General features: G+C 37.3%; 10 protein-coding genes and 1 long non-coding RNA gene across 19 annotated transcripts in view; 8 read left to right on the top strand and 3 right to left on the bottom strand.

The window, feature by feature from the left end:
* The first annotated feature begins 16631 nt into the window (after nt 1-16631).
* Nucleotides 16632-19484, top strand: LOC137032878 (lectin-like). Its single transcript, XM_067404870.1, has 6 exons — nt 16632-16655; nt 17227-17302; nt 18150-18292; nt 18680-18820; nt 18934-19048; nt 19272-19484. Exons 1-6 carry the CDS (start codon nt 16653-16655, stop codon nt 19364-19366), a joined length of 573 nt encoding a protein of 190 aa, XP_067260971.1. The 5' UTR covers nt 16632-16652; the 3' UTR covers nt 19367-19484.
* Nucleotides 19485-19632: 148 nt separating this feature from the next.
* si:dkey-9i23.6 (transcriptional regulator ATRX homolog) lies at nt 19633-32025 on the bottom strand. Of its 3 annotated transcripts, XM_067405006.1 has the most exons (7): nt 28325-29671; nt 27107-28051; nt 26860-26954; nt 20859-21369; nt 20470-20551; nt 20173-20358; nt 19633-20033 (listed from the first exon to the last, which is right to left on the bottom strand). In XM_067405006.1, exons 1-6 carry the CDS (start codon nt 28343-28345, stop codon nt 20210-20212), a joined length of 1803 nt encoding a protein of 600 aa, XP_067261107.1. In that variant the 5' UTR covers nt 28346-29671; the 3' UTR covers nt 19633-20033; nt 20173-20209. The 3 variants fall into 3 exon arrangements, with proteins under 3 accessions (XP_067261107.1, XP_067261108.1, XP_067261106.1); XM_067405007.1 differs by lacking the exon at nt 28325-29671 and adding an exon at nt 31911-32025 and having other exon boundaries at nt 19633-20358; XM_067405005.1 differs by having other exon boundaries at nt 19633-20358.
* On the top strand, nt 31205-33128 carry tmem187 (transmembrane protein 187). The gene has a single exon (XM_067405008.1). It carries the CDS (start codon nt 31547-31549, stop codon nt 32318-32320), a length of 774 nt encoding a protein of 257 aa, XP_067261109.1. The 5' UTR covers nt 31205-31546; the 3' UTR covers nt 32321-33128.
* Nucleotides 33129-33245: 117 nt separating this feature from the next.
* Nucleotides 33246-37129, bottom strand: si:dkey-9i23.8 (galanin receptor 2b). Its single transcript, XM_067404103.1, has 7 exons — nt 37057-37129; nt 35430-35569; nt 35125-35314; nt 34020-34158; nt 33766-33930; nt 33601-33679; nt 33246-33474 (listed from the first exon to the last, which is right to left on the bottom strand). The coding sequence occupies exons 1-7, from the start codon at nt 37127-37129 to the stop codon at nt 33262-33264; spliced, it is 999 nt and encodes a 332-aa protein (XP_067260204.1). The 3' UTR covers nt 33246-33261.
* Nucleotides 37130-38252: 1123 nt separating this feature from the next.
* ndufs8a (NADH:ubiquinone oxidoreductase core subunit S8a) lies at nt 38253-41486 on the top strand. The gene is made up of 7 exons (XM_067403741.1): nt 38253-38322; nt 38989-39045; nt 39175-39240; nt 39616-39705; nt 39797-39969; nt 40137-40265; nt 40666-41486. Exons 2-7 carry the CDS (start codon nt 39003-39005, stop codon nt 40795-40797), a joined length of 633 nt encoding a protein of 210 aa, XP_067259842.1. The 5' UTR covers nt 38253-38322; nt 38989-39002; the 3' UTR covers nt 40798-41486.
* Nucleotides 41487-43284: 1798 nt separating this feature from the next.
* Nucleotides 43285-45786, top strand: stx3a (syntaxin 3a). The gene is made up of 10 exons (XM_067403694.1): nt 43285-43314; nt 43946-44020; nt 44098-44197; nt 44300-44374; nt 44475-44545; nt 44625-44733; nt 44835-44908; nt 45069-45203; nt 45329-45439; nt 45709-45786. Exons 1-10 carry the CDS (start codon nt 43285-43287, stop codon nt 45784-45786), a joined length of 858 nt encoding a protein of 285 aa, XP_067259795.1.
* Nucleotides 45787-48555: 2769 nt separating this feature from the next.
* Nucleotides 48556-81131, top strand: kdm2aa (lysine (K)-specific demethylase 2Aa). 6 transcript variants are annotated; one of them, XM_067404048.1, is made up of 23 exons: nt 48556-48807; nt 56964-57102; nt 57189-57267; nt 57452-57498; nt 58813-58991; nt 59078-59184; nt 61162-61255; nt 62138-62291; nt 64013-64128; nt 64491-64514; nt 64635-64761; nt 64856-65088; nt 67368-67445; nt 67991-68242; nt 68364-68480; nt 71922-72008; nt 72286-72444; nt 72781-72807; nt 73931-75081; nt 76721-76884; nt 77026-77172; nt 77278-77493; nt 79894-81129. In XM_067404048.1, the coding sequence occupies exons 1-23, from the start codon at nt 48769-48771 to the stop codon at nt 80073-80075; spliced, it is 3918 nt and encodes a 1305-aa protein (XP_067260149.1). In that variant the 5' UTR covers nt 48556-48768; the 3' UTR covers nt 80076-81129. The 6 variants fall into 6 exon arrangements, with proteins under 6 accessions (XP_067260149.1, XP_067260148.1, XP_067260152.1 ...); XM_067404047.1 differs by having other exon boundaries at nt 48556-48819; nt 79894-81126; XM_067404050.1 differs by lacking the exon at nt 48556-48807 and adding an exon at nt 49189-49960.
* On the bottom strand, nt 72818-103321 carry tcirg1a (T cell immune regulator 1, ATPase H+ transporting V0 subunit a3a). Of its 2 annotated transcripts, none has more exons than XM_067404054.1 (22): nt 103091-103321; nt 101955-102077; nt 101471-101549; nt 101124-101272; nt 100915-101010; nt 100767-100828; nt 95163-95289; nt 94995-95077; nt 94758-94851; nt 93179-93391; nt 91854-92004; nt 91545-91684; nt 90402-90559; nt 88654-88744; nt 88450-88568; nt 88124-88337; nt 87915-88022; nt 84831-84923; nt 84535-84655; nt 84273-84444; nt 82322-82408; nt 72818-73229 (listed from the first exon to the last, which is right to left on the bottom strand). In XM_067404054.1, the coding sequence occupies exons 2-22, from the start codon at nt 102069-102071 to the stop codon at nt 73217-73219; spliced, it is 2487 nt and encodes an 828-aa protein (XP_067260155.1). In that variant the 5' UTR covers nt 102072-102077; nt 103091-103321; the 3' UTR covers nt 72818-73216. The 2 variants fall into 2 exon arrangements, with proteins under 2 accessions (XP_067260155.1, XP_067260156.1); XM_067404055.1 differs by having other exon boundaries at nt 84831-84917.
* Nucleotides 103322-109737: 6416 nt separating this feature from the next.
* LOC137033047 (lectin-like) lies at nt 109738-111689 on the top strand. Its single transcript, XM_067405115.1, has 6 exons — nt 109738-109762; nt 110138-110213; nt 110529-110671; nt 110814-110954; nt 111116-111227; nt 111597-111689. The coding sequence occupies exons 1-6, from the start codon at nt 109760-109762 to the stop codon at nt 111671-111673; spliced, it is 552 nt and encodes a 183-aa protein (XP_067261216.1). The 5' UTR covers nt 109738-109759; the 3' UTR covers nt 111674-111689.
* Nucleotides 111690-117281: 5592 nt separating this feature from the next.
* LOC137032927 (lectin-like) lies at nt 117282-118965 on the top strand. Its single transcript, XM_067404955.1, has 6 exons — nt 117282-117352; nt 117430-117505; nt 117891-118033; nt 118182-118322; nt 118514-118628; nt 118823-118965. Exons 1-6 carry the CDS (start codon nt 117350-117352, stop codon nt 118915-118917), a joined length of 573 nt encoding a protein of 190 aa, XP_067261056.1. The 5' UTR covers nt 117282-117349; the 3' UTR covers nt 118918-118965.
* A 3540-nt stretch (nt 118966-122505) lies between these two features.
* LOC137031467 (uncharacterized) overlaps nt 122506-125752 on the top strand; it is a 3785-nt gene continuing 538 nt past the window's right edge. Inside the window, exons 1-2 of the long non-coding RNA XR_010896558.1 lie at nt 122506-122782; nt 122907-122950. This is a non-coding gene — a long non-coding RNA (uncharacterized lncRNA). The remainder of the gene's footprint in view (nt 122783-122906; nt 122951-125752) is intronic.

Raw genomic sequence — 125752 nt, 5'->3', positions numbered from 1 at the left:
CCAATAATGTTACTTTCTGTTTTAATTTTAGCTGTGCCTAAATACATTATTATTCATTTAATCATCTAAAAGGGATATAATCAAGACAGAGTTGATAGTGAACGTGCTATTTCTGGCATTTTTTTTTTTTTTTTTGTCTGCCTGTAATAGTGAAGGACTATTGAACTAATTCTTCTTGCAGCATAATGCTGTATAATAAAAGCAGCTATTTCTTATAATAAGGCTGCATTTGTTTTAATGGCATATCGTGAGAAAACAGAAAGCAAGATGTGTGATTAAAACGTGATGAAAAAAATGTGAGAGAAGTAGAAGGGGTTGTGAAAATGAAAGGGTTACAGAGTGACTGGCTTAAAAAAAATGTATCGTGTTAAAAATGACTAAAAGTTAATAGAAAAATTGTATATTGGCAGTTTTGTCTTTCATTAAAATTGGAGTCTTAAGTCATTGGGATGCAGTGGATTTAATTTATTTGGATTTATTTACAATTTATGCATCTTGATTGATTGGAATGCTTAAGTGACTCATATGTGCATTCAGAATGTATTCAGACCCCTTTATTTTTTTACAATTTTGTTATGTTGCTGCCTTATGCTAAAATGTACACATACATCTTACCCTGCTGAATAAATCCAGCCTCACTGGTCACCAGTATAAGGTATGTTTTGCATGCTGGGACCAGCATGTGAAACGGGAAATCTGGTGGACTTGGGATTCATGCTGCTAATGCTGGAGAAAGAAAACAGATTTGTGTAGCTATCTGATTAGTAAAAATACAAACGGTGACCAAGTCTATGAAGCATTCAGACTGTGAGCTGCAGCATCACGTGGGGTTGAAACTGAGAGATCACAATTGTCTCCATAACCACAAGTTTCAGATACTTGTCATTTACCAGATGCTTCTTTCTGAGCAATTTACAATGTACTGTCAGCAAAAATCCACTCCCTAGAACTACAATTAATGACAGACAGCACCCCCAAACATTACAAGACAGTCCTATTTAAACAATTCATTTTGATTTAACACCACTGCCATTGTCAATGTCACTGTAACTACTTATAAAGCACTATTCCAAACAACAACTGTTGACCGATGTGCTGTACATAGCATACACATAAAACACTATAAAAAATATAACAAATAACAAACAATAAAACAGATAACATGACAGTGTATCATCAATTAAAAGCTATGTCAAACAATTAAGACTTCAGTTTTGCCTCAAAATTACTCACATTTCTGGCAGTCCTAATAATATCCAGAAGACTATTCAACAATTTTGGCACAGCTTTAATTTTGTCCTTGGAGCCACTAATTGTCCCTGATTTATGGATCTCAAATACCTCCCTGTAACATATTGTCAAGGACGAAAGAATATAAACAACATGCACATGCATTTTAACACATTACACAAAACAATAACCGTCAAGGGACTGAACAGAATAGGGAGTATAAATACACACAGAAAATGAGGGAACTAAACAGGAACAGCTGGACGAAGACCAACTAATCTGTAACCATGCCAGGAACTAAACAGAACATACACTATTTTGCCAAAAGTATTGGGACGCCCCTCCAAATCACTGAATTCAGGTGTTCCAATCACTTCCATGGCCACAGGTGTATAAAATCAAGCCCCTAGGCAAGCAGACTGCTTCTACAAACATTTGTGAAAGAATGGGTCGCTCTCAGGAGCTCAGTCAATTCATACAGTGATAGGTTGCCACTAAGTCCATTCATGAAATTACCTCACTGTTAGTGGTATCATAACAAAGTGGAAGCAATTGGGAACAACAGCAACTCAGCCACAAAGTGGTAGGCCACGTAAAATCACAGAGCGGGGCTCACAGTGCTAAGGCTCACAGTGCGCAGAAGTCGCCAACTTTCTGCAGAGTCAATAGCTACAGACCTCAAAACCTCCTGTGGCCTTCAGATTAGCTCAAGAACAGTGTCAATCTGATGGATGAGTCTGGGTTTGGCAGTTGACAGGAGAATAGTACTTGCCTGACTGCATTGTGCCAAGTGTAAAATTTGGTGGAGGGGATTATGGTGTAGGGTTGTTTTTCAGGGGTTGGGCTTGGACCCATAGTTCCATTGAAAGGAACTCTTAATGCTTCCGCATACCAAGTAATTTTGGACAATTTCATGCTCCCAACTTTGTGGGAACAGTTTGGGGAACAATTCCCATAAACAAACTCCTAAACCTTGTGGAAAGCCTTCCCAGAACAAAGGGTGTGCCAACTCCATATTAAACCCTAAGAATTACGAATGGGATGTCATTAACCCTTAAATGCATGACTGTTTCGCCAATCATTCTTACATATTCGGGTCTTTATCGACCCGGATCTATATCTAACACGGAAGGATCTCTACCTGTCGCGATAATATAAAACTCCTCTGATATTAGAGTAACAATTACAGAAGAATAAAATAAAGCATATTTTGTTACCTTTTGGAGCTTGAAATGGCTCCGTTTGAGCAGATGTTTTATGCCATCATCACTGTCCTCTACAGAGCTCATTTCCCAGTAAATTCAGCAAATAATGGGCTACTTTTATGTTTAAGGTCACGAATATGAGCCCATTCGCTATCTCAAACGCATTCTCAAAACTATATCATTTTCAAAATCAATATTTCGATCGCTAACAGCTTCTCCAGATCCATCCAGTAACAGTACAGTCATATTTGATTGCGTTCAGTACTTAATCTGCAGTAAATCGCTGAGCCATTTCATGCTTGTGGAATAAAGGTGAATTGCACTTATTCTGTCATCTAAGATTCAATTATTGTTGTGCAGAAAAAAAATATACGTACACTCATACACACCTCGGGTCGTTTGCGACCCTATACAATTTTTACAAAAAATGAATACAAAAATAGGCATTCTTTTATAATTTTATGATTTTTTTCTTGTTATTTTCTTTATAATGTATTGATTGAGGAATACCAAGAAGGTTGATGTCTAACTTTAAAAAATTAACGAGGAGGAGGGTAGTGAATGAAGTCCCGGGTCACTAAAGACCCGAGGTATGCATTTAAGGGTTAAAGTTCATGTCCACATAAAGACAGGCGTCCCAAAACCTTTGGCAATATAGTGTTCATGTTCATATTTCTTGACCCCAGTCAGGAGCCTGGCAGCTGCATTTTGAATAACTTGAAGTCTAGAAAGAGTAGCTTGATTTACCCCTATATAATTGTGTTACAGTAGTTGACCCTTGAAGTAATGAGGGCTTCACCTTTGCCAGTGCTCTTAGATGGAAGAAACTAGATTTGACCACATCAAGCTTGAAAACATTGTACAAATAGACTCCCAGGTTTTTCACACAAGGTTTTACGTATTGGGAAAGAGGGCCAAGATTAAAATTGGATGGGTTTTTTTTGACTCAGAGTTCCCAAATAAAATAATCTCTGTCTTATTTTCATTTAAATTAAAAAAATTACAGCCATCCAGGCCATTCAATGAGTCAGGCAAGCTAGTACAGAATCAAAATGATTTTTATCTTGTTTTAGGGGGAAAAAAAATTTGAGTGTCGTCTATGTGTCAACTATAGCAGTGGTTCTCAAACCTGTCCTGGGGACCCCCTACCACTGCACATTTTGCATGTCACCCTTATCTAACACACCTGATTCAAGTCATCAGCTAATTAGTAGAGATGTGCAGTGGTGGTTGAGAACCACTGGTCTATAGCAATGAGAGGAAATGTCATATTTCTTAAAAACTGAACCTAGTGGAAGCATATAAATGGAGAATAGCATTGGAGCCAAAATCTAACCCTGGCAGCGGAGCAGTACTTAATACAAATTCCCTAATATTCACTGAGAATGTTCTATTTTTAAGAGAGGACTGAAACCAATTCAGAAGCTTCCCTTGGATGAACTGTGGTCAACTGTGTCAAAATCCATTATCCACAGTTAACAGTACATTATTTATTACCTTAACAAGTGCTGTTTCTGTAGAATGATATTTTTTGAATCCCGAAAGACTTCAAAAATAACATTTTCTGATTTTACAGTTGCTGGAAGACTGAAAGCCTAATATTTTAGAGATAAATGACAATTTAGAAACCGGTCTAAAATTTTATAAATTTGGTCTAAATTTGGCTGATTGAAAAGGGGTTGAATGTTGTTTCAAATAAGCAGGTACAGTTCCTGATTCAAGACATTTATTAATAAACTCTAAAAGATTGGGCCCTATCAAGTTTAAAACAGGTTTAACAAGACGAGGAGGAATTACAACAAGAGAGGAGCCAGTGGGTTTCAGCTTATTTACAATTTCCTGCAAAGATGAGAGAGAGATTGCTGTAAATTGATTAAAAACCACATGACATGTTGAAGGCATGATATTCAATCTTATATTCCTTATTTTATTAACAAATTTTCACACATAGCTAATGACTAGCTAATGCCACTGATGGAATACACTATTAGGGTTCTCTACAGCATGTATGGTTTTAAAAAGAGTTCTGGGTTATCAGGTTGTCTCAGGTTTCACGTTCAAATGTCATCGCTTCATGTTAAATTGACTTCAAGCAGTGACTCTTTGGCTTTACATTTCCTGTGTGATTAAGACACCTACACACCCTAAAATAGAGTGAGAAAGAGAAGTTGTGAAAAGAAATGGTATTAAATAAGGTGAGATACAAGGGTTACTAGTGAACGAGCTGCAATGGTAACTGTAGATGTCTTTTTATGGTAAATGTAGTGGTATGAACTCAAGTAGTTATGTATGTATTGCTTATCATTAATATTATTCGTTGTCATTTGTAAAATATGGTTCTTGTGTTAAATGTATATCAAAATATATTTGTATATAGTATTGTGCAATGATGCCAACTTGAACATCACGTAGACCTGTAGACGCTGGCGGGTGACGCTAGAGGGCGATCGTGAGCCGCAGGACATAGAGCTTAATTTATATATGAAGAAGCCACTCTGGCAGTCACTGATAAACAGTTGAAAATAACTAATTCCTATCTCTGTTTATGTGTTTTTACAGGTAAGATGAGTGATGTCGCATCACAGTTTGTGTTCATAAAATGTTATACGTTAGTTATATGTGTTAGTTTGATGAATTTGTATATTAATTCGATAAATTTAACGGTTGAGATGCGGCCGGCGGCGCCCGCGCGATGGATTGCGCAATCGCGGCTGGGAGGCGGCCGACTCCGCTGGGCTGGTGGAGGCCGCGCGAGATATTACAGCAACATAATCATATTGCTTAATGTTGTTAGTATTACAATATAATTGTAATAATTGGTTATGAAAGAGTTTATATTTGTTTATTGTTACGTTTGTGTTCTGTAAACCTGTCATGGGTTAGGAATAAATAAATTGCTGATACAGATCGTTTATAACAGAGCACACAGAGAGACATAGCATACTAAAAAGGAAACTAAGTGCTTATACACCGTTTGTGTATGTTTATTGAGTATTGAGTATTATTGTCAGTCTGATGTAATGGAAATGTTAATGTGTTACAGACAGTATACAGCAATATATTCTTATTTTCTTTTGATGTAGTGTCATAAGATTGTGCAAAGTGAGTTTAAGGACATAGAGCTTAATTTATATATGAAGAAGCCACTCTGGCAGTCACTGATAAACAGTTGAAAATAACTAATTCCTATCTCTGTTTATGTGTTTTTACAGCAATAAAACAATATATGTGCCACCAGAAGTCTCCGCCTCTTCTGTGTGTGCAACATCATGGCGAGCCAGCCAGGAGAGGACTGCTGATTGGATGTGAGAGAGACAGTTCCTCCCTGAGACGAACCTAGAAATAACAGAAGATTCATCAATAGAGAATAAAGTACATTATAGAGACTTAATTCAAACAAACAAACAAAAAAAATGGAACAACTTCAAGACTGCGTTAGTTCCAAGTTTCTAATGCTAGAGAAGCATGATCTGATAAAAGTCTGCCTCCATCTGAAGTGCAGCGAGCCATCGGGTGAAGGTTTCCCAGGCCAAACGAGGCGAGCGCTGATAAGGCTGGCAGAGGGAACATTGGATGAAATTGAGGAAAGTTTAGAAGAGGAACAATATGCAGAGAGCCTTAATGAACTTCTGTGCTTCATCGAGTCCCTTAAGGAACCAGCCGAGCTCAAAGTGTCACCAGTAACCCAGTCTGAGATAGAGAAGCTAAGAAAAGAGTATGCAGAACTACAGCAGACTCATGCAAATGCTCGTCGTGCATTAGAGGAACAGATTGGGCTACTTGAAGAAAAACAACAGAGAGGAAAAGATAAAATGAGTGTGAAAGAGCAAGCCACCAGACACGAACCGATTCCTGAAGTTACTCTGAGGAGGGAATTCCGAGTCTTCGGACAGATTGGAGAGGCTGGTCAAAAGGAAAAATTATCATACACTAGCCTCAACAACCAGATTGAATCAGGAGTGAGAAAGGGGTACGCAGAGGCGGAAATCATTGAAGCAGTTATCAGAGCAGTGAGTCCTGGCCTTCCCCTCAGAGAACTCCTTGAAATCAAGCGAGACCTCACACTTTCTACATTAAAGACTATCCTCAGAGGACATTATAAAATAGACTCTTCATCAGATCTACTGCACAGGCTCATGAACATCTCTCAGGAACCCAAGGAGTCTGCTCAAAGTTTTCTGTTCCGAGCCATTGAACTGAGGGAGAAACTACTGTGGACATCTGGAGATGAGCATGATGGAGAACAGTTTAGCCCTGAGCTCATCCAACGAAAGTTCCTTCGCTCTGTGGAGATAGGCCTTCTAAACGATGCGGTTAAGTTCCAAGTCAAACCATACCTCAGCGATCCTAAAGTAGCAGATGAAGTGTTGATTGAGAAAATCGGTGAAGCTGCTAATCTGGAATTGGAGCGACAAACAAAGTTAAAGAAAGCAGTGACTCCAAAGCCTCTTAGACTAAGTGAAGTTCGAGCAGTAGAACACATCTGCAACACTGAGCAACATTCGAGCAGCGAGATGGAGACTCAAGGACAGAGGAAAGAGACATTAATGAAAGACATTATCACTGGCAAAGACAAGAAGAAACAGATACAAAGCAAAGAGACTAACAATGACACTGCTAAAGCAATTGAAGACCTCAGAGCAAACGTTATGGAAATGACCAAAATGTTCAGAGAGACAATGGAAGCGACCAGATCACAGTTTCACCCTCCCATGACCCCACTTCGAACTGAGAGGAGACCCAAAGGCTGCCGCTCATGTCAGGAAGGCGTAGTCAAAGTTGGTAATGGGAAGACAGCAAAAGTGCCAATTGCCATCGCTAATACAGCCAGTCACCCAGTCATACTTGCGCCACGACTCATCCTTGGCCACCTGGAAGTGGTAAAGACAACTTACCCAATAAAAACAGACTCTTTCCAGAGAAATGAGACTCAGATGGAGCAGGTGATAGAACAGCCAACATCCACGGTGCAGACATGTGGGGTGGGTGTTACACCACATCAATCAAAGAGACCCAGTCAGTGGGATCCACCAATAAAACTTGAACACTTAACAGAGTCACAGCAGCAGATTGTACGACAACTGTTAAAGGAAGAGTGCAACGCTTTTGCTTTTGATGATGATGATGTTGGTTGCATCCCCTCACTCAACATGCATATTACACTCCATGACAAATCACCTGTGCAAAAGACTTATATTTCTGTGCCCAAGCCACTTTTACAGGAGGTGAAGGAGTACCTTCAAGATCTGCTGAACCGAGGGTGGATAAGCAAATCAAGATCTCATTATTCCTCGCCAGTCGTCTGTGTGAGGAAAAAGGACGGGAGCTTGAGACTTTGCTGCGACTATCGTGAATTAAATCGCAAGTCTGTACCTGACAGGCACCCCATTCCCAGGATCCAGGATATGCTGGACTCCCTGAGCGGCAGGTCTTGGTTTTCGGTCTTGGACCAAGGGAAGGCCTATCACCAAGGATTCCTTGATGCCGAGAGCCGACCCCTAACAGCCTTTATAACACCCTGGGGACTATTTCAGTGGAACAGGATTCCATTTGGCCTTAGCTCAGCTCCAGCCGAGTTCCAGAGAAACATGGAAGCTTGTCTAGAGGATCTGAGAGATGTTATCTGTCAGCCTTACCTGGATGATAACCTTGTTCATAGTACCTCTTTCAATGATCATGTTGCTCATGTTCGCACAGTTCTCCAAAGATACCAGAAACATGGAGTCAAACTCACCCCACACAAATGTGAACTGTTCCGAAGGAAAGTGCGGTTCTTGGGCCGTATTGTTTCTGAGGATGGATATTCCATGGATCCAGCTGAAATAGCCCCGGTGCAGGCCCTGAAGCTCCGAAAACCAGCTACAGTGGGAGATTTGAGAAAAATTATGGGATTCCTTTCCTATTATAGAACTTACATACCCAATTTCTCTCGCCTGGCAAGACCTCTCTATCAGCTGATAGCGGTGCCACCTCAAAACACATTACCTGCTGAGCCTAAGGGAAAGAAAAGAACTAAAGTCAGTACTAAGTTAAAAGGGCAGGCATCCCCCAACACACCCATAACTTGGACACAGACTCATCAAGATGCGTTGAACACACTGATTGACTGCTTAATAGAGCCACCAATTCTTGCTTATCCTGACCTGACTCTACCGTTTGTCCTCCATTGTGATGCGTCACAGGATGGATTGGGGGCAGTCCTGTATCAAAAACAAAAAGGAAAGATGTCAGTGATTGCATATGGGTCAAGGACACTCACACCACCGGAGAAAAACTACCACATGCATTCAGGAAAACTAGAATTCCTCGCTCTTAAGTGGGCCATTTGTGAACGCTTTAGGGATTATTTGTTCCATGCTCCACATTTTGAAGTGTACACAGACAATAATCCCTTAACGTACATTTTTACGACAGCCAAACTCAATGCAACAGGGCACCGTTGGGTCGCAGAGCTGGCCGATTTTAATTTCACCATCAAATATCGGCCAGGGAGATGCAATGCAGATGCAGATGGCTTGTCGAGGATGCCGCTGGACATTGACCAGTACATGAAGCTGTGCACAGAGGAGATAAACCAAGATGTGATAAGTGCTGCAGTGCAGGGTGTGGTTTTAACTTTCAAGGATGCTTCTCTGTGGACAAGTGGAATTCACTTACAAGCTGTACATCTGGTGGAAGACAACATCTCACTGCCCACTAATATGTGTCTGTCACAGGAGCAGATCAAACAATCCCAAGAGAAAGACCCAGTTATCAGCCGCGTCCTGGAGTACAAAAAAAATAACAGTCGTCCATTTGGCCGCACCCTCAAAGAAGAATCTCAGGATGCCAGATTCCTGTTGAAACAGTGGACACGACTACACTTGAGCGATGACGGAGTCCTGTACAGAAAAGCAGGAAAGAGAAACCAGCTGATTCTACCGAAAGAACATCATCAAGCAGTTTACAGAAAGTTGCATCAGGAAATGGGGCATCCATTTCACACGTTTTGCCCAGGCTTACGCCACAAGAAATAAGTCAGCAAAAACTGTGGTACAGCATGTCTTTGGTGATTTTGCCCTCAAGTTTGGCTTCCCTGAAAAAATCCACCACGATATGGGAAGAGAATTTGAGAATCACCTGATGGATCAGTTGCAAGAGGTTTGCGGTGTGCGTGGGTCACACACAACCCCGTATCACCCAATGGGCAACGGGCAAGTTGAAAGGTTCAACAGGACGCTCTTGTCCATGCTCAGGACGCTGAGTGATACAAAGAAGGCTGACTGGAAGAACTCGCTGTCCAAAGTGGTCCATGCATACAACTGCACCCGCTCTGAAGCAACTGGCTTCTCTCCATATTACCTGCTATTCGGACGTTCACCCCGGCTCCCCATCGATCTCATGTTTAACCTGCAGGCAAATGAGAAACAGCAGAGTTATGCAGAGTATGTTGCAAACTGGCAAACACAGATACAGGAAGCCTATGATATCGCATCAAAGACTGCAAGTAAAGAGGCCTTGAGAGGGAAAAAATATTATGACAAGAAAATCCATGGCATTGAGCTTTTGCCTGGCAACAGAGTCCTACTCAGAAACCTAAGCGAAAGAGGAGGACCAGGTAAACTGCGCTCACACTGGGAAGATTGTGTGTATACAGTGATAAGTCGGAAAAGCCCTGATGATCCAGTGTACGAGATCAGACCAGAGAAAGGAGGACAGAGTCGGGTGGTACACAGAAACCTCCTGCTGCCCTGTGACAGTTTACCTGTAGAAAAGCCAGACATAAAGGACGGCCAAACACAAAAAAGAAAGCACAGTGTTAAGAGCAGGAAAGTGCCAGAACAACAACACGACCTAGACTCAGGCAGTGATGATGACGAAAGATATGAACTCTGCTGTAAATTTCCACCCCGTTCCGAACACAGTGCAAATCTCACCACACTGAATCCTGAAGCTGAACCATTTGAACCGGCTATGATGGATGAGTACTTACCCGAATACCAACCTGATGCTGGAGAAGGAGAGAATGCAGAAGTCACAGAAACGGAGGAGGAGAATGTTCCACAGGAGGACAACGATTCTGTAGAGGGGGATCAGGATTCTGTGAGTGAACTGGAGGTGCCACAGTCATGCACTTACCCCAAAAGACTGAGACATCAGCCAAAGATGTTGACTTATAATGAACTGGGAGCACCGACAGTGGTACGGAGAAATGTAGTTCTGAAGGATATCAACTTCCAGCCTGCTTGTGGTCAGAATCTGTGGAGGCCATGGACTTTAATAAACAACAGAATGGTAAACTAAAGACAATCAAATATCACAGAAAAAAAAAAAAAAAAAAAAGGAGGAAAGAAAGAGGAAATAGAAAGAATACATACCTGTGAGTTGAGACCCGTGACCTGTGACCTGTAAAGTAAACAAAAAAAAAAAGAGGTAACAAGATAAAGTGAATAAGTGGCCGAATATTATGGAGTCTGATTACATGGTAAGACTCATCTAATTAAGATGTAACTGTTTACATATATGCTAATGTTGCTGGTAGGAATAGTCAGATAAGTGGTAAAGTGCAATAGTTAAGAAAATATAGCACAATAGTGACTGAACCCTTTTTTTTTTCTAGAAAATAAGCCGGCAAGGAGGGAATAACTGATTTCATGCACAGAGTTTAAACAAACTGAGAACCTACCTTTTGTCTCACAGCAATGTACAGGTCATCCTGAAAACAACTGTTCTAAAGTTGTGGTAAAATGTCGGAAGAACATTTTTAAAAGTGGGGGAGGGTGTAGTGGTATGAACTCAAGTAGTTATGTATGTATTGCTTATCATTAATATTATTCGTTGTCATTTGTAAAATATGGTTCTTGTGTTAAATGTATATCAAAATATATTTGTATATAGTATTGTGCAATGATGCCAACTTGAACATCACGTAGACCTGTAGACGCTGGCGGGTGACGCTAGAGGGCGATCGTGAGCCGCAGGACATAGAGCTTAATTTATATATGAAGAAGCCACTCTGGCAGTCACTGATAAACAGTTGAAAATAACTAATTCCTATCTCTGTTTATGTGTTTTTACAGCAATAAAACAATATATGTGCCACCAGAAGTCTCCGCCTCTTCTGTGTGTGCAACATAAAAAAGACAGAAGTGTGAAGAGGTTCACAAATGGAGGGAGTGAAGAGAAGAGAATTGAGTTGTTTTTCATTGATATGCATTCACTGTAGTTTCTCACTAACCAAACACCTTTTCTGTCTTTCTTTCTTTTTCTTCTTTTATAAAATCTCTTTCTCACTCTTTTAGACTGGTAAATTTCGATGGCTTAGTTCCTCAAATTTAGGCAGCAGGTGAGCTCAACCACATCTTCACCATGAAGGAATGTGTGGAGATGAAATGGAAATGTAAGGACAGAGGAAACGAGCGAAAAAAGAAAAAAAAAACTACTGGGTTATAGCATTATTCAGATTCGATGCCATTATTTAGGTTTAAAAAAATAACCACCTGTTTCTGAATTGATTGATTGATGACTGATTGATCTAAATAGTGTAGTCTACTAGCAATATTCACAAACAGGTGCCACAAATAAAATGGGGGGGGGGGGGGGACACATGCATGAAACTTGTAAATTAAATAATTTTATATATTCAATTTAACACACAGTTTTATATGGGGTGTTCGTCAACTGAGTGCATGCTGTCAGAGTTTCCAGTGTTGACAGCTCCACAAAAAAGCCACTGCAAGTGCTTTAGTTTTGCTGTACTATACTAAAAAAGTACGGTGGCCCAGTAGTGCACAACACAATGAAACTAAAAAAGCAAACATAAGTTCACAACACAACGAAATCGAGCCACAACACAACGGAAATGCTCCCGACCACTAGGGGGCTCTCAGAGCTTGGTAATATTAGTATTCCTTGCCAATGTTCTATAAAGTCGACAGTCTTACAAAGATATCAACACCATGATTAGTTTTAAGTATGTAAATGTTGTATATCGACATGAAATATAAATTCCAAATCACTTGAGTGCACAATAGCTTCATATTTATACCTGTGAATGATTTGACGCGCTACCACGGATGAAGGGAACGTCTGACAATTCCACCAAGTGGTTAAAACGTATAATTTGTACAATGACTTTGTTTAAAGATTCTAAAGGATTTTTTTTTTATACATTTTTGCAATATTACTTGAAACTGTCTTTACTAATTGATAAAAAACTATTTATTAGGTGCACTGAAAGTAATAATATTAATATACATCATCTGTGCACGAGGTAGGGCCTTAAAAACATCAGCCAATCGTTTACGCGATCATCAATGATTGGCCCTCTGGCTTGTCAATCACTGCCGTGACGTTCCTTGTGAGAGACGAGCGCGGCTGCACGCTCCAGTAACTTTCCACACTCCACAGGTGCCGCATGCAATGTTTTTGTCTGGAGACAGGAGTAACAACTGCAGATTATGAGTTACTGCGGTGAGTCCGACATAATGAATCCACTAACACAACACAGCGAATGCCGGTGGTAAACACTCGTGTTCCAATACGAGTGTTTACGAGTTTTGGGAGGCGTTCCTTCGAAGGAGGGGGGTTGTTCTTACGCATGCGCTCATTTCAAAAACTCAGTCTTTGGTTTCTCAGTCGACGAAAAGATCCTCTTTAGCACCTTTAATATGTAATGTAATTTTATTTCAAATGAATATGGAAAATAAAGGGGTTGAATCCAAGGAGCTCTAAAAGAATTTTAAAATTATTATCTGAAGCTAAAGGCGGCATCTGAACTGAAGGCACGCTGCCCAAACTCCTGTGTTGACAGCTCTGTTGCTGTAGACCAGGGATGGGGTATCTTCAGTCCTGGAGAGTCAGGAATACCAGAAAGCTACAGGCAGGTGAGTTTTTATCAGGGTTGGAGCTAAATCTCTGCAGGGCCGAAGTTTGCCCATCTCTCCTGTAGACCATTTCAAAATGTTAAATAGCTACACAAATAAAAATAAAAAATTATTGTACTTTTCAAAGATTACTAGCGATTCACGATTAAAAACAAAAAATTAAAGCATTATAAAGCAAATGCTATTCTGTTATTATTTCACTCTGCAATTATGTTTGCTAAGAACGAGCCGAAATTAATTTTTAATACATATTTGACAGCCTACACCCACCCACTCCTCAGGCAGTACTGCCTCACAAACCACAGGCCGTCTACACTGGAATTATTACTTTCAGTTTTAACTAAATGTTTAGCTGAAAGATTTATTATAGTGATAGTGGCAAGAGTCTTGTTTTGCCTTCCAACGAAAGGCCATCGTGGAAGTAGACCTGCAGTAGATGGAGCGGTTTTATCTGAGTATCATGAAAATTATTTTCTCTGCATCAACAACAAAACATACAAAAATAAAAACAATTCTGCAAATGACTTTAAATGATAATTTAAGATGCAAGCAGCGATGAAAGGGCCCTCGCACCCAGGCTCACCGCCACCCGTTGGGCTGAGTAAAACACTGAACAGTGTGCGACATGCATGTAAGCGAGTAAATGCAGGAGATTTATGGCCAATCCATTTCAAAGTACCACGGTTCCTGCTGCTAACAGGTGGTGCTTTGACTGTAACTGAATATGTAGATGTCTTCAGGCCAGGACTATTATCAAACATGCGAAGTTTGGAGCAAATCGGACATTGTTTGCCTGATTTACAACAACTTCCTGTTTCGTGGCGCTAATCATTAGCACTCAGCCAAGTGTTTTTTTTTCTTTTTTCATGCTTAATGAAATTAGAAGAACTAATGCTTCGTGCATCATAATGCATTTACGTTCAAATACAAGCATTTTATCATGAGGCCACATTTGTTTCAAGGGGTTTTAATGTGTGATGAAGACTGATGAATAACTGAGAATGTGATGTGAGAGAAATAGAAGGGGTAGTGAAAAAAAAAGCAATACAAAGTGATATACAGTATGTCTAACGCAGTGAATTCGATGGCAACACCCGAATGATTACATTAAAACTCAGGTAATAACAAATAAGACAGTATTTGTCTTATAAATAAATAATGTCTCTGTAGGAGAATTATTTTGCAACTTTATCATGCAACTTGATTAACTGAATTCCTGTCCATCTCAAAATGAGTCTTAGTGTTTTTATGATCGGATTAAGTGACAAAGCCACAAAGCTGTGAGGTGCAGCAACTTTAGTTGTCAGCGTCAAGTGGAGGTGAGAGATCACAACTGTATCAGTAACCACAAGATTTAGCAATTGTGTAGCGAAAAGAAGTAACCTTTCAGATGCTTTCCATTGGCCAGATGCCTTTTTGCAACAAATGTCTGCAAAAACAATTGGTTTAGCGTGTTTGACAAGCACAATGCTGATAGGGTTAGAAAGAGAGGAAATGTAGAGAATAAGCTGCAGTTCTATGTCTTGTTTAGTTTGTACCATTAGTTAAAGACCAGATTGCAATAAGAAGAGAGCACAGGGAATAATAGCCTTAGCAAGACTTTATCAGATCTTGAGGAAATAATATCAGTAATCATGTTTGAACTCTTTGGGACATTTATCCTATCTTCTCATTCATTGCACCATTTGTTTATCCATAGAAATTTGGATGCACAGGTTGATCTGTTAAGTTTACGGACATTTCCTTTAACTCTAAAACACAATGCAATGGGCAATTCAAAATACATGTAAAACACCTGTGAAAAATCAATATGGAAAACACCCTATTTTCTTAACCCTTTAAGCCCAAAGTGTAGCGACGAGAATACTTTTTGTGCTGATTCGAAACAAAAGATTCTTAAAGGAACACTCCACTATTTTTGAAAATAGGCTCATTTTCCAGCTCCCCTAGAGTTAAACAGTTGAGTTTTACCGTTTTCGAATCCATTCAGCCGATCTCCGGTTCTGGTGGTACCACTTTTAGCATAGCTTAGCATAATTCATTGAATCTGATTAGACCGTTAGCATCGCGCTTAAAAATGACCAGAGAGTTTTGATATTTTTCCTATTTAAAACTTGACTCTTCTGTAGTTACATCATGTACTAAGACCGACAGAAAATGAAAAGTTGTGATTTTCTAGGCTGATATGGCTAGGAACTATACTCTCATTCAGGCGTAATAATCAAGGAACTTTGCTGCCGTTCCATGGCTGCAGCAGTGCAATGATATTACGCAGCGTCTCTCACAAACGTCTCCATGGTTGCAAGGCACGTTCCCTGTGCAAGCAGGGGCTCACAGGCGCTGCGTAATATCATTGCACTGCTGCAGCCATGATACGGCAGCAAAGTTCCTTGATTATTACGCCTGAATGAGAGTATAGTTCCTAGCCATATCAGCCTAGAAAATCACAACTTTTTATTTTCTGTCGGTCTTAGTACACGATTTAACTACAGAAGAGTCAAGTATTAAATAGGAAAAATAACTCTTTGGTCTTTTTTAAGCGCGATGCTAACGGTCTAATCAGATTCAATGAACTATGCTAAGCTATGCTAAAAGTGGTACCGCCAGAACCGGAGATCGGCTGAATGGATTCGAAAACGGTAAAACTCAACTGTTTAACTCTAGGGGAGTTGGAAAATGAGCCTATTTTCAAAAAAAGTGGAGTGTTCCTTTAAAGCTTTGAAGCAATGTTTTGAAATCGCCCATCACTAGATATTGTTGAAAAGTCATTATTTTGTTTTTTGCCACACAAAAAGTATTCTCGTCACTTCATAACATTAAAGGTTGAACCACTGTAGTCACATGAACCGTTTTAAATATGTCTTTAGAAGCTTTCTGGGCATTTGAAAGTGTAAATTATTTTGCTGGCAATGAGGGCCTCACTGAGCCATCGGAATTCAACAAAAATATCTTAATTTGTGCTGATGAACGAAGGTCTTATGGGTGTAGAACAACATGAGGGTGAGTAAAAAATGACAGAATTTTCATTTTTGGGTGAACTAACCCTTTAATGACATTTCTTGATTGCACTAGTTTTAAATGAATGGTTATAGCATAATAGACAATACTATTATTGTTCAAGATTAACATTAAGATGTAATGCAAGTATTAATGTTACTTTTGTAGAAATGCACTATAAATTGATTAGTAATTCAAGCACTAGATGTGTGAAAGTGTTTTCTGAAGAATAAACAAAACTAAAGAGGGTGAGATTAAGAGAAGGGGAGGAGTTGTGAAAATGAATGGAATGGTATAAAATAATGTGAGACAAGAGTTGTGAGGACAGATAGAAGACAGGAGTGCAAGAACAACAATGGTAAGTAATCTTCTTAAATGAGCACTCTTTGTGTCCAAATTTTGGATCAACATTTGTAAGATTTAGTGAGCAGAAACAGTTTTGAGGTTAACTCAAATTTGTCTATTTGTTAAAGGGTTAGTTCACCCAAAAATTAAAATAATGTCATTCTACACCTGTAAGACCTTATAAGATTTATAAAGCTCAGAAGCTTCATGAAGCAGTGTTTTGAAATCGCCCATCACTAGATATTGTTGAAAGGTCGTTATTTTGTGGGGGTTTTTTGGCGCAAAGTATTCTTGTCGCTTTATAATATTAAGATAAAGCCACTGAACTCATGAACTGTTTCAAATATGTTTTTAGTACCTTTATGGATCTTGAGAGGTTCAGTGGCTTTACTCTCAATGGAGGCCTCACTGAGCCACCGGATTTCATTAAAAATATCTTAATTTGTGTTCGGAAAATGAAGGTCTTATGGGTGTAGAACGACATGAGGGTGAATAATAAATGACAGAATTTTCATTTTGGGGTGAACTAACCCTTTAAGTTAGATTTTTAAGTAAAAATATAAAATTAGACTTTTTTTTCACAGTGGAAATCAGGATCTATTAGCGTTCTGTTGCTGACTCTTTTTTTGAGGGGCGGCAACTTCTTAACAATGGAGAGAGGTAATGTTTAATTCATACAATAATTTATTTATGTAGAAATTTCCAAATTCTACCTACCTATTACCTTAAAACCCCAAAAACATTCTCATTATCAGACTACATTACTTTTTATTGGTCACATGATTACATTTTATTTACCCAATGGCAGTAAAACATTCATAATGTATTGATTCTCCCTAATTCTACTTTTTCGTGTTTAAATTTTCATTTCTAAGTCTTCTAGTATTGTGAAACTGCACACACAGACCACCCACAAGTCAGGTGGCTATAATTACATGGAAAAATGAGAGGCCACAAAGCATTTGACCACTGGATTTACAGAAATCATTTCACTTAAGGAGTGTTTTCTCAACACTGCATATGGACTCAACTCATGACAAACACATTCATTATTCTAATGTTAAATGTTTATGATTTATTAGCTTCCCCATGTTGTTGATAACAAAGAATGAAATGTATTTTCTTACCAATCTTATTCATGACTTTGGCAGTTCGATACACGCTCCAAACCACTGATTAGAAACAAAAGATTTGTAAAGCTTCGAAGCTTCATGAAGCAGTGTTTTCAGTACAAATTGTTGAAAAAAGTCATTATTTTGTTTTTTTTGGTGCACAAAATGTAACATAACAGAACACTGTGCTTGTGGGCCCTACAGCAGAACGGCAACTGATTTTTGGCCAGATCTTGCATCAGCATCACACACGTATCATGGTGCTCACGTGTACAGCGCTGGCCAATAGTGAGCCGGCATTCTGGCGTAGAACCCGGAAGTGCTGCACTGTGTTTACTATTTTTAAAATGCTTAGAGCTCAAAGTAATAGTCATGCGTGTGACTCTGTCATTTAGGTTTTGCTGTCGATCATACTAATGTCACCAAGCACTGCGTTATGCCTAAAGCGTGTGGTGTGCATGGCTTCACTGATTGGTTCAAAGTGGGCCACCACTGTGTCAAATACTTCAACACCCCTGCCAACTTCACTGAAGCTGAGGTAGGTTGTAGCACTGTTTTTTTTTTTTTTTTTATAATTTGTGCCCAATTAAAGCCCAATTATTAATTTATTTGTTTCAATTATTATCTAATAAGATTCCTCTAGCAGTAAAGTAGTCTGTACAGGACAGATATGCAGTCAGTCTTCCTCTCAAATACCTAGACCGGATTCTTTCTCCCATTTTAATCTACCTTTATTTGTTGATTCTTTCTTAATGGATTGAATAGCTAGATAAATTTTTTTCTTGTAACTCTCCTATTATGCATCTCCAAGGCCAGTTAAGACCACCTCTAATTCAGATGCTCTTACTTACAGGATAAGTAATTACAATAAGATAAACCACTTTTGTAAAACCGTGATTAAATGTTCTTCCTTTTTCATGCCCAGTTCATGTGTAGGTCCAAAGCCCCTGGTGCTCATCTGGTGTCAGTGCATAGTACCAAGAATAATGGTTACTTGCTCTGCCTTGTGTCAAAGTTTAACCCAGGAAACCTGCGCATCTGGCTCGGAGGCTTTGAATTCTTTAAGGTAAAAAAGACAAACTTTTTCATTGACATGCATCCACTATAGTTTCTCATTATTCAAACACCTTCTATCTTTCTTTCTTTAATTTTTTTTAAACCTCTTTCTCACTCTCTCAGTCTGGTAAATTTTTTTGGATTGATGGATCCTTCTGGGATTATCAAGTTTGGACACATGGTGAGCCCAACCACATGTACACCAACATGGAGGAATGCGTGGAGATGAACTGGAAAGGTAAGGATGGAGAGACAGAGGGAATTTGTAAAAAAAAATAATAATAATAATAAATACATTAATTATTAATATATTAATTATACATTACATTTTAACTTGATGTTTGGCTAAATGATTTATTACAGTGATATTGATGCTGTGAGGACAATTAGATGTTTGGTAAAACACAATGATAGATGAAGGTACAATAATCTCTTCATTTCACTGTCCCTCACATTTTCAGAGGTTGGCAGGTGGAATGACGACTCTTGTAGTGTCAAGAAAAACTACATCTGTGCCTTCAAACAACGTGGCATGTTGGAAAAAGACCTGGAGTAAGATGGAGCAGTTTTATCGGAGTGTCATCCCATAAAACTTAAAATTATTTTCTCTGCATTAACAAAAACTAAAAAAAAAATATACAAAAACAATTTTTTCTTAAAATGATAATAAAGAACTTTTGCAATTAAAACGATCACTTGATTTTATTTATTTATTGTTTGTCTGATTAAGGACTACTGATTAAGAATACTTGAATACTTCAAAATCATCACCTTTAGTCAGGTTTTAAATACTAGAGAATTTCATTAGACAGAATTCTCACATTAAGTACAATAATTAATAGCTTGTTGATATACAGTTCATTAGTAAAATCAAAAGACCACACAAAAATCTAATATTACATGATATTTCATGTAATAAATCGCATATGCTAAAAGAATTACTGTGCTTTACAGTTAATCAGCAGTTATGCATGAACACTTACAATGTAAATTATACAAAATTCAATTTTTCCTATATATTAACATGTTAAATCATCATATTTATAACCTTTTTTTATAAAAATATGAAAAATAAAAAAAGTATTTAAGCAAATGGTAAAACTGTAACATCCCTATATCTTCTTAATTCAGTGCAATCCAAACTGTCATTTCAGTAAAGCTTTTTTCAGTAAAACACTTTTTCCTCTAACTTCAATTTTCCAGTCTTTAAAGTCTTTAATTTGCTGTAGAGGTAGAAAACCAGACATACTGTAACATTAATACAACAATCACATTATTCTGCTTGAATAAAGAAATTGTATTAATACAACGTGGTCTTTCTCTGTTTGTGCTTTGATGTGGGTTTCATGTGACTTTATAGACCTGAAAACTGCAGATGATAGAGCAGTCATGTGATTGGTCAGGTGTGATCTGGAAATAGTGGTGAATGCAGAGGAGGAGACTTGGAAAAGGGGATGCTTTTAAATGGTAGAGGTGCACTGACTGGGGATTCATTCGGGATGACTCCGGGAATTTTGTAGAATTTGGCGTTTGACTTGTCTGTTTTTACTGAGAGAGAATATGGGTGAAACAAATATGTCAGAGTTTTGCACATTTTCATTTCTTTCATTTAGTACATTCACTCCACCCAACCCTCCAAAACTTTTGAGACTTTTTCACCTTTTTTGGGGGGTTTGTGGGGTCTCTTTTTGCTGAGACGGATTCGACTTTTGAGAGCAGAGTTATCCAGCAATCCAAATGACTGAGAGAGAGAGAAAAAAATGTTATTTGTCATTCATTCCACTTTATATCACGTAATGAACTAATAAACAGTCTCTCACATATTAACATAACCTGCACTCAAAAAAATGTTTAGCCTTTTTTATTATTATTATTTCAATTGTATAGTAAAATTCCATCAAATTTAATCGAATAATCCTTACATATTATTCATGTATGAATTAAGAATTTTAAATGAGTAAAAAAAAATAGAGCTTTATAAAGCATTTTGTATAAAATAGTAACTTTAACAACATAAATTAATGTATTACAGTAACAGTATTCCCCACCTTGACCGCTGAAAAGTCCATCGGCGGAGCATCCGATGACTTTTTTTTCATTAATGGTAAATCCTTTTTGGGAATAATATACATGTCCAAACGGTCATAGATGTCACCTGATTTCTTTGACTCGCAGTCCATCCCAGATGACATTTGTTTTTTTGCATTATTTGTTAGCAGTGCCTTAGGAATAGCAAAAGTTTTTGCATCCTGTTTCACTTGTCTTACATGCGAGTCACTGTTCACTTCTGCTACATTGTCCTGTTGGGCATCACTAACATCCTCTTGATTGTTCTTTATGTCCTCTGATTTGTCCTGCTCTGGTGTCAAAACCGGAATATCGAGCTGAGTATCTTTTTCTGTTTGGACAACATCATTTGTCATTGGTTGATCACTAGTGTCTTTCTCTGCTGGACTGGTTTTGCTGGGCAGGTAATTGAGCCATTCGTCTCCTGTGAATATTTCATCCATTAAGTTGATCGGTTCAAAATCGAGTTTGAAGTCTTTTAAGGTAAATTTTCTGCAGAAAGACAAGATTTATTAATGTAACAAATGTATTGCTCATTAATAGTTCATGTTAGTTAATGCATTAACTAAAACTAGCTTATTGGAAAGTGTAACCATAGATTCAAACCAGTTGGGTTACACTTTATTTTAATATTCCACTTTAGGCAGTCTGCTAACTATAAATAACTTTTCAACTACATGTCAACTAACTCTCATTCATTTGCAACTACACGTCAACTCTCATTAGTATTAGTAGACTGTTAGGTTAAGGTTAGTAGAATAATTTGACATGTAGTAGCAAAGTTACTTATAGTCAGTATAACGTCTGTTGGGGGAGCATCAAAATAAAGTGTTAACAGATATTAAGCAGAGTCTACTAATACTCTAATGACTGCTAGTTGCCATGTAGTAGTTGCAAAGTTGCTTATAGTTAATAGACTGTCTAAAGCAGTGTTTGCCAACCCTGTTCCTGGAGGTACGCCAACAGTACACATTTTGGATGTCTCCCTTTTCTGACCCATTCTTTTCAGGGCTGCATCCGAAAACTTAAAGGTGCCATTGAATTGAAAATTGAATTTATCTTGGCATAGTCAAATATCAAGAGTTCAGTACATGGAAATGACATACAGTGAGTCTCAAACTCCATTGTTTCCTCCTTCTTATATAAATCTCATTTGTTTAAAAGACCTCCGAAGAACAGGCGAATCTCAACATAATACGTAACAGTCTGGGTGTACGCCCCCAATATTTGCATATGCCAGCCCATGATCGAGGCATTACACAAGGGCAGAACGTCTGGATCTGTGCACAACTGAATCATCAGACTAGGTAAGCAAGCAAGAACAACAGCGAAAAATGGCAGATGGAGCAATAATAACTGACAAGATCCATGATAACATGATATTTTTAGTGATATTTGTAAATTGTCTTTCTAAATGTTTCGTTAGCATGTTGCTAATGTACTGTTAAATGTGGTTAAAGTTACCATCGTTTCTTACTGTATTCACAGAGACAAGAGCTGTCACTATTTTCATTTTTGAACACTTGCAGTCTGTATAATTCATAAGCACAACTTCATTCTTTATAAATCTCTCCAACAGTGTGTAATGTTAGCTTTAGCCACGAAGCACTATCAAAATCATTCAGAATTAAATGTAAACATCCAAATAAATACTGTACTTATGCGATTAGACATGCTGCATGACGAACACTTTGTAAAGATCCATTTTGAGGGTTATATTAGCTGTGTGAACTTTGTTTATGCAGTGATAGAGTCGATAGCTCGGGAGGGGGCGGAGAGCGCGCGATTTAAAGGGGCCGCAGCATGAATCAGCGCATTTCTAATTATGCCTCAAAATAGGCAGTTAAAAAAATTCATTAAAAAAAATCTATGGGGTATTTTGAGCTGCAACTTCACAGACACATTCAGGGGACACCTTAGACTTATATTACATCTTGTAAAAAAACGTTCGGTGGCACCTTTAAAAAAGCTGCCTTCGGAGGACGCATTCCAGAAGGCATCAAGGCATGTCCGAATCCAATGTTAGCTTCACTTACGTCTCCTGAGATACCTTCATCTGATCGATTTTTGAAGGCAGCATATATGATTCTTTGATATCCCACAATCATGTGCTTTCCATTCTGTGACAGTTGAGCTAAAAAATAAAGATGTCTGAAAGTTGTGGTTGGTGGTCAGTTTGTGTGTAAATGTACATTTTTGACCAACGTTTTCCACTTTCTATGTCATTTCAAGTGAGATATTACAATTGTATTAATTAAATATTCTAAGGATCCATTTACATGACACTGTTTTTAACTAAAAACGGAAAACTTGGCCGTTCAACAGCGTTTTGGTTGCCTGACAAAGCAAACTTTTGAAAACGGGTTTCAAAGTGCAAGTTTTTGAAAACTATACTGTTATCATCTCTGTGTAAACTGCAAAAATGCGAATATGTAAAAACGGTGATGGCATGCACAAGCGTATTACGTGTTCAGTCTATACGGTGACGTCACATGCATACCCTCTATAGACTAATGAGGTAAATCAGGTGTGTTTGATTAGGAAGAGTTTGAAAATGTAGTGCTGGGCTGCATCCGAAAAGCTGTCTTGCTGCCTCGCTGTCTTATAAGAAAATGACTTGTACGGCAGTGTTTGTGCATGAAGGCACCTCACGAAATTGATTTCGGACAGACTTCTGAGGCAGCGTAACAGTTTAATGATCTACAGCAATAGCGTGAGCTTTGGTGAGAACTAAACAAATATTTAATTACTACAGTAGTAATTTCTCAATAGAAATGATATCAAAATTGAAATATGTTGGTCAAAATTGTACATTTATACACAAACTGAGCAGCAAATGCAACTTTTGGATGCCATCTTTATTTCTCTAGCTCAACTGTCACAGAATGGAAAGCACAGGATTGTGGGATATCAAAGGCAGCTGAGGATACATCCATGCTTCCTTCAAAAATCGATCTGAGGAAGGTATCTCATGAGACAGGAAGTGAAGGTAACATTGGATTCGGACGTGCCTTGATGCCTTACTACCTTGAAATGTGTCCTCAGAAGGCAGCATTTTCCAGTTTTCGGACGCAGCCCTGGTGTGCCTCCAGGAACAGCATTGCGGGAAAACACTGCGTTCCAAATTATTATGCAAGAGACAAATCAGTAACCCACTGTACTGAAATCTTACTGATATGTCAATTGCATAATAATTTGGAACGCAGTGAAAAGTGAACTGTCAAAAAAAGTGTTACCACTTATTGTTCCCTCAAAGTATGATACAGTGATTTTTAACTAACAGTGGACTTGTGCAACCCTAGATATCACCAGAAGCTAATTCGCTGTTTATCCTTTTTTATGCTGTTTTCCCTGTTTTTTTTACCATACACTTTAAAAGGTTTTTCATGTTTAGGAGGCTCTGTGGACTTACAGTTATTCAGCAGATCTACAACATGCATGTTTGTGTTTGATTTTTTCCATCACATCACATGAAAGGAATGTCAAAGAACTAGAAATGAGTTATAAATAGGTGGACTTGATAATGCTAAAAATAAGGAAGTGCATTAGAGTTTTAAAAACAAACTAAAGTTTCAAGTGAGAAAAAGACTGAATGAGCATATAACATTTAAACAATATCAGGGGTTCTCAACAGGCCCTTGAAGTCCACTTTTCTGCAGAGTTTAGTTTCAACCCTAACCCTAGTTTAGTTTAGTTTCACACCTGAGCAAGCTAATCAAGGTCTGCAGAATTACGAGAAAGCCACAGGCAGGTGAGTTTGTACAATGTTGGAGCTAAACTCTGCAGGAAAGTGGACCTCAAGGGCCACAGTTAAGAATGCATGGTCTATATAATGTTTCAAACTTTGTCCAGCAGAGTGTAGCTCTAACCAACTCCAAAACACTGGCCTGGATGTTTACTGCAGTAATCCTGAAGACCTTGATTAGCTGGTTCAGGTGTGTTTAATTAGGGTTGGAGCCAATGTTCGCTCTAATTTTTTTTCTCGCTGAGCAAAACTTTTCTCTGTTGAGCGCACATTTTGGCCACCTGAGGAAAAACATACTTTATATCAGACCTGTCCAATCAACGTAAACACACACAAAAAATGTTTTTATCATGCAACTGTAACATTTAACTTTAATGTGCCGTTTCTATTTTATTTGACCCTTGATGTAACTTAGTGATATATTAAATAATGTTTGAAAACAAGCAGTTCAGTCACTAAATTAAGCACATTTTAGGTTACTTGAGATTTTTTTCACATTGCTGTATTAACTGTACCAGTCTTTACCAAGAAATTCTATTACAAAATAATTTCTGTCCTCCTGCAGGACAGTTCAATTCTTTATAATAATATAATATGAGCAGTTACAATGATGGTTTGGGACAACCATAATGTGTTTTTGTTCAGTCAATTATTAGCAACAGACAGTGTTAAACCATCAAAATTACATGTTTATTGCTTATGAATTTCCCAGATTTTATATACCAGGAGGTTAAGATTTTTCATGGCAAGGAGCCCAAACAATCCCCTTGTGAGATCAATTTTTTATTAGGCTTACATTATAATATAATAAAATATAATATTTAGGTATTTAAACTGATATACAGTATTATATCAGTTTAAATGCTTCCATTTGTTTTAATATATTATAAAGTGAAAACAAACTGAAGCATTTAAACAGATCTGATAGCTAAATATTTTTAAGAAAAGTGAACGTTAACTCTTTTATAGTTATCTAAACATCCCTGAAACCCACATCACCACCACACATAAAAATCTATATATACTGATGTATATCACTGATGTATTTTGAGTTCGCTTCAGAAGTGCACGGCTTAGAGGGAACATTGGTTGGAGCTAAACTCTGCAGGATAGTAGCCCAAACTGAGGCTGACACCCCTACACAAAAAAAAGAGGGTTTACATGATTTAATCATGTACACTGAAACTACATAAATCAATTAAGTTAGACATATTTTGCGCACGTAATTTCAATACCAAATAATGGTCATTTTTAAAGGGTTAGTTCACCCAAAAATGACATTTCTGTCATTAATCACTCACTCTCATGTTGTTCCACACACAAATTAATATATTTTTCATAATTTTCATAATCCGATGGCTCAGTGAGGCCTTCATTGCCAGCAAGATTATTTCTTTTTTCAATGCCCAGAAAGCTACTTAAGACATATTTAAAACAGTCATGTGACTACAGTGGTTCAATCTTAATGTTATGAAGCGACGAGAATACTTTTTGTGCGCCAAAAAAACAAAATAATGACTTTATTCAACTATCTATATGGGCAATTTAAAAAAAAAACTGCTTCATGAAGTTTCAAAGTTTTACGAAGCTTTACGAATCTTTTGTTTCGAACTGCCAAAGTTACGTGAACCATTGAAATTTCAAAAGCCTCAGAAGCCTCGTTTACTGAAATCACGTGACTTTGGTGCTTCGAACCACTGATTGGAAACAAAAGATTTGTAAAGCTTTGCAGCATCATGAAGCAGTGTTTTGAAATCGCCCATCACTAGATATTGTCATAAAGCTGTTATTTTGTGTTTTGGGCGCACAAAAAGTATTCTCGTCGCTTCATAACATTAAGGTTGAACCACTGCAGTCACATGAACATGAAATACAAAAATAAAAGTGAATTCACAAAATATGAATAAATACAATTATAGTATATAAATAATATGAAAATAACTAGGGCTGCACGATATATCGCATGAGACTGTCACGCGCATTTCGTCAGTAAAGCCGGTTCCCGTTCATATCGCATATGAATCGCCTTCGATAATGAACGTGATATTGCGTGGCTTGTCAGTGAACTACGGCTCTGTATATTAAATGCCGCTCCATTTGAAAGCAGGTGATGGCGATTTAGCGGTAATCAGGGAACCGGCTTTACTGACGAAATGCGCGTGACAATCTCATGCGATATATCGTGCAGCCCTAAAAATAACACTGTTATGAAGTAAAATATGTTTAGCAAATCCCACCTGTCTAAGAAAACATATTTCCCCTTTTTTGGTGGAAGTGGTGGAGGAACCTTTGCAGCCTTTGCAGCCTCGACCTCCATCTCCATGGAATTTAGCTGCATGGGGATTCAATGCAATTTAAGTTTGAAAAAAGAGCCCAGGGAAAAGTTAAATGATTAAAAAATGAACTAACAAAAAAGTTAATTATAAGTTAAAGCTAGAGATCTGTCACTTTCGATATAAGAATAGAAGTAGGAAGTAAACATACACTTTGTGCCTCTTCTTCCCCACTGTCTTGGATGCTCTTGCTGTCGGCCTGCTCACAATCACGTTTTTCTTTCAACTTTTCCATCAGTTTATGAGTAAGATTCTTCATCTTGTTTTTCATTCCCTTCTTTTGTGTTTTGGCATGCGAGTTCTCCTGTTCCATACCCCCGAAACTCATGTCTGAATCCTCCCATCCCAAAACCTCAGCAGCTTTGCTGAACCTTTTCATTGCATTTGCAATGTATTCATATTCCCGTAGGTCTGAAATACTTGGAGCTGAGAGGGGTCTCTCTTCCTTAGGCTTCTGGGCTATTGGATCTGAAGCAGATCTTGCTGTCCTGCTTGTATTGTTCACAACAGTTTGATGAGTCAGAACACTGCTTGTGTCCATACCAACTGGTTTTGAGGGACCACCACAAGCCTCATCTAGTTGTTCATGCTTAAACTCCATCTGTGCGGTGTCACATCTATCTGAGGACATTGAGAGGTGAGACGTGTGTGCAGATGATTGTCGAGACAGATTGTTAAGCAAAGATGCGGCTCCAGCCATGTGCTCCTCAACGCTAGGCTCTTTATTATTTTCGTCCTCCAGCAATTCACCTGCTTTTGGCTCCCGACTTGATTCATCTGCCTGTGTTTGTATAGGGAGAGGGCTCTTTCTCTCTTCAACCATTTCATTTCCATCTTCTGTTTTAGAGCTACTTGTTGGTTGTTTCTCATCATCCTCAGATCTGACTGTGCTATCCAAATCATTCCTGTCTTCATTTGTTTTATCTTCAGACTCCAGAGATTGGTAAAACACGCTTTGAGAAGTTGTATCTGGATGCGCATGTGATTTGGAAGTACTTCTTTTTGGACGGTTGTCACGTTTTTTTTGACTCAGCAGTTTCAGCAGCATAGACTGCAGTAGTGGGATGTCATTCTGTTGACCATCCCTCACATCGCTCTGCATTAAATAAAGAAAATTAGGGATTTTATGCAATCATGACTCACCTTTTGAAGCACTATCTCTTTAAACTTACTACTAGTAGTACTACACTTTATATTTTATAGATTGTACAATACTAGCCACAAAACATATTTACTCTCTCTCTCTCTCTATATATATATCTATATATCATAAATAACTTATATATCATATTTGATCTTTTTGGGCTCTTTAAGAACTTAAATGCATTTCTGCAAATGAATCTTATCTTATGTTAAACAATCTACTTGCCTTTTCTGTTTGTTCCTCCATAGTCTCTCATTTCCGGTTATCCTTTTTCATATCCTGCATTGCTTAATCATTTTGAAGTGTGCTAAAACTTATTTTCTCTTTTCCTAAATCCAGAGTCTATAGCTCTTCCCAAACAGTTGTGAAACCTGTGCGAAGCACCTTGTTTCTGTGCCTTCCTCTCTCAGTCACTGCCTTCTCTGTCTTTTAACTTCCTTTTATAGTCTAGCATTTCTGTACTGCCAAAACCTGTTTTCTAAATCTGATCTCACAATCCATTTATTTAACCTTTATCCATTTCTTTGGCCAATGTTATTCATGAATGTGTTTTTGCATTAAATGTTAAATGTTATATTGTAGATAATTTTTATTTCAAAATGTGCAGTTTACAATACAATAGCGACTAATTGTTAAATAAAATATATTTTGACTGTTCTATATGTAATTTATATTTCAAACTGTGCAAATGTAACACATGGAGGAAGGAAACTGTAAAGTTATGATTAAAATACAGAATGTGTCTCGATGTAATGTAATATTTTAAAATCAAAGATATCTTTCCTGGACTGCATGTAAGCAGGAAACGTTTAAACATTTTTTCAAGAAAGAAGTCCTGTCTGGAAATGCCGAAGAATCTTTCTGTCTTGGGAGGAGGATCAGTTAGAAGTAAGCACTTTGGTCAGACAAACTTGACAATCAGGAAACCCCAGTGAGCTGTGAAATTCCTTCCAGGACTTATTCTTTGGACTACATCCTTGATCGTAAATTAAGTCTCTCAATTACGTGTTTATACACATAGACTCTCACACAAAGATATGTGTTCATACACACACCCACACCGGGGAAAACACGTTTACACTGCTGACGGCATACTGCGCAATCAACAGTGTACTGCAGTGGTTTTCAAACTTTTTTGACACCAAGGCCTCCCACTGTTCATAACAATATTCAAAGGCCCCATTGACTTTACCAGAAGAAAGGATTTAAAAAAATATTTTGTATTTAAAATTTCTACCTCATTAAGATATTTTGGAGTTTGTCATAACTAAAAAATTTACATTCATTATATTCATTTTGTAATAATTTTTTTATTGATTTTATGAATTTGGCTAGAAATCGCATTTTTAAAATAGGCTTTTTATGGTACACTTATAATAAGTGTCTATACACAGGAAAATCTCCAGAGTTAAATCAACTCTGTGCAGAGTACATATGGTCCCTCTCTAAATAGTGTTAAAATAACACTAAAGCAGAGTTAAAGTTAAGGAGATAATTAAGCAATTAATTAAGTCATGATTAGTGATGAACACCTGCTGTTAACAAGCAGAATCACTGAAGAAAAGAGAAACACAAGAACTACAACATGTGACTTCAGTCACAGCCTTATTAATTGCTTAATTATCTCATTAACTTTAACTCTGCTTCAGTGTTATTTTAACACTATTTAGAGAGGTATAAATAGTGCGAGTAGTGCGTTCACACTACAAAAAGTAGTGTGAACGGAATTTTGTGCGAGTTGTGCATTCACAAAATTCCAAAAAGAAAAAGTAAACTTTAAATACCTGGATGATGCACTAAATTAACGGAAAAAACGAAGTGTGGAATGTTGGACACTTTGTGCACTCAACTGTCGCAGCTTTAACCCTTTCGCACGTAAGTTTCAAATATTCTGTCTGACCCCCCAGCGTGAGTTTTTTAAGGCGACCGTTATTTAGAACGTATCACTTTATGGTTTCCATGGTGACGCGTCATCGCTTATGTGACACACTGCAGCACTGTATGAATGATGATCTGCTTTCATTTAATTTTTCCTTTTTATTCAAAATATTCACAAATTTGTTAACTATAGCATGAAATATCTAATATTCCGATTGCCAAATATGTGCAAGTGGATGTGTTTTGCTGTTTAAACACCTTTATAACGATCGCGTTAGTTGAGCCATATGAGCGATGGGCGCCGCCATGTTAGTTTGCACCGCGCAGAGAATCGGATCTGTTGGATTTACAAGCCGTGAATTTATCCACTTCTCCCGAAATACATGAAAGTAAGTGTGCCAGTGAACTGGGGAAGAATAGAGTAAGCTTTTAAGTTACTTTCACAATGTATATCTGATATGAATTAAACGTGTTGTCAAGTTATAATGGAAAGGGTTGTTATTTCCGCTTCTATAGACATCATTGTGTTTTTTACAAACTCTAAATATATTGTTTAGTTAGTACTCATGTGCATTTAATGTCTGAAACCTGAAATGAACATTATTTGGTTGAAAACACTGATATGAAAAGCGCTGCGCGCGTCCGTCTCTGGTTTAGCGCCAGTTAAAGCGCGCACGCACATTTGAATTTGGCAGTTGATCACGTAATGCACTGAACGTTCTAATCACACCGGTGTGATCGTACGCTCCTGGGGCCAGCCAAGACTGATCACACCGGTGTGATCGTACGCGTCAAAGGGTTAATTACGTAGTGGAGGGGAAGGGAGGATCGTACTCCGTTGTTAAATGACAAAATAACCTTATACAATTCAAACAGTACATCGATGAGTGCATAGTGCACAAGTACATAGTGTATAAGTGCATAGTGTATAGTGCGTCATTTGGGACGCAACTATATACAGAGAAAAGTAGCTCCGGCGACAATGTTCTTCTGCAAGACACGTGCAGTTCTGTTTATAAACCGCTAGAGGGCCAGAAATCGCGGACTGTAGCTTTAAACTTAGAATATATAGGCCTAATATATATATATATATATATATATATATATATATATATATATATATATATATATATATTATTTTTTTATTTTTTATTTTTTTTTAATTATTAGCCTATTATAAGTAATCTTGAAACCCCCTGCATGGGTAAGAACCACTGGCATGCTGAATACAATAAATAAATAAATAAAAGCATAGAAAACAGTTCAATGCAACATATGTTGTCATATGACCACATCAACTGGCATGTGTAATTGCAGAGATGAACGTGATTTCCCCAAGTACAACATTCTGGGTCGTAAAATCACGGGTCGTAAACACAACTTCCCACCCGAACTTCAAAGGGACCCAGCAGAGAGTTCCAAGGCCACCAAGGCAACCAATAAAAGGCTACAGTGATCGTCACGTGATCTAGATTGCGGAAAACAAACACTGTTTTGTACTTTGTTTACAATATTCCGCGTGTTTTGTTGCTGTCGCTTTAAACGGGATTGTATCTATTTTATCTGAAAATGACCGTGTCAGCGATCGCCCACGTTCTCATACCCTTCCTGCTTTGCATAGCGCTTGCAAACACTCACATTTTCGACGAAGTTTTGGTGGATGTCACTTATGATCACTATGCGGAGAAGAAAGTAGACGATCTTCCTGCCTTCTTGGCCATGCCGTTTAACTGTCTGATAAATTCAGGATACATATTATTGGGAATCTATTGGCTCTTGCAACGGATGTCAGACAGTAAAGGCAGCAGCAGTGCAGCCGCTTACACCAAAGATGTGTTTGCGCTAATGGCAGTCGCATATGGACCGGTGCAGTGGGTCCGCTTGGCCACCTTGCGGCGCGCGCCCTCCGTTTTGGACCAGTGGTTCACTTTACCTATTTTTGCCTGGGTCCTGGTGTGGTGTAATGTCATTGACAAAGGCTGGTCGTCTCGTTACTCTTTAATGGTCGAGTCATGCTCTATTCTCAGCTATGGACTGGCGCTCTTTCACGACCGAGGCTTTGAAGCAGCTCTGGGTTGTCACATCGCCTGCGCCCTGTTCAAAGGCGTCCGCGCGCAGATGCGCCACGGAGATAAGGAGTCCTTGCGCTATTTTTGGTTGGCAGTGCTGTCTTGCTTTGGTTTCGTGGTTCTGAAGCTTCTGGATCATTCTCTTGCAGAGTACTGGGTGTTTCAAAATCTCACTGGACATTTCTGGTCCAAAGTTTGCGACATTCTGCAGTTTCATTACAGTTTTTGTTTTCTCACTCGCCTGAGTGAAAATGCACAGAAACGCTCTTCATAAATGCCCATACATGTCATTTAATAGCCTAAGTAAGTGCACTGTACAACCGAATAATAGGACAATGGACATGGGCTATATTTTGTCTTGTCATTAACAGTAACATCATGTCACACTGACAGCCTACAGATTATACAAACGTCTAATGATTTTAATGTGATCAACAAGTTTGATTTTTAAAGAAACTCTTGTTACCTTTAAGGGGCATATTTTTTCAAACATATTAAAACATGAGCCACTTATGTCAATTAATTTGACTGAATCACTTATAATACAGTATATTACAAAATCAATATATTGAATAGCCTATATAGTATATATTCTATTCTAGGCTGGTAAATTTATGATCCTGGTCTACAGTTTCTCTCTCTCTCTCTCTCTCTCTCTATATATATATATATATATAAGACTTAAGATGCAAAAGCATCTAAGTGCCATCAAAACATTTTTTCTAAAAGAGCATTTTTATCAAGCTTGTATGTTTAGGTTCAGTAATTTCATTTTAATAGGTCCTTTTCATTGCCATTAAAGTGAAATAACTGAAAATATACATACAAGCTTGATAAAAATGATCATTTTAGAAGAAAATTTTCAGATGGCACTTTTGCATCTGAAGTCTTCATATATATACAGTGTAATATAAAAATTTCAGAGAACTAAATCCAAAGCTACTAAAAGTTTGTTCATAATATCCCTTAGTCGGATTTTCCAGTTTTAAAGTTAAAAATGAATGTAAATGCACAATATATGAACAGTCTTGTATTGTTCTTGCCTTAACTTGTCGCATTAAAACAATATTCTGAAGCAAAAACATTTGACATTTGAAACACTTAATCAGCTACACTGCAATATTTGTATCTCACGACACATAGGAAGGAGTGTCATTTGTTACAATTGAATTCATAATATGATGCACTTTTTATTATCTTCATGCATGTAAATCCTCATAATTCAAGCCTTGTAATGCCAGTCAGCACTGGCTCTGGAGAAGTTGATCTTCTTTTGTTCCACACAAGTATGAGTACTGCTTTTCTGAAGTCTTTATTTGTGCAGTAGATGAATGGGTTTAAACAACAGTCCAGATACGCCATTACTGATGATAGTGATCTCAGCCACTCAGGGGAAGGGGTCAGATCAAGCCGTCCAAGGAGAACCAACTAGGACAACAAGAATGAGCGGAATTGTTACCATGGACAAACACTTTCAAATTGATCCGTTGACAGAGAGGCCAATGAAAAACACACAGAACTGAAGATTATTCCACACTAATGGATGTTTCTCACCTCAGATGCAGCAAATGGAGCATAGCAGAACAGATATAAGATCACCAGCAGTGGCGTGATAGAGGACAGGTCATCCTGGCTGCAAACAGATAAAACGTGCAAAATGATATCACAAGAAATGGCCTTAAAAAAAATGTTGTGTTCAACTCTACTGACGCTACAAACCTGGAACATTTTTTCCCAAAGCCTGCACAAGTCAGGATGGAGCAGCAGAGTATTAGGAGGAATGGGACGAAGATGGAGATGGAGAAGGCACAGAGGATGTAAACCAGCATGTCAGAGTAACTGCTCTCCCAGAACACTGCACACAGCATTTCAGCTGGATCATATCTGAACACGGGACACAGAGTACAGTGAGAAGTTATGTAGATGCATATACAGTATTTGGAGTATCTCTGAGCATCTTTACTCTAGCTCACCGTATCCACTCATAGGCTACTGGCACTGCTCCAAATACAGCTCCAGTGCACCATGATGCCACACATGCAACTGCCATGACAACAGACAGTCTTTTGCCTTTGGAAGGAATGCCCATAAATCTTTGAACACAGAGAATAGCTGAGGACAAAGGAGAAAGGAATGCTATAATGCTTTATTATAGATAACTTCAATTAAAAAAAAGCTTAAACGAGTAAAAAACTGAAATTGAAATTTAAAGTTAAAAGACTCAATCATATTTAAATATTTACCCTTTTTAAATAACTAAATATATTTAAAAAAATAAAATAAAAAATGAATAATCCCAAGCTGAATCCCAAGAATGGTATAATTGCAACTATTTTTTTTTTAATGGATAATTTAGATTTGTTTAAGGCTAAAACGAGTTTAGTTCTCATAACTTTGTTTTTTAAATTAATTTAATTTTAAAAATATATATAAAAAAAACACTTGCCTTAGACTTGCCTTAATCAAATCAGAATTTTACCCTTTTAAAATAACCAAATAAAATTTTTTAATATTAATCGTAATGAAAGAAGAAAACAAGCTCCCAAGCTGAGGACAAAGAAGAAAACTATACTATCATTGTGGAATAATTTAGATTTTTTAAGGCTCAAACGAGGAGTTTAGTCCCAGTAAAAAATTGTGTTTTCTAGTTTACCTTAAAGGTCCAGTGTATAATATTTAGGAGGATCTATTGACAGACATGCAATATAATATACATAACTATATTTTCAGCGGTGTATAAAAGACCTTAATGGCTTAGAATGAGCCATTTTTGTCTACATACACCACAGGTCCCCTTCAATCGAAGTCGCCATTTTGCGTCACCATGTTTATTTTAAACAGCAACTTTTCTGCACATCTGCGAATTACATTATTTTTCAATAAATATTTGATTTCATGATAACTATGGTTGTGTGCAAGATTATTTCTTCTTTCCTCGTAATACGTCTTGTATCCAACGCACCTGTCTGAACCCGTTCGGATATACAAAGGGGTATTGTCCTTCATTGCTAATGACAATGAAAGCAGTATTTGTAAAGAAATCCCATAGAGGTATAATTAACTCAATGTCAGCCATACCTATGCCTCCAATGGAAGAGGTGATGAAGGTGAACTTTAGCAGGCTCACCACCTCACACCACGGTGAAATCTGACCGTCAGTCAGCACAGCTAAGAGGGAGCCACAGATTATGAGGATGGAGCAGAAGAAATCTGAGAGCGTGAGACTGAAAAGTGGCAGCCAGTAAAGACACTGAAAATGGTCTTTACACTGTGAGAAAGCAAAAAAATAATATCAATAAATAAAGGCATGAGGCAAGGTCATTATATTTTAAAATATTATAGTTTTAAAAAAACAACAACATAAAATTATATATTATTCTTACCACTAATTTAACTATCAAAACCAGTCCATTTCCCAAAACACCCAGTACCATCTCAGTGGTGAGGATGGGAGCGAGAATAGACTTCTCAATTCTGGACCAGTAATTCTCCTCTGATTCTGTTATATTATGTGACGTGTTCACTGAAAGGAATAAGATTCATTTTCAAATTTCACAGCTTCTAGGAAACAGGAATCAATTTAGCAATGAACTTGAAAAAAATATACAAATACATCAACCTGATAAATAAATAAAAGTTACAAAAGGAGGTTTTCACAGTGATGCCACAGAAGAAGCATTTTGAGCTTGCTAAAGAAACTTTCAGTGGTCAACAAAATTTTTTTCCCATGATAAATAACCTTTTGTGCAATAGTAAGGTTCCATGGATGTTAAAGGTTCTTTATGGAACCATCAATTCTAATAAAGAAGCTTTATTTTTCAGAGCAAATCACATTAATTTTGATTTATCCTTCACAGAACATTACAGAGAATTTTGCGTAAAGGTGATTAACTTACTTTGTCACCGAAGCAGAGACCTACAGATAAACTCAACAATTAGAAAAAGGGAAGCTTCACACTCGGCTGTTTTCTGGATATGTGATACGGAGAGCACTGAACACTGTGATTACGTGAAGACAGACGTCACAGCTTTCTTAAATTAAACTTATCCTGCTTCATTAAGCTTTAACCATTGAACACTTATTCAGCCCTTTTCACATGTGACAGCACTAATGGTTGTGTGTAACAGAGCAATATAAGAGACATATTTTAATCTTCACACATAAATCTTCATTTTAGGACTTCAAACACCTGCAGAACCCATAAAGTAGTGTCATGAACTGTAACCGATTTTTGTTGTTTTCACAGTATTATACTGTGTTCTCACCAGTTCCTTATACTGTAGTATCTGAGTACAGCATATTACTGTAGATTTTTTCGTTTTCACAGCTAGTTTCCAACTGTATAAGCTGTGTACAGTATGTTACTGTAGATTTTCAATGCATTCTGGGAAAATATTAGCCAGCTGTATATCTAAATACAGTACTAGATTAAAATGTTAAAAACAAACACACCTCCTCACCCATGACAGACTCATCATGAAGATGAAAGCCCACAAGAGCATGATAGGTTAACTTTTCTTCTTTTTTTTCTCTTTATGTTTTATTCTGATGTTATTTGCAAGATATAAAGCTACGTTTTAGTTTACAAGTTTACATAAAAATACGTGAGCAAGCGTTCATTTCCTGGCATTTTTCTCCTGCAGCATGGTGATGAAAATGCGAGGACGGAGTAGGCCTACGTGAAATTGGTGGGTGGGTATACTTTAAAACACATGTAATTGCCTTATCTGTTTTATACAAATGTTATTTGCAAAGCATAAATATGTTTGAGTTAATAAATGAACATATGTAGTATGAACATCGAAGCGGGTGCTAATTTCCCTGTTAAGCCGCACTAAGTAGCTCTTTCCTCCCGCAGAAAGCGGCGCCGGCAGAACCAACGTGAGGCAGGCGGAAGAGTCGTTGTGAAGACGAAAGGCATACGTGAAATTGGTAGGGCAACTTTAAAACACATGTAATCGCATTTTTATTTTGTACCAATCTAGTTTGCAACTTCAAGGTATAAATACGTTTGGTGCTGGCGTTCATTTCCCAGTTAAGCCGTGCTGACGGCATTTTCTTCCCGCAGACGGGCTGAACCATCGTGAGAGACAGGGGGGAAGAATCGTCGAAATAAATAAGACCATTTTCTTTATAGCAGTGGTTCCCAAACTTTTTAGAGTGGAGTACCCCCTAATGGGAATACCATCTTTCTGCGTATCCCCTCTCTTCCACTTAGACTGCAGTCACACCTTTACCATTAAGGGACAATATTTACCCCCTAAATTGATTTTCCAGTGCATATTTTTACCTTTTATGAACAACTTTATAAAATAAATAATGTTTTAAATAAAAATGTTCATTAGAGAAATATGCAATGATGGTAAAACTAAATAAAACTTTTAAATATTAAACTAAAACCGCCAGTAGGTGGCAGCAAGTCACTGTTTTTATGAGTGGCTGTGAATGAATCATTGAATCATTGACTCTATAGCGTTATTTTACTGTCAAATGTTGAGAGCACATTATTATGACGCGAGAGCATATCAATGTAATGCGCGAGCGCAAATCTGTCCGCTCACGCGCGGATCTCCTTTGCTCTCGCGCAAACCTGGATGCACGCTTTCAAATATACAGTGCTCTCTTATGAACTGCCTCTCCTCTCGCTCAAATATTGCGTGTGCACGCTCAAACTGTTTCCTGCGTGCTCGTGTCCTGTGTGCTCAAACTGCACCTGTGCGCTCACGAATCTCTCCGTGCTCTTGCAGAAATGAATATGCTTTTGGATAAAACGCTGTCAAAAGTTATCAACCAATCAGAAGAGACGACTGATCCATGAAAATTATACGTGGAATCTTATTGGCTGAGAGTGAACTGCGCCTGGAATTCTTTCTACAAAAATGTATTTAAGTCAGCTTTAAGTCAGTCACATTACTAAAAGGTGCAATGCTGAAACAATGTTGACAAAAAAAAAAAAAAAACTAAATATCACATGTTTGAGTGAAGGATCTGTTAAGGCATATTTTCATAAAATTACATATATAAAATATGACAAATCCTGAACTACATTGAATATTTTTATGATAGTGTAACAATACAAATCTGATAATAACGGTAGTTTTTATTAATGTTATTATTTTAATTTAATCTTTAAAATAGTACTTTAATTTTGTATCTTGACTTGTAATTTTGTTCAGTCTTATATTTTGTAATAAAATTTCACTTCCGGTGTTCTGCATGTGCATTTCCTTAATCGTCCGCTGTTCTGGTTGAGAAGGCCAAATAGCGACTGCCCGGTGAGTGGGGACTGATTTTTAAACTCACTGCTTTCGTTGTCTATTCTTTGAGTCAGCACGCAACGCATTTTGTGCCACCGATATAGTTACTTCAATATTAAGAAGGCAAATATTGGTTTAAAGGTTATACGAATAATAGCGGTATAGTCATTGAAAGTCCTTGAGAAATCTGCCTGTGCTTAAGCTATTAAAAACACAGCACGGGTAACATTTGGCCTCAAATAAACAACACTGAGTTATAAATAATTATGCAAAGATTAAATATGTAAATGCATATTGATGTCTTAATGAAACTGTGTAGTAAATGTGTGGGAAGCTAAAACGGACATGCTCGAGTGCGTGTCCTAAGCCACCTGCTCCAGTCCTACAGTCCAAACAGTTGCTGCATGCATTATTATGGACGTGTTACATGTCGTCTAAAGATAAATTAGTTATAAATGATATGTGGTTCTCAAATGAACCACATTTATGTATCTGCTGCCTCGCGATATGAGCGGAACCAATGGTTTGGGTTTTTGTTTACGTTCTGTAAGGGGAAGTAAATCATGGAACACTATTTTGTGTAACTTTTTTTTTTTTAATGTCCACCAGAAAGTTTGGTGTTGTAATGTAAATACACACATGACAAAACCTATTCTACCTCATTCTTGTCCTTATTGCCCACAGTGCACTTCACAGAGATGTCTGCGGCGTTACGTGTGGTCTACACCGTATCCAGGCCAGGTGGGTTTATGAAACAGAAGAAACATTAGATTTAAAAAAGCAATGAATACACTGCCATTTATGTATATGTACACATGTAGTGATCAAAATAAGGTCTTGGCTCATACATGTCATGTGCTTATTCCTCAGGGTCATTTCTGGCCAGTCAAAATCTTGCACGTCCTCTCAGCCTGTCCGCACACAGAGCAGGGATTAGTAAGTATCTCATAGTACAAAAACATAAATGTTCTTAAAGAAACCCTTTTCCTATCACATCGCTTTTTAAATGATAGCATGTGGAATATAATAATAATTGTGACTTTTTATTTCACAATTGTTTCCTCAAAATTGAGTCTATATATCTCTATATATCTATATATAACTAACTTCTCAGAATTGTGAGATATAAATTCACAGTTCTGAGAGGAAAAAAGTCAAAAGTACAAGATATAAACTTGGAATTGCACAAAAAAAAAAGTCAGAATTGTGAGATATGAGCTTGCAATTGCGAGGAAAAAAGTCACAGTTAACAATTTAATTTTTTTATTCCGTGGTGGAAACAAGCTTCCATACTTTTGTATCTGTATGCAGAGTATGTCAATAATCAGGAAGATGCCACAGATATGAAGTCCATCACGGACCGTGCGGCTCAGACTCTTCTGTGGACAGAGCTGTTCAGAGGTCAGAGCCTTTTATCTTCCATAAAGACTTCACACAAATGATCCCGATAACTTGAAAAAGTAGGAAACACCTGATATTTGTGTTGATGCAGGTTTGGGAATGACCATGAGCTATCTTTTCCGTGAACCTGCCACAATCAACTACCCATTCGAGAAGGGCCCTCTGTCGCCCCGTTTCCGTGGCGAACATGCGCTGCGCAGGTACCCCTCTGGAGAGGAGCGATGCATTGCATGTAAACTTTGTGAGGCCATTTGCCCAGCCCAGGTACACCTCTTTCTGACTGCCCTTCTTCATCTTGATAAATCATGACACTGTAATGACAAGCAGTAATTGCATGTATTTTTATTTAATTGCACATGTGACTAGAAAGAGTAATTACAAGAAAATAAAAGTAATGTATGCGAGGTGACACCCATATTTTTCTCTCTCAGGCTATCACAATTGAGGCAGAACCTCGTGCGGACGGCAGCAGGAGGACAACGCGCTATGACATAGACATGACCAAATGTATCTACTGTGGCTTTTGCCAGGAGGCCTGTCCTGTGGATGCTATTGTAGAGGTGAGCATCTAGCAGCTGGCATTTCTACTTCTCATCCTGTCCCTTAGCAGGTTGTTAAATAGGTTATCAGACAACAGCCTTAAAGGGTTATTTCACCCAAAAATGAAATTTCTGTCATTTATTACTCACCCTCATGTTGTTCCACACCCGTAAGAACTTCGTTCATCTTCGGAACACAAATTAAGATATTTTTGATGAAATCCAAGAGGTTTTTTGTCTTGGATTTTATCTACTGAGCCATCATCCAGGTGTAAACACGGAGGCGCTGCACTGCGTAAACAGTGTAGAGAAGAGATTGTTGAATAAATAATCCATGCTTCACCCTGCTGAATTCACCGTACATTGTACATGAGCAGATTTACTGAAGTTAATGTTTACCTTTACTCATTTGTCTTTTCAGGGCCCCAACTTTGAGTTCTCCACAGAGACTCATGAGGAACTGCTTTATAATAAGGAGAAGCTCCTCAACAATGGAGACAAGTGGGAGGCTGAGATCGCTGCCAACATTCAAGCTGACTATCTATACAGATAAACATGTTTCATGGACTGTCTTATCTCAACACCGTGACAATATAATCTTCAACATGCTCTCTTACCACTAATCACAGTTTCAATTGCATAAGGAGGAATTGGTTTTAGACCGTTACATTTGTGCTGAACTCACCTTTCCAAAGCCCAGGGACTGACTGACTTTTTTTTTTTTTTTTAAGATGCACATACTTTCTTTCAACGTGGGCATACATATAGATGCTCAGTCCTGATATCAAGTTCACACATTCTAATCTAAAAAATACAGCAGCCTTAAAGTGGTGCCTCCCAGTAAAACATTTCTTTGTACATCAACAACTGTCATTTTGACCTTGAACATTCAACACAGCCTCACCATCACACAGAAACGGTTGTGTAATAAAGTGTCTAATGGCAGGATAATCAAATTTTTCTTGAAAACCACAAAGGATGACGCACTACTTTGAGGCCAAAGTTATATTCTCATTTTGAGCCAGTCGATCCATCCTCTCCATTTTCTCCCTTCTTCCTTTCATGTTTTGACCATCCAGTGAGTTTAAATGAAGAAAGAGTTGTAACAAACAAAAGCACTTCAGCAAGTGTTGAGTTCCTCACATTATATCCTTACAGGTTAAACATTTTATTGTCCTTGTGAGAACTGTACAAAGACTAAATACTTGTGGAACGTATATAATAAATTAATGCTCTGTCAATATCTTTCACAATCTCCTGCCTCTTCTTACATTGCAATTTTTTGGGATAGCTTCATAAAAGCTATGTATATTTAAGATGAAGTTTTCATATATCTTTGTTTTGCTGCTTTGAATGCTTTTTTTAATGGGATGTGAAATCTTTTCTTATATAAGTTGACCGACTTTAAGTCTGTGTACTACTTTGTGAGACAAATCTTGATGCTTTGACTTGTTTTGCAACTGTTCTAGTTGGTAGTGAAGAAATATACAAGCTGTACCATTCTTGCCTGAATCACACAATATTAATTACAAAAATTGCAAATAGATTTTCATTTTTTTTTCAGTAGGCCTAATTCAAAAGTCATTCAACTTGCCCCAAGCCACCTTGATTTATTTTTTTTTTTGGATGGAAATAAAGTGAAAGTGACATGTGAAGTCCAAGTATGATAACCTATACTCAGAATTTGTCCTCTGCATTTAACCCAGCCAGTTAGTGCACACACATAAGGACCAGTGAGTAGTGAACACACACACACCTGGAGCAGTGGACAGCCATTTTGCTGTGGCGCCCGGGGAGCGATTTGGGGTTAAAGGTGATGGAGAGGATTTTTTCATCGACTGAGAATCCAAAGACTGTTACTGAGTTTTTGAAATGAGCGCATGCGTAAGAACAACCCCCCTCCTTTACAGCTAATTTCAAAGGAACGCCTCCCAAAATTTGTGCACGAGTATTGGAACACGAGTGTTTACCACCGGCATTCGCTGTGTCGTGTTCGTGGATTCATTATGTCGGACTCACTGCAGGTAACTCATAATCTGCAGTTGTTACTCCTGTCTCCGGACAAAAACATTGCATGCGGCGCCTGTGGAGTGTGGAAAGTTACTGGAGCGCGCATCCGCGCTCGTTTCTCACAAGGAACGTCACGGCAGTGATTGACAAGCCAGAGGGCCAATCGCGTAAACGATTGGCTGATGTTTTTAAGGCCCTAACTCGTGCACAGATGATGTAAATTAATATTATTCCTTTCAGTGCACCTAATAAATAGTCTTTTATCAGTTAGTAAAGACAGTTTCAACAGTAATATTGCAAAAATGTATAAAACAAAACATCCTCTTTAGCACCTTTAAGTGCCTTGCTCCAGGGCACCTCAGTCCCTTCTTGCTGGTATTGAGAATCGAACCCGCAAACCTTCGGTTTATCACTCTAACTCTCTAACCATTAAGCCATGCATAAATTTTAAATTACAATTTATTTTTCCATTTAAAAATGTAGTCAATGTATTTTATATAAAAACATGAATTAAACTGTTTGTTTAAAAATAAATAGTGATTATTTCCATTTTTGTGTATGAATTGATAGCTTGTTCCTTAATGTTATTTTTAAGTGTCACTCCTAGTCGTCCATAGTCTGTGGGAAGTCCTGTAGCCACCGCGTCGTGTCGTTTGCATCGTTCTGTGCTAATGGAGAAACAGAAGCACCTCAGTGGAGGAAGATTAGCTACCCGGCATACAACTGTTGCTCTAATCCGATCTGAGAGGATAGGCTTAGGACAACTACAAGACAGGAGCGATACTGCCATATTGTTTGTTTTTTTGCAATAATAAAAAAGAATATTTTTGAGTTAAAATAAGATATTTTTGTCTAAAACAATAATCCTGAACGGTTCTATTGGAACTCTGAATTGGGAGTATTCATACTGTAGTTAACATGTTTTCCAGTTATCCAGTCTGAAAACAGCCTCGCTGATACCTTTTATCTTCTATATTGACCATTACAGCTATTCGAAATCTTATAAGTCTTATATTACACTGAACCGAAGATGAAGGATCGCCTGGAACAACTAAAAGCGGTAAGATACTTTAGTTATGATTTCAAACCGCGGTCTGGGGACTGAATTGCTACTGTTTGACCTTTACCTGGGAGGTCCTGAGCTCAGTATTGACTGGGTCATTGAAGTAGTTATGGTTAATTACGCGTAGATTATCTAACTGACAATCATTACGCTCAAGATGATACAAACAGGATAAAGGGGCAAACAACATATGAACTGCCATTATGGTTAATTCAAGCACGTCTGACATGGATAGTAGATGCACGAGCATCCACATCCGTGTCCTCGTGATTTGTCATAGGTGCCAAATCTGTTTTAAAATATGTTTTCCATTGTAAATTATGTGTAAAAAATGTTTTATTTCAGTTAGGATTATATTTTTAAGTTCACTGACAAAAAAACATGTAAAGTTTGCTGAACAAAATCTTAAACCAGACCTATGTAGTTTGTTGGTCTTGGCCGGTCACCCAGAAGTCTATTGGCTGGTCAAACTGGGAGACCAGCTGGACATCCAGTTATACACCAGCTTGACCAGCCTGGAAGACCAGCTAAAAAGACCAGCTTAAGCTGGTTTAATATGTTTTTACACAAAGACACGGTTTCTGCCAAGTTCATAAACTTTCTGCTTTGTTCCTGTATGTCAAAATAGAAATCGGATCAAGCTCCTGATGATGTGGAAATTCCAGTGGAAAATAAAGAATTCATGGATGAGTTCTTCGCTCAGGTATATGTGAATTAACTACACTGTAATAAAATGAAAGTGGACAGTTGAAGGTCATTTCTGTATGTGTATTTCTACAGATTGAGGAAATCCGCACCTGTATAGACAAGATGGATGAAAATATAGGCGAGATAAAGCGACTGTATTCTGTCATCCTCTCTGCGCCTACATCAGACCAGAGTTAGTCTAATCCCTTTTTACCTTTATTTTTAATTTTTAAGTTATTTTTTATCATTTTTCGTCTCCCCACCATATAAATATCTCACCTTCTTTCTCAACTAGAGACACAGGATGCATTGGAAGCAGTTACTAATGAGATAAAGAAACTGGCCAACAATGCTCGCAACAAACTCAAAAGTCAGTTTTCAGCTCTTGCATTGCTTGTTCATGAAAATATATCAATAATTGGACAATATGCTTGTCTATAAACTCTGGTTTGATACATTTTGTTTGACAGGCATTGAGCAGAGCTTGGCATCCAACACAGAGGACAGGGTTTCAGCAGATGTACGGATAAAGAAATCTCAGGTAACCACTAGCTCTACCACAAGGATTTCAACAAGTAGTTCATTTTTTATTCATACAGTGTTTATCTCCTACATTTTAGCATGCCATTCTTGCTAAGAAGTTTGTCGAGGTGATGACCAAATACAATGAAGCCCAAGTGGAGTTTAGAGAGAAGAGCAAAGGGCGCATCCAAAGACAGCTGGAGATCAGTGAGTGATAAGCGGATACACAAATCTTTAGGGTTTGATTAAAAAAAAAAGGATCAGTTTTCGCAACGTTATTAAGGCCAATATTGGATTCTGTCTTACAGCTGGCAAAGCTACTACTGATGAGGAACTGGAGGAAATGCTGGATGGAGGGAACGCTGCAGTATTCACAGCAGGAGTGAGTACTACTCTATATACTTCTGTGTGTGATGTTTTGTTGAAAGAACATAACTTGTTTGTATGATTTTGAGGTTTAAGATACTTTACTTTCAAAAACAAAAAAACTTAAAAAATTTTGTGTGTTTATTGTTTAAACAGCTCTTTCTCCTTTTATATAGATTATGGATTCTGGGATATCAAAACAGGCACTAAGTGAGATTGAGGCACGACACAAAGATATTATGCGACTGGAGAGCAGTATAAAAGAGTTGCATGACATGTTTGTGGACATTGCAATGCTGGTGGAGAATCAGGTACATGCATTTGTCTTTTCTGGAGAATAAAGCAAAGATAAAGCCCTGGTTTGGAGGCCTCACAGCTGCTGTTTCATTTAGGTTGAATTATATATCCTTAGCATTTTATTCTCATCTGTCAATAGGGAACTATGATTGACAGGATTGAGAGCAACATGGACCAGTCAGTGGGTTTTGTGGAAAGAGCTGTGGCTGACACTAAAAAGGCTGCCAAGTTCCAACAGGAAGCACGCAGGGTGAGCTTGGAAAGGATGAGAAGTAAAACAATATATTAAAATACACTTTCAAGCTTATTTTTTAATGTATAAGATGTAGACTATCAATTGTATGATTCTCAAATAGTGTTTTAATTTTCTTCCAGCAATTTTTGGGTTTTTTTTTATTGTTCATCATCCTTCGCTCTATATTTCCACTTCTCCCTACACCTTCCAAATCTCTCCTTTTCTCTCTGCTATTATTATATTTTTATCATGCTGTCACTGTCCGCTCACTTCCACCTTTGTAGAAGAAGATGATGATCATGCTGTGTTGCACAATTCTTGCGGTCATCGGTGGTTCTCTGGTGTATAGCTGGCTGACATAAACTTCAAGGTAAGCATTCATAAAGCTAAATTCATAACACTCTATTTGTGAGTAACATCCTGTCTTTTCCAGGTGAAGAGGTTGTCTAGTCTACAAAGTCCAAAGTCTCTATCAAGAATCAAGAGAAGCATCTTAGTGCCGGTGAACCATAAGCATCTCTACTGACACATAACATGTTTTCCCATGCTTGTTTATCTCATTTTGTCTTTTACATTCTTCCTGTCTTATCAGTTGGCCTTGCATTGTTAGAGGCATCGTAGTATAATGTGATGTGCAAGCTACCTGTCAATTTTAGGGCTGTGGTATGAAAAATAGCTTTAATTTGTTTTATAGGAATTTATGATAAAGCCTATACATGATGATAAAAGATACATAAGAGGCTAAGTTTTGTTTTTGAGGCCTCATTTTTGTTACTGACAAGTGAAACATTTTACACTACCAATGTCAAATATTTTGTGCCCACTTAGTCCTTATTGGGGGAAAAAAACTTAAACATTTTAATCATGATTTAGCTTTTATTTTAGGATTTGTCAAAATAATTTTAAGATGTTCAATAAGAGTAAAGATGGTTACTGACCATCTACTTATTTAATGCGAATGAGTAGCACTTTATTTCTTCAGTTTAGTTGGTATTTTTCTCATATGTTGGTGATGATAGTAGTATTGTATTATATATTTTGGAGACACCGGAGTTAAACAGTAGTCTGACTGAGTTATTGTCTAGACTGAGTGGTCATGATTAAAAGACCGGAGTGTCTAAAATCTGTGTTACTCATTCTTTCATCAAGGCTTAAAAAAATAATTGATTATTAAAGGATTAGTTCACTTTCAAATTAAAATTTCCTGATAATTTACTCACCCCCCCCATCATGTCATCCAAGATGTTCATGTCTTTCTTTCTTCAGTCGAAAAGAAATTAAGGTTTTTGATGAAAACATTCATGGATTTTTCTCCATATAGTGGACTTCAATGGTCTCCAAACGGTTGAAGGTCAAAATGACAGTTTCAGTGCAGCTTTAAAGGGCTTTAAACGATCCCAGACGAGGAATAAGGGTCTTATCTAGAGAAACCATCGCTCATTTTCTAAAAAAAAAAAAAAAATTTTATACGTTTTGCTAAGTGTATTACTGCCCTCCACAGGTCAAAGTTTGAACTAAATTGTCATATACAATATGCTAGAGCAAGTATATTACAATTAGTTCAAACATTGAACTGTGGAGGGCAGTAATACACTTAGCAGTGTCTACACTGCTGGAATTCAAATAGAGAAGAAGAAGACAGCTAGTTCAAGATGTGCATTTATGGTTAAAACCGGGTGTATCTCATACGTCCTGAAAAGTGAAGCTGCAGGCTCTTTGATCGCCCCCTGGTGGCTGGATGCAGTACAGGTCATAAATCCCACCCTCTCAGTGCAGTCGAATGAGACTTCACTAAAAACTTAAAAATAAATTCTGCTTCAAAGAAAACTTTCTGAAAGATGTTTTTGGTCATTTAAGGTAGTTGTTATCACGCTGGTATATATTCAATTGTTCGTTTTTGTGATAATTTAGATTTTAGCTAGCAATTTGATGCTATAAAAATGGGGCATGTCGTCATGATTCGAAGTTGATTGACAGCTTGTCTGAGCAGTGTCAGAGCTTCGAGGGGAGATTGAAGATGTATTAATTTTCGATTTCTTTGTTATTTAACACCAACAAAATTAGTTGTTCAGCAGTAAACTGTACTAACCGACCTACAGGATCTGATGGATCACTGAACTTTTTCTTAGTTAAGATAACATACCTAATGTTAACCATGTCAGGGAAAAACAGGTGATCGATATCTGGCAGTTACTTATTATTTTTATGGGTATAAAATAATAATTAGCAAGACAAAACTAATGATAGCCTATTCTAATTACAGCAATCGATCTCCTGTAACATTAGTTTAACTTGATTTAAAATCGCAGGACCGTTTCTGATGATTTAGAGTTGTTTCTGGTGGCATATTATGTTGAGTTTATCTACTGAATTTGCTGTTTCAAAAACATTATTGCTCTAGAAACAGAATATCCTATTATTTTATAGGTATTATTTTAAATTGTGTATAATTTGTATAGTCTATTTAAAATACATGAATGATGACGCAGTCGTCTGGGCGGAAGTTTAATACCGCAACTCCGCCTACGGGCTCCACTGACGATTCCTTCTGCGCATGTCCAGGCTCCAAACTTTTTTTTTTTTTTGACGTTTTGCGTAATGTGTCAGCGCCCATTCGTCGGCCCATTTAGGCTTCAGTTCATTACAATGGAAGGAAGCGACGTTGCGTCGTCCATCTTTTTTTACAGTCTATGGTTAAAACGTTTAAAACTATTATTATTTTTTTTTTTTTAAGAAAATGAGCGATGGTTTCTCTAGATAAGACCCTTATTCCTTGTCTGGGATCGTTTAAAACTCTTTGAAGCTGCACTGAAACTGTAATTTTGACCTTCAACCGTTTGGGGTTCAAAGAAGTTCACTATAACAAAAATCCTGGAATGTTTTCATCAAAAACCTTAATTTCCTTTCGACTGAAGAAAGAAAGACATGAACATCTTGGATGACATGGGGGTGAGTAAATTATCAAGAAAATTTTAATTTGAAAGTGAACTAATCCTTTAATTATTTATGCGAGAAACTTTTCTGCAGTTGGTCGTGACGTTTAGTGATTGACAGATGATTAGTCCAATGAGTCACTGCGCGTCAGATGATGGCTGACCAATCAGCAACTACTTCCTGATCGCTTGGGTTAAGCGAAAAGTTTTACCATGCGGAGTTACCTGGGGTCGATTACGGACGACATTTCAATGTGTATAATTATTCAGAGTATTTCAAGACAGTTTACTTGACTCAAAGAAATGTCAAGGACTTCATGAGGACCTTATGTGAAGTTACACTGGGCTAATTCGAAAGAAAATGTAGATTTCTTTCACCAGACGCCACAAGCCAGAGCTTTATATGCAGTCATGGACTGGATGTCCGCCGGCGATGGGACGCCAAGCCACGTAAGATCTAAGGTACTCAAAAGCTATGTTTTACTAATCACATTACGCATAAGAAATAAAAAAAACAATTTTGTTGCAGACATTTTGCTAAACCCCAATGAGTGTGTTGATATTGTATGTTTGATTGGTTGGCAACGAGACGCTTTCAGCACATGTAAACCAATCTTTGTGTAGATCGTTTGATTGGCGTGCAGCTCCAGCCAATGAGAGCATGGCTCGATTGGTCACTTTGACTTTTAGTACCGCCTCCCCGTGAAGTGACAGCAGCATTAACCAATGAGCGTAAAAGCGATGGCGTCGCATGTGTCTGTGATAGGATGCCAAATCTGTAGCGGGCGGGACTTAGTCCGTGGTGTTTTTGTGACGATGTGAAAATGGCGGCGAATGATCTACTATATTAACTTTGTCGGGAATTCACACAGTGGAGCTGTCTGAATAATGCTTACTTTCACTTAGAATAGAAAAGTTACTAGACGAGTCTAGTCGGAGTTCACATCTTAATAGTAAACAATACATGAGGATTATTTTAACCGCTGGATTTTCCCCACTGTGAGCCCGAGTTTAAGTCTTGTGGAAATGTGGTTTTATTTTAAACTTGAACCGGGATTATCGTATGTTACTCGATAAATATACGCTCCTCACTCTTCGCCTCACTCTTCATGGGTGACTGCAATATTAGACGTTGTACATATAAGCCGTATGTATAAGCAAGACCCCATATCTCTTTGTATTTTAATTTTTTTTCACCACCGCGATTGTAACGTTACTGGTTAGCGGATGGTTAGCTGGTGCTGATGCTCGTTCACTCTCCCTCAGCAGCGCTTAGCTTGACTAGATGATTTTATCATGACCTGCTGTTCTTTCTTTTTGGTGTGAGAATATTATACAATAATTTTGTAGCTTTAAGGTCCGCTTTTATGTGAATAAAGCTGCAGACGAGTTTAACTATTTGAAAACAGCGATTCTTTTATCCAGGCAGTATCCATGTAACGTATCGTTATTTCAATGAAACGGACACTAATAAAGTGACAGTTATTTCAAACGGGATAAACTGACAGAAGCGCGCTCGCGACTTGCCCGTGCACTGGCGGGCTGCGCGTGAGTCTTTATTCTGACAATGGACGACCCCAAACCGCGTTACAGCAAGCGACTGGTAAGTACATCACAGTAAACACTTGGAAAATTAAATGCTTTGCTGTGGATGGTAGCCTACAGCGGACTTTATGAACCGAGAGCAGTTCGCTAAGGAAATGTTTGCGTCAATGTTTACTAGTCGCTGTCATTTGAGTGGGAAAAATCTGCATGACTTTTATTACTCCGTATTGGTTTAATATGCGTTCAAATGTTTAAAAATTTAGGCATAGCAGATGTCATAAGTTCATTTAAAGATTTCTTGAAAGCCTTGACAAGTTTTCCTCTCGCGTTAAAATGATAAATACAGTAACTTAGATGTTGAATTCTTGTCTGGCTTCTGACAGAAGGACCACGTGACCAGCAACCACAGACCCTTATCCGAAAACTTTCCCATTGTCACATAACAAAATATGTATAATTGTCAGAATAATCTGTAAGTTCACAAATCGCGTACTTGCAATAAATTATGGTGAGAAATACCTAGAGATTTACTAATTGAACATTGAAGGCTGTTTCTTTGAATATCATGCAAATATATATTTTTCTTTTGTCTCATCAAGAAGTTAAATATATTTATTGTTAAGACTGTATTCTTATGCATTAAAGTCATTAAGGAGCTTACTTGCGATGAAACCTGCCAATTATGACAGTTGCGTAAAGATATTTTTTGCTTCTACACCAGGAAATTAAAATAATTTATTAATACCCTGTGCTTATATACAGTCAAACCAAAATTTATTCAGACGCCTTGAAGATTTCATTCATCAATACAGTTTATTCACTATAGTTTAAAGAAACGGTAATAAAATGACAAGATCTTCGTTAAACTGTCAGAAAAAATAATCTTAATTATGTCAGATAACACTTAAGCAAAACATGGTCAGGTCAAAGTGAATAATTTTTGTTTACAAATTTTTATCAGTTTTACTGGTAGTCCACTGTATGAATAATTCTTGGGTATAATATGTCACAGTTTACTTCATTTTGCTATCCTCACTTACATAAATGAACTATAGGTCCTGCACCCACTAGTAAATATATATTAAAAATGTCTGAATAATTTTTGGTTTGACTGTATTGTTTTTTTTATGGATCTTTCGATTAAAGTGGTCGAATTCTCTTGATCCAAACTGTCTCTTTAGCTCCATTCATATTAAAGGTGCAGTATGTAAAATTTTCTGTCCGCTATAGGTCACTAGAGGCCTATTCAAAACAAAGGTGTAGCTTGATGATGCCAAGTTTGAGAGAGGAATCTTGGGACATGTTGACTCATTTTGGCTTCAGCTATAAAGAAGCCACTAAGGAAATCGACGAGTCATTTTGTTTGCAAAATAGGCCATGTTAAAATACAAATACAAACGTATTGAATCCGAGAGGTCGCTTAACAACCCGACGTCATCTGCGCTGCTGAGAGGCATTTCGATAGAATATGTGATATGCACTGCACGCTTTCCACTCAGTAACAAAATATACACAACAAAATTGACAGCAGTGGCAGCAGAAAGAAAGCATCTGATCATAGCGATGTGCATATGGTTGCACCAGCTCTGCAGTTCAGTACTTTAAATGGCACTTTATACAATAGACTGCTTTAAAGCAAACAGATTTACAGTATTAATTATAAAACATTCATTCAGTCATGGAATGGACTATGCACTTTCTGTTGTTAAATAGTTTAGAAATTAAAACTGCTATACTGTGAACCTTTAAAACATACACATAAAGAATCCTGCAGTCACTTTACTATTTTCCCTTAGATTGCACAAAATAGTGATAGTGATATAAATGCAAATGATACTGTATTGATTAAATAAAATGAAGTTGCTTGTCAGGTTTTATGCATCTGGTTGTGTGTTCTTTATGACCGTTTTTTCTAAAATTAGATCTTTCTAACAAAAAAAACAAAAACAAGAAATATCACAATATTTCGTATCGTAACCCCTGTATTGTGATACGTATTGTATCGCCAGATTCTTACAATACACAGCCCTAGTTGCCGGTGCTGCTTCTGCTTTTACGGTCATGAGTATGAGGTAACACAGCTCTGTTTATCATATAGGCTGTTTCTCAATTCCAAGAACGCGGAGAACGGACTTGCGTTCTCGTGGAGACTGGTCTTGCCAGGCGACCTTGAAAGAACGAACTCGGAAGGACGTGAGGACAGAGAACGCATCATTTGAGAATTGAGATGTGCTGCGATCTTGTTGCTCAACTGACCGTCCCAGCATATTATAAGTGGCTAATGCACAATAAATACAACATAACATCACAAACAATTGTCATAACCTATTAAAAGATTTGTTTTCACATTATTATAGACATTGTTTTCATATCATTTTATATCTTTTTATTTCACCGCGTGTATTTATGAAAATGAAAAGCCTTTGTGTTGCTTTGTGAATGTTAAGATTATTTTTTATATGCCAGTAAAAATACTGCAGGCTTTCTTAAGGTTATCACTTTATTAAAATTAAGCAAAACAAACTGTAAATACTTTCACGAGCCGTCACATATATGCAAGCTTGTAGCGGGAATCTCATAAGTGAGAATGAGAACTTTAAAGCTTACAGGCTTCCGTATGTCGACCACCTGCAGCATCTTCTGGGATTTTTAACTGTTTGATTCTCAAGTTCGCATTCGATGCATCCTCGATATCAAGAACACATCCGGGTACTTTCATGCGTCCTCCGTTCTTGCGTTCTTGAGTATTGGAATGAACTTCGACGGTTGATGATGACGTAGAGCAAGAACACAAGGACGCAAGATCGATAAAGAACGCATATTGAGAAACAGCCATACATTTGATTGTGTTGAAAATTATGTTATAACGTTACTGTGTGCGTTCACTCGGCAGCAGCTTTGAGACACTTGATTGAGACACACTGCAGTAAGATAGATCAATATTAGAATATCATTAAATGCTGGATGGCTTGTGTTGATAAATGACAAGCAATTCATTTTAAAATGTTATTGTATGATAGAGAAAATTCTGTATTACTGTTACTAAAAATAAAGCTGCATATGATTATGCTGTTAGCTACTTCACAAAATAGTGTTTTTCTCTGAGGCATGGTAAAGCACAGTACTCGCAAAAAATCTAGAAAATTAGATTTAAACAATGTTGAGCTAGGGCTGGGGGATATATCGCCTGCGATTGTCACGCGCATTTCGTCAGTAAAGCCGGTTCCCTGATTACCGCTAAATCGCCATCACCTGCTTTCAAATGGAGCGGCATTTAATAGACCGAGCCGTAGATCACTGATAAGACACGCAATATTGCGTTCTTATCTTAGATGTATCGCCTTCGATAATGAACGTGATATTGCGTGGCTTGTCACTGAACTACGGCTCTGTATATTAAATGCCGCTCCATTTGAAAGCAGGTGATGGCGATTTAGCGGTAATCAGGGAACCGGCTTTACTGACGAAATGCGCGTGACAATCTCATGCGATATATCCCCCAGCCCTATGTTGAGCTATATAACAACAATTAGTTTTCTGTCTATAAATGTAACCAAACAGTGGTTCCCTTGTCTATTAAAACATGTAAATATTAAAGCGTCATTGTTGTTTCCATGGTTTCTACAAAAAAACAAAACAAACCGAGGATATGACGCAATTGACAGGCGGCGACTCACACGTCCCGGAGACTTGGTTAAAATTGCAATTTTCTCACGATTTACAAATAGTTGGAGACATTTGGGGTATTGTAAGTACTCAAGTGAACAACAAAATATATAACACTGGTCTAGTGATTTTTGTATATTTTACTGCAAAAACATTACATATTGCACCTTTAAATACACTTATTATTATTATTATTATTATTAACCCTTTCAAGCGTGAGTTTAAAATATTCTAACTGTCCCCCCAGAGTGAGTTTTTTTAAGGCGACGTTTGCCCTTATTGCTTCCATGTGTGTCTTGTGTGTCACGCACGCTGAGCACAGCCACAATAACACTATGACAGATGGATCGTTATTATTTTGTTTTTCCTTTTTTATTTAAAATATGATATTCTGATTCTCAAATATGTATAAGTGAATGTTTTGTCGTTTTAAAACCTTCTATAAATGATCTTTATCTTGATCACTTTTATTGCTGCTTCCACTGATGTCTGACATTGGTGTGTATTTTATAAACTATAAATGTATTGTTTTACTGGTGCTTATGTGTATTTAAATGTATGAAACCTTAAAAGAAACAACACTGCATAGCTGTGATATATGACGAGCTGCGCGCGTCTGTCTCTCAGTCAAAGTGCGAAAGCACAGTTTCAATCTGGCAGTTATGTGACGTCGCTGAACGTTCGAAATCCCATATGTGGGACCGTACCGCTCAAAGGGTTAATTTATTTTTTGATTATCCCCAACAATACCTCCGTTGTAAAGATGCTGAATGTTATTTCTGATAAAATTATTAATGTGCAGTTGTTTCCACACATTGGTTCTATTGTTGATGCTGGGTTTTAGAGAATTTGTTGCACATAAATTAAAAGATCTCTCTCAGCCTGCATTACATAATACATCTTTAAGATTAAATTGTCTGAAATCATATTGTTGGTTTTGTATATCATTTGCCCCGATAGTTTTCTGAAGAACAGGACAGTGATGGAGAGTGAGCAGGATTTGAGAGATTGTTGTGTGCAGACTGTTTTTGTAGAGACTGGGGAAGTGGAGGACGAATGATTAGATTGGTTTAGCAGACCATGTGATCAGACATGCGGAAACGGGGGGAGGAGTGGGAGGGGGCACTGCAGAGGCGAAAGGATGACAGAGGAGAACAAACAGTAGATTTTCTCATATTGAAAGACGAGAAGAAATGCAGGGATGGAAAACGGACAGGAGATCCTTACGCTTGTTGACGGGGGGATGATGTTGATGAGACGGAGAGGCAGGAAGAGGAAAAGCCAGCAGAGGGATGAAGATGTGACACTGAAGGTGCGAGGTGTGTAGTGTCTCATTGCCCTCCACAAGGGCTTTCTCCTAGCGCACTGCAGTCTAGGGCCTCGCTTAGAGAGAGGGCGATCGAAAGCTGCATGTGGAAGGGCACAGAAAAGGTTTTAATCCTGGCATCAGTGCATTTTTTTTCTCTCTCCTTTCATACTCCACATCATCTATAGAAGGGTTTGATTTCCCTCTAGTGTGAGGACACAACAGTACAGGATGTACTGTTTTTCCTTAAATGCATATTTACTGCTTTCGTCACTGGGAGGTCTGACAGTTTGTAGATCTGTGTTGTGAATGGAAGAGATTGAAAGATGCAGTGATGCAGCATCAGAGAGCGACAGACTGGCAGGGTTTGTGCACAGGCCTGGAAAACTGCAGCATCATTGACTAGGGATGGGCACAAGTGCCCTAAGAATCTCTGAAATGACAGCATTGATTGATCTTGATAACAATTGCACCTTTTAAAAATGTCTGTTATTAATATTGAGATTGTTTACAGTTGCATTTTGGGCAGTTCCCTGCAGTCTGATGGGTTAGAATGGGAACATGGTGTACATGGTGACTTTGTTTGTGACAGCAATTTTCAAAAGCAAATAGACAGGATATAATTGATGTATTGGAGCAGAACACAGGTCCTGAGACATGTTTTTAAAAGTTGAACTCTTTTTAACTTGATATAGTGCCTTAAATTAAATTAAATTAAATTGATTATAGTGCCTTAAAGAGTTACGATTACAATAATGGCTGATGTGTTTGAACTTTTGTGTGCTAATATAAAGGGCTTTGATTTACATGTTCATAGAGGTGTACGTAGTTCAATCAGGATGTGTGAATGGTTTGGGGAAAATTTCCTAAGATACTGCACAGTCATGCCCAATTCATTTCATTGATTTTTTTTCTTCTTGTTTTTGAGAGGGTGTGACGACAAGGCTTTAGGAAGCATGTGATTGGCTAGTGGTTCCACATTACCATAGAGACATTGAGGGCAGAGGCAAGGGCGAGTGGAGGAGGGTCTTATTGTTTTGTTCATTGTGTTCCTGTATGTTACTCACCTGCTCCTGGTGAGCAGTGGTGCATCTCAGCATCATTAACTGAAAACATGCATTATTTCAGATACTATTTTTATTATTATTATTTAGTAAGCATGCATTAAACTGGTCCAAAGTGAATGTAGAGGCTTCTGTTTTTAATAGAAATAAAGGTTTGTTTTGAATTTTGTATTCATCAAAGAATCCTGAAGAAATTATCCAAAAATATTAAGCAACAAAGCTGTTTTCAGTTGTAATATTAATATAAGCCTAGTTGATAATAAATCGTCATGTTATTTGGACAACAAATCATCATATTAGGAGGATTTGAAATTAATTACATGGCACTGATTCACTTTTACTGTTTTATTATATTTTTTTTATTAAATAAATGCAGTCTTGATGTGCATAAACATCACAACATCACAATGTGCACAAACAAAAACAACAAAACTGTACCGACCCCAAACCTTTGAATGGTAGTGTAGGCTATGTTTCAGAAATCACTGACATTTATTTGTGCTTCAGTGGCGTTTTTGAAAGCATCACTTCTTGTTTCAAATACAATCCTAAATACAACTTCCTTCTCTGTGAACGATACATGTATTTTTTTACTTTTTTTAAACAGCTTGTTAAAGAAACTTCCTGGACTGTACTGCTACTCACCTGTACTCAAAGGTTATATTAAACAGAAAAGAAAATGTGGCCATTAGTTGTTTTCTGCTTGAACCACACCAGCAGTTCTGCTCCAAGACTCTCAACAGTGAATCCTCGTGCATCAGCATGATTTATGATGTTTTATTAATAGTTGCTGTGTGTGGGCTAGTGCTCGTGATGGGTGTGAGTTATTTAGTGTTTGTATGTGTGAGATTGTGGGCAAGTGCATTTCTCTGCCTTGTGTAGGAGTGTGTTCAAATAGCACAACAAGTTGAAGCTGTGGTGGTTATACAATATTTCAGCTATTGGAAGGAAGTGATTAATGTATGCAGAGAAATAGTGTTGTTCTGGCAACGGATTTTCATTGTTTAATATTCTTTGTCTTGCAGCGGTCTGGCACGCGGCGGCGTTACCAAGACGATGGCATTTCCGACGACGAGATCGATGGAAAGAGGACTTTCGATCTGGAGGAGAAGCTGCACAGCAGCCGCTTCAGCTCTGACCGAGTCAAACACATGGAAGGCAAAGGTGATAAAGAGTTGCAGTTCTTATGGAACTCATCAAAGAGATGCATCTTTATGGAGTGTGTAATTTAACTTGGCCTGTTTTTTCAGACCTCACATATGAGTACGTCCAGAGATGTGGGCTCCGGGACCCCATCATCTTTGAGAGACCTGATGGACTTGGCATTAAGTAAGACATTGTCCTTTTTATTACATTTTTCTTGTAATGTACTTTACTCTCTTATTGAAAACCCTCCCTTTGAGATTCACATATGCCTGTTTGTTTTTACTGTTGCTATTTTGTCTTTTTCATATTTCAGAATTTTTATAAAGTTTTAGATTTGAATCTTAACTACATTTGTTTCCTTTTTCAGAATGCCAGATCAAGACTTCAGTGTGAATGATGTGAAGTTGTTTGTAGGTAAGTGTTTTTGTGGTGGAAATGCTGAATTTGGTTATATGTTGAATTACATGTAGTGTTAATTTCGTCTTCCTTTTTTTAATTTAGTCTTAGTCTTAGTCTTGTGCCAAATGTCCTTGTTAGTTTTAGTCATATTTAGTCATTCACATATCTTTTTTTGTTAGTCAAGTTTTAGTCGACTAAACGTCTCGTCATTTTAGTCTAGTTTTAGTCAAAATAAAACTCAAGGTATCTTAGTCAAGTTTTAGTCGACTAAAAGTCTTTTAATTTTAGTCTAGTTTTAGTAAAAAAATTGTAGTTTTTTTTTTTTAAATAACACATTATTACTGAGATAATTACTGATAAACATTTCAGTAAAAAAGTTTCACATATCTCAAGGTTAAATATCATAATTACCTGACAAAACAAACAAAATGAACGATTTTTGTTGAATGCAAATGTTAAACGTGTCTGGTTTTCAATTTCTGATTTAAGAGACACATTCACAAATGATTAACCTGTTCTGAAGAGTATTTTATTTTAACCAACACAATTCAGAAGCTAGCATGTCGTTGTCGCTCGTCACTCGTGTTCGCTTTGGGTGTTGTTTGTTCAGCAGTTTCGTGTTGCAGCCACAGGCGTATGAGACCTGTAAAGCCTCGTTTACACTGCGCGTGTGCGGCTCGTTACGGCTGCGACGCGGCTACCGGAGCTGATACACGGCCACTCTTGTTTACACCAGCCGCGCAGCTCAAATACAAAACAAAGTCAAAATAATCACCCTGTGTAAACTCCCGCTCATATTTTACATCACTAGAAACTGACGACAAGAGATTCGAAGTTGAAAAACTTGAAATTTCTTTGTTTGAGTTGACATCGCGCAGAGGACGGAACAACACCTTGCCGGAGCCGTAACGAGCCGCACACGCACGCAGTGTAAACAAGGCTTCAACGAGGCTTAACTTGAGCAACAGCGCGAAGCCGCGAACTCGTTCTGAATATTTTAAAGGTGTAACAGCTGATGAAAAAGTAGAGACGATTGTAGACAAAAATGAAGAGAGATTTTATCTTAGTTTTTATTTTATACAAAACATTTTCGTCTCGTCTTTTTTCATCAACAATAATGCATGGTAATTTAGTCTAAGTCAGCGTTTTTGGCCAGTGTTTTGGCAGTCTTGTCATCGTCTCGTCTTTGTCATGAAAAAAAAGGTCGTTGACGAACATATTTCGTCTCGTCTCGTCTGACGAAATAAACACTAATTACATGTTAACTAGAATCAGTGGTGCTGCTTTGGGATGCTTCAGCCTCTCCTCCCTGCTTATCTTTGTTAACAGGAAGTCGGCGGATGATTGACGTGATGGATGTGTCTACTCAGAAGGGCACGGAGATGTCAATGGCCCAGTGGAGGCGTTACTATGAGACTCCTCCCTCTCAGAGAGAGAAGCTTTACAATGTTATCAGCCTTGAATTTAGCCACACTAAACTAGAGAGCCTCGTCAAAAGACCTGCCACGGTAGGTACCTTAACGTTTAGATGTGCCAAAAATATTAATATTTAGACTAGTCTGTGATAGCCAAAACATTTTCCATGTTGTCACAGGTGGACATGATTGACTGGGTGGACAACATGTGGCCACGGCACTTGAAAGAAAGGCAAAGAGATGCCACAAACTCGATCATGGACATGCAATACCCCAAAGTGCAGAAGTGAGCATTTCTTAGATTTTTCAATATAGTCTCTATGCAAAAAGGGTCTGTTAAAACAAAAAGGGTCTGTTCACCTTAGGAGTTACTTTTGTGTCCTTTTTTTATACAATCAAACATACTGTTTGAGAGCAAAAATAATTATATTGTAATTTAAAAAAGCATTTACAAAAATAATTGATAAAACTCTTTAGAGTGCAAGTAAATCATTGTTTTTCTTGGTGCAGCTTTAATTACGCACACACAAATTTACTCCCTGTTCTGCTGTCATTGTTTGTGAGTCTAAAAACCTTGCTTGCGAGTTGAAAAGTTTTGAATTCAAATGAAGCTGTGTTTCAGTGGACGGTATCTAATCACCAGAATGGAAGACCTGATTCTATTGGTCACCCTTGTTGGGCACGATAATTCCACCACACGCACTACCCAGTCCCGCCTCAAGTCTGACTCTGACAGAGAGAGAGAGAGCGGGATTGTGGCAGCCATCTGGCATCGCATTAGATATGTCAGGGGCTTAGATATATCACATATGCCTTAGATATATCATGCGTTACATATATCACAAAGGCTTAATACATATTGTAATGCTTTAACAACATAATCATTTTGATCCTCATTTACAGTAAAAATTTAATGGACGTTTTATGCAACTTAACATAATGCAGCTGAATGCATAACAGCATTTCTCATTATAAGCATGAATTATTCTTATGAAATGCCCCAAATCATATGAAAAACGCATTCAACAATATATTGTTGTAATTGGCTATTTATTAGCTTCATGTTTCATTTGTTCAAACATTTCTATCTGTTATTTATTTATGGAGACAGAATGCTGAAGTTTACACGATTTTCATCATAGAAGGTTGTGAGTTATACCCATATAATATGAGTGACAGATCAGTAGCAAATCCTCTGTCTGGAAGTCATTTGACCCGGAACAAAAGCAGAGCCAGTGAGATCATCAGATCTCATAATTTAGTCGAAAATGAATAGAAATGACAGTTCTTTCTAAATAAATATTAAGGAAACATTGGAATACATCAGTATTTGTTTCCCAATGTGCACACTTTTAGACTAAATGCCCTTATGGACGTTGTTTAGTATAAACACAAAAAATATGGAGCTGATGCAACTGAATATGTATGTCTCCTTATTTCCTTTGAAATATCAATAACTAATGGTTTGGTTTTGCATGTTTGATGTGTACTCCTGACAATAAAATTACTGTCACTGTAACCGTTTTTATCACAAACAGAGGTCAAAATCAAATTTAAAGTCCTAAATTCTTCTGATATACAGGTCAAGATTAAATAAGACTGCCGTAGTAATAGCCTGCAGTGAGTTTAAATGACAGAAACCCGTGCCACTAGAGATCTTTTAAAGGGAATGGTTATCTGGCTATAGGGACTGCAGAGTGTGATGATGATTTATGGCATTAGACAATGATGTGTTGTTCTCCATGTCAGGCTCACAGCGGGACTGGGTAGTGGTTGTGGCCAACAAGAATGACAAATAGAAGCAGGTCTTTCATTCTGGTGCTTAGATACCACCCACTGAAACACAGCTTCACTTGAATTCAAAAAATTTCAACACTCAAGCAAAGCTTTTAGACTCAATGACGGCAGAAGAGAGAGCAAATTCGTGTGTGCGTGATAAACTGCGCAAAGAAAAACTTGCAAAGATTTACTCACCCTGAAAAGAGTTTTGTTATCAATTATTTTATTTTGGTAATTAAAACGGTCTTAAGAACCCTTTTTATTTGCACACTTCTACTTTTTTTTTATTGCATTTTGTTTGATTGCATAAAAAAGACAAAGTAATTTTGTATGCACCAGGAAATAAGTCCTCTGTGTTATTACATTTTCTATCCTAATTATATTCATGCCTCATTTCACACATCTCTCTTTGTTCATTGTTTTTTTTTTTTTTTAACAAAACAGTCCTCTTCCCCTATTTCAAATTTGCCTGTTCTGTGTGCAGGTACTGCCTAATGAGCGTGCAGGGCTGTTACACAGATTTCCACATAGACTTTGGAGGCACATCTGTGTGGTACCACATACTGCGGGGCTGCAAGGTCAGAAAACTATGTGCATATACACTACTGTTCAAAAGTTTGGGGTTGGTAAGATTTTTAAAACATTTTTGATAGAAGTCTCTTATCTATTAATTATTAAATAAGGCTGCATTTATTTGCTCAAAAATACAGTAAAAACAGGGATAGTGTGAAATATTATTACAATTTGAAATAACTGTTTTGGTGCTCATGAAACATTTCTTATTCTCATTGAAAACAGTTGTGCTGCTTAATATATGTGGAAACTGTGATTAGATTTGTTGGTTCTTTGATGAATATAAAGTTCAACTGCATTTATTTGAAATAGAACATTTTGTAACAATGTGAAAGTCTTTACTGTCACTTTTGCTCAATTTTATTCATCCTTGCTGATTAAAAAATAATGACAATAAAGTTCTATTTGTTAACATTAGTTAACTACATTTGACATGAATTAACATTGAAAAATACTTCTAAAGCATTTATTCACCTTAGTTGATGTTAATTTCAACATTTACTATTAATTAAAATCAAAGGTGTATCTGTTTTATGATTAAATTTTAATAAAATTTATATGAAATAGGATTAGTTGGTCCTGAGCTAACAAGAACTAACAATAAACAGTTGCATTTTATTAATTAATGTTAACAAAGATTAATAAATACTGTAACAAATTATTACTCATTGTTAATATTAATTAATCCATTAAGTAATGGGAACTTATTGTAAAGTTACTGAATCTCTTTTTTAAAAAAAATCTCATTGACCCCAATGGTAGTAGTGTACATGCTGAAATCATTGTAATACTAATGAACTGTTGTGCTTTATATCTAATAATCAGTTTGCTGTCAGAATGCCCAAAATGTTTTTGGCCCAGATGAGCCTGATTGCCTGTGTCTGCAGGTGTTTTGGTTAATCCCACCCACACCACAAAACCTGGAGCTTTATGAGAACTGGGTGTTGTCAGGGAAACAAGGCGACATATTCCTTGGTGACAAGGCCACTGATTGCCAGAGGATTGAGCTCAAGCAGGGCTACACATTCATTATTCCATCGGGTAAGCATATGTAGAGACACACGCATTCATTTACACGTAGAGAAAACTAGATTATATTGTGTATATTTACATGAAATATCTAAGATTATCATGAGTTTTCATGGTTTTAGATTTGAATAATTTGTTTAAGTTAGGGCTGTCACTAATGATTATATTGGTAATTGAGTACTCTGTGTTTTTTTTTTTTTTTTGACAATTAATCGAGTAATCAGATCATTTATTTGTGGTAATAAAAACAAACCTAAGTGAATAATAGCCTTTAAAATGTCTTAACATACATGCATAATAACAATGAGGCAATAATAATCGGTTAGAATAAAGTATGAAAAGAAATAGAAATGCTACAGCCACTGTATTTTCTATGAAACACAAAGTGCGTCAAACTTTATTTGCATTCCCAAATGCACGTTATTGGAAACTCAAACAAATAACACATGCAGAGACAGAGTTCGTGTGGAGCAGCATATACTGTGAATGGAGCTGCTCTGATCCACTGGAAGAAACACGTAACCTGCATGCCCGTAACAGCCTTTGTGATTTCATAATAGCACTATACTCTATTATGATTTTTAAAGGGGACCTATAATGCCCCGTTCACAAGATGTAATGTAAGTCTCTGTTGTCCCCAGAATGTGTCTGTGAATTTTCAGCTCAAAATAACCTACAGATCATTTATTATAGCTTGTCAAATTTGCCTCTATTTGGGTGTGAGAAAAAACATGACATTTTTGTGTGTCCCTTTAAATGCAAATGAGCTGCTGATCCCAGCTCACTTACCAAAAGAGGGCGGAGCTTAAACATCTTGCGCTTCAGTTGCTCGACAACAAAGCTCGAGAATCTCACGCAGCCAAAATGATGATAGTCAGTAACTGTTCAGCCTTATTATTTGTTCAAACTGGAGTCAGGCACTGATGGAGAGACTCATGGTGCGTTCACACCAGACGCGACTTGCGCAAATAAATCGCGCTATTCACGCGTAGTTTGACGCTTGAACATTTTGAGTTTGCTTGCTTCATTCGCGCGTGAAATTCACTTCACAACAGACGTGAATTCGCGTCATGAGAGGGGCTCGCTCACTCCTTTATGTGTCCCAGACTCTTCCACTTCTTTCTGCACACTTCCTCTGAATAAGCACAACTTGTCAGCGGGAAAGTAGTTGTAAAATACAATGAATAAGCTCAATTTACCGGCTTTAGCTAGTAGTCTCAATATGTGTATATATATATATAGCTCAAATTGAGTAAAGACCGTTTTTTTACAACTTACCAGATTGTCCGACCTCCTCACTCATTTTCATTCAAGCAAGATCCTTTTTATTCCTGTTTCTATAAAAGTATGAAGATGTACAGCGACAATGATTTTGCCCTACATTGTTGTTTTGGATTTCAGCCTCAGCTCGTTACATCACGTCACTACTAGAGCAAGCTCCTGATTGGTTAACACGGCTCGAATTTTCGCCAAAGTTCAGATTTTTCAACTTGCTCGATTCGTGCAAAGTTATGTATCAAGCAACCTTAGGAAAAAACTGTCTAATAATGCGGTTCATCGATTCTTGTCTGTGGAATGCACCGTTTACGTTATTTTGGCAGTTAATAAGCACAGGTAAATTGCAATCAAGGAATTTTTTTTTAAATCGAGTACTTCAAGAAATCGTACTATCAAGAAATCGTGATGGACCTAATTTAAGTTTTCTTAAATTACATGTTTTGTACCGTTTTTAGGTTGGATTCATGCAGTGTATACACCAGTGGACACACTTGTATTTGGTGGGAATTTTCTACATAGTTTTAATATCCCCATGCAACTGCACATCTCCAGCATTGAGGACAGGACAAGGGTGAGCTCAATATTTCATTGCAGTGGTTGCCATTTTTTAAATTCTTTTATAACTTGTATAACTGTTTATGGTCTTTTTAATCTCAAAAGAACACATTTGGGTCTTATTTGACCCTAAATTTAAAAGTTTAATAAGAAAATACATTATGCATTAGAAAAAAAAGCTGCATTTTTTTAAAAACATTTTTTGCACCATTTTGCTTTGTTACATTATCTTGATAATCATAATCACAGTTTTCATTTCGTTACTTCAATCCAATAATTTGATATATTTCAATACTACAAATAATCATGGCAGTATTTCTTGTACTGAAATTTTTTTTTTCTGATTTTAATAAAAACTAAACCTTTGTGTCCGGACAGGAAGATTTTCCTTACTGCTTTACGGTAATGAGAATGTGACGTTTTTCTCATAATTATTGGAAATTTGATAGGAAAATCTGTATATTTTTTATGAAAATAATGTAACTGGGGCGAGAAATCGTAATGGTCTCTGGTCGTCCTCAGGTGCCTGCTAAGTTCCGGTATCCGTTCTATTATGAGATGGGCTGGTACGTGTTGGAGCGTTATCTGTACAGCATGACCAACACATCATACCTTATCCCTGAGTTCCAGAAATACTCTCTGGGCATTGGTCAGTACATTAACAACACATCACATCCACACAGATTTGCTTGTAATGAGCACAAATAAGTTAAACTCTCTTTCTGTCTGATACTTATACACAGGCTTGAAGCAGGAAAGCTCGGGTTTTGAGGTACTAAATGGCCACGCTAAAGAGGAAAGAGAAGACAATGATGCGCCCTCTCCACCTAGTGGGCCAGGGGTGAAGCTTCACTTGACTCCCTTTGAGCTGGAGGGGTTGTGGAACCTGGTGGGGAAGTTGGAGTCACTGCCCTCACATAAGAAGTGTGTGCCTTCAGGAATACACAATGCTGCTGCCCTGCTACACGACATACGGGTCAGTATTATTATTTTTTTTTTAAATGTTTACTTCAGTTTTTTAGTTTGAAATGAGTTCATGTTAAGTTTTGTTGCTATAAGCTGCATTCACACTGCCACTTTGTCGCTGCATGTCGCCAGTGGCTGACAGTTAGATTGCTAGTGGGAGTTCCCATTACTGGTTGCCTAGTAATGTTTATGAACGACAGCAAAGTCCCTTTAAGACAAGTCATTTCACTCGGCGGCCATCTTTGAAATGCCTCTCGGGCATCCTGGGCATCATGCAGCTCCAAAGCTGTTTGCCAAGCTTTCGATTAAATTTCATATTTGAAATCACCAATGAAATCTGACAACAAGTGTCTCATAATTTGTTTTCCAAACGCTTGAATCATGACAAACAAACCTGTATTTTTATGCTGGATCAACCTAATGCGCATGCGCAGACCTAAATGCGCGTCTCTTGTGCCTCATTTAGGAGGCACGTGTCTGACTGTTTCTGTAGAAACCGGTGCTTCTTACGGCCGCTGCAGTGACGCGATGACTTTACCAGTCAGCGATTGACTCTTATTTAGAAGGCGGGTCTTATTCCGCCATATTGCGCGTTACACTTTCTCCCATTCAAAATAATACAAGTGACACGTCTTGTGTTATTCTATAGTCTTTGACGACAGTCACGGATATTATTCCATGTTGTAAAAAATGAAGCAGCTTTCTTGCCATTAAAACTAAACATTTTGGAGTAAAAAGACTAAATATAAAATGCTTGGTATCAAAGATAAATGAGAAACAGTGAGTGATTTTTGTCATTGCGGCAATTTATCTGTGGAAACCATTCATACCACTGTTTGTAAACAGAGACATATATAATAAATTATAGGAAAGTTGCTGACCGCTAAACTAACTACTTCATCTTGCAACTGACACTGTGCACTCCACTGACTTGACTTCTATTGGTAGTCACTCCTAAAAATCTCTATTAATTTGCAGGGTATCCGCGGAGCAGTAAAAAGCATTAAAAGTCATTAAAGGGATTTTGCGAAAAATAAGGCCTTAAATGGCATTAAAAAGCATTAAATTTTATTCTTACAGGCATTACATTTTTTTAAATAGTTTTGAAGAAAAATAATACTACCAATTGATATTGAATATAGCTTTCATAATTAATAACTTTGATTTGCTGTCGTAAAATATGTACATTGGTGTGATACACACATGGAACCAGTTTGGTAATTGCCTCCGGCCGGTGCCAAGTTGTCGTAATGCCATATTGGACAGCGGCGGGCTGTGACATGGAGATGGAAGGCTGCATCAGTGTTGCCAACTTAGCGACTTTTCAGACCCCTTTTGCAACTTTTTTCAAGAAAGCGCATTGTGACAAATATACTTGTTAACCTGATCTATCTTCCGAGACCCACCGGTACTGTCGCACAAACGCGAGATCTTGCTTTCCTGCCGCTGCCGCAGGCGCACCTCTCTCTGCGTCTGCTGTTCAGTGAGCGGCGGAGAGGAGCAGCGCATTCAGTTGAGGATGTGTGCTCTGTCAGAGAAATAAAATAGATACTATTGCTTCTAACCTGACGGAGTGATCATTTTACGTGTACATATGTTAGCCAAAATCACAGCAACTGTCTTTATCTTATGTGTATTGTGACTTTATCAGACAACGTCTCGATTATCAATCAGGATTTAGTGCTGGTTTAACATGTCTGGGCTCAACACTAACGCTTTTCAGTTAGTCCGGTATAAGTGGATTTTTTGAAGGGGCAAGTGAAAGAGAATTGTTCTTGCCCGGCCGGACAAGGACCTGACACCATCTCAAGGAGAAATGGAAACATGAGCGAAGCACACACCAAAAGAAACTCAGTTGAACAAACCGCAGTAAAAATTCAAAATCTGGACTTTTTATAACTTGATACAGTTAAGCAATATCACACAACCAAGAATGCTGCAAACAAACAAATTGCCGCATGACGTCATCTATCACCATTTAGCAACATTTTTTTATATATATATATATATATATATATATATATATAAGCATTAAGAATTGGCATTAAAAAGCATTAAATTACATTTGATGAAACCTGGAGAAATCCTGATTTGCATAAAGTTACACACATTTCAGCCTACACCCTATTGCCAAAAGTCACGGTCTGTAGTGTCGCTGAAAATTGCCAGCTCTTCATTGAAAATGAATGGAATCATGCTGCTTTGTCGTTGTACGTCACTGGGAGTGTGAACACAGCTTAAGAAGCCATTTTGAAATATTTTAATGTTTTTTTTTCCTCTCCCTTTCAGGCGTTATTGAAAGAACATGCCAATGACATCCCTAAACTCTCATACACTGGAAAACCCATTGTCAGATGGCCAAAGAGGGTAAGATCACATATTTAGTTTATTTAAATGAACATTTTTAATTGACTTTCCAGAAAACACTTAAGTAAACCATGCAACTTTCCTTTTCTTTTCTCTTTCCCCTTTGTTATTTGGTTTATTTCATGGCATACATTGGAATAATGAAATTGATTAACATGTTTATATTATCCCTTTTAATAATTTATTTTATCTTGATTTTAATTTAATATATGCTGGAACAAAATAATTGTCCTGACAGTGATTTTTCATTAGCATATGAAATTAATTGCTCAACACGAAATGTTATTTGTCCCTTTTTTCTTTTGATTTTGATCTGAGTCTAATATCACCAGAATCTTTTCTTTTCGTCTCTGACAATTGTGATCTAAATAGGTTGATTATTTAAAACAAATCAAGCTTGATTTAAATGCTGTCACTTTTGATGCATAATGCATCAAAATTCTAAAATCTGCAGTTTCACTTATTTTATTGTTAGAATATTCTATTCTATTCTAAACCCACCACACTGCAGCACTTACCTCTCATTTCTTTTTGTCTCTCCCAAGCCCCCCTGGTACCAGCCTCCCCCTCCCCCTCCACCTGTCATTCGTCCCAAGCTGGCAACCACACCCATTGTTTCACGGCCAGTGAAACCAGCCTCCAATATGTCGGTCCTGCGACGGCGCCGCGTGCGCTGTAAACGCTGCGAGGCCTGTCTGCGCACAGAATGTGGCGACTGCAACTTCTGCAGAGACATGAAGAAATTTGGTGGTCCTGGCAAACTCAAACAGACCTGTGTACTGCGCCAGTGTCTTGCTGTGAGTGTTTTCACATTATGCATTGTTGATGTAGCCTTTCTTTGTTTGCATATATTTAATAATCCTTCTCTCTTTTGTTTTTTTTTTTGTTTTTGTTTTTTTGTGTGTGTTCTCTCAATAGCCTGGTCTGCCACTCTCTGCTGTATGTGAGATCTGTGAGGAAGGCAACCAGGAGACTAGTGAAGAGCTCATGGAGTGCTCCAACTGTGCTCAGATAGCACATCCTAGCTGTTTGAAGGTACAAACATTATTACCACAGCAATTCAATTCACTTCTCAAAATTCTTTATTCAGATTCATTTATCTGGTGAGCAAGCATAGTGACTGGAGGCTTTGCAAAGTGTGGACATCAGACATCCGTTCTCAGCACAATAGAGTTCAACAATCGGGTGCTGGAAGTAAAAATCCCATTCATGATTGCCATAGAGACATTGATTTTAGCAAGAGTCCTTAATGTATAAGCCTTCAAAGACAAACCCACCACAAGCTTTTGATGACATTTTACACTGATGGTTTAATTTCTTCTTTTAAAAAAAAGACACATTTCTGGTGAAGAACAACTTCATCTTAAAAATCTTAAAAAGTTAGAGAAGTTGATTAAATTATTTTTTTTATCAATAGTACAATAAAACTAATATAGTGAAATATTGTTTCAATTTAAATAACTTTTTTCTGTTTTAATGTATTTTAAAATGTAATTTATTCCTGTGATGCAAAGCTGAATTTTCAGCATCATTACTCCAGTCTTCAGTGTCACATGACCCTCCATTCTTATAGGCTTATTTGGTGCTCAAGAAACTTCTTTTTATCACAGTTGAAAGCGGTTGCGCCTGCATAATATTTTTGTGGAGAACACGTTACATTTTTTTTTTTTTTCCAGGATTCATTGATGAATAAAAAGTTGTTATAAATGTCAATATAATATATCCTTGCTGAATAAAAGTATTATTTTTTTTAGATTTAATAGTCTAAAATCTAAAAGATTTAAAAGCACAGTATGTAACTAAGTTTCGCCTGTGGAGGTCGCTTATTCAAAACAACAACAATAACAACATAGCCCAATGATGCTGTGAATGAGCGTGGAATCTTATTTTTATTTTACTTATAAATTTTATTATACTTGTATGCCCCAGTGGGCTGCTGCCGCTCCTTGCATTTTGTTGTGCGTTTATTTTATGATTAACGTTATGTTTAACGTCTGTCTCTTTCTTTCCTGAGCTTGAACTTTGTTACAGTTACGTTTGATCACATAAATTCACATTATTTTATTTCATTCTAATGAAATAACCATGCTGAATTACTACTCATCAGTGTTGGGCACGTTACTTTAAAAAAGTAATTAGTTATAGTTACTAGTTACTTCTCACAAATAGTAACGGAGTTAGTAACTGAGTTACATCATTATAAAAGTAACTAATTACCAGGGAAAGTAACTATTGCGTTACTTTAAAAAAAAAAAAAAAATATATATATATATATATATATATGTCAAATAACTTAATGCCCCCAATATTAAATATAAGTCTAAGAATAAATTATTCTTGAACCGACTCGTGACTCATGATCCGCTCTTTCTTATGAAATTTCTCTGTAATGTACATAACCTGTTTGTAGCCACTAAAGAAAATGTAGTTTCATATATATATATATATATATATATATATATATATATATATATATATGTTTAAATAGTCCTATGTTATGTTTTAAATGCATTTACTTGATTATGAAAAGTGAACAGCATGAGTAAGATGCATCATAAGATGCGCAATATATCGGGAGTCATGGAATGGGTCAGACATGATTTTAAACACTTCATTAAGTTTTGTTTGGTAGAAAGCCTTTCTTTAAAGTGAATTTCGTTTTGTAAAAATTGTATCTTAATTTTAATCAATGTTTCATTAACCAATTGCCTGGATTTAATAAATAAGAAGCAAATATAGCAGACAATACAATCATGGATGCGCGGGCATGATCACTGGCGCGTGAAACTGGGGCGCGTCTTACAGGCTAAATGAACCGAAACTCAGCGGCTGCTTGCCTCGCAGACATGAGAAATATATCTATAGAAAGCTTGAAATATCTAAAAACGAAAAGAAATAGGCTACTCTGATTATGTAGCCAACATTCTCTCTAGGCGCGTCCAGTATATGCAGAGATGAGTCAGCAATGTCAACTTCATCTTCGCAGCCGACACTGATTAAGAAAACATTACTTTATTAATAAACAATTAAAATGTCTCCTTGCTGTTTTTTGTCATATTCATAATTATTACTTTTGCCGGTTCTTTATGGCAAGCGTTATGCATGCGCTTGAGTGCATAGCCTATATTACATAAACGCTCATTATTAGTTTATTCTCTCCAGTTTTTAAGAAATTAAATTAATATAAATGTGATTAGTCAACTAATGGCTTAAATGACTAGAAAAACTTATTTCACATATTTCCGATCCAGCATGTCACAAAGGGTATTCTGGTTTGAGCTCGCGCTCAGCTCGCATGCTCACAGACACACACAGAGCATCGTTCATTATTATCAGTTTAAAATTAGCATATATTTGTGTAGGCTATGACTAACCGCAGCACACACCAGAGAAAAATCTCTGCAGGTCCTGTATGGCTGAGAGAGAGGGCTACTCGGATAAAAACTGCATCAGTGAGCTCAATTATAGTAACGTGGCATTTTTTTGCCAGTAACATAACAGCGTTGTAACGGGAGAAAAAGTAATTTGTTTGATTAGTCGTTACTGAAAAAAGTAACGGCGTTATTCCCATCACTGCTACTCATACAGGTCACTTTACCTGACAAATTAAAATTTGGGGATAACACAGCACTGTTTTACTTGGACAAAACAATCATACTAAAATATGTTTGAGTGTTGAAAGTTGGTATAACGTGACACTGGAGGTACGCTCGGTGGCTGGTATGAGACACTTGTTGCACACTGCAGTAAGATACATCAATATTAGAATATCATATGGATGACTTGGCATTCAGATCATTTTAAAATATATTGAACGGTGTAAAATATGCTGTATTACTGTTACTACAAATTAAGCTTTCTGATTATGCTATGTTAGCCACTTGACAAAATAGTAGGATGATACGAACATTACGGTAAATCAGGAGAAAAATAGATTCAAACAATAAGACTAACCCGATAAAGGTATCCAAACAGTTGCTCACCTGTCTATTAAAACACATAGGCCCGGTTTTACTGACAGGCCTTAGATTAAGCCATTATTAGGCCTTAGTTCAATTAGGGCATTTAAGTAGCTTTTATAAACATGCCTTAGTAAAAACATCACTCGTGTGCATCTTGAGACAAAACATATTTTAAGATAAGTCAGCGCAAGATGCTTTCACTTAAATCTGCGCAAGCATGCATTTTAGTGTGGAACTAGGCTTAAGCCTTGTCTGTGGAACCTGTGGATAATATATTAAAGTGTCTTTGGTGTTTCCTTGAAATGGAGGCTAACACGGATATGACATCATTGAAGTCAACAAAATATATAATATTGTTTTAGTGGTTTTTGGATATTTTAATCCATAAATCTTGCATATTGTGCCTTTTTAATAGTTGTATTGTTATGTTGTATTGTCATTGCTGATTTCATTGTCCTTACTTTGTGGGATAGTTCAGTAGTTTTACTGTTGAAATAACATTCTTTCTCTGTAGACATCTGGTGAGGGAGTGGTGAACAAAGACCTTCCGAGTTGCTGGGAGTGTCCCAAATGTGTTTTCGGCAAAGACACAGATTCTGAGGTAACACATTTTTATAAGCACAAACATTCACCCACACCCAGATGTACATCTTTCTTTTTTTTTTTTAATGAGGGTTTCTCCCCCTCTTCTTTGAACACACATTCAGGCCTTTGAAATGAAGAAAGCTTTGAGTTGTTCTAATGCTGCTAGCTTATGCAGGCTTGCATATATACACACTCATTCACACCATGTAGAAAAATGCATGCCGAGAGCTTACTGTGTTGTACACACTCCGTTGTGCGTGTGTAACAGTAACGCCTGTTTTCCTGTGTGCCAGTCATCAGGCAGCGGTGATGACATCACTGCACAGGATGGGTCAGGGGGGCGTGGGGGCGAGGGCGGGGCATGGCACGGGGTCGGGCGGCCCCCCTCTTCTCTCTCTCACGGGTCGCTCCTGAAACGGGCAGCAGCCCCTGAGCAGCGGCTCAGGAAGAGGGTGAGAGGCTCCGCCTTACTCACGCCACTGCTGCCGCATGCACAGCCGCTCTGATCTGCAGCATTCTGTATTCTCTTCTCTGCTCTCTCTACCTCTTGTAGTAAATTCCCTCTAATTTGTTCCACCTTTTTGTGTGTCTTCTCGCTCTCTCTTCGGCCCACCCTGCTGTGTTCATCATCATCGTGCCCAATCACTGCTCTGACTGACTGAGGGTTTCAGAATCAGCCGTGTTTGCAGCTTGTGTGATTCCATTCAGTGGTCCTGATGTGTTCATCACTGTTCTTGTTTCTTTTCAAATTCATAGTAACCACAGTATGCTGTTATTCTGTTTTGCAGCTAAAATTGGAGGGTGGTAAAACACATGTAAGTTTCTTTTTTTTGTAATATTGTTTATCAGTGCTTGAATAATTTTTAAATTTCTAATGAAAATAACGTTAAACTCAATGTAAAACTTGGGGAAATTTAGTAACATTTAAATAATTTTATACTGATGTGTTGCTTATATGACAAGTAGTAGACTTTTGTCATGATGAATATTATAATTTTTAAAAAGTGTTTGCTGTTGTTTTGCACGTTTTTAGGCCCAATTTCTGGGTGGTGGTTCAGTAGGTGCCTAGCATTGGGAAAAATAAATCATAAATTTTTGTATGAAATGGTCCCATAAGCCACCTTCCCACCATCATTCTCGTACGATTGTCGCATTTCACCCCCCCCCCTAGTGGCAGTTGCACAAAACTTTCATATTGGTCGTGAAGCAGCTGTCATCCTCTGCTTATTCACCACATCTGAAAGAAAAAAAATAGTAGGTTTTCTAGGGCGAATCAATATAAATATTGATGTAGTAATTATAAAATAATTATTTTGCACATAATTATTTATAACTGCCTATTTTACAGAAGCAATGTTTAAAGAATAACATTTTACTGTATAAATATAGCTAATTCTCAGATTTTTATTTACATAGACCTCCATTTATACGGGAGACAGGAAAGGCAAGCTCATGCAAATTTCGCTGTGTTCCACAGTTTGGTGAACTCAGACCTGCAAATTCGTGAAGATGTGCGACCAATAGAAGACTGATACGTCACAGCATGACATTTAATTAGCTGAATTAAAAGAATGCAAACTTTAAAGCTGCACATTTGCAGTAAAGTCTAATTGATTATTTTTATTTTTAGTTGTATTATATGCTGAATTATATTTTTAAAATAGAGGTAGTACAGTGTGATATATTATCAAAGTATAGTGTTACCCTGATATTAGTTTTGATTAGAATACATCACATTTGGTGGACAGTCGCATATGGTCCAGCCCATCGAAATTAAAAATTCTGCATGTGCACATGATTGGGACTCCAAGCAGCTCTCATACTCTTTCCATTGGAAATGAATAACTTCCTGTCTGTCGTTTATTGGAGATTGTGAAAAGATGGTTTTGAATTGTTTTTATTTATTTTGTCTCTTACATAGTCTTTTCTTTCGTTCAGAAACGCAAATCTTCATCTCTTGATCCTCGCGTGGCTAAGATCTACCGGCGACACGGAATGGAACACGATGATGATTCAGGCAGCGATGACGATGGAGATAGTGGCAAGATGTCATCGGTCCGGGGTGGGGTCTCTTCGTCCCGCCGAGGTTATGGAGCTGGCAGGCGAGGTGTTTGGAGAGGCTCCTCGCATCGAGGGAGTCGAGGGGGAGGCAGTTTGGCAACAAGTTCACTGAAAATGAGACGAGGACTCGGGGCAAGAGGGGAGAGTAGGGGTCGGGTTAGGTTACGAGGAGGATCCCATATGAGGCGACGACGTTATGAAACAGAGGATGATGATGATGACGATGACGACGACGACGATGATGATGAGGAAGATGATGATGAGGATGACAGTGATGAAGAGAGGCACCTTGGCCGGTCAGATAAGGAGCATCGTTCAAGGAGACGGAGACGGAGAGGTGATGACTACGATGATGATGATGACGACGAGGATGACGATGATGAGGAAGACAGTGAGGATCAGGACTTGGATGGAGAGGATGATGAGATGGAAGATTTGGATGATGGAGGAGAGGAAGATGATGAGGATGGAGAGAACCAATCAGACTCTGATCCTGATCCACCCGTCTTACTTGTCTCAGACTTGAACGACGATCTGCTGAACGATTCTTACCTGACTGTGACACTCCAGCGTCCTCCAAAGGCCAAACGTGACCCGGGCTCCATTGTACCCAAACTAGAGGCGGCTATGTCTCCCCGAACACCTAGCGGTCCTGGCTTCATCCAGCGCAAAACGCTACCCAGGACCCGACTCAGGAACAGCACCTCGACACCTGCAGGAAACGGTCTCTCTCAGTCAAAAAGCGGCCACACTTCCGGCCGCCACACAAGGAGGAACTCCAACCAAGATGGTCGAGACAGAGACACAGCGTCACCTTCCTCTATGTCTTCTCGTTCCTCTGTTTCTCCACCACCACCTCCTCCAGCTGTCACCACTTCTTCTCCTCCTTCCCTCCTCTCTCATCCCTCATTCCGTGATGTAGGAAACGAGCGTGGCTGTGAAAAAGACATTTGGGTATCAGTGTTTCGCTACTTGGGTCGGACTGACTTGGCTGTGTGTATGAGAGTCTGCAAGGCTTGGTACAAGTGGTAAGTCTAGTACACCGTTTCCTTTTTAAGTTTTTTTTTTTCTGTTCACAATTAGGGCTGAATGATTAATAGAAATTAAACAGAAATCGCAATGTACTTAGTTATGCTTAGAAAATGGCTTAGTGCGATTTAAATAAATATGTATGTGCTGCGGGTTTCAGAGCGAAGCACAGCACTGTATCCTTTTACACACAAGCAGCTCATGATCCTGTGTTTTCAGTGTCTCTGATTGGATTGGTTCACAGTAAATGCTGCTCCACAAAAACTCAACTCTGCAAGCGCTGTGAGTTTTGGGTCGCTTATGAAGTGCATTTGAAAATGCAACATGTGGCAACCATCTAACCAAATTTGAAATGAGATTAGGTTATGAATCTGTTGTTAATAAATAAAAAGCTTTAAGGGTTCGCTGTAGATTTCAACCAGAATGAAAGCTGTATGGTATGACGTTTAAAATAATTGTAATTCATTATTATTATGAAAGGGTGAATTCATCCAAAAATGAAAATTCTGTCATTAATTACTCACCCTAATGACGTTCCTAACTTTTTTCATATTTAAAACACAAATGAAGATCTTTTTGATTAAATCTGAAAGCTTTCTGTCCTTCCATTAACAGTCCATGCAACTACCACTTAGATCGTAAAACTAATACATATGAATGAAGTGGTTTAGTACAAATTTTATGAAGAGATTTTAATTGCTTTATGTGATGAACAGATTTAACTTGGGCTATAATTCACATATAAACATTCATCAACTCACACAACAGTTGTGGTAAACAGGAGCTCAAGCAAGTTTGCTTGACTTGTGAGAACCAGCAAGGATCATTCTCGTGTGTTACGCAGCACGTTTGAGCTTCCACAAGTTTGTTCTCGCATGTCAAGCAGATTTAGTTGAGCTTCTGTTTATTTTCACTTATCAATGTTTATATATGTGAATAAAAGCCTAAATTAAATCTTTTCATCATATAAAGCGATCATGTGCCTAAAAAATTTGGATTAAACTGTTCGATTCTTATGGATTAGTTTTACCATCTCTTTATGAACTTTTGAAGCATCAAAGTGTCAGTTGTGCATCTGTCTATGGAGGGACAAAAAGCTCTCAGATTTCATCAAAAACTAAAGGCTTGAGTAATTAATCACCGAAAATGTAATTTTTGGATGAACTATCCCTTTAAATACTTCTTTATTTTACAGTAAACTAATATTGTTTTATTATTTATTGGTTTAAATTTCATAATTTTAATAAAATAAGAATTATAATCAATGCGTAGTCATATTAAATGGGTTCCATTTAAAAAACAAGTGTGAATGTGACCTGTGACAACTGAAGATGAGACACATTCATTCAAGCTAAAATATTTAGCCCACTGAACGTTTGTACCAAAAATTGCGTTTATATAAGTGTTTATAAATTGCTTTGCATTATATCAAGCTAAATAATTTCATGTTTAATGTTTAATTTAATGTTGGAATATGGCTGTGCATTCAGAACAAAAATGGTTGATTATTAGAAAACGCATTCTGATATGTATTAAAATAAAATTTAAAAAATGAAACTTGGTTCATATGGTTATCTTGATCACTGGGTGGATTTTGCTCTGATCATTTGTTGTGGATCCTCTCCTCTCCTGCTGCAGGTGTTGCGATAAGCGCTTATGGACACGGATAGATCTGAGTCGTTGCCGGGCACTCAGCCCTCAGGGTCTGTCAGCTGTCATTAAACGACAACCTGTGACACTTGACCTCTCCTGGACACCTGTATCAAAGAAACAGATTGCCTGGCTCATTCATCACCTCCCAAGTACAGTTTACCCAAATCTCAGCATTTTACAGTCTCAATTCTGAAATTGTCTGTTTTAATATGTACAGGAAACTGCTTAAAAATAACAAGTGCACCACGATCAAGACTAATACAGTGTCTCTCTCACTCTGTTTCTCACAGGTTTAAAAGATCTAATAATGTCAGGTTGTTCTTCATTATGCGTGTCAGCGTTAAGTTCGCAGAGCTGTCCGGGCTTGCGAACACTTGACCTGTGTTGGGCCGTGGGCGTCAAAGATTCACAAATAAAAGACCTTATTGTGCAACCAGGTGAGGCACTTATATTTATTATTACTGGGACCGTGTGTACAGTGTGAGTTGAAGTGACTCATTCACTCTTCCTCTCTTTCACCTCTACTTTCTCCTGTCACACAGGCAGTGAAAGTCGCAGTCGATTAAGAGGTTTGCTCACACTGCGCTTGTCCGGTTTGGATGTGAGTGACTCTACCCTTAAGATGATCGTCAGACATATGCCTTCACTGCGCCGGTTAGATTTGTCCCACTGCCAAGGGCTTACAGACCAGTCCATCAACCTGCTCACCGCTACTGGCTGCAACACTCGCAACACACTCAGACAGCTCAATCTTTCAGGTACCTGATCTTTGAAAATACCCTTGATATTTGATCCCACATTTTGTTTAGGTTATCCTTGTGGTGCCAATACAACACGACAGATTACTTGTGACTGGTGCTGCACAAAGTCTTGTTAATGTCTTAAATTCAGTTTCAGATCAAAATAAAGGTCAAAAAAGTCATAAATATTTCATTTAAATTTAATTAAATTAGTTAATACCGTGCATTATGCCAAGCAATTGCTTATGATGTTCTGTTGATGAATTATGACATTGTAATATGTTGTAGAAGGTTTAAAGAGTTCATATTTTATCTCCCTCCCTCATCAAACACATTTCAAAATAAGAGTCCCTGTGTATTTCAGGCTTGTTTATATTTAAAGGCATACTGTAACTTTTGGTGCTCTAGCGGTTAATAAACAAGACTACATGCATCTTGCAGAAGAACATTGTAGCCGGATCTACTTCTCTCTGTCACACAGTTTCTGGGCTGCTTTGCAGCGGTTGTTGTCCCGAATATTCTGAATATAAACACTTATTATAGGCGTACTGTAGTGATTCAGGATAAGACAGAAACATGGTTTGGAAGATGGATTCATGATATACTCCTATAAAATTTGTACATTTTGAACAAAAATGTTACATAGCGTACCTTTTAGTCACACATTATGTATACTTTTTTGTTTCTTGGTATTTTTTTGGTTTTATAGTAAACTCTAATCTGGGATTTGATTCAATGTAAACTTTCTTTTATCTTCTGTGTGCCACCCCGTCACAGGAAGGAAAGACATTCAATACATTCAGTAAATAGATTTTGCTACACTCTAAAAAATGCTGGGTTAAAAATAACCCAAGTTGAGTTGAAAATGGACAAACCCAGCGATCACGTTGTTTTAACTTAGCGGTTGGGTTAAATGTTCACCCAACCTGCTGGGTAGTTTTATTTAACTCAACTATTGTTTAAAAATTACTGTATTGCTTGCTTAAAATGAACCCAAAATATGTTGGAAATGAACACTTATTAATAAATGTTCATTTATTAAACATTAATAAGTTTAATTAATAATAATTAAACCGTAAACATTTATTACATTGCTTATTAATAAAATTTTATTATTATTGTCTCTAATAATTATGTCTGATTTTTTAATTTCAAACCCATTTTGGGTTAATTGTAAGCCAGCCATATAGTAATTTTTAAACAATAGTTGGGTTAAATAAAACTGCCCAGCACATTGGGCAAACATTTAACCCAACTGCTGGGTTAAAACAAAGTCTCTTTATTGCCTTTCTACACATTATCATATCAGCAAAATCCAATAACGATTGACCTCTAATTTGTATGTATTTAGGTTTTTGTACATAAACAAATTTCAATAAATGTATATATTGAATTAACATGTTTTGAATTTTTTAAAACTCCCCAGGTACCCTGTTTTGCAGTTGAATGATTTATTTTGAGATTTTATGTTTGTTCTGTATGGATATACAATATAAATTTTCTCTCTCTCTTTTAATTTAATCAGTCATTAAAGGGTTAGTTCACCCAAAAATGAAAATAATGTCATTAATTACTCACCCTCATGTCATTCTACACCCATAAGACCTTCGTTCATTTTCGGAGCACAAATTAAGATATTTTTGATGAAATCCAATGGCTCAGTGAGGCCTCTATTGAGAGCAAAGCCATTCAAACTCTCAAGGTCCATCAAGGTACTAAAAACATATTTGAATCAGTTCATGTGAGTTCAGTGGTTCTATCTTATTATAAAGAGACAAGAATACTTTTTGTGTGCGAAAAAAACCCAAAAAACTTTTCAACAATATCTATATGGTCCAATTTCAAAACACTGCTTCAGAGCTTTACGAATCGAATCAGTGAATCGGAGCGCCAAAGTCACGTGATTTCAGCAGTTTAGCCATTTGAAAGGAGATCCGAATCACTGATTTCAAAACAAAAGATTCATAAAGCTCAGAAGCTTCATTGAAAAGTCGTTATTTAGTTTTTTTGGCACACAAAAAATTTCGCTTTATAATATTAGAATATATTTATACCTCTATAAAGGTAGAACCACTACTCACATGAACTGATTCAAATTTGTTTTTATTACCTTGATGGACCTTGAGAGTTTGAATGGCTTTGCTTTCAATAGAGGCCCCACAGAGCCATCGGATTTCATCAACAATGTCTTAATTTGTGCTCGGAAGATGAACAAAGGTCTTACAGCTGTAGAACGACATGAGGGTGAGTAACAAATGACATAATTTTCATTTTTGGGTGAACTAACCCTTTCATTTGATTTAAAAAAAGATGCGCTGAACAGTAATTACACAGAAATGACATGCGCACGTTTTACCCAAGTCTTGATCAGTCTGGTACTCACTGATTGGTGGTTTGATCTTTTCTCTGTCTCTCTAGGTTGTAATAAGTTGACAGATGCGTGTCTGTCCTATATGAAGCGATTATCGGCTCTGGCTCTGTTGGATCTGCGAGGCTGTAGGAATGTGACTCGACACGGCTGTGAAAACTTCATCTCTGACCTGTCCTACTGCACCTTATTCTGTCTGACAGAGGACAAACTCATTCAGAGAATATCATAACGTGCGCATATACACCACACACACACACACACATACATACACACACAGTCTCTGCACAGCTCTGCTTGGTGAGCTTGCGAGTGTTCCATCCCACTCAATACAGGCCGATCTAGCCTGAACGGGAGGATGAGGCTGAAGAAAACAGACGGGTGGAAGGATACAGCCGCTTTTTTACAAGCAGGGTAAAAACGGGCTGAAAGGGAAGAGGTAGTTTTCAATGAGTAAAGTGGATGATTTTATTCCCACAACCCATGAGACCGATCCAGGCACATCCAGTGTGTGGCTTTTTCTTCTTCTCTGGGCATTCAGCCTTATCCAAAGTGACTTCTTCAGAAGATGTTGCTGATATGCTTGAAACTGAACTTCATAATCCAGTCCGAGTGGGATTTGGTGAATGAGGAAGTGAAGGTTTGATCAGAGATTCACTCCAGGTGTGACCCCTGACGTTTAGGCATGGATCTGTTGGCGCAGATGAGTTGGTGTCGATGATAAGCTGCAAGGAGGAAGAAAATGACAGACATGGCACATCCTGATAGTTCGCATCCGCTACAACTTGTTGATCAAAGAATGTAGTGGCAGCACAGGATGAATCTGAATCATCAAGGCTTCAGCGTATTGATCCAGATTGTTCACTCACGCTTTCTTTGTGACTTTTTGTCTGAATGCAAATTTTGGTAGTTCAGACTCTTTGAAGGTTTTGCTGGCTGGATGTTTGTTGACACTTAACCGACCACACTAAGTTTTTACTCAATCGTACCAAACTAAAATCACTCTTATATTTGTTTTTTCATCTGATGGTTTGTATTTCTGCTTGCTGTCATCTTAAATGGCTCTTGGGAAGGGTTGCTCACAGTTTAGGCTACATTGTTCATTTACCCTTGGAAAGCTATAATTTAAGTGCAACTTGTAGCAACACAATAGCAATTATTTTCTGAGGACTTTTTTTTTTTTTTTTTTTTTTATTGATGTTCTTTTCTTTTTTTCTTTTGCAGGAAAAATAAAAAATGGAAAGCAAACACGGTGTTTGATTTTGCTCATACTGCCTTTCATCACAGAATGCATGATTGTTACTTAATCAGTGTATTGAGCTCAGACTCAATTTTCACTGATTCGTAGAGTTTTATCATGCATGATAAAAGCTTTTCGAGATCGAAGTAGAGCCACAATAATTCACATATGAAATTTCTTTGAATATGGAGTATTGGTCAACTGATGTAGGTTTTTAATGGTCAGAGAACAGGGTGGCTGATCTACAGTGGGGTCCAAAAGTCTGAAACCATGTTGAAAATCTGCTATATTATTCCTGGAAATATAGTCAAAAAATGTAAAGTGTTCATTTATGATATAAAATACATTGTCTCATTCAATTCAATATTATTTCTAGGTCACTAATCAAATAAGTAAATTTGCCACTTTGACCATGTGACCTCCTTTGTACAAAAGGTCAGATTTCCTTGCATCCATTTGAAGCATACAAGATTTTGTATTAAGGAAAGAAAATGAAAGCATATTCACTGGTTGTCATAGACTTTTGGATTCTTCTTTACACATGCACAAATGATCACAAATAAAATGTACACAATTGTACATTTACATGTATGCCTTTTATCCAATACATCGCATTCAATGTATAAACTTTTATCTCAAAATATCAGTTGATATATGGCTAATATATTACTTTATAGCTCTAGGGATTTATTCTTTCTTTCAAATTAAATCTATTAACACTGCACAGCGCCTTCCAGGTGAGAGTGTCTTACCTTCCTTATTCTAAAGTTTTCTTTTGCATTTAGACAAAGAAAAAAGTAAAACTTGATGCGAGGGGTTGTGAATAATCATGATTTTGAAAAATGCCAATATTCTCATTTCTTAGTTACAAAAACCTTTATTAGTATTGTGCTCCTCATTAAACCTCTGCAAGCTTATAAAACAAATCCTGAGACAAGAGTTCTCAAAAAAAAAAAAAGTATTTATTGTTAAAGGGATAGTTCACCCAAGAATGAAAATTTTGGATCATGTCTGCCCCTGACATGCTGTCATTGAATGAGAAAGAGACCAGTGTATATTCTTCAAATCATCCAATTTTGTTTTCCACAAAACAAAGTCATACATATTTGAGAACAACATGAAGGTGTGTAGATGACAGAATTTTCATTTTAGGGTCAAATCACCCTTCTTTACTACCATGTGATAACACATTCAGCTTCAAAATGAAGTATAAAACCAGTTTTACAGGGGATATTTACATTTCCTCTAGGTGCTGAATTGATGCAAAGGAGAAAGGGTTGAACTTGTATCCAGATCCACTGTAGAACTTGTTCTGAAACTCCACCCTGCATCAAATGGGAAATTAAAAATGTTTCTCTCTCTATCACACACACACACACCCTTCTAAAATTCACACAACTAGTGGTTGATTCTTCAGGGATCAGCTTCATTTGAAGTATAATTTTCATATTTGCATGGCAAAAACCAGTTTATCATATTGAAATGTTTAAATAGACAACAACACAAGGATCATACGATTTCAGCTCTGAGTTATTGCCTCATTTGATTATCATTTAATGTGCATCATAATCTACTAACTTTTTGTTTGTTTTTACCACTTAGATGTACTCATATGGTGTAATTAGGGTTTATAGCAGGTGTTAACAGTGATTAACAACTATTAAATGAAGGGTGGGATCATCTGATTAGAGAGACTAACGACCCCACGCCCTTCTTATCAATCAGTCACACACACCAATACACTCGCCCCCCGCAGGGCTGTGGCATGTGGGTAGCCCTTATACAAAATTATAGACTGGGCTGTTAGTCTATAATCTGTCTGTATACCTCTTAAATAAATAAAATAAATACAATGTACATAATAAAAGCTCTCATCACGACGACAAAACAAAGTTAACTAGTCATTTCAAAGTTTTTTTTGTCTTTAAATAATTTTCCAAATTATAACATTGTTTATTATGATATGCTCTTAAAGGGTTAGTTCACAGAGAAATGAAAATTCTGTCATTTATTACTCACCCTCATGTTGTTTCACACCCGTAAGACCTTCGTTAATCTTCGGAACACAAATTAAGATATTTTAGTTGAAATCCGATGGCTCAGTGAGGCCTTCATAGGTAGCAATGACACTTCCTCTCTCAAGATCCATAAAGGTACTAAAAACATATTTAAATCGGTTCATGTGAGTACAGTGGTTAAATATTAATATTATAAAGCGACGAGAATATTTTTGGAGCGCCAAAAAAAACAAAATAATGACTTATTTAGTGATGGCCGATTTCAAAACACTGCTTCATGAAGCATCAGAGCATAATGAATCAGTGTGTCGAATCATGATTCGGATCGCGTGTCAAACTGCCAACGGCTGAAATCACATGACTTTGGCGCTCCGAACAGCAGATTCGATACACTGATTCATCTGTGCTCGGAATCTTCCTAAGGCAGTGTTTTGAAATCGGCCATCACTAAATAAGTCGTTATTTTGTTTTTTTGGCGCTCCAAAAATATTCTCACTTTATAATATTAATATTGAACCACTGTACTCACATGAACTGATTTAAATATGTTTTTAGTACATTAATGGATCTTGAGAGAGGAAATGTCATTGCTGGCTATGGAGACCTCACTGAGCCATCGGATTACATATAAAATATCTTAATTTGTGTTCTGAAGATTAGCGAAGGTCTTACGGATGTGGCAAGAGGGTAAGTAATAAATGACAGAATTTTCATTTTTGAGTGAACTAACCCTTTAATATGCTGATTAATAATGTTTAATATATGGGGAAAAAAAACGAACTAGTCACAAACATGGTTTAGTTAAACGGTCTGAGTCATCTGTATGACAGATAAATAATTGATATTCTCGTTTTCTGCAGCGTTTTAGCAAAAGTGTCTATTTTGCTGCTCACCATGTTTCTGCTACTGTTTTTAAAATAACCGCGTCATCTGCAGCTCTTAATGTGGCGCTTTACGTCTTTAGCGGGAGAGAAAAGCAACGTGTTTGGCTCTAGATAAAAATGATTAAAAGATCATTACTGTAAACAACCCCGAGCGCTTGTGGTGTAAACCCCTCCACTGTTTTGATGCGCTGCTCACTTTAAACTGTAGAAACCCGCCATTGGAATACCACTGCCCTAGTGGGTCCCGACCCCTAAATGAGAACCACTTGTCCATTTTGTTTTCTCACCAGTGCAGACGCAGGGCATGCAGGAAGGCTGACAGCCCCTCCATGACGAGCAGGATAGAGACGGTGAGCATGGCGAAGATGGAGAAGATGATTGACAACACCACAGATCCCACATAGCCTTGCCACGAGAGTGAAATTCTCATCACCATCACCCAGAGAACCTCAGACAGCTCTAACGCACACAAATACAGAACTAAGCATCTACAATAGACAATTGCAGCTATAAGTGAATATGTATGGGTGCTTGTGAGTATTTGCATACGTGCATGCGCGAGGCTGAGGGCCCAAAGACGAAGGTATGATGCAGTGTTGGAGATGCAGCCCAGGCAGTACTCTATGGTGTGGATGGCCTGGTGCATAAAAACCTCTATCCAATCAAATTCCTGTAAAGGTCAAAAAGACAAGCATGCTGTATTTTAGTAGTTATGCTATTGAAGAATGGAAAATGAATGCTTTCAGCTCTGAATCTACCTGAATGTTACCCTTTCACCTCTCTCTTTGGCTTCTAATGTTTAACTTCATTTGAGGAATGGTGTTTAAATTTTGTCTTTTTCTTACCTGTTCCTCTGTTCCTCCTCCTCCCTCTAGGTCTCCTAGTTGAGCGTTTATAGAGCTGGTGTCTGTGACTAGGGGGTGCTGCTCCTCCTGTAACTGAAAAACAGGGTCAAGACCTTTCATCAGACACCGTATGGGAGAACACTGGTATTTTATCTAAAAGAGGCACATGCCTCATTGGTAAGTCACCTGGTCTTTTTTGTTCCAGAATATACACATGAGCAGACCAACCAGACAAAAAAAAATATATATTTTTTACACTACTGTTTAAAAATTTAGAGTTGGTAAGAATTATTCTCACCAGGGCTGCATTTGATCAAAAATACAGTAAAATATTATTACAATTTAAAATAAATATATTTTTTTATTAATTTATTTTAAAATGTCATTTATTCCTGTGATGGAAAAGCTGTATTTTCAGCAGTCATTATTCCAGTCTTCAGTGTCACATGATCCTTCAGAAATCATTCTAATATGAGTCTTTCTACAATTTAGGGTATGCTCACATCCACTGATAATAACCATTTTCTTTACAAATATATTTTATCCATTAATGGAAAGCATAATATTACGAATATTTTATGCATACTATGTTTCAGTTTGTTAGAATTTGCCTTGATTACAGTTTTTGCAGTGTCTGTTTTTGAAGTGAGCATGTCTTGAGTTCAAAATAATGGGAAAAAAGTGTTTGCTTAAAGGTGCAATATGTAATAATTTTGTCCGCTAGAGGTCGCTAGAAGCCTATTCAAAACAAAGGTGCCAAGTTTGAGAGCGGAATCTTGGGACATGTGGTCTCCACCTCAACGGACGGTGCAAAAGAATAGGGATTGGACTCGGGAAGAAATCATGTTCATGGATGCGATTATTAATGTTACTGTAGTGTGAAGCAGAGCAGGACCGAGTGTTGTGGGAGCTGAACGAAGCCGCTGGAGCGGTTGAGCAACACACGAGCAGCAGAACTTTTATTATACCGCAGTCGCTGGCGCCACTACCGCTTTTCCGGTCATGAGTATGAGATAACGCAGCTCTGTTTATCATATTAGATACATTTGACTGTGTTGAAAATGATGTTATACCGTTACTCTGTGCGTTTACTCGGCGGCTGCTGTGAGACACTTGTTTAAGACACACTGAAGTAAGATAGATCGATTTTAGAATATCATATTAAATGCTGGATGGCTTGTGTTGATAAAAGGCATGCAGTTCATTTTAAAATGTGTATTACTGTTACTAAAAATAAAGCTGCATATGATTATGCTGTTAGCTACTTCACAAAATAGTGTTTTTCTCTGAGGCATGGTAAAGCATGGTACTCGAAAATAAATCAAGAAAATTAGATTTAAACAATAAGACTAAAGTGTTGAGCTATAGAACAACAATTCATTTTCTGTCTATAAATATATCAAAACAGTTGTTCCCTTGTCTATTAAAACATGTAATATATTAAAGCGTCTTTGGTGTTTCCATGATTTTTACAAAATAAAACCAGAAACTGAGGGTAACGCAGGTATGACGCAATTGACAGGCGACTCCTCACACGTCCCGGAGCCTTGGTTAAAATTGCAATTTTCTCACGATTTACAAATAGTTGGAAACATTTGGGATATTGTAAGTACTCAAGTGAACAAAATATATAACACTGGCCTAGTGGTTTTTGGATATTTTGCTGCAAAAATATTACATATTGCACCTTTAAAAGTCAACACTATTATATATTAAATTTTTTTTTTTTTTTTTATTAAAAATTAAATTTTTTAAAATTTTTCAAAATTAATTTATTTTAAAAAAGTACATTTAAATTAAGAAGTTAAAGAAATGTATTAATGTCCGCAAAACTTCTGTCAACTATCTTAATAACCAAACAACCCCCTGCAACTGAAAATGTTTTATCACAACACCCCACATCCAAAATCATATGATGTTTTTTTTTTTTTAGTGGACATTTTGATCAGAATATTGTAAAAGCCCTTTAATTTTTTCAGTATTTTATCCACAATAACCTATTAATATTCCATTAAGAGAATATTAATGGAATATCAACTATGTTACATTGTATGGTACATTATTATAGTTTACAATATTTTTATGATTTTGGTTCAAATACATATTCAACTTTGAGGTTAACCTGATCAAGAAAATGACTCGATTGGCCAGACAAAGCTTGCCATTAAAATTAAGTCAAAATAGTGCAATTGTTGAAACTGTTTCCTGTCAACTTAGTTTCTCTGTAGAGCCAAAGTATTATTTACTTAAAAAAATAATATATGTATATATACATATATATATATATATATATATATATATATATATATATATATATATATATATATATATATATATATATATATATATATATATATATATATATATATATATATATATATATATGTATATATATGAAGAGTTTCGTTGCAAAACGAGATAACTCAGTTTTTTCAATTTTTCAAAAATCTTGTTTTTTGGTTGTGCATTCCAATTAATAGGGACTTTAAGCAGCAGCTGCTGACAACGGCAACGGCATTCTGGCGTTCCATTGCGCATGCGCAATTATAACTGCTACTTCTTGACGTTCTACTGTAACCGTCTACTACGGCAGGGTAGCCGATTTGCCGTAGTCGATAATACATGACAGACTAGATAAGTAAATGTTATGTTCTATGGTTATGCGGTATTTTAGTTGTATCTGTATGTCATTTAATGCCAACAGCAACCATTCTCTTGTTTTTATTTACATGTAATGTATTGTTTACTATGTCAAATGATTAAATGATCCACGCCATCCTCTTTGTTGTTGCTTAGTGATTTTTGCGTTCTTTAGCTACCGCAGTTGACAGTTTACTTCCGGTCGTCGTTGCCGTTCCATCAACAGCTGTTGCTTAAAGTCCCTACTATCAATTCAACTGCAGTTGGTTTGTTTTGATTTAAACCTTCATAACTTAAAAAATACAGCTAAGTAGCACCATAAAACAAAATAATAACATGATAACATAATAATAAACATGTTTTGACAAATGTTAAAAACGGAGTTATCTCGTTTTGCAACGAAACTCTTCATATATATAACAGTCTAATTTCACCCCTGCTTACCGTTCTCCTGTTATTCCTGTGCTTGAAGTACAGGTAAAGCGGTTTTCCAAGTAACAGCACCGGAACTGCTAGCAGAGCAAAACACAATAATATTCTCTGCACTATCACCTATAGAGAAAGACAGGATATGTATGTATTGGTCATGGCAGTAAAACTGTACAATATAAAACAAGTTACAAGAATCAGTGAATACTGAATGAATCTCTCACCTGTCCTGGATAAAGTGGAGGGTTGTCTGGATTCTCACCAAACACGAACATGTCAATGAAGTGGATCAGGATGCTGGGAGCGCGGTCTGAATCCAGAGGTCCAAACTCAATCCATTTAAACACCACCATGAAGACAAGGTACCCAAAAAGACACAGCATGAACACTAGCTCAGGAATCAACACCAGAAACATGCTGCTCACATCCCCCGTGTACCTGAGGAGAAAGTGTAACATTGAAAGGCTAAGAAAAAATAAAGGAATAAATCACATAAAACCAGAACAGACAAGTAATGGTTGACCAAAATGAATCCTACTTTATGACTCACATGTAGTTGAAGAATGATAAGCAGACTCCAAAAGTCATATGGATGACCCCGATGATGACGGACATCTTCATCTTATAGGAGTTGAGGAAGGTGAGGTGGTTACTGGCAAGGCTCCAGATCTAAGAACCAGAGAATGAGGTACAGTCAAACCCAAACCTCACAGTGAGCTAGACACAAGCGGGATTTGACCAAAGGCCTGATTACCGGGTCAATGCCGAATGGATATGGTCCCTGGAACACTCCAGTTACGTTTGGATCCAAAGTGAGGTACTGGTTGCTCCTCAGAGTTTCATCACTGAACCAGCCCAGAAGAAAGAAGACAAAAGTGAGTGTAAAATGGGGCACAAAGGCAAGCTGAAATGGTGCATAATTGATCAGGTTCACAGAGTCAAAGTGCGAACAAATTAGCAAGGTGGTCACATTAGCGAAACTTCACAGACAAAAAATGTCAATTGTGTACTGTCAATAGTTCCACAGAAGTCTTTCAATCAAGCAGCTTTCTGTTGGTTAACATAGCAAATCTGCATGACTAACTTCAACCGTTTGCGAAATCTGTGTAGGGAAATCTTTTACCCTCATGTAAAACTTCCAATCGCACCGATTCATGCAAAGTTCTTTCACAAAACTCTAGATGGCACAGGGTGAAAGGTCCTTAACTCAATCTGCTTGCAATCACATCATTCTCTTTAGGGAACTGCTGATTGTTTCCTACTGTATCAGTAGCCAATTAGATCACTGTTCAACCTTTAAATACTTGGTCAGCATTTTGCTGTAGCAGTTTGAAGCGTGCTTTCAGAAACCCTCCACCTTCCCCAGCTCCACCTGTATAGATCTGCTACAGGTAATTCATGTACACTATATTGTACAGCAGCAGCATGTTGTGTACTGGCAGTAGCAAGTTCTGTACTTGATCTGCAGCAGGAGCAATAACAGCAGCAGGATAGCCGATCTATTCCGCCAAGACCAAACATATCAACAATATCATTCCCATTCCCTCTTGTCATGAGAGAACTATTGAAATGAATGGATTTTGCCAGTGAAAATTTGCAGAACAATAATAAATAAATGTGGCCACACCTTATCACTCTAGTAAGAGTGTGATTTCTTTGATTTACCACCTTATAAAGGAAATCCTGGGTGATTAACACTGTAGATTAAAGGCACTTCTGTGCTTGGTCTATTGTATATCATTCATCAGCAGGGTGGATGGGTGTTTGGGACACTTGTATAAAAACAATTATTTCTACATTTCCGCTTAGTTCTTCTGTGGTTTGATGTATTGTATGTTTTTTTGTGGTGATCAAGGATATGGGCGATTGAGGCTGGTTGTCATACTTTTCAATCCAGTGAATATTTCATGGTTGGTTTATTTTTAAAAGTCACATTATACCATAAAGGAGCAGTTTATCCAAAACGGTCATCATTTACACACCCTCATGTTTTTCCAAACCCATAAGATGGTTGTTCATCTTTGATTTCTGCTTCTCTACTGGAAGTCTGTGCAACCAAAATGTTGATGTTTCAAAGTTCATAAAGGCATTGTAAAAGTAATCTATATGATTTGAGCAGTTTAATGTCTTTGAAAGAAACATGATCGCTTTATAAAATGAACAGGTATAAATTCGGCTTTTAATCACATACTGTATAATCATTGATAAATGCACATACATAGAGCTCATCAGATGTAGTAAATGAAAGTCTTAAATGCTTTAATGAACTTTTTAAAGCATCAGTGTTTTGGTTGAGGGACAGAAAACTCTCAGTCTTTTTGGTTTATAACAACACAAGTGTGAGTAAATAATAGGAAATTATAGTCTTTGTATACAAAAAAGCTGTTGAACATTTTGCACCAGTATGGCCCTGGTAAGACACCTTTGTCCTTAGAGCACAGTTAAATCTTTAAGTTAACCTTATATTTACCCTTTGCCTTGGATGTAATAGTGTGTGTGTACCTCCAGTTGTAGTGCTGCATCATGGGTTTGAGGTGCCAGCCAGAGGAAAAAGGACTGAGTCCTTTACTGAAGCACTCATTATAAACAGCCCCAGTATAGATGGAGAACAACCCCATCAGAAGGATCAGATACCTCCCACCAAACAGCATACGCCAAATCTAAAACAGACACACAGAAAAAAACTAACAAACTAATTCTGTACAAAACTAAAGTACATTATAGAACATGATGGATACAAATAAGGCAGAAAGATACACTACTGTTTATATTTTGGGGTCAATCCCATGACAGGATGATGTGATGGTTAAACAGTTATTTTAAACTGTAATACTATTTCACAATATTTCTGTTTTTACTGTAGTTTTGATCAAATTAATGTAATATATATATTGTTAACCACAAACTTTTGAACAGTAGTGTAAAATCTCAAAGCTAAAGAAAGATGACTTGTACTGATACATGTATTGACCTAGAAAGTTCTTTTAAAATAAAGAGATCTCTTAATGTATAGTATGTTATATTTAAAGGTACAGTAAGTAGATTTTGAATATTGATATTGATATTTGAAATCAACCCAAACAAACCCACCCCTCTCTTCATTGCTCCGCCTCCAAAACTCGCACTATCTTGCCACTGTTACACATGCAATGCGAGTGGATATCTGTTTATCACAGCTGACGCGCAACAAAATGCTTCACGAAAAATAAAGCGCAGGCGATGAACGAACCACACGGAAGCACAAAAAATGAACGTACAGTACACAAGAGTAAATACAAACAAGTTTGTTGTTAGGCACCAACAGCACAGCGGCTCCAGACAATCATGACACTCAAACCCAGTGTTACTCACAAGTGAAGCGGAATCAAAGCAGCCTCCATGTCTGTTTTCAGGCCTTCCCACTTAGCTCTCTCCAGCGCTGGAAAGCTTTTCTAATAACGCGTCACAAGATCTTGCCCAGTCATAAACCTTCATTCCAGTGATATTCTTTTGAGCTCTTTTCTATTGTGTCTACACGTTTGTTGTTGGTGTCGGCCCAACTAACTTCCAAACAGTGTTTTTCTAAATCTACTTACTGACTAATTATGCCTTTTTCAGTCTTAATGACAGCTATAAAGATTATGTACTGTATAAAATGAAAGAAACCTCATTAGTGCTATTCCTCATCTTAGGGTCTCTTTCCTCCAGAACCATCCACAGGGCAGCCAATGTCATAAGTAAACCATGACCAACATCTCCAAACATCACCGCAAACAGGAAAGGAAAAGTGATGATGGTGTACACAGCTGAGAAGGGAACACACACACAAGACATTTAACATGAGAGGTTTCTGTATCTTTATAGGTTGTTTATCTCAAGCAACACCCTCTTAAGATGGACATTTCTACAAACAAATGCAACTTTAGGTAACTAAAATGACTTTTGTCTGCTTCCATGTGATGGTGTGTGTGTTACCTGGATTAACCTCTCTGTAACTGGCAACACCATAAGCATCCACAATGTTCTGGAAGCTGGAAGTGAATGTGTTGGTGATAAAAAGTGTTGGAGGAGATGAGGGTGCAGGTAAACGGTTGTAGAAGGAGTCTACACTGCTACCGCTTTTTCTCTAAGAAACAGAAAAGACAATATGCTATTGTGAGATTCACTGCTTTGAATCCTGCTGTAATTGACTGAGCTTCAGTCCAATATTATAATACTTAGTCATCTAAAAATGTATGACAACTGTGTGCGTCACAATACTTCTTTAAAGGTGCCCTAGAATTGAAAATTGAATTTACCTCGGCATAGTTAAATAACAAGAGTTCAGTATATGGAAATGACATACAGTGAGTCTCAAACTCCATTGTTTCCTCCTTCTTATATAAATCTCATTTGTTTAAAAGACCTCCAAAAAACAGGCGAATCTCAACATAACACAGACTGTTACGTAACAGTCGGGATCATTAATGTGTACGCCCCAACTTTTGCATATGCCAACCCATGTTCGAGGCATTACACAAGGGCAAAACGTCTGGATCTGTGCACAGCTGAATCATCAGACTAGGTAAGCAAGCAAGAACAACAGTGAAAAATGGCAGATGGAGCAATAATAACTGACATGATCCATGATAACATGATATTTTTAGTGATATTTGTAAATTGTCTTTCTAAATGTTTAGTTAGCATGTTGCTAATGTACTGTTAAATGTGGTTAAAGTTACCATCGTTTCTTACTGTATTCATGGAGACAAGACTGGACGCTATTTTATTTTTTAAACACTTGCAGTCTGTATAATTCATAAACACAACTTTATTCTTTATAAATCTCTCCAACAGTGTAGCATTAGCCGTTAGCCACAGAGCAAAACCTCAAACTCATTCAGAATCAAATGTAAACACCCAAATAAATACCATACTTACGCGATTAGACATGCTGCATGACGAACACTTTGTAAGGAATCATTTTGAGGGTTATATTAGCTGTGTGAACTTTGTTTATGCTGTTTAAGGCAAGCGCGAGCACCGGGGGCGTGGAGCACGAGAATTTAAAGGGGCCGCATGCTGAATCAACGCATATTTAATGATGCCCCACAATAGGCAAAAAAATTAAATTAAATAAAAAAATGAATTAAAAAAAATCTATGGGGTATTTTGAGCTGAAACTTCACAGACACATTCAGGGGACACCTTAGACTTATATTACATCTTTTAAAAAGAAGTTCTACGGCACCTTTAATACTTCAAAATCAACATTTGACATCTGTGTGAAGTATTTTGTGTGAAACACTGCCTTTTCTCACCGTTCCTTCTATCAGAGCGCTCTGGAGCAGAAGCAGTTTGGTCACAGGGCACCAGGCCTCTGCGATGAGACACTTGTCTGTGACTGAAGGGCTGCAGAGGTTAAGGACCGTCTGCACAGCTTTACATTTCTGCACTCGTATCTTCCACTGTGGCATCTGACACACGCAGCGAGACAGCAGCTGCTGCATATACTGCTCCGTCTGAGACAGCACCTGCAGACAGACAAGAGTGAAGTTTGAGAGTGGACATGAAACTATTTAAAGTCAAAATGAAATAACATTTTATTATTATTTATTTACCTTTTTTAATGAACGTACTGTGCACATTATTATGAATAACATACACTACCGTTCAAAAGTTTCATTTTAATGTTTGTGTAAGAAGTCTCTTATAAGGCTGTATTTATTTGATAAATAAAGTAATATTGTGAAATATTATTAAAATTATGCTGTTTTCTATTTTAATAATTTTAAAATACTCTTTATTCCTGTGATGACAATGCTGAATTTTCAGTATCATTACTCCAGTCTTCAGGGTCACATGATCCTTCAGAAATTATTCTAATATGCTGATTTGCTGTTTAAGAAACATTTATTATTATTATTACTATCAATGTTGGACACAGTTGTGCTACTTAAAGGGGTCATATAATGCCATTTTTACAAGATTTAAAATAAGTCTCTGATGTCCCCAGAATGTGTATGTGAAGTTTTAGCTCAAAATACCCCACAGATATTTTAATAGCATGTTAAATTTGTAGCTTTTTGAGGGTGAACAAAAACGCTCAGTTTTTGTGTTTCCCTTTAAATGCAAATGAGCTGCTGCTCCTAAGCAGAGGGCGGGGTTTCAAGAGCTCCTGTTAGCAGCGCCAATTACAGTACCTCATATAGACTCACTGAAAATGTCAGAAACTGTTGAGTCTTTTATGTTCAAACCAAAGTCGGACACTGATGGTGAGACTCAAGTGACAACATGTAGAATGCAACAGGATGTTTCTTAATGGTTAGTTGCTTAATTTATGTAGCTGATATGGGATATCCCAAAGTCATTCATTAGAATATTCTGTCATGATAATCTATAAATCGCTCATGTGGGAACTGTTGTAAGATTCCTAACAGAGCCAGAGAATATATGCTGCATGAAGACAGAACAGGTATAGTTTAGTTTAACTACAGTTATAACTTATGTTGGCATCTTGCTTTTATGACATGCTATTGCATTTGTGTTATGTACTGTATTGCAATACTGACCCCAATCTTACTGTTGAACAGTTAGTGTATAATAATTTTTTTCTAGTTGAATATCCTGTTTCACTTTGAATGTTAATTTCAACATTTACCTACATACCTAACATTTACATTAGTTAATTCACTGAGTGTGAACTTACATGAATAAACAAGGATTTTTATTAACTAACATTAACAAAGATAAAGGTATTGCTCATTGTTAGTTCATTAACTGATGTTAACAAATGAGACCTTATTGTAAAGTGTTACCTCAATATTTTACACTGATGCTCTTATTTCAAAGAGAATGTTATTATACAAAATAAAAGGATGAAGGGAACGTTTCAGTCACCGTTTTGATATCTACTATCCTGCTTTCCAGCCCCTGAAGTATTACTTCTCTCTCCTCCAAGCCCTCTGGATACACAAAGGTGTGAGTGTGGAAACTATGAATAGAGAGATCCAGAATATATATTAGTCAAATATAAATGGAAAAGATGGGTCGGAATTACTGAAATAGGGATAATGTGATATCATGAAAGTGTGCTATAGTAGGCTATAATTAAATTTAAATAAGCTATGAATGTACCAATCACAGATCTTCTTTACTTTCTGCCCAATCTGCTCTCCCCAAAAAGAGATCACAAAGACAGTCCATTGAATCATCTCTCCCTGTGAGTAAGAAAAACATATGATGTTTATGGCCATTTTCATCAAAATGAGTTATCTGATTCATTTTAATGTAACACTCTCTTACAGTGTCTGGCACTTCCAGCCTCTCCTCCATCTCCCAGAAGTCTACAATGATATAACCACGACAGGCCCGCCATAGCAGCCTCTCAAACGATGGAACCTTCCATGGATGAACCACACCAGCGACAAAGCTTTGCAGGAAAGATGCCAATAACATTTTTAGTGTCTTGTTACAAGGTGTTCACATTTGAAATGTGAAAATAATATTACAACTTATTGCCAAAAGGTGCGCTCACATTTACGTTGATCTGAGGAAATTTCCGGTCTAATTCTAGTCATTTAAATAGGAATCCAAGCGATCAGGATTTTCATGCAAAGCTGGAAAATCTCCCTGTGCAGATTTTGCTCATGTTCACGCAAATTTGCCGCACTGACCAACAGAAAGCTGCTTGCTTTGAAAGTGACTTCTGTGCAAGCTGTGCTTCATACATTACTGACAAAGAATCTTTTCCAGTCATTCCAATAGCAATCCATGTGTTGGGAGTTTCTTGTGAGTGCGAACATGTCCCCCACGCAGATTTCATTCATGTTCATGTTGGTCATGCAAATTCACTGTGCTGTCCAACAGAAAGCTACTTAGTTTGAAAGTGACTTCTGTATGAGTACAGCTTCATACATCTCTACGCTATTGACAATAGATCTTTTTTTGCACTCAAAATATTGCTAATGTGACCGCACCTTAAAGATAGGGTAGGTAATTTTTGAAGAGGCTAGCAATAGCGAGCTAGCTCCCACCCTCCCTTCAGAGCATATCCAAAGCCACACCTCCTCCAAAACACATGAATGGGTACAGCAGGGAGCAAACAAAACGTCACAAGAAATGGCATTAAACTAGTGCTGGGCGGTATACCGGTTCATACCGAAAACCGCTATTTATTTTTGTTATGATATGAATTTTGATGATACCGCAATACCGGTATGTGTCGCTTAACCAACGTTACTGTGTGTTCACACCGCCGGCGGCGAGAGCGTCAAAGTGACAGGAGGTCATTCATTTTCAATGAGAGCCCGGCGGCGAGCTCCGGCGAGAGCGGCGCGGCGCGTCTTGGACGGTGACAGCGGCGAGGAGAGTTGAAATCAGGTTAACTTTATGGTAATGAGCTATGACGCGGTTCGGCGGCAACCAATTGGAATGTAGAGGTCCTCGCTTGAGAGGCTTCCGATTGGTTGACGCGACTTGTCATTTACTTTGACCCTCCCCTTGTCATTTACTTTGAACGAACAGTACAGCGTTGTTGGCAGGGCGGCCAGGACGACTGTTGACGCTCTCGCCCCCGGCGGTGTGAACGCACGGTTAGGAACGCGGCGCAGCCCGTCACTGTTTGAGAGCGTCCCGTTTCACTGTAGCACTGTGAGAGCACAGCTGAGATCGCATCACAGCCTATGGTAAGTCTGAAATCACCCACTAAAGCCTCATTCACTATTCCCTACGTTATCCACTTATATTGTTCACTTGAAAGCGTGAATGAAAACGAGTGAGTGAATTCGGACAGCCGTTGTGTGTACACATTGCACCGCAGCGTTATTGCGGTGCAATGTGAGATTGAATGAGTGCACTCAATCGGTCTTTGTCAGGTGACGTCACACTCGTGAAAACCGAAGTGCATTATGGGTGTCGTCGCCATTTCTGAGGTATCCAAACAATCTCTGTATCAGTGCAGAGTTGTTTCTTCTTTGGCTACTTTTCATTGTAAAAATGGCACACTTTTGTTGTGTGAAAAGCTGCAATAATATGTCCCACGATAGAAAATGTCAAAAACTTTACTACGAGATTAGATTTAGTCGGTTTCCTACTTGAAAAAAGGCTGTACGGAGAGTATGTAACGTTAGAGGCAATAACAGAGGCGCCGGATCGCACGGGTTGCCGCGGTGAGACGCAAAACATCACTTTCGTCAAGATATCTCCATTCAAGTATGTTTGCTTTCTACATTTCACAAAGGTAAGTTAGAGGTTTCTGTTTTCTAAAGTAGAAAACGTTATAGCAACGCATTGTTTTGGATTGTATGTGCTATGAAACAAGTCAATTTAAACTGAATCCCTTTACTTGAATATGTCTACATTTTATTTTTCTTAATTTTGCTACAGCATTTTTATACTTAAGGTACGACATTTTTGCTCTGTATCTATATACTGATTCTAATTTTCTGACTACTTTTTACAGCTGTGGTCTGTGGACCTTTTCATTTCATTGCAGATCAGCCTGCTTAAAGATTATGGAGACTGACCCCAACTGGACACCATCCCTCCCTACATTAAGGCCACATCAGCATTAAACACAGGCTGTGTCTCAATCAGCTCCCTAGTTCATTAGTTAGGGCACTGATCAGGACGGTCTCAGTCACAAAATTTGTATACACAATATACTGATTCAAGAGCTCAGAGCTGATTGAGATGCACACACAGACACTAAGGAAAAACAATCCAGTCAGCTACTTGGGTAAAGTTGGTTTTATATTTGCACATTCAGACTTCTGATAAATTCAGACTTTCCAATAAATATGCAATAAATTAATGTTTGCGAATTTTAAGCAGCGACATGATATTGACGACCAACGATTGTCAACTTATAACATTTTTCACAGTCGATCAAAATAGGCAAGTATTGTTTAATGGCATATTTACTTGTGAATGTCCACTGAATGTCCAATGTAGTGTGATTAACAAGGCTATTGAATACGGATGTGCGAATATAAAACCAACTTTACCCAAGTCAGTCAGCTGACACTATGGTCCATCAGGCTGGAGAAAGTGATCATCTTCACACTGAGAAGATGCAGGAGGCTGGAGGAGATGGTGATCTGCATGTGCAGAAGTAAACCGACTTGATATGTACAGGATGTCTGATGTTTGTTTTGGAGATGATGTTAATGTACTATACGGGTCTGCCAAACCTGGGAACCTTTATGGCGTTACAATTTTTTTTTTTTTTTTTTGTGCCTCTGATTCCAGACGCAACAAATACAAATTTCAAATGCTTCTGTGAACCTTAATATACCTCAGATTTGGTCTGCCTGCACAACACTTCTAATGTTTCCCCTGAGACGGTATACAGAACATTCAATGAAACTGTGTCATATCTATGCAAACCTGAAGCTTTCAGCTGTATGGGCATACAGAGATGATTTGCACAGAAATATGTCTCCTTTGTTTAAATACAGAGTAGCAGAGATTACTGACTGTTTTGAGATTTTCACAGAGAAACCATCCAATCAGCGCATGTTTGAATCTTTTGTAGAATTGTAGTGTAAAAATGTGCTGATGCTTTATCCAGTCTTGCATGAACAATAAAGCATGTATAATTAAATTTTTCAGGGTGATTTGTAGATTTATGTTATATGCACTTATAGTATTAACAGGATAATTAATAATATACACAATCTGTAAATCAGATATTTAACTTGCATGACATATCTTTGTTTTTATTATTATTAAGGCCTTTGGACAAAAAAAAGAAAAAGAAAAAAAAAAGACTCATAATGTCATTGACCCAGACAACACAGAGGTAGGTCTAAAAGGTATACTATATCAGAATGTACTGTAATAAAATACACTATTAAATTCTACATACATCTCTGATGATGCCTTGTTTATTGGAACAATGTTTATTGTGTTATACATTGGTTTATGTACTTAATGCAATAAAGGAAAAAAAATGCATGAAAAAAAAGGGTAGTATTAGTTCAAAATTCTTCCTGATAATACTAAACCATCCTTAATCATGCACTTGTTATATAGTTAACACGACATCATTATCGTTACTATACTGTGTTATCGCAGTCCTTCCTTCAGAACATAAATAAATCCTGCACCCATTAGTGAAATATCTGTGATCTTCGAGGGATTTATAGTTTTTAAATTGTTCACTATGCGTTTATGCCATAAACAAGACAGTTAACAATATTTAAGTATGATGATTTAGGTAGCAATGCGGGGTCAGTAGCACTCCAACTTACTGCAGTCAGCTCGTACAGATCTATGTTATGAATGGATGAAAAATTCTCCAAATAACGGTCCCTGGCATCTTTGGTGAGTTTATCGCGATATGAAATTTTAACTTTGTTCTTGTGCTTCTTCATATTTGCGAGTTATTTGCTTGTTATCTCAACTCGTGTAATCTCTTTCATTCTCACAGTCAGCAGGGATACCACAAATATGGCGCCGCGGTGACGTCACACACAACAAAATCACGTGTCTGACAAAGACCGATAACGTCCACTATGGTTTCGGACACCACTACAAATGGCTGTAGCCTCAAATAATGCTCTGTTTGAGGTTATAGGGGGCGGAGAATTCAAACTACACGCGGCGTGCGAGAGAGGGGCTTCTGCGCGGAGATTAACAAAGTTCTCCACATGGATTATATATATCAGATATAAACACGCTCACTCCGGTCTAAGTTTTTTATGGACCTATTTCATAAACTCTAGTGCTCTAAACATGAACCAGCAGCGTGTATGCGCACATATTTCATTACGTCCTCTTCAAATGAAATGTAATGTTATGCAAAGCACACTGAACTGTACGTCTGATCACTACCGCGATGACACGATGCTACACAGAAGACGATGTGAGTTAATAGACTGACAATTCAAAGAAGAATGGGCAAAAATTTAACTGCTTTATTCTTTCTGTGTTAAACTTGCGTGTGATTTTTGTTCAGAGACTTTAGTGCTCTTAAATGGACTGAAAATATCCTTTTTTAAAGTTTAAACGTTCTTCCGCGTTTCTCCCTCGTTTTGGCAGTTTGTTGTAGCGTTCAATTTTTAAAATGCTTTAAGGTTCCCTCAGCTCTTTTTTTTCCTATCTCCATGGTCATATTTTAATATTCATGTGTCTGTAATAAGTGTGTTGCAGGTCTGTGTTTTATTGGTTGTTGTCTCCCCTCAGCATCCTTTTGTGGTGCTTTGTACACCTGTATTAACTCTAGTGTAGAATTTTTCTACAATATTCACTCATCATGACAGTAAAACAGGGCATTCTAGTCAATCTACTGCAGTACTTCCTCTCTCAACCAGTAGAAAATGTGGTTAACGCCCAGTCATGCGTAGGGGAAAAAATAGTCATATACTGTGAAACCGATATGATTTTGAAAAAATACCGTGATAGAAATTTTTGGTCATACTGCCCAGCACTACATTAAACTACCTCATGTCTCAAAGCACACATTACAATAACAATGATCATAACTTAAAAAGCACTGACCTGTACCACCTGACTGCTGCAGATTAATTTCGGCATTGATAGCAATACATATAAATACATTTAGAACACTTAACCTAGTGATTGCTAGCAGGGTGTTAAGAGAATTTCAACCAGCAAAACAAAAAATGTTTCTGGAACAAAATTATGGTCCATTGTCCTTAGTGTAGAGGTGTATGAAGCACAGCTCACACAGAAGTCACTTTTAAACCAAGCAACTTTCTGTTGGCCAACATGGGAGTTTAAGTGACCAACTTGAACATGGGTAAAATCTGCATGGGGAAATTTTCCCCCTTACACTAAATTCTCGAACAAGTGGATTCCAAAAGAAACGATTGGATTTCACACAAGAAATTTCGCCGAGCAGCAGTAAATGTGACTGCACCTTTAGACGGATAGTGTCCTTACCTCAAACGCATATCTTGCCTGCTGTCCAATAGAGCTGTGGTCTCAAGAGTTGGAGGTGGGACCTTATGAGAAGGACATTATGAGAAGTTAAGGTGAATATCTGAGAGACATCTCTTGGAGGTAAGCATGCTAAGAGCAGGATTTTTACCTGTGAGGTTGGTAGTAAAATGCTCTGCTTCAGGACCCCTCTGTACTGGCTGAGCTGGATCAGCTGGTTACGTAGACTATCCCTGTTCCTTGACACCTAAATGCAAACTGGGTCAAGATAACCACTTGCACTACATGTTTATCATGATCTCCTTTCTGGAACACATGATATTCATGATTTCTAAGCCTATTTCTCTTTCCTCCTCTCACCTCTTTGAGCTCTCTGGCAAGTCTCTCGCTCTCCTCCTCAATGGAGAGCAGCTCTCTTGGCTGTGGGGCTGATGGGATTGGTGTGGCTGTAGGTAGAGGCCCTTTCAGAGGAGGATAGAGAGAACGACTGATCTCCTGCTCCAGATATTCTAAGGATTAAGGACAGGGGAAACATGTTAAGGATGTGCACAGTCAGGCTACACAGATTATGCTACAAACTGTTTGATGAGTGCCTGAATATAAAAAAGTGACTGAAATAACAGTATAATATTTGCTGTAGGGGTAGCTGGTCACTGAAAGATAAATATTTACTGGTTACATAACAATAGGGGTTGGTAAAGACTTACTGAAGGTTTTTTCCAGCTCCTCGCATCTTCTCACTTCTGAAACAAACTTTCTCTGAAAGGCATTCACATTTGGATTCAACTGAGAAAATTGGGTTTAAGAGAGCCAGAAGAGGGATAAAGAGAAAGAAAGTGTAAACGTTCAAATTAGACCACAGATTTGCATATGTAAACTTCATCTTTGAAAGATCAGCCTATGTCTAGGCTCTTTGTAAGTATACTACTGTTCAAAAGTTTGAAGTCATGCTCACCAAGTAAAAAGTAAAAACAGTAATATTGTGAAATGTTATTACAATGTTGAAAACAGTTGTACTACTTAATATTTTTGTGGAAACCATGACTTTTTTAAAATATAATTTTTTGTAACAATGTAAAATTCTTAACTGTCACTTGATCAATTGAATGCATCCTTTCTGATTAAAATGTTTAAAAAAATATTTTACAGACCTCAAACTTTTGAATGGTATAGTGTATCTATTAAACTCACATCTCTGAATTCGACTAAGCCCAACTCTCCAAGCTCACTGACGCAGTTGTAAGCCGAACCCGCCTGAAGGAAAAGCTGGACCAGGCACATCTCTTCACTTCGGAAGAGGCTTCCCATGGTAGCCTTAAAAAAATAATGCGTACAAACTCAACAATAAACAATACAATGTAAACAGTACAAAAAATGTAGATGCATATCCATATCTTGCAAACTGAAGAATAAATGATAAGTGTGCTTGTATTTCTTGGGCTTAATAATGTTGTATATAATGAAATTAAAGGCCATTATTGGACTTATCTAATAGGGTAGCTTGTGCTTTTCCTAATTTTGAGGCAAAAAAAGATTGTACACTGAAGGGTTGCATGTGACAGTGGTTAGCTGGTAATCTAATTGAGATTTCATAGGGTATTCACCCATGCCCATGTGATGAATATGCTCATGAAAGAGAAACAGAACCTCAATTAGAGTCATCTGAAAGTCATTTGAGATAAGGCCCCTGTGATCAGTACTTTATAACACATTATAAGAGAAACAGAAGAATGACATGGCGCTGTATTGATTATTGTTAAGAGCATTATCCTATTAAAAATACATTTTTTGAGTCTTTTGATTATTTCAGCAATTAAAATGCATAACTATACTTAATTCTATGGAAAATACATGCTTTTAATTACATTTAGCATATTCAAACAGTTACACACCCTTTATAAACAAGTAGCTACACAATGATATTGCAGCAAAAGCATTGTCTCGCATGTACCAGACAAGTGAAGCTGCACAAAGAGACCCCTTAATTGTCTTTCAGGACAGTGTTAACAGTGTATCTACAGTGATAATTTGACATATTTAATCAAAATGTGGTGTGGCTTTATGAGAATTATTCGAGTCTTGGCGTAATACAGTCTGTTGGGCAGTGTGAAATAGCGGCAGTGTCCCGTTACTGCAGCAGCATGGCGTAACAACATAAACAAACCCCACCGACAGAAATAGGACATCACTGTGAATTGAACAAACGCGATTCATTTGCCTTTGAATCGTTTTATATAATATGCAGTATTTACAATTTATGGTTTCAGTGAGGAGCTCTGTTTTATGCTCTTGTTCAATTCAAATGCGCGTTAAACTGTCTATCTTACCGTATTTGATAGTCAAGGGTCGATTAATCCAAGGTGATCGATGTTGGCAAAATAAATTATCCACAATTTGATCTCATGGTCGGTTCTATTCTGAGGCTGTGCGATGTAAACAGCGGATCTGTAAGCTCGTGGCCGCTCATTACTCCAGCTCCAGTCATTGCCATGTGATTCAGCCAATGAATTCGACCTGCTGCTACAGAAACAGCACACAAGCCAAGAGCACACGCAACATTTACCTCTAAAACCTATTGAGAAGCTAAAAATTATGGAAATAATGATGTTAGATGGTGGTTAGATTAAGAGATTATTTATTTGTTACTTTCGCAATGTTTTATTTATGTTTCTGCATTTACTAGGATGCATAATATAATATTTAAAATGAATAGATTATACTTGGAGAATGTGAGAAGCAATCCTCATATTTTACAAGTTCAGTGAGCCCCATTTTACCCATTATAGCTCGAGCACCCACGGAAATTGTCGAGCACAAACGGAAAAACACGAGATATTCTTTAAACACTAAAAACTCGATACTAGATTCGAGGACTGATGGATTCTGGCGCACGCAGCATTCAGACGCAATTTCTGCTCGTCTACAACTTACCACGAGTAGGCCTACATGGTGCGTAAATCATTCAAACGTTCTGTTCTTTTAAGCAAACTGATGGCACTGCATTTTGATAACACTACCATAATGTTATTTCACGAGTTCGTGAAACTCACAACGTTTTTTTTTTTTTTTTTTAAATGAGTGGTTTTAGTTTTTAGTGCGTATTTACCATAGGTATTTACGCGGTGGGAAGTCGTGTTTACGACGTCAGGTGCGTTCAGGTCACTTTCGTCGGAGTAAGATGGCGGTGTACCCTCACTTAATTAATTACACAAAAATACAGCACTTCTACTTATTGAAAATGAAAAACAAAGAATGTGCATCAGGTGTGTTTTGCTTTTATTTTTATGTTTTTAGTGAATTTATGAAGCCACTGTAAACTTTATCATTACATATTATATCCTCCTGAGACACAGAAAAAAGTTTTTTTTTAATTTAGTATTTTTTCACATTGTTTAGAGCATAAGAAACAAATGAAAAAATAAAATTTTTGAAAAATTATATTTTATTCATATGTTATAGTATGTCCTCTGTAGTGGACACCAGGGGCCAGTTGCATAAACATAGCCATAATGTTAAGTCAGTGTCTTAACCCTCTACTGCACACATGTTGATGGCACATGAAAAAAAAAAAAAAAATCCACATCATTTTTTGGTTCATTTGGGAACATTTTATCGATTAAAAAAAAAAACATTTCCCCCCACCCTCCCCCAACCCCAAAATATTTTTTCGTTGCCTCAGGGCAACGTTGTGTGACAATGGTACAGAGTCATAGAGAAAATTATCATCAAAATCAAATAAAAAAAAAAAAAAAAAATCATTAAGTAAAAAGGGAAAAACACTTGAAAGACATTGATCTATTGAATTTGATACATGCACAGGTCTGTATCGTGTAGTGTGCTATGCTATATAATGTACTTCATGTGATAAGATTTCACTCCGTACGAAACTTCAAAAAGCACTTCACTTTTTTTGCACAATTTTTGCACATCACTTTAGGTGTTCCTGCACACCCAGCAACCCTGCATCCTCCCTTCTTATAATACATTGTGGCCAATGAGAGGTACTGTCTAAAACCTCCTCGAAAAGTACCCCTTATCGCACAACGTTGCCGTGAGGCAATGAAAAGAACATGCAAAATAAAAAAAAAACTTCATAAAACCTGACAAAAGGCTTCTCTACACCTTCATACACGCACACATATTTTATGTACAGTTAATGTCGTTTTAAATAAGATTACTAAAGCAAATAATCTTGCCTTCTTCTCACACCATGTGCTCCTGTGACCATGTGTCAGAACAGGACGTCCCACCTCTTAATGGTGCTTGATATGGACTCCAACACCTTACTGGACTGTTATTTGGTACTTTCTCAACCTTTCTAATTGGTTGTAATCATTTAAAGAAAAATTTACTAAACATAGGGCTTAAGAAAACTTTCTGTTGCCTGAGGGCAACGCTGTGCTGAGGGTTAAGATCTAGTATGACCCACTTAGTCAAGGGTCAGTCATTCTTATTTTTGGTATCAAATTAGGTCAATCTACATTTTTATGCAACTGACTTTAAAAAGTTACAAACAGTTTTAAAGAAAAAAAAAGATGACTAACTTGTAAGACTAGACTTAGTGGTTTAAGCAACCAGCCCCAGGTCTAAGTTGTTTAAAAAATAACATGGCATAAAATGACATATGTATAGGCTAAAACAATGGGATTTTGTTTTTAATCACCAATCAATTTTTAGGCTTCAGGATTGTTTTTAACCAAACTTTGTATAAAGATGATTCTCAACTATGTTATGAAAGATATAATGGAATTAATTGATATACCATTTTACTTTATGCAATATGAGGGTAAAATAGCCATACATGGATTTTCCCATTCAATACAATGTATCTATACACTGTATCTAATTTGCATATTAATGTGTTCTTGGAGCAACATATAATGAAAAAAGAAGTGTAATAATGGGACTAATAATTGGCAACATTTTCATAATAATATCTAATAATTAATAGGAAAATGTAGCCTATATATAATTTATTTCACTCTTCACTTGTGTCTCTCAAAATGCCTGATAAACATGATTTAAGTCCCGGTGTCCTCTACAGAGGTCATGCATGAAATCAATGTCCTGTTTCGTAACAGAAAGTCACATTTTGATTTGAAACCCCATAATATTTTCCTGAGATGTTGATTTATAACAAACAATTTGAAAATTAATCAGATTTAAATGATAATTACAAAATATTATCATATTTCCATAAGAGTGCTAATTTTCATTTTCAGTCATATTTAAAGACCAAGAAGTTGTTGTTGTCATGGTGAAACCTTGATATCTCTGCAAAGCCCTGAATGTGCTCTTTACCGGACATCCAGGCTTAAAACTGTGACATGTATGATGTCAGAGAAAAATATAATGTCCACTACAGAGGACAAAATTCTATTCCTGTGTCCCAGGAGGATATTGTTATATTATAATGCTACCATATTTTGTGCAGGCAATCAGCTTACTTCACTGTAAATATAAAAGCTGGACAAAGTCGCTGCTAAATACCTATAATATTGTGGTATTCCTCCATGTTTCGCACTGACACGCCCCCAACTCGTACAGATCGGGGCTTAAAGAAAATCCTGAACTTCCCACTCGTATTTACGACATTGTGGTGGCGTTCATGTGCGTTCAGCTCGTGAATACGATCTTTCCGACGTGACTTGAACACACCGGGGATGTGACGTCATGATTGACAACTGAGATTGGCAGCTTCTCTGAGAGAAGTAGTCACTGAGGCACCAACGGACTTATTTCAGGATTTTGGGGGAAGATTGGAACTTTAATTTCTACATTTCCGTAACTGTTTATTTCACACTGACATAATGAGTTGTTCTGCAGTAAACGGTACTAACTGATTCTGCGGGAGTGTGGACATGTTAATTGAATATTTGGGAGTCCAGAAGATTCCACAGTGTTCTGGACACGTAATAGAGAATTCAGAGCCAACCCGGAAGTTAGCGGCGCACGGGTTCCCTCAATCGAAAACCTATGCATTTTTCACATAGACTTTTGGAAAATCGCAAAAAATAAGCTCTGTGTTTAACAAAGGGTTATGACACTTACAAGTTTTGTCTTTCAAGATAATCTTTACAAGTTAACACAACATTTATAGATTTTGAAGCCTAAATAAAGTCGTCAGATATAAAAAGCTAACAGTAGGCTATAAACGGACTACAGCACACCATGTTTGCGGATCAACTTCACCACCACCAAGCTTCCTCAAACTTGATTTAAAAAAATGTATTTAAAAACATGCTCGCTGATTATGATCTGTGCTGTGTATGAATACTTATCCACTTTTTCATGAGAAATGCTGTCCAAATGTCCTGTTTATCATGATGACGTCTAAAGTCCCCGCCAAAGGAAGTAGTCCTTTTTAGCAACTTGTTAGCAACCGCCATTTTTAAGACACAGTAAAGGTTTAAAAAATCACAAGTGGGTTATAACTGGTGTGTTTCATGTCATAGATCAAAACGTGAAAGTATTTAGAGGCTTTGTTAACCACAGACCTTATTTCAGGCGATTTAGCAAAAACCCATTCAAAAAACCCATAGACTTTTGGGCGATGGAACCAGAAGTCCTAAAATGTTAGAATGAGGCCCAATAAATTTAAGTAATATTAAAGATCGTAAAAAAAATATTTTTGCAATGGCAAATCATATAACCAAACACACCACAAATAGGCCTAGAAAAAAAGAATGAAGATGTGTCCAAGGAGCATAATTTGGTGTTTCAAGAACGCTTTCATTTAAGGCCCTTGTCAAGTGGATCAGACAATAACACAAAACTGGCTATCATGGTTGGACGGGCATCTCTCTGTTGGTTTTTGTTTGAGTTTATGTCCTTTTTGAGTAAGAGCATCCACTGACTGTGACATCTGTGCACAGTAGACGAAGCATCCGTCATACCAACAGGCCAAAGTGCTCTTACTTTAGCAGCCTTTTCTGCAAGACATTTCTGTATTTTTAACATCCTGTAGACCAACAACATGGTCCAAGAATCTTACTTTCTCTTTTAACTTTAACTTTGCTTCACCTAAATACATTATTCTACATTTAAGCATCTAAAATGGGACATAAACAAGACAGTTGATAATGAACATACTATTTCTGGCTTTTTTTTTTTTTTTGTCTGTGTAATAGTGAATGAGAAATTAGATGAACTAATTCTTTTCGCAGCGAATGCTGTATAATAAAAGCAAATATTTGTTATCATGAAGCTGCATTTTGTTTTAAATGGTGTTTCATGTGTGATGAAAACGAACTGTGTGATTAACAAGTGAGGGAAAAAATGTGAGAGAAGTAGGAGGGGGTTGTGAAAATTAAACAGATACAGAGTTACTGGCATAAAGTGAAAAATGACAATGTATCATATTAAAAATGAAAAATAAATAAATACATTTATCTACATAATTTTCTTTCTGTCTTTCATGAAATTGGAGTCTTAAGTCATTGGGATGCAGTGAATTTAGTTACTTTAGTTACACTAAATGTCTCTTAGGGCCTATTTACAATTTATACAGTACATCATAAGCGATCGGATTGCTTAAATGACTCTCGTACAGTGCATTCAAAATTTATTCAGACCATTTTCTTTTTTAACATTTTGTTATGTTGGCGCCTATTGCTAAAATATACGCATAAATTTGCACTTACCCTGCTGAACAAATCCAGCCTCGCTGGTCACCAGTATAAGGTGTTTTGCATGCTGGAACCAGCATTGGAAGCGGGAAAGCTGGTGGACATGGGATTCATGCTGGTTTATTTTTCAGCAGGGTAATACCCCATAATGACAAGAAAACAGATTTGTGAAGCTATATGATTAGTAAAAATGCAAAATGTGGCCAACTCTATGAAGCATTCAGACTGTGAGCTGCAGCAACTTTGGCTGGCAGCATCAAGTGGAGGTTGAAACTGAGAGATCACAATTGTCTCCATAACCACAATATCTAATGGTTTTATTGTCTAGCATGGTAAAGTAGTAGACATTCAGATGCTTGTTATTCACCAGATGCCTCTTTCTGAGCAATTAACCATGTAAAAAAAAAAAAAAAAATACAGTCCAACTTTTCCCATCACAATTTCACAGTTTTAGTTACATTTTATATCCCCGTAGCATTCTCTTTTGAAAGGTAAGTGTGCACCACGAGCGTTTCACTGGAACTCTAACAGGATATTTAACAGTTGCATAATTTTACACTGCCAAGAAGAAAGTCACTTTATTTTCACAAGAAAAAAAAAAGAAAGAAAAGAAAAAGGGTAAATAATAATTTGCCAATTGGGACACAATTCTCCAGCAATCTTCTCATTCGTTGTTTCGTTCCGTTAAAAATTGGATGCATGTTTTAAAAAAATGAGGCAACACTTCAATTTAGAGTCTAAATCACACTATTAACTTATTAGTGTGCATATTACTAGGATATAACCTGTTTATTAATTATAAAGCACATATTAATGCCTTGTTCTGCATGACCATACCCAGTAACTTAACAACTACCTTACTATCTATTAATAAGCAGTAATTAGGAGTTTATTGAGGCAAAAGTCATAGTTAATAGTTATTTAATAGTGAGAAATTGGACCCTAATCTAAAGTGTGACCAAAATGTATTTTTTTTAATGTTTTGTCTGTTTAAACCATTCCTTTTGATTGAACACCATTGTATCAGGTTTTTCATTCAAATGTCATTGCTTCGTGATAAACTGACTTGAAACAGTTTCTATTTGCCTTAAATCATTATTTTCATTTTGAAATAACATGTTGCATTCATTATAGATAATAGTATAGATAATTAGTAGATATTTTAAATATTAATGCTGCTTTTGTACAATACACTATAAATGATAAGTGTTTCAGGTCCTGGATGTGCTGAAGACACCCTGAAGATAAGGTTTGATAAGAGTAGAGGAGGAGTTGTGAAAAGAAATGAAATGGTATAAAATAAGGTGAGACAGATCAAAGAGGACTCTTTACTGAGGACAGATTGAAGACGAAAGTGGAAGAACTGCAATGGTAAGTGCTCTTCTTGAATGAACACTTCTTGTATCCAATTCAAGTCACCTTTATTTATATAGTGCTTTACAGCGATAAACAGGAAAATAATGATTCAATGATGCAAACAGAATTCAATTCTGCTGTAAAGCAGCCCTAAAAAGATGTCAACATCCAGCTCAGTTCAGTTCAGTTCTCATAGTGTCAATGCGGTCAAATCAATAATATTGCTGAATATTAAGTGTCCCCAACTAAGCAAGCCAAATGGCGACAGTGGCATCCAATCTATGTAATATATAGGGGTATAATAGGAGTGGGTTGTAAAAAAAAAAAAAAAAAAAAGCTGAGGTTAATAATCATATTTCACTGATTCTGTTTTTTTTTTTTTTTTCACAGTGGAAATCAGGATCTATTAACGTTCTGTTGATCACTCTTCTTTTTGGGAGTGGCAACTCCTTAAGAATGGAGAGAGGTAATTTACTTGACAATTCATTATATTTGAAATTTCAATATTATACTCATTACTTAAGCACCATTTCTTAATGTACCTTGATAATAATTAACTGAACTTAAGGCAGATATTGTCGACAGAATACACCTGACCATTATAATTGTCCAAAATATGTGCATATGGAGCATTTGTTCTGCTTACTGAGATAACATCGACAGTATTATATTAACAGCGTGACAGATTCCAAGTTTAACTTTCAAATGGACAAGAAAAACTACACATATATCATGTTTAAAACACTTAAGTAATAGTTATGGGTGTGATTCTGTCATTTAGGGTTTGCTGTTGGCCGTACAGATGTCACTAAGCACTGCGATATGCCTAAAGCATGTGATGTGGATGGCTTCACTGATTGGTTCAAAGTGGGCCACTACTGTGTCAAATACTTCAACACCTCTGCCAACTTCACTGATGCGGAGGTAAGTTTTAGCACTACCATTTTTTATTATTATTTTTAAGGTCGTTACAGATTTAAGAAATTTCAATTCTGTTATTCTCCAAATTATTTTCACCACCATTAAAAAATGCAGTTATTAAATGTTCTTCCTGTTTTATATCCAGTTCAGCTGTATGAAAATTGTCCCTGGTGGACACCTGGTGTCAGTGCATAATGAAAATGATAATGAGCACTTATTTTGCATTGTGAAAAATATGAACTCAAACGACACGCGTGTCTGGCTTGGAGGCTATCGACTATTTCAGGTAAAAAAGACAGAAGTGTGAAGAGGTTCACTAATGCAGGAAGAGAAGAGAATTGAGTTGTTTTTGTTTTGTTTTTCAATGACATGCATTCACTATAGTTTCACCTTTTCTGTCTTTCATCCTCTTTCTTCTTTTTTAAAATCTCTTTCTCACTCTTTCAGACTGGTAAATTTCGATGGATTGATGGTTCCTACTGGGATTATAAAAAATGGGTCTCTGGTGAGCCCAACTACAACACCACTGAGGAGGAATGTGTGGAGATGTACTGGAAAAGTATGGACAAAGGGAACTGGTGAAAAAAAACGAATGGGTTACATTCAGTTTTAACTAAATGTTTAGCTGAAAGATTTATTATAGTGATACTGAGGCTGTGAGTTTGTAAACAAGCTCTTTTCTCTTCCTGGACGTCAAATGAGTCTGAATTCAAGGTACTTTTAATTAGAAAGCGAGATGGTTAATTCAGACAGAATCCCTACAGAGAAAAAGGACAAATTTAAGAGTTAACGATCAGTTAACATGTATTGTTTTTTTTTATTATTATTTATTTATGTTTATAACATAACATATATTTGAGTGTTCTTTTGGTAAGACAATGTTGAATGTACAATAATCTCTTCATTTCACTGTACCTCACATTTTCAGAGAATGACGAGTGGAATGACGCTCATTGTAAGGACGGGAAAAACTACTTCTGTGCCTTCAAACTAAATGCCGTCTAGGAAATATACCTGCAGTAGATGGAGCAGTTTCATCATAGGAGTATCATCTTATGAAAATTATTTTCTCTGCATCAACAAAAAAATAAATAAAAACAATAACTTTAAATGATAATAAATAACTTTTGCAATCAAAATGACCAGTTGATTTTTTGCCTGATTAATGAAATCAGTAGGACTAATGCTTCATGCATCATAATGCTTTTACGTTCTACAAGCATTTTATCATGAGGCTGCATTTGTTTCAAGTGGTTTTAATGTGTGATAAAGACCGATGAATAACTGAGAATGTGATGTGAGAGAAATAGGTGGGGTAGTGAAAATGCAAGCGATACAAAGTGATATACAGTAGCTGACAAATATATATTGTGCTAAAGGTGAAGTTAATAGAAAAAAACTTCTGAGCCTTTCATGAAATGGAGTCTTGAGTCTTGAGAGTATGTCTAATGCAGTGAATTTGATGGCAACACCCAAATGTTTAAGAAATTACAAATAATGAATGTAATTATTTTGCAAATTTATCAAGCAATTTGATGAACTGAATTCCTATCCATCTCAAATGAGTCGTGGTGTTTTTATGGTCGGATGACGAAGCCATTCAAGTCAAGTCAAATTTATTTATATAGCGCTTTTACAATTGGTAATTGTTCAAAGCAGCTTTACATATTAGAAGCACAGAAAAAGGGAAGTGGTTAAAAATAAGCTGTACAACCAAGCGTGGTAATATGTAACATATACAAGATGGTGCTACATTAAGCCAATGTCGGCTGACTCCCAGGGGTGGAAAAAAACCCCTAGGAGAAAAACCGAGCGTGCTAGCACTGGGAAAAAAGTCCTAGGAGGGAAAAAACCCCTTGGAAGATATATATAATATATGTACCGTAAATGGATATGGAGATCAAAATCTGAATTATACATTTTTATTATAGAGATTAAAAATAGATTATATATAAATATATGTAAGCGGATACGGGGATTAAAAATCTGAATTATAGATGCAGCCAGAACTGGGTCTGTAGGCCCATTGTCTCCGGGGCTACGTTGTAGTCAGGTCCAGACACAGGTTCTCCATCTGATGTGGATACGGCCTGGATCCAGCACCCGGCAAACCTCAGGATAAGCAGAGAGACAGATATTAGCGTAGATGCCATTCTTATTCTGATGTACAGGTATATCTAGTGTTATAGGAAATGTTCTCGGTTCCGGCCGACCTAATTATTGCAGCGTAACAATCCTTTAACGGATTTGAAAAATGTTAATGTATTGATAATGTGTTATGTGTATGCAAGAGCAAAGAGATGTGTTTTTAGTCTAGATTTAAACTGACAGAGTGTGTCTGCTTCCCGAACAATGCTAGGAAGATTGTTCCAGAGTTTAGGTGCTAAATAGGAAAAGGATCTGCCGCCTTCATTTGATTTTGATATTCTGGGTATTATTAACTGGCCTGAATTCTGAGATCGCAATAAACGTGAAGAACTATAATGCATTAAGAGCTCACTTAGGTACTGGGGAGCTAAACCATTTAGAGCTTTATAAGTAAGTAGCAAGATTTTAAAATCTATACGATGTTTAATAGGGAGCCAATGTAATGTTGACAGAACTGGGCTAATATGGTCATACTTTCTGGTTCTATTAAGAACTCTAGCTGCCGCATTTTGGACCAACTGTAGTTTGTTTAAAAGCCGAGCAGAACAACCACCCAGTAGAGCGTTACAATAATCTAGTCTTGAGGTCTTGAATGCATGAACCAACTGTTCCGCATTTGTCATTGAGAGCATATGTCGTTGTGGCGAGGGGGGCGTGGTTTAGCGGGTTCTGCAACAGGAGGGAGCGTCAGGGGAGGCGCGGTGATTGAACGGGTTAGATGCAAATTACGAACACCTGTTTCTCGTTCCAGTAATTGGCGTGGAGACAGGATAAAACGCCAGGAGAAGCAGGAGTGGAGGAGAGAGAGAGCCTGCTGACAGTCGTGTATGCCGTCCGGTCTATTGGAGTGAAGCCCGTCTTCGGATGTGGAGAATTGAAGTGTGCGTTGCACCGAGCTTTTGTTTTGTTGTGTTCTTTGTGTGACATTTTCTCTTTGAGAAAGAATAAAGCGACTGTCAGCAGCTAAAAGCCGATCCCTGTCCTCTTTCCTCCCACAACTACGAACTTTACCACAGTCGTAATTTAGATATATTTTTTAGATGGAAGAAGGCGGTTTTACAGATACTAGAAACATGACTTTCAAATGAAAGATTGGTATCAAAGAGCACACCCAGGTTCCTAACTGAGGACGAAGATTTAATGGAGCACCCGTCAAGTGTTAGAAAGTATTCAAGGTTTTTTCGTGAGGAAGTTTTTGGTCCAAATATTAGGATATCAGTTTTTTCTGAATTTAATAATAAGAAATGTCTTGTCATCTAGTTTTTAATGTCAGCTATGCATTCTGTTAGTTTTGTGGATTTATAGGTTTCGTCATGGCGCGAGGAAATATAGAGCTGAGTATCGTCAGCGTAGCAGTGAAAACTAACACCATGCTTCCTAATTATCTCTCCTAAGGGCAGCATGTACAGAGTGAAAAGCAACGGTCCTAGTACTGAGCCTTGTGGTACCCCATATTGAACCTGTGATCGGTACGACATCTCTTCATTAACTACTACAGACTGATAACGGTCAGATAAGTACGATTTGAACAATGCCAAAGCAATTCCACTAATGCCAATATAGTTTTCAAGTCTTTTTAGAAGAATGTTGTGATCAATAGTGTCAAAAGCAGCACTGAGATCTAATAACACTAATAGAGAAATACAGCCACGATCGGATGATAAGAATAGATCATTTGTAACTCTAACGAGAGCAGTCTCAGTACTATGGTTTGGTCTAAATCCTGACTGGAAATCCTCACAGATTCCATTTCTTTCTAAAAAGGAACACAGTTGTGTTGAAACTGCCTTTTCTAGTATCTTTGACAGAAAAGGTAGATTCGAGATTGGCCTGTAATTTACTAAATCTCTCGGATCTAGTTGAGGTTTTTTAATAAGAGGTTTAATAATAGCCTGCTTAAAGGTTTTTGGCACGTATCCTAGTGTTAAGGAAGAATTAATTCTATCAAGAAGTGGACCTACGACCTCTGGAAGCATTTCTTTCAGTAGTTTAGTCGGCATTGGGTCTAACATACATGTCGTTGATTTTGATGATTTGATAAGTTTAGATAATTCTTCCTCTCCTATGGCGGCGAATGATTCTAGTTTTACCTCAGGGACACTACAGTGCACTGTCTGAAGCGAAACTGTAGACGGTTGCATGTTTTTAATTTTCTCTCTAATATTATCAATCTTGCAAGTAAAGAAGTTCATAAAGTCATTACTGCTGTGCTCTATGGAAACGTCAGCAGTTGAATCTCTGTTTCTAGTTAATTTAGCCACTGTGTCAAATAAATACCTAGGATTATGTTTGTTTTCTATTAAGAGATTTGAAAATAAGTAGATCTAGCATTTCTTATAGCCGTTCTGTACTCAATCATTTTTTCTTTCCACGAAAGGCGAAAAACTTCTAGTTTTGTTTTCTTCCAACTACGTTCATCTTTTCTAACAGCTCGTTTTAGAGCCCGAGTGTGCTCATCATACCACGGCGTTGGATTAGTTTCCTTAATCTTCTTTAAACGCAAAGGAGCGACTGCATCTAATGTGCTGGAAAAGAGAGAGCCAATAGTTTCTGTTGCAGCATCGAGTTCTTCTAAGTTGTCAGGTAAGGCGATGAAACTGCTCGGGGAGATTATTTATAAAGCAATCTTTAGTGGTAGACGTGATGGTTCTACAATATTTATGGCTGGGTGGTGGTTTTGCAGCCTTGGCTAATTGTATTATAAACAAGACTAGATAATGATCTGATATATCATCGCTCTGCTGTAGAATTTCAACAGCATCAATATCAATTCCATGCGACAGTATTAGATCTAGGGTATGATTACGACAATGAGTGGGTCCTGACACTTGTTGTCTAACTCCAATAGAGTTTAAAATGTCTGCAAATGCCAATCCAAATGCGTCTTTATTATTATCTACATGGATATTAAAATCACCACCAACAAGGACTTTATCCGCAGCCAGTACTAACTCTGATAGGAAATCGGCAAATTCTTTGATAAAGTCAGTATGGTGCCCTGGTGGCCTGTATACAGTAGCCAGCACAAATGTCAACTTACATAATGTTACATAAAGCACCATCACTTCAAAGGAATTATATTTGAAATTCTTTTGAGTGATTCTGAATATATTACTATAAATTACAGCAACACCTCCCCCTTTGCCTTTCTGTCGAGGATTTTGTCGATAATCATAACCTTGAGGACTAGATTCATTTAAAGTAATGTAATCGTCTGGTTTTAGCCAGGTTTCTGTCAAACACAGCAAATCTAGTTTATTGTCTGTGATAATTTCATTTACAATAAGTGCTTTTGAAGAAATAGATCTAATATTCAGTAACCCAAGCTTTATCATTTGTTTATCTGATTTATCTGTGATTTTCATTTTTTGAACATCAATTAAATTTTTACCCTTAAAAGGTTTCGGAAGTTTTTTGTTTTTACTAGTTCGAGGTACAGACTCAGTCTCTATGTAATCATATCTAGGTGAAAGAGTTTCTATGTGCTGTGAATTATTTGAGTTCTGTGACGTGAGGCGGCTAGCAGACGGTCGGTTTAGCCAGTTTGTCTGCGTCCTGATCTGGGCCCTGGTTTGTCATGTTTCAGACTCTGAGCTGCAGCAACGTTGGCTGGCAGTGCCAAGTGGAGGTGAGAGATCACAACTGTATCAGTATCAAGATCTAGTGGTTTTATTGTCTAGTGTGTGTGAGTGTGTAGCCTTTCAGATGCTTGTCATTTACCAGACAAATGTACTGTCTACAAAAATAAGCAAGCACAAGGCCAATATGGGATAGAAGTGAAATATTTCAGCAAAAGAGTCATGGACATGTGTAGAATAAGTTGCAATATTATGTCTTGTTTGGTTTGAACCATTAATGCAAAACAACTTTTGTCAAAAGATTGCAATGAGAAGAGTGCAGAGGGAATGATAGCCTTAGCAAGACTTTAGCAAGCCTTGGAGGAAATAATACAAGTAATTGTGTTCAAATCCATTGAGACTTTTATTCTATCTTGTCATTTGTTGCATTATGGTTATCCATTGACATTTGTATGCATATGTCAGTCTGTATGCATATCTCTGCAAACTGTAAAAATGGAAAAAGGTACTGATAATATTCTGTCAGGACATTTCCTTTAATCCTAAAACAACACAATGTGTAATTCAAAATAAAGGTACAAAAAACTGAAAATTATAATGGAAAATTCCCACATATTAACACAGTATTGTGCCCCTATTTTGAGCCGACTTCTGCATCTCTTGATTGTGCTAGTTTTAAATTAATCATTATAGTTTACATAACAGATAATACTAATATTGTAAAGAATTAACAGATGTAATTAAGATGTAATGCAAGTATTAATGTTACTTTTGTAGCAATGCACTTTAAATTGATTAGTAATTCAGACACTGTTTCCTGAGTGATGAATAAAAAACCTGAAGACTGAGGATTGACAGAAGGGGAGGAGTTGTGAACACGAATGGAATAGTATAAAATAATGTGAGACATGCGTCACTGTGAGGACAGATAGAAGACAAAAGTACAGCAACTGCAATGGTAAGTACTATTTTTGAATGAACACTCTTTGTTATACATTTTATTTTTATTTTTATTTTATTTATTTTTTTCCGCAGTGGAAATCAGGATCGGGATTTGTTCTGTTGCTGACTCTTCTTTTTGGGAGTGGCAACTTCTTAACAATGGAGAGAGGTAATGTTTAATTTAACAATATATTTATGTTGACATTTCCCAATTCTACCCTTTAAGGTTCTATATGGAAAAGGTTCTGTCATGTACTTCATATATAGAACCTTTTAGGGGTTCATCATGGTGTTTTCGTTCAACACAAAAGTTTTATGCAATCGTTTAAGACATTTCTCCTCATATAAAAGAACCTTTTTGGCATAAAGAGTATAGGTTTATAGAGTATTTTCTATGCTCACTGATATGACCTGTTTTGATTATACATTAACAGCATTAGTATATTAACAGATATATTAACAAAGTAATATATTACAAGTTTATCTTTCAAACAGACAAGATTTTTAAATTGCCTAGAGCTTAAAACTGTCCTGGGTGTCATTCTGACATTTAGGTTTTGATGTCAGCGATATGAATGCCACTTCGTGGTGCCGTATGCCTAAAGCGTGTGGTGTGCATGGCTTCACTGATTGGTTCAAAGTGGGCCGCTACTGTGTCAAATACTTCAGCTGGCCTCAGAACTTCACTCAAGCCGAGGTAGGTTGCAGCACTAACAGATTGTTACATTGTTACAGTAAAGAGATTTAATTTCTATTATCCTTCACATTATTACCTTCACCATTAAAATAAATAAATAAATAAATCAATGTATTGTGTAGTCATCAAATGTTCTTCCTGTTTTCAGTTCAAGTGTAAGTCCAAAGCCCCTGGTGCTCATCTGGTGTCAGTGCATAGTTGCAAGGAGAACAATTACTTGCTCTGCATTGTGAAAAAATTTAACCCGAAAAACCTGCGCTTCTGGCTCGGAGGCTTTGAATTCTTTAAGGTAAAAAAAAACAAACACAGAAGTGTGAAGAGATTCACAAACGTGGAGAGCAAAGAAAAATGATTGAGTTGTTATATTGTCTGTTTTTCACTGATATCCATCCACTGTAGTTTCTCATTACTCAACACCTTCTGACTTTCTTTCTTTCATTTTTCTTTTTTTTTTTTTTTTACTTTTTCTCACTCTCTCAGTCTGGTAAATTTTTTTGGCTTGATGGATCCTTCTGGGATTATCAAATTTGGACACGTGGTGAGCCCAACCACATGTACACCGCCACGGAGGAATGCGTGGAGATGAACTGGAAAGGTAAAGATGGAAGTACAAGAGGGAATTGGTTACAAAAATGAAACACTAATGGGTTATAGGACAATAACAATACATTTTAACTTGATGTTTATCTAAATGATTTATTATAGTGATATTGATGCTGTGAGGACAATTAGATGTTTGGTAAAACTAATAAAGGTACAATGATAAATTAAGGTCCCTCACATTTTCAGAGGTTGGCAGGTGGAATGACGACTCTTGTAGTGTCAAGAAAAGCTACATCTGTGCCTTCAATCGACATTACATGTTGGAAAAAGACCTGGAGTAGATGGAGCAGTTTTATCTGAGTATCATCCCATTAAACTTAAAATGATTTTCTCTGCATCAAAAAAAAAAACTAAAAAAAAAAAAAAAAAAAAAAACTTCCTTAAAATAATAAAGAATTTTTGCAATTAAAATGATCAGTTTATTTGATTTATTGTTTGTGTGATTAATAACTATATATAAGAGTTTTGTAAAGGAAAAGATTGCTTTTGTCAGGATTCTGAGGACCCAGATGCAGAATGAACAGGAAGTGATATTTATTCGTTTTTTTAATTGCTTTGGCGCAATTTTCACAAGCAAGCGTAACATTTTCAAAACTCTTAGTACTAATATCACAAAAGATCATCAAAAGTTCATACATTTCAGCATATTTTCAATTGTGTTAGTACAATACACACAATCACAAAGTATCCTTTTCACTACACAAAATAAATGTTTCATCTATACAAATGTTTCATTCACAGTAATAATGATATTTCTATCAAACCTTTCATTTGCATCTCTTTTCGTTCAGTTTAATACATTTGTCTATTATTTAATCCAACGGAACTTAATGGTTAATCAATTAATCATTTGGTACATCTATAGATTTCTATAGATATTGATTCTACAGACATAGCTTCTTGTTTGCAATTTTCAATATGGTTAACCAAATGTAATGAATTCTTTTACATAAGTGATTTACTGTATCTTAGATGACCACTATGTTGAATGTGTGTGTGTGCGTGTGTGTGTGAGAGAGGTGATTTGCAATTTGTGAACATAAAGCAGGATAGAGTACAAGGTGATTATTAAACAAGTACAGTTTAATTTGGCTGTATACAGAAAAGAGAGGAACACATGAAGCACAATGCAATTCAGAATATGCATCTCTAGACTGACACAGGATTATTATTATTATTATTATTATTATAATCATACAGTGAAAGTGGCAGATGTAGGAGACACCCAGGCTACTCTAATCAATGTTGCCTCTGGCGTTTGGTGCAAAACAAGCAATCAAAATTGATATCAACCAGATGCCTTACATTATCACAGTTTTGTAACACAGTACAGATATCATACAGGGTCATTTAGTGTCCAATTGACCTAATAATGAGAAATGTAGAACATTAAAACCATATATTTGAATATTGGACATAATGCTCTATTCCACTTTCCCTCACCTGGTTAGGTGCTTGGCAGGAAGGGCAAGGCTTGAACTTCCTTTGAGACATTTTGAAATCTACAACACACACACACACACACACACATTTTCTACAGTGCACTTTAGACAGCGTCAACAAACACAACACAACTTATTGGCATAATCGATCATTTTTCATACATGTCAATGTTATATATTTTCTAATTTACCTATTTTGGAAGCTACTTATATATATGAATCAGTCAATAATTTATGACAGCACTACTTATTACATTATACATATGAATTGTTTTATTTCATATTGAAAAATTGTGGTGCCACACTGTAGTAGTTATGAATTAATTTGTATTGTTAATTATGGATTTATTTTGGTTGTGTATTATATAATTTTGCGTGGATTTTTTACAATTGGGCTGTAAAACAAACCAATCTGGCAACACCATTCTTCATTCTGAACATTTATAATGTTGGATAATAGTTGTGGGCTAATGTAATACTGAAAATCTTACATTCCCCAATAATTGTACCTTACATGATTATATGCGACAAAAATGAACTATTAAATTCAATTAGCTAACTTTGCTAGCCCGCACATGTGGTGCAGAAAGCTGTATTTTTATCAGAAATATCATCAGAAATATCATCAGTCATCAGAAATGGCCACCTTACAAATCTAAAGTTTCTAAACACAACTTCTTGTCCTGATTCAACAGTTTTTGATGTGTAATCCATCTCTATTAATTAACGTTCCACTTACCGAGTGTAAAATCGCAATGGACCTTGGGATCGCCCATATACGTTGACGTCAGCGTTATTAATTTAGAGGATTTAATAAAACAAAAATAACAAAAAAAGATTAATTGAACTCAATCGTAGCATATTATATATATTTATTAAAATCAACAAACCTCCGATAAAAACGTTATCCAGCATGCTATAATTAAAGCAGTGTCCTACCTATGACAAGAAAACTCTTAAAATGCTTACTTGCACGCGCCTTGAAGCTTTGTTAAACTCACCTCTGAATGCCGTCTTACCTGCAGTTGATTGTTGTTAAACTCACCGCTGATGAACGCGCTAAACCTTTATGCAGAGGGCACTTTGATATCAGATTGCAAGGGTTTTTAAACATCAAAAACCAGTTGGAGGGCCAGATAAAAATGATCTGGGAGCCGCCATTTGACTCGCCCTGGCATAAATAATTTTTTGTAGCCTATTCCTTTTTTATTTTTATTTATTGTAGTGTCGACCCATAAGGCAGACAATGGGTTGCGGTGTGCTGACCCAAGACATCAAATTTCAACGCTGTTGAGTTCTATAGAAGTCTATGGACTACCCTACACGTCGAAAAATAACGCCAAAGGTATACCCAGTGCGTTAAAAAATCTTGACCATGCGTCAGACATTTGACGAGTAGGGGGTGAGACTGTGTTGCAACAAAAGGTAAGAGTAATGTTTTTGTTTAGAAATTATGGTTATTTAAAATACATGTATATTTCTCTGTTACTATGTACAAAGTAAACTTGTATTTTAGCAACCTCCACAGCACAGCAGCCAGAGAGTGTCGCCGCGGAGCAACCGGAGAGCGTCGCCGTGGAGCAGCCGGAGAGCCAAGCCACGGAGCAGCCAGAGAGCGTCGCCGTGGAGCAGCCGGAGAGCCAAGCCACGGAGCAGCCAGAGAGCGTCGCCGTGGAGCAGCCGGAGAGCCAAACCATGGAGCAGCCGGAGAGCCTCACTGCGGAGCAGCCGGAGAGCGTCGCCGTGGAGCAGCCGGAGAGCCAAACCATGGAGCAGCCGGAGAGCCTCACTGCGGAGCAGCCGGAGAGCGTCGCTGTGGAGCAGCTGGAGAGCCAAGCCACGGAGCAGCCAGAGAGCGTCGCCGTGGAGCAGCCGGAGAGCCAAACCATGGAGCAGCCGGAGAGCCTCACTGCGGAGCAGCCGGAGAGCGTCGCCGTGGAGCAGCTGGAGAGCCTCACTGCGGAGCAGCTGGAGAGACAAACCACGGAGCAGCCGGAGAGCCTCACCAAGCAGTCTGAACCCGTATTTGTTCTGAATCTTGTTCCTGTGTCTTCCTCACTCTCTCCAACCTTTCTCTCTTCTCCTTCCTCTGCTACTCCTACAACTGTTCTTCCTTCACTTTCTTCCCCTCCTCCACCTCCACTGCGGCAGAGGAAAAGAAGGTTAAACACCTTTACCGCGTCACACTCTACCACCCCTGTCTCTCCTCCATATCCATCTCCCTCTTCCATTTCCAAGCCTTTGAGTCAGGAGGTGCCACTGGTAAATAACAGAAGAAAAGGTAACTTTTTGCATGGTACGTCTTACTCCACACTATTAATAAATTTGCTCCCAGTCAAAGCTGACTTCATGTAAATTGGATTCATTCAGCTAACCAGGACATTGGTAGCCAGTTCACAGTATTTTGTTATTTACGTAGTTGTTTAGCTGTGGTTTAGTGGCCAATGTCCAAGGGTTGAGGGAAACCAATCCAGTACATTTTGCTTGATTGACAAAAACGGGGACAAATTCACTTTGACACAAATGGAAAAGACTGCATATCACCTCACATGTGAAATTATAAATATGGGCTTGTGTGATTCAGCTACAAAGCATGGCATTCGTGGCTTAATAAACTTGTCTTTTCATTATTTCAGGTTGTCGAAAATGTAGTAGGCAGAAGGTTTTCCTTTTTGATAAAATAACTGGGGAACGGATAAATGAGGTAAAATGTCTTATTAGGCCATGTGCTGGACTCAGTGACTGATTCTGACCTTTAAAAGATAATATCCAGTGATTGCTTAAACAGTTAAAGTAATTATTACTTGTGTTTGTTTGTGTCTGTGTAGGGGAAAGCTGAATTGAAAGTTCACTGGTTGCCTTGCACTGTGTGGTAAGTCATGTTTTATTTCCTTTTTAATTCCATTTCAATGCAATGGATTAGTCCATTCCATGACCCAATACAATGTTGGCAAAGTTCAACTGCTGTCTTGCAAGCAGCATGGAAGTTCATGTCAGTGATGTCCAGTGTTGGCAAAGTAATGCATTACAATATTGCATTACTCCCTTAAAAAATAACTAATTGCATTACTTAGTTACTTTTTATTTGCATTACTTTTTCACCTGGGCTTGTTTGTTTGTATTTAATAACAACAAAAAATATATATTTTGGCAAATGTTTAAGGCTCTTTCACACCAAACGTGAAATTAATAAGCCTTAGGCAGAAGGAAATGCATATCCATTCCTTACAGTGGAGGGCGTAAATGTGAGTAAATGTTCACATTTAGTCTAGATCAGGGGTGGCAAACCCTGGTCCTGGAGAGCCTCAGTCCTGCAGAGTTTAGCTTCAACCCTGATTTAAAAACTCACCTGATGTAGCTTTCTAGCAACCTTACAAACCTTGATTATCTTGTTCAGGTGTGTTTGATTAGGGTTGGAGCTGAACTCTGCAGGACTGTGGCTCTTCATGACCAGGGTTTGCCACCCCTGGTCTAGAACTACAACAACCATCATGTTCACACAGCACACACAACACCTCTTTAGCACTTTATTTCTCTCAACTTTAGGACAGGAGAGGTGTCAGTCAATAAATGTGAAAAAGTAACTTGTGTTACTTATTTGAAAAAGTAACTTGGATATTTTGTTATATGCTCCCTGATCTTGGCAGTAAATAATCCTCTGAGGTAGCCTGTAGAGAAACTGGTGTGAGGTCGATGGTCAGTACTCTGATTTAAATAGCGATGAGGTAGAGGCATTGGGAAGAGCTAGATCTGGCAGGCATGCCCTTGAAGCCTCTGGTCTTGCATCCTGAGGATGAGACAGAAAAACAAACAGAAAGGTATTGGTGCAGGTGCCATTCACTTAAAAAAAGAGTTATAGTATGTAAAGTGTGTGTGTGTGTTCTTGTATACATGGTTGTATACAAGGACACAAATGTGTATAATGACATGGGTATTACAATGTAAACATGGTTTATGAGGACACACTAAACAGTGTTTTTTTGAAATTCAAAAATGCAGACAGTTTCCTGTGATGGGTAGGTTTAAGCCAGGCACACACTGAACAATTGTAAGACTTATTATGACTGTAATTTGATACGACTGATCATGCCCAAGTGTGTCAAGTCATAGCCAGTTGCGTTTAGTCAGTGTTTACAGTCGCATTTAAATTCCTTGTGTAAGTATTTAAATGTGCTTTAGTCGAAGAAAACTGTCTTTGTGTGTTGAGCTCAGAATGTTTCAGCTAGTAGTTAAGTGTGTCCCTGGCTATAGGGGCAGAATATACAGTTTGCTAATGTAGAATATACAGTTTGTACAGTATAAAAACATTATGCCTATGGAATGTCCCCACAATTCACAAAAACAAACGTGTGTGTGTGTGTGTGTGTGTGTGTGTGTGTGTGTGTGTGTGTGTGTGTGTGTGTGTGTGTGTGTGTGTGTGTGTGTGTGTGTGTGTGTGTGTGTGTGTGTGTGTGTGTAACTGAAATGAGTCTTGAGTTTGGTTGTAAACTGACTGTCTCTAAATTTGGAATGCTTGGAAGACTATTCCATAGTTTCAGAGACAAATGGGAGAATGATCTACCTCAACTTTATTTAGAATATTATATGAAGATCTTGGAATTCTGTGATTGAAGCGGACACAAGTTATTGTTGGTAATGAGGAGCTGGAACATCCAGTGCTTTTCAAGTAATTAATATCATTTTAAATTAGTTGACAAGCAGCCAATGTATTGACAATAAAATGGTGCTGATGTGATCATATTTTCTGCTTCTAGTAAGTGGTCTAGCGGCTACATTTTGAACTAGCTGAAGCTTATTGAGCCTGCAGGACATCCACCCAATGCATTACAATAGTAGCAGTGATTCATCCCCCAAATTTTTCAGCATCTGAAACACTAAGCATGTGTCATATTTTAGCAAAAGTTCTAAGATGGACAATCCTGTTGTACATGTGCTGGAAATGTGATTTTCAAAGGACAGATTGCAGTCGAGCATAAGATCTGTGTTCTAAACTGTTCTGGATGACTTAACAATACATCCACTGAGAGGCAAATTAATCACCTTGCTTTTGGAGTTTTTTTGGACCAATAATTAATACTTCTGTTTTGCCAGAATTTCTTAAATAGGATGATGCTGGAATTTGTTTGCATTAAAGATGAGAGCAGTGACAGCAGTGATAATAAAATGCATGAGGAAGATCAGAGACAGAGAAGAGCAGTAATAAATATTAGTGAAGAGGAGAATAATGAAGAAAGGCAATGGGATCAAGATGCAGCCACTACCCTTATCCCGAGTCTGTAGAACTGCAAAATCTGCTTGGAACACAACATGATAACATGCTGAAATTTCTAAACTAATTCTGCTTCTGCAAGTCAGATATAGCCACTTTTCAACTAATCCAATAGTGGTTTTTACTCCTAACAAATATGAGATTTTCCTCAACCCACTAATATAACTTAATCCCTCAGTTTATCAGAAACATTTTGAAATCACTCTATTTGAAAGTACATGGCTTTCAGTGTACAGAAACTGTATGGAAACATGTAATATTAAAAGTAACTAGTAACACTAGTAATTAAAGCTGCCAGACCGTGTACTTGACTAAAAAGTACAATATTTAAATCTGAGATGTAATGTTGTAGAAGTATAAAACTGTGTAAAATGAAAATATGCCAGTTAAGTCCAATTACCTCAA

Source organism: Chanodichthys erythropterus, chromosome 12 (genome assembly GCF_024489055.1).
Source record: "Chanodichthys erythropterus isolate Z2021 chromosome 12, ASM2448905v1, whole genome shotgun sequence".
NCBI lineage: Eukaryota > Metazoa > Chordata > Actinopteri > Cypriniformes > Xenocyprididae > Chanodichthys > Chanodichthys erythropterus.
This window is presented reverse-complemented; position numbering and strand designations above follow the sequence as displayed.

What these genes read in the sequence shown, in the direction of transcription:
- LOC137032878 (XM_067404870.1), top strand. An exon ending in CCAACTTCACTGAAGCTGAG is followed by an intron (nt 18,293 to 18,679) that starts GTAGGTTGTAGC and finishes TTTCATGCCCAG; the next exon opens with TTCATGTGTAGGTCCAAAGC. An exon ending in GAGGCTTTGAATTCTTTAAG is followed by an intron (nt 18,821 to 18,933) that starts GTAAAAAAGACA and finishes TCACTCTCTCAG; the next exon opens with TCTGGTAAATTTTTTTGGAT.
- si:dkey-9i23.6 (XM_067405005.1), bottom strand. Translation starts at nt 28,345, where the DNA reads ATGGAGGAACAAACAGAAAAG. An exon ending in GGGAAGAAGAGGCACAAAGT is followed by an intron (nt 26,955 to 27,106) that starts GTATGTTTACTT and finishes ATCCCCATGCAG; the next exon opens with CTAAATTCCATGGAGATGGA. An exon ending in CCACAAACCCCCCAAAAAAG is followed by an intron (nt 20,359 to 20,469) that starts GTGAAAAAGTCT and finishes ATTCTCTCTCAG; the next exon opens with TAAAAACAGACAAGTCAAAC.
- tmem187 (XM_067405008.1), top strand. Translation starts at nt 31,547, where the DNA reads ATGACCGTGTCAGCGATCGCCCACGTTCTCATACCCTTCCTGCTTTGC.
- si:dkey-9i23.8 (XM_067404103.1), bottom strand. Translation starts at nt 37,129, where the DNA reads ATGGTTCAGCCCGTCTGCGGGAAGAAAATGCCGTCAGCACGGCTTAAC. An exon ending in AATGAACGCCAGCACCAAAC is followed by an intron (nt 35,570 to 37,056) that starts GTATTTATACCT and finishes TATTCCTTTCAG; the next exon opens with TGAACACGTCACATAATATA. An exon ending in TTTTGATAGTTAAATTAGTG is followed by an intron (nt 35,315 to 35,429) that starts GTAAGAATAATA and finishes GCTTTCTCACAG; the next exon opens with TGTAAAGACCATTTTCAGTG.
- ndufs8a (XM_067403741.1), top strand. Translation starts at nt 39,003, where the DNA reads ATGTCTGCGGCGTTACGTGTGGTCTACACCGTATCCAGGCCAG. An exon ending in CGCACACAGAGCAGGGATTA is followed by an intron (nt 39,241 to 39,615) that starts GTAAGTATCTCA and finishes ATCTGTATGCAG; the next exon opens with AGTATGTCAATAATCAGGAA. An exon ending in AGGCCATTTGCCCAGCCCAG is followed by an intron (nt 39,970 to 40,136) that starts GTACACCTCTTT and finishes TTTCTCTCTCAG; the next exon opens with GCTATCACAATTGAGGCAGA.
- stx3a (XM_067403694.1), top strand. Translation starts at nt 43,285, where the DNA reads ATGAAGGATCGCCTGGAACAACTAAAAGCG. An exon ending in TACGGATAAAGAAATCTCAG is followed by an intron (nt 44,546 to 44,624) that starts GTAACCACTAGC and finishes CCTACATTTTAG; the next exon opens with CATGCCATTCTTGCTAAGAA. An exon ending in CAATGCTGGTGGAGAATCAG is followed by an intron (nt 45,204 to 45,328) that starts GTACATGCATTT and finishes ATCTGTCAATAG; the next exon opens with GGAACTATGATTGACAGGAT.
- kdm2aa (XM_067404047.1), top strand. Translation starts at nt 48,769, where the DNA reads ATGGACTGGATGTCCGCCGGCGATGGGACGCCAAGCCACGTAAGATCT. An exon ending in CCTGATGGACTTGGCATTAA is followed by an intron (nt 57,268 to 57,451) that starts GTAAGACATTGT and finishes TTCCTTTTTCAG; the next exon opens with AATGCCAGATCAAGACTTCA. An exon ending in TCGTCAAAAGACCTGCCACG is followed by an intron (nt 58,992 to 59,077) that starts GTAGGTACCTTA and finishes ATGTTGTCACAG; the next exon opens with GTGGACATGATTGACTGGGT.
- tcirg1a (XM_067404054.1), bottom strand. Translation starts at nt 102,071, where the DNA reads ATGGGAAGCCTCTTCCGAAGTGAAGAGATGTGCCTGGTCCAGCTTTTC. An exon ending in TTTTACTACCAACCTCACAG is followed by an intron (nt 100,829 to 100,914) that starts GTAAAAATCCTG and finishes CCTTCTCATAAG; the next exon opens with GTCCCACCTCCAACTCTTGA. An exon ending in TTACAGAGAGGTTAATCCAG is followed by an intron (nt 91,685 to 91,853) that starts GTAACACACACA and finishes TTCCCTTCTCAG; the next exon opens with CTGTGTACACCATCATCACT.
- LOC137033047 (XM_067405115.1), top strand. An exon ending in CTCCTTAAGAATGGAGAGAG is followed by an intron (nt 110,214 to 110,528) that starts GTAATTTACTTG and finishes TCTGTCATTTAG; the next exon opens with GGTTTGCTGTTGGCCGTACA. An exon ending in TGTGGAGATGTACTGGAAAA is followed by an intron (nt 111,228 to 111,596) that starts GTATGGACAAAG and finishes TCACATTTTCAG; the next exon opens with AGAATGACGAGTGGAATGAC.
- LOC137032927 (XM_067404955.1), top strand. An exon ending in AGAACTTCACTCAAGCCGAG is followed by an intron (nt 118,034 to 118,181) that starts GTAGGTTGCAGC and finishes TCCTGTTTTCAG; the next exon opens with TTCAAGTGTAAGTCCAAAGC. An exon ending in GAGGCTTTGAATTCTTTAAG is followed by an intron (nt 118,323 to 118,513) that starts GTAAAAAAAAAC and finishes TCACTCTCTCAG; the next exon opens with TCTGGTAAATTTTTTTGGCT.